Raw genomic sequence first — 144,179 nt, 5'->3', positions numbered from 1 at the left:
TGTAGAATAGTTTTGACTGGCTCTTAAGGGTGCTATTCAATGATCTTATTGTGCATTTTAAAACATGTTAAAAAAAAAAAAAAGGTACCACCTACCTGTTTATATAATTAATTAATTCAGGTTGGTGGCAACTCCAAAGTTATGATCAAGCATACAATATAGGGTTGATTGACAGCTTGCTTCTGGGGGAGATATTTCTGTGATGTCTGCACTACTGTAACAAGGCTGACTTCAGATAATACATGTTCCTTGTTCTTCTTGTACAGAGACCATGGTGAACCCAGGCAGCAGTTCCCAGCCTCCCCCAGTGGGTGCGGGGTCCCTCTCTTGGAAAAGGTGCGCAGGCTGCGGGGGCAAGATCGCAGACCGCTTTCTCCTCTACGCCATGGACAGCTACTGGCACAGCCGCTGTCTCAAATGCTCCTGCTGCCAGGCACAGCTGGGAGAGATTGGCACATCCTGCTACACCAAAAGCGGCATGATCCTTTGTAGAAACGACTACATCAGGTAAATGAAATAATAAAAAAAAAACTTTTTTTTTTTGTTCACGTCATACAGTAGCATGTTTTATTTGAGAATAAGATGCTATGCCTGTAACTTGAGGAGGCTGTAAACTGTAACCTTTCCCTTTGCTAAATGAAATACAAAATAACCTTTATGGAAATAACTAAAATGAATAACTCAAGCTGTAGTTTTATACCTCCTATGCTAGATCTACATATGCATCCAATCAAAGAAAACTGAACAGTCTAATATGGGATAGCTGGTGGTACGGTGAAGTATCCACTCGGTGCTGTAGATTTGTATCCTTTTAAAGTAAGGCTCATGGTCCATTGTAGATGAGAGGCACTCTTTATCCTTTAGTGATAATCTGTGATAGGAAGCAGCTGCAAAGTCTTTGTGCATTGAACTACTTAAAGGGTCATTCCAGGGTCATATTTTTGAATATTTTTCAAAGTTTTGTATGAAGCCCACAGCAGTTGGTGTCTATGTATTTTCATGTACACCTCAAGAAAGGAGACTGAAGCAGCTGTGATAACTTGAGGGAGTGGGGGGTGTGTGTGTGTGTGTGTGTGTGTCGGAGGGGATGCTGGTTCCAGACCGTTTATCTTGCAGTTTAATTACCACATAATCTGATGTCAAAAAAGTGAAGAATGGCTTGTTGGCTTGTGAGTGCAAATTAGGTGCATTGAATTAAAAACTTTCAGAAGTCCTGGAACAGTTGCCACACACACACACACACGTGCACATACAAACAAAAAAGATTGAGATTGGAAAAATAAGCTACCACTGAGTTTATGGTCATAATGCCAGGGCAAGCTAACCTCCCAAACTCATTAGTGTAGCATTTTGCATTTTAGAAATGGGTTTTCTTTCTAGATACTGTATGCTTTTTATATCAGTCAGCGTTATCATTTAAATGCAAGTCCCTTATAGAGAAGGACAGAGCTTTTGGCATTACACCATTAGCAGGAAGGGAAAACCATTAAGAATGAGAAGATCTGCCGCCACAAAGACAGGGCAGAGGTGGAAGTTGCTTTCATTTTTTAATTTAAAACATTCAGCCATGGTTTTATATGTGTGAAGGGTGTGTAGGTTAATATTAATCCCTTCTGGCAAGTATTAGAAAGATAGTAAGGGTGAAATTGCTCTATTTTCAGAGCCGTATACGATTCAACCTCATTAGTATAAAACGATGAAGTAAGAGGGCGTTTAGTTTTTCCGATAATGCAACTTCATTCACTTGAGCGCAGCTTCAATCAACTAAATGGAGTCTGGAGTACACTAACTTTTAAAAAGAAGTGACATAACTCATTTCACTAAGTGTGGAAAAACTAAATTAACAATAATAAGACAAGCCCCCCCCCCCCCCCCCCCCCCAAAGAAAGAAAACACAAAAGTAATGTATATACTATATGATATATATATATCTCCATTAGAATGCCCTGTATTTCAGCATGCACTTAAGAAAGTGGCTTCAAAATATGTCCGTGCAAGCTTCATTTAGTCTGCATAGTGAAATAATGAATGCAGTAGAATGAAATGAAAATCAAATGTTTTTTTCTTAACTGTAATTTTAAAAAACACCACTCTATTGGAAAAACAAGAGATAATAATAATAATAATAATAATAATAATAATAATAATAATTATGACCTCTTTCCCCTTCCTAGTCTACTTAGGGGTACATTGAAATAATTAACATTTACATTCTGCTGGTTATGAAACGTATATGTCATCTGTATATTTTTAACCTTTTACCCATAGGATGCTAATGTTAAACATGGGGCCATACATTTTTGAAGTGGTATGCATTTTATATGCCATCAGCAGCAAGTGAAGCTGACATACAACCTGCAATCAGGGCACATTGTAGGGGTTGCACTTTTAAGAGGGCAAGTGCACCTCTCCAAGCAGATTAAGTCAGTGGGGCGCTTCATCAGTAATGGGTCGACAACCTAATTAGAATTTGGAGGAAAAGTGGATACACCTTTCCTCTTGTAATAAGAGTGCAGTTGGTGGGAGAATGAAACTTCAACAAGGTTCAGAGGCGAGATCTGAGCCCAGATAAAGCTGCCTGACAGTGAGTCCACACAATTAAAAGCTTTAATTAGTGGCTCCTCCATTTTCTTTTAGTCCTGATGGGTTTTATCTAATGAGATCTGGTCCCCAGCTCAGATCTATCCGAAATGAATGAAAGCTGCATCGCAAACAAAACATTTAATTAACAGAATTGGCTTTTTAGAGGGAGGGAGGGAGGGAGAGGATTATTACAGGGACCAGTCGTCTCCGTGTTTTAAAGACACAGTATCCTGGTTTTTAACTGATTATTAAATTGCCACTGTAGTGTAAATCACACAGCAGTGCCTTTTATTAATCAACAAATGGTGAGCGCTTATGTAAGGATTTTATTTCGGGAACGTCAAGGATAGCGAGTGTAATAAGAACCATTGCTTTGTTTTTATTAAATGGGGCAAGTGTGTGTTATTACTTTATCATTTCAAGAATAAACTGCTGCAGTTGGTGCTTATAACTTCAGTAATTTCGAGAGAGTCTGGCCTGTGTGTTTTTGTATAGCCTTTCACATTGTGTTATCAAAATAAAACCGCAAAGTTAAAGTCCTGTGATCCTGTATCACCTGTAGAAATCAACTGCGTAGGAAACCACGGCATTTCTATTAACCTCCCAGTGCCGTTTTAATAACTCGAAACACAAACCCATGCATAGAAACAGAACCTGAAACGTAACCAGTAAATATCACATCTGGAAAGTGCACTGGCATTTTATCACTGATTTTTTAGTTAAATTATAATCTCCTTGCAGACTGTAAGAGGCACCGAGCAAGGGAGTTAATTTTGCAAGTAATAATGAGCCGGCTGCAAGATTCAGGAAATGCGGTCCCTTTAATTGAATAGGCTAGGTAATTAAATGGCACTTTTCCAATGCAAAGTGCTAGGTAAATCTAATAGTTGGTTATTTAATATCACTTTGAAGCCTGCCTACTCAAGCACTATGACAGCACATGAGCATGTGAACTATTAGCTAGGAAAAACCAGGATCTCAAAAATTAATTAAATCGCATGCAATATAGGGGAAACGTTTATCTTGATTTGTCATAACAGAATTAATTCAAGGCCTCCAATTCACTTGGGGCCAGATCTGTTACTCTGAATTAACCAAGCGTAATTTGGCTGATTTTTCTTCTCTCTCTCTCTCTCCCGTTCTCTCTCCCTCGCTTTCTCTAATGCAGTACTTGCCATTATGCAAAGCCCCCCCTCTTAAGTATCAATATCTCCTAGTGCTTTTAAGGTGCTTTGGCTCCTGTTGTACAGAAGCATCTCTAATGGACTATTTTGCAGACATCATTAGTGTATTACTTTTATACTATATTTAATGCTGTTGTTAAACGTACAGCGTGCATATTTGTAACAAAATAATAACGTAGACGACAATTTGCAGAAGATTGTTGTAGAAGAAAAAAAAAATCTGTAATTTGCAGCCTGTGCAGAAATTATTGATATAATAAAGAAAAGTATATTTTACCTTGTCAAGAAAGCACTGCACACATACTGACATTGCCCACATGTGTTTTAAAGTTCAAAAGTTAGTGATTTTTATTTTTTAACCTTCAGAAACTTGTATGCCACCTTAAGATTCTTTTTGAGTTTGTTTTTTTTAACTCCCATTTAAGGAACCTCCCAGTGCTGGTGATTGATGATGTAGTCTAATATCTGAAATATAAACGACCTACAACCTAGAATGTAAAGATGAGAATCTGAAACCAATCCTGCCATCGCAATTAAAGAGTCCCCAGGCTTTAATTAGGCTGACCTGGGGTATCTCTTCCCCAATGCGAGAGTTCAAGGGAAAACCGCCAGTCTGAGGCTGATAGCAACTTAATTGATCACCTCAACCCTTTTAAGTCAAATACTCTCCCGGACAATCCCCTAATCAGATCTTGAAGCATACAGAAAGAAAAAGTAGGGAATAAATAAATATAAAACTGGAGTGAAGTGACCACTACTGACTGCAACATCATTCTTTTATGTAATTTTGCATCTACATTGGTAACGTGAATAACCTTTAAACTTGATCCCAGTAAAATTGTACACAGTAATCCGTATCCTTGTGTTGTAAGGTACGTGGCGTTTTAAAAACAAAATGCACAGCAAATAAGAGACCAAGCAAAAGAGAACGGTTACATCATTGATAATGCATTTCAATTTATTTAGGGTTTGCTTGTTTTCAAACATATTCCGAATATAACTAACCCGTGCACCTTTATATATCACTAAAGCCTGTGATGTTATTACTTTAGCCTCAGTCTTTTGGGGTAAAATTTTTGTTTTTAGTGTAAAAGAAGAGAGGAAAAAACCACTCCACGTACTAATAATACAGACCAAACAATTTATTGTGATTCTGTGTAACACAAAGGGTTAAGTCTGATCACAAAGATAAACTTCTGTACTTAATGTCTGGTGGTGCAAATCATGCGCAGTTAAGAAAGGGGCACGACAGTGAGCACACGTAATTGTCCTTTTTAGTAAGAGACAGTGCATTAACCTACATATTGTTCAGCAGATTTATAGGCTGTCCATTACACTGAAAGGCTTGGAAGGTTTTAACTGATTTTCTGCTGATATGTATTATAGCGTTCATGAATGTCCTTTTTGTTAAGTTTTTTTTTTTTTTTAAAGCTAGGCTAAGTGCTTCAGGGGTTAATCTGCAATATTCAATTGCCTAGCATTAAGATGAAACACACAAATGTATTTGGGTTAGATGTTTGAATGGTTTTAAAACGAGTGCTGAATCTTGTTGATGGTATCTTCCACCTTAAAAATAACCTACCCAGCGTTTCAATTTAAACCCGTTCCACCTGCAGGTTAGCTCCTAAAGCACAGCTTTCTCCTTTCAGTGGCTGTTCTAATTCTGCAACAACGTGTCAATGTGTCGTGGATCTCAAACTAATTAGTTTTGAAATGGAGTTTTGATTGAACTCTTCAAATCGATGCTGCAGCAAAATTTGTTTCTCGGGCTTCCTATTAAAAGCCATCTTAGGGGGGCAGTTTTACTACTCTCTCTGTCGTTGTGTCGATACATTTAATAACAACTTAGAGGCTATTTTCAATAAAGAGGCGACAGCAAATTAGTACTTTGAACATGACAAGCCTCCTCTGCAAGATCAGGACCTGAAAACTCAAGCCTATTTTAGAAGCACAAGCACCCAGCACATTTTTAAAGGTGTAACATATATTTATCGCAGGCTGAACCTGAATTATATTGTTGTTGAAAAAATGCAGTATTCAGAAGTGAATAGAATATTATTATTTTCTTTCTTGTTTAAGCAGAGTCAGGGTTAGCATGTTCATCATTACAGTGTCATTATAAAGTACTCCAGCACATTACAGGCCTACAGAAAGCACTGTATAATATGGATGCATCAATAAGAGACATTGCACCAGTTCTATTGTTTTTTTATTTCTCTAAATACAGGCTTTTCTTTTTGGTGCTGTATTTATAGTTGCAACTCCTTAATGGAGCGCTGAACCTTGCTAAATTATCATGCTTAGTTTGTAGCGCATAACATTGATTGCTTCTTTGCAATAGCTTTAAAAATAATCAGGGTGCGTTCTTGAAACAAATGTCTAGCTTTAAATGCGTGTGTATATTTAGCCCCCCCCCCCCGTTTCCATGTCAGATGTTGTGGTCTTATTTGATTGCATAGGAAAACTGCAGTGATAGAGCAAACACCCAGTGAGATATGATGACAAATGGGTCCAGATCCCAGTAAATTACTTTCTGCTCAAATCGAAATTTCATTCAGTTTGTTGCTAGCAGAGATGAAGTAATCTAAATTGTGGACTCAGAGGCAGATAGAGGGAAGCTGGAGCAAGCATTTCATTATCAAGAGGGAGAGAGAGAAGGTTAGGATGAAAGAGATGAGCAGAGGCAAATCTAAAGTGTTGACACCATGATTGAAAAGGTTAACCCATGCACATTATATATCAACCTGGATAGCGCAGTGTTTCTAATGGAAACTGTGCTTGGATGGAGGTTTTGCGGCGGTTCTAATAGCAAAAGCATGATGTCTCCTTAGATATACAATCAGAGCCTCTTAACTCTCTGATTACTTATGTTTCAGGTTATGATTAGGATGCAAAATGTATGTTAAAGGTAATACTTAAATTCGATGTTGGAGCCTGGGGACGTGCACTCTATGTATTTTCGTAAAATGCAATATTTTAAATTGGAGAGCTGCTTTTTGTTCTGTGCTATAATCGTACAAGACAACAATCAACTGTATTGTCTTTAAAGAAAAAAAAAAAAGTAATACAAATCCTGGACTGCAATAATGTTATTGCTTCATGCAAAGCTTTGGATTCAAATGATTTAGCAATGTACAGGTTTTGAACAAAATCATGGGAACGCCTTCAGTATGTAGAACACACTTTTTTGTAAATAGGCTGTCCATCACATGACTAATTATTATATATTTATTTATTGAACATGGCATTGCTGACATGTATCCTGCAAAATAAAAAGCTATTGCAAGTCAGATTCAGCCACAATGGGCCATGTGTCTAAAAGTAGGTTCTTGGTTGGCAGGTGCTTCTTTATGCAAGAATGCACAATTACTGATGTTCCACAAGGATAATAGGTTTAATAGGCTTCATTGGACATGTTCACCCCCAATTTCTCTGAATAAATTAGAGAAATGGTCGTGTGTCCCTCCAAAAGAAATGTAAGCAACTATCAGACTTGTCACGTTCTATCTGTGCCATCCTGGCATCCTGTTGTCACCCTACGCTCTACTGACCGTGTTTCTAATTTTTTGTGCAATCACATTACCCATGTCGTATAACAAACGACCCTCCCAAGTGAACGATTGTCATGCAGTATTTCACTCAATAATAAATTCAAGTTTTGTTTTAATTGTTATTTCAGATTATTTGGAAACAGTGGAGCCTGCAGTGCGTGTGGACAGTCTATTCCAGCAAGCGAGTTGGTTATGAGGGCGCAAGGCAATGTCTATCATCTCAAGGTAAACGTATGTTTTTTTTTTTTTTTTTTTTTTTTTAATTAGTTATTGATGATGAGATTGCATCAGTACACTATAACACCATAAACCTCGAGCTACAGGGGGAAAAAGTATCCACTGCAAGATTCTTCACTAGAGATCTTTTTATGCCAGTTGACATGTTAACTTATTACAGTGAGAAATGTAAACTGTAGAAGCTTATTTACAAGTGAATTGCTAATGCAGCATCAGACGTGCAGTCCTTTTGATAAAGCAGTGTTGAATGTGTCTTGACACACTGTAGTGTTCTGGGACCGGTTCTGATGTGTCTTTGTTTTCCTCTGGACAGTGTTTCACATGTTCTACCTGCCGGAATCGTCTGGTCCCGGGAGACAGGTTCCACTACATCAATGGCAGTTTGTTCTGCGAACACGACAGACCCACCGCTGTCATTAACAGCCACTTGAATTCGCTTCAGACTAACCCTCTACTGCCAGACCAAAAGGTACATTTGCATGCGTCATTACAGTGCCGGGGCCTCGGAAGCCAAAACAGTGTTGGGTGACGGCGGGGGTTAAATCCATTTTCACATTGTATCAAGAGTCTGCTGGAAGTTAGTCTCGGATGATCCTGTGCCTCTCCCAGGCTGGGACGATCTGCAGTGTAAAGAGATTTTTTTTTTTCTGAACTGACAGGTCTTATTTTTTTTTTTTGTCGTTGAGAATGCTTGTTATAAATATATGAGGGGATTGATCTATCTGGTAGAAGAATTGGAATTGTACCTCACAGTGCAATTCGAAATCAATTCTGTTTACCCTCATTTTAAAGAGAGTTTCTTAGTCCAGTGAAGGTCATTCTGTTGTTCATTCTTTATTAGGGAAATCATAAAAGTAATTTTAATCGAGCATTGCAAAAGTAAACCTAATGCCCAAATGCCATCTTCACTCCGTGCAAACCCAAGTATTTAGTGTTTTAATGGTGGATTATTTTATTTCTAGCTAGAAAGCTTATGAACTGCAGACACTACCTGTCTTAAATGGAACTAAAAATGTTACAACATACTTAGGTCTTAGCCAGGAAGACAAGTGCAATTTTGTAACTGCAGAAACTAATTTGTAACAATTACTGTCAACATTAAAATGAAAAAGACTGCAAATGCAAGCCTGGACCAGAAAGAGAGAACGTATGGAGTCCACGTAATTGTTTTCACATCATATTTCATACTGATTACGTATTGATGACATTGATTCATTTACTCTTTACAGCACCACTTGCATGGATATTAAATCTTATTGACCGAAGATTCATTTTAATTTCAGATTGGCGATAGATTTTTCCATCATTCCTGATTGCATATTTGACTTTTTCATCATTAACCGAGGCAATCGCACAGCACTGAGCTATTGCAATGAAACAAAACACGCACACATCACTTGGTAATTCTTTATAGATTTACAATAGGAACTTTATTAATGTCTGTTGGGGGCATCATACATAGTAGCGTTTAGCTCTAAATTGCATTACAGTTGTATAAACTAGGTGTGTCAGAATATAGGATTCAGAATCTCAATCTTCATTTCTTTTATCTTTTTTTTGTGTCAGTTAAGGATTATAGAAAATAACGATCTGAAAGTTGGAATAAATACAGTTTTGAATATTTGCAATTTTTACAACGCATTTCAGTCAATTACATGATCCTATTGTAAGCTTCAGTCTGTTGGGTTAGTGATGGCCCTTGTTCTGTATAATTACACACATTTCCAGTATTGGAGGAATGTAGAAAATGTTAACAGGTGTATAAAACACAATTAAAGTTTTAAATAAGACTTGACTGCCTTTCAGATCAGAATGACAGGAATTCCATTCTAGAATTCACTCATTAGACAGGTATTGGGTATAAGGGTGTGTATATAAACAGTATTTAACATTCAGTTTGAAAGCCTTTTCTTTATGATATCACATTTTTAAATGTGCCTGTTTTAAACCGGTGTCCCATTCTCTTTATAGTGTAGTGAATATGAAATATCTCATTGCTTATTTATATGGGAACATCTAATGTAGTGCAAACTGCTGAATAATTAATGTTAAAATGTAATCAAATATAGGGTGCAATGCTTTAATTATTGTTGGGATGGAATTGTTTAACATCAATTACTGTCATTTTTATCCTGAAAGCCTTCATATTTATCATTTATTATGCTGCCTAACATAATACAAATCAGTAGCTTTTGTGGGATACAATTAAGTAGCTTAATTCCTGATATAAAAAAGAGGTCCATGCAGCATTTGAGAATCAAATAACTTGTTTTAAGGAGTTGGCATCAGTCATCATCATTACTCATCCCAGTTCTATAAAGAAATGAATATCTGATTCAGTTACAGAGCTTCAACGGTTTTTAAACAAGCTTGTAAACCCAGCAAATGGGTAATAATATGATGGATCTATAGCAGAGAAATCCTACCTGTGTCTATGTGAAGGGTCTTATTCTTTCGTTGTTTATTATGTCACATTTCACAGTGGAGGACACATTTGACGCTCATTTATTGAGTAGGTTTCTCTGGCTGCTGCCTAATCTCTTTGTTCAGGACAGACAAATTACCTTTTTCACACTGAGCTCCAACTCTGGGGAATTAAACCACAGAGCCACAGTCACTTTAATTAGCCTGAAAGTGGGGGTTTGCAATTACTAATAGCCTTTGAGCTTTTAGTAATTTGAGGCAAGGATAAAAAAAAACCTATAGAATACGAAGGAAAAAAAGAATGTAAAAAAAAAACCCTGCATTTTTTCTTTGTGTTTAATGCTCAGGTAATGAGATCCAGTTTTTTTCTTTTTACTCGTATGCATGATGTGTCACTTATTGAGGGGTACAGTTACAGCATTTCCATAATAATGATTTTAACTTTTAAGGGACACATATTTAAATGATTACATCAATTATTGAAGAAGTTAGTGCCTAGAAAGAATTTAAAAACTTGCAAACGTCAAACCCACCCCTGCAGCATTTCTGATCCCATTGTTTATGTTGCATGGGGTTGACAGTTATCAAGCTTCCCTCACTGTGTTGTATAGAAATTTATTTCAATTACTGCGGCGAGGTAGTTTCAGTAGATCAGAGTTACTATGTAAGTAAACAAAAGGATAGTGCTGAATTTAATAACGTCTTCTGTCTCAGTTTAACCAGCTGGTCTTTTTTTAAATTATTTTTCCCAGGTCTGTTAAAAGGAATGGAGCCGTGCCAGCAAGCAGCAGGATGCGTGTCTTCATCTCAGACCTGGCCCGTCGTCGCCGGTGGGCCCCCACTCTGGTTCTGCAGCGAGTCACCTTTCCGGCCGGTGTCTTGGCCACCTCCAGCACCCCATGCCATTGTATTTCCCTTTTTTTACTCTTGACTGCCCTTCTCTCGAGTCTGTTCCTGCGTTTACGTGACTGAGGAGGAACATTAAGGACTCCGTGAACCTGGACTAATGGGAGACTGTGTACAGAAAATGAGAATTAAAAAAAAAAAAAAAAAAACCCAGGGGGGAAACTAAAAAAAAAAAAAAAAAAAAAAAAAAGACAAATGAAGCTAATTAAGAGCAGCTTTTCCAATCTGCATCGTTCCTCCGTTAACAATTAGCAGGGTGATGACCGCAGTTTATACCCTGTACTCTACCTTCTTTACAACCTTCTGTTTGCTCTTAGTATATCTTAAGTGTTGTAAAAGAAATGTCTTTAATTTTGAAAAAAAAAAATAGACTGTGGGATAAAGAGATCTGTGGCTTTTGTGGAAATCTATCATAAACACTTTTTTGGTGTAACTCTGTAAAATGCCATGTATGTATGCATGCAAGTGTTTTTATTGTCCCAATGTTGCTACCCCTTCTCCCCCAACCCCCAACCTATAAACACCCTCCACAGCGCAAATCTGAAGTTCATTGCAGATAAAATGTAGAGATTTTCACCAACCTATAAATGCTGAATGAAAAATAAATCTATTTGTGATATTTTCAGAGACCTTTGCTCTAGTATGGTGTATTTAAGTTATAAAAATTAAGAGAAAATTAAGCACAGTTTAATGTAAAACACCTCACAATTGCTGCATAATTGTTACATTATACAGTGTGCATTTCATTTGAGTGTTTGTAATTATAATTTTTTCTCTACAATTGCTTTTTTAGAAAGTGTGGTGCTTTGATTAACCCCCAAATATTTTATTTATTTATATTTTTTGCTTAAGCTATAAATTGATGGAGCTGTCAGGATTTTTTTTTTTTTTTAATTTAGTAGTTGCCAATTGTTTTTATCATTTTCTCCCCAATTTGGAATAGCCAATTATTTTTAGGCTTAGCTCACCGCTACCACCCCCTCGCTGACTCAGGACCTGCGAAGAAGAACACACGCTCAGCCGACCGCTTCTTTTACACACTGCAGGCCCACCATGCAGCCACCTCAGAGGTGCAGCGTCGGAGGACAACGCAGCTTACAGGCAAGCCCGCAGGTGCCTGGCCAGACCACGGGTTGCTGGTGCGCGGTGAGCCGAGGACACCCTGGCCGACCTAATCCCTCTTCTCCCTCCCTGGCACAACTGGCCAAGCGCCGCCTCCTGGGCGCTCCCGTCCACGGTCGGCAGTGGAATAGCCTGGGCTCGAACCGGTGACGTCCAGGCTATAGGGCACATCCTGCACTCCACACGGAGCGTCTTTACCAGATGCGCCACTCGGGAGCACCCCTGGAGCTGTCAGGATTTTAACAGATATTTGAATAACATAAAACCATGGTGCACGGTGATCATCAATCCTAATAATGGCCACATAATTGAAATAAGGAAACAAAGATTGCATTTTTATTTCCAATTAACATACGCTATTCATCTATCCAATGACCGTGTGTGAATGGATACAAAAATATCCTTTAAAGATTTAATTACGGAATCTAGGGTAATAATACATACATAATTGTTGTATTTGCAAAAAAATAGATAATGATTTTCATGGTAATTCACAGCACGCTATAATGACCAAGAAGGTAATGGTTATGCAGTACTTTTGTGTTCGTCAACTTACGATGTCGAATGCAGGCACGTTGCGGTGCAGTGTCACTTATAGCAATCTTTGAGCTGTTATCATTTTTTTGGGGGGGGTGGGGGTGGGGGTGGATTGGTAAACAAATTGCCTTTTATTTGGCAAAACGAGTCTGGTGGTCTTATTTGACGTCTCTGCCGAAAGTCGTTCACACAGCACAGTTTGGCATAATCTCTGCTCCAGAGTGGCCCAAGTCTGAATGGCAGGGTTGGTTTTTCAGGTCAGGATTGAGGTGAATTTTGTAAGGACGTTCACATACCCCTGGCAGTGGGTGCCCTTGACCCTCATCTTTCATGGGAAGTGCATTGCTGTCAGCACCACTTTTAGTGCTCATTCAATACACAATAGTTATTTTATTCATGTACTTAAAGTATGTTTCAATAAAATAGAAAATCTTCTCCATGTTTTATATGAGTCGTATATCTAAGCATGATTTTGCATTACTAGCACACAATTTAATATTGATATCATAAAGGTTAAGGCCATTACATGACACAACCCACACTCATAAATTTTTACACATTTTGTCAACATGAATTCATCATGAAAAGACATTTATTTTATTGTGACTCATTTATCATAAAGCATAAGTGCATGGAAATGCTTATGAATAACATCATATTTGAAGGCTTTACACAACCTCTGTGTGACAAACAATGAATTAGAAGTCCCAGCGTTCGTTACAATCTGGAAGATGAATACTGTGGAGTAGTAACGCACATAGACCTTTGTTTCGACCTACAAGAGACCAGGCTTTATTAAACTGTTTCTTTACACTGTGGTCTCAGTTGGTCAAAGACAGCTAGCCACTTTCATGGCCTGTGTACACCTCTAGCAATAAAGCTTACAGACTGGTACGCAGGACTAGTTAAGAATTTTGATTACCAGACCTTCCCAATTGACTTTGTCCTTAGACTCCTGTAATCCAGTGGTGCATATAAGAAAGCATTCATGAAACTTAATTTAAAAATGCTTCAATTTCACTAGCCTTTCCTCTGAGCCTAATAAGAGGCAGTCCTTTAAGTTTTATTGCAAAGTTTTTCAAACAACAAAGCAGATATTTTGCACAGCTTCCAAGTATATTCTTAAGTGTTTTTTTCAAGCACTGCTGTATCATTTATGTATGAATGTAAATTTTTGGGTCTGTTTGTTTACTTTACGTATACAACACAGAACAACAGCTGAAGCACAGTATACTTTGTGCTTTAAACATCACACATCACAATGGGCACAAACCCATTAAAGCACCACTCCCACTGATATTTTATTTGGCAATGTTAGAATTTGCAACTGCTTATGAATATGATCCTAATGAGCTATTTTTTTGTCATACATTCTCCTAAGCTTTAAAAGCATGTCTTTAGTTTCAGACCTATAAGATTACAAATGTCATTCATGTTAGCATAATCCACATGCAAGTGATGGGGTCCTTGCTTTGATGTGCTAAACTGGAGAAGCACTAATGTAGCTAAGAAACTACAATATAACATACTTAAATGGCATGTCTGCTTAAGGGGAAACAGTTTGTAAAACCTAGAACCATTTCAAACCACACAATAGGGGCTCAGTAATGGGGACACTGATATGGATGGGTAGTTAATAGGAACACTTACATTGCATTTTGTTTTCTGCTATGTAGTAAATACCCATGAAAGGTAATATAACAAGAAACTAGATGCTAAAAGGTCCTTGCACCTTTAAGGTTGTTAAAAGGCCTTTATGAGTTTTATTTTTTTAAATGCAACCCCCCCCCCCCAAAAAAAAATACAAAATGACAGAAAGATAAGCCATGTAAAATTACTTCTGCCTTTACAGCAACCTTGACAAAGGTTTGATTCCTCCAGAAGGTGATAACGAGTTCTCTATAGTGGAGTTCCTTTTAATCACTTAACATGATGAATTTCGCACGAAAACTGAAGGATTGAGAGCGTTGGAGGCTGACATCTGTTTGCTAGCAAGTCCCTTCATTTTTAATAGATAAGCACACAGCTTTAGTAACAGTGTTTTTCTTAAACCTTAATGAAATCAAAGTTAATATTTGTGCAGATGGAAAAAATCAGGGGGTGGGAGGTGAGGGGTGTTAGCACTTCCACATTTCTCTTACTATTTGATGATATTTGCAACCATTTTGAATAGTTCTGGGTCCTGTTTCTCCTACATCACTTTTCTCTTAATTTGCCTGTACCCGTCTGGAGTATGCTCGATTGCCAGGATTGAACATTCTTCCCTCCTTATTGTCACGCGACTTGAATAGAATGAGGAAGGCTTTTAGTGTGCATTCTTGGATACAGAAGAACCTGCCAATCGAGAGCCAACTACAAGCCTTCCAGCAAAGACTTTCAACTCTGCTGTCTTGCCCACCGTGACTGAAAATCCTTTCCAGGAGGCGTAGCACTTGTGCAAAGTATTAATCAGCCATTTCAGTGTCAGCCAGGTGTGTTTTATGATAAGCGCAAATGTTCTGTATTTTGTCCACACTCTGATAGGATGCAAACAGAATTTACCGTGTTAAATGAGTAACGTCAGTTTAGAAAGTCCAGATTAACTGTGAGAATAGACAGTTCAGTGAAATTCAGTTTCGACATGCTCCAATATTTGTAGCTTACCAACCACAGCTAACAAGCAGATCAGGAAAAACAAACAAACCAATAAAACTTTGTCCAGCTAGGCCTGTGTTTCCTTAAATTAAATCTGAAGGCTTGATTTAAACAGAGGCGACACTTGTCAGATCCCCCCTTCCACAGAAGTACCACTGTCACTAATGTTTTCAAAATGAACCAGCCTTAATGGTGTCCTTGTTCAGGGGCTTGTGCATAGAAAATGGATTGAGCTTCAATGAATGATGGCTTCCGTGTTAGTGGTGCTCAAGCACACTCCTGGCTTTTGGCTTTCAATTATTTACCAAGCCTCCAAATGTAAATTTTGGAACTATAATAGATTTTTTTTTTTTTAAATGGTAGTACAGATAAAGAATAGGCCCCAACCCCCATCACACACCACTACCAAACACACCAAACCAAAACACAATGAGAGCATTTATGAATGAAAATGTGTGGAAGGAACCCAGGTACAACCAAACACCAGGAGTCAGGAACTCTTTGCCTAAGCCTATTAACGTTGGCTGGTTTAAATCTTCTCAGAGCTAGTTAACCATTCTGCCTCAGTCAGTCCCATCTTAAGCCTGTTTATATTAGGGCCCCTTCCTTACTGTATACTGTAACTGGGCTGCTTCCATGAAGCATTGCAGCAAATACAGAACTGGAAGCAACTGACATTTAGACTACTATACCAAACGAAGAGGTGTGCAATAGGACAATAGGTTTTTGTTTTACTGTCCGCTAAACTGCCTACCTTCCACAAACGGTCTGCCTTTCTAGTGGCACAGTTTACATGTTATAATTACTAATCTTAGCACAGTTGTAGAGATATAGAACAGGATTGGTTCCTTGGTGATAATGCAGTGCTGCCATATCTGTTAACATTCTGTCAGCTGTTGCTGCTGCATTAGCATAGCGTAAGTGAATACTATCATAGTAAAGAGCCACTTAAAAGAAAATGTATATTTTCAACAGCATCTTTGCTATAATACCATGTTGCTCATCATAGTATTGGGTAACACAACATGGGACACACACAATATTGGGCTGGTAATTATCCACAGTCTTGCTTGCCCTAGAGTGTAATGTAATATAATCTGTCTCATTATCTGTAATATGAAGGCACATGTAAGTAGCTTTTTGTTAAGAGACTATTTTCCTGTCCTGTGACGTTATTGTTTTTTTTTTTTTGCTGGCAGCATTTTCAACCCCTCAGTGTAGGGGCTCATCAATACGCCACCCACCTCCCCTCATCCGGGCTGTGGTTATTTAAGGAGGGATTTGTTTTGTGTGGGTGTTGTTTTGGAGGAAAAGAGAGACTTTGCAAACCACAGGATTCCAGCTGGTCGATGTGCCGCACTGTCACAGATACCCACTTGAATAGCTTTACTGAGTAATAACTACACCTCCTGCACATTATATATATCCTGCTTCTAGAGATTTACAAAATAAAGGTATATTATACCTGTGAAGAGAGAACAACAGGGCTTGATATGAAAGGACAGGTCACCTGCAAGTATAGTGCTCTGTGCATGTACTCAGTTGGGGTTCCCATGGAAATATAGCAAATAGAAGACAAGAAAGGTCATTATGAATAGCAGATGTACTGTTTGATGTACTGAATTCAGTGAAATAACATTTAAAGGATTTTACATGCCTTTTTACTCTTCACATGAACTACGAAATGACCCAAAAATACAGTACATAGTGACCGATAGACGCTCAACAATGAAGTGAGGTTAAACTGTAAGAGACATGGCTGGGGCCACCAGAGCTCAGCTGTGTTTCAGTACGATGGGGTTCTAAGCAGTGGAGGGAGTATTTGGTCCTTCCTCTTGGAAGTCAGGTGATAGGTGTCGCTCCCACCTCTTCGTGAATGCCTACATGCCTAGTCCGGGGTCAAATACACCAAGATGGGCAATGGTAAAAGGAAGAGATGAACAGCTACGGCCAAATGTTTTGCATTACCCTATAGAATTAACACATTTTGCTTCATAAAGTCGAATGAAACCTACAAGTCAAATGAAACATGTTGGATTACATACCACTTTACATACATAGCACTAAGTGGAAAAATGTGACATTTCGAAATGTAACATGAAATACTGTAGTACTATTATGGCTTCCGGTAGACTTTTGTGAAATTATTATTATTATTATTTTTTTTTATTACATGATGTTAAATAAACAATCTAAATGGTTTTCATATAGTTTTTATTATAATTTTTTATTATGTCTCAATCCTAAAATGCTGGGTGATACAAAACTTTTGGCCAGAGCTGTACAGTATTTATCTGTGTCCCCCTTTCTCACATGGCCCAATTACAGTGCTACTGCCTGCTGTTTGATCCTTGAAGCTGAAAATACATCTCCCAGCTAGAATTTCTTAAATCTTTCTTATATCTTCACATACCTGGTTCAAGTTATGGCTTCTTAATTTTAAAACACAGTATAGGTATTGAGTGTTACAATCCTTTAGTGTGTTATGTGACACCCTGCGCCCCCAGCCATTTCCTTAGATCACAATAGGACACTATGAACAATGGGTATACATTCCTCCATAGAACAACTTTTCACTGTTTGTGCCCCATTTGCTGGACTCCTTAAAGTGTTTCAGATAATTTGTTTTCTTCGGTTCTCACACTCTTTATATATATATATATATATTGATATATACATATACTGTATATGTCCAGCAACAGTGAATGCATCCACTTTGGCTCTCCATTGCTCTTAGTGCAAGAGTATAAAAAGACTGACAGGCACTACACTACATCAGGCATTCTAAGATTCCCTGTTGTGTTGTGGAGTGGAGCTGATCATGAGAAAGGCAATTGAAATGTAAACTGGTGATAATGTGAATTTAAAAAATAAAGAAAGAAGGAAAATAACAACTGGGAAATCACTTTAAAGCACACGACTTGCATTTGCTGGAAGTTGGGCTATTTTGGTTTATTATTGGTGGTTAAATGTTTAGCTGAGTTAAAAGTTAAAACCAATTAACCAGAATGAATGATTTCCCCGTGGTCAGGTTTAACGAGCGAGTATGGAAGTAACAATTCGGTAGGGTTCTCTGCCAGTCCGGGCCAGCCAATGTAGGAGTTGGGCCCGGGACCAACAGCATTTCATAAAAGCCTTGCTGGCAGGACTCAAGTTTGTTTTGGACAAGTTTATCAACAGCTTAGGCTTGGCTTGGAAATGATTGCAAACCTGCTCTGATGCCATTTGCCAAGAACCTTTTGGTTTGTAAAAAAAAAATTCAAGCTAGACTTGGAAGTGTTGAGATCGGCCAAGCCTGAGGATGTGTGAGCCCAAGCCGAGGCACATCTATAATAGGGTGAGCAGCACATGGCTATAAAGGTCCCACTTTCACAGGAAATTACACTTCATATTTGAACAATACAGCTGTGGGCTATGCTGGTCCATGCCTTAATTGCACCTTAATCGATAACAGCAGCAATACAGCTGATGAGCAGTGCAGGCCTATTCAAGCCTAGCACTGGACTGGTGTACCAGCAAACCTGCCTTCACTGCTAGAAACCATAGAAAATGTCTTGTTTTAAATGAAATAATTCCATAAATTGTGCCTGTTATGCTCTTTGGCTAAAAAAAAACCTTTTAAAAAATCCTTAATGCTCAGTTAAAACAATGGTTATTTATCAGGAAAATTAAAACATTTTAGTCTCTAGTAGGAGCAGTCCAAACTTGACCATTTGATTCTTGGGTCAGAAACTGGACAGCAGTTTTGGTTTGTCTATATTAACCAGATTTTATACCTGCACATTATATTAAATGCATTCTTGGGATTAAGTTGAGGGTCTGTCATCTCATTGCACTTGAGATATAGGCGCAGCCAATTAGATTATAACCACTTTATGTTATACTGTAAGTTTAAGAGCTGTTATTAAAGCAGATTAGAGCGTGCTTGTTGAGTACTAGGTTTGGTGGCTGGAAATGAAGGTCAGCACGAGTAAGCATAGGCATTAACCACACAGGCATTAACAACATAGGCAGTTAGTGTAAAACAACAGCAAAATGAACAGAAAACCGAAAAGACATACAATTTCATTTATCTTATTAAACCCAGAAACTTCCCATCCCGAGGCATCAGGTGTAGGACGGATGCTCGCTCCACAGCATATTATTGTGTGGAATGCAAGTGAGTTCCTTTCAAATTAAGATATTTACTTTTGAATGAATACCAATTACATCCATGCATTATTTGAGAAGCCTACTTTGCCGGGCAAGTTTCTCTTTGTTCAATGCTGTTTTATGCAGTGTGATCACAGGGAGATTGCATTAGTAAACACAGCTAATGGTATAAGCGTGTATACCAAAAAAAAAAGAAAAAGGAAATATGAGAACTAAGCACTGAACACTAAATGCATTAAAAACCCTACTAATGCTTTTTTTACCCTTTTAGTCTGTCTTGATATTAAAAAAAACCTTTATAAAAGTAAAAAACTCATTACCTATTAATAAGCCTGTAAGATCTGTTTTTGAATGCTGATGTGCAGAGAGGACGTGTCTGAGTGAACCTATTTTATTGTTTTATATACTAATGATTTTTAAGTCTTTAAAGATCTCAACATTAAACAGCAGTAAATCATGAAGCTGCTGGCCTATCTCAATAAGTGTCTATCTTTGAGTAGTACTATCTCTGCAATTACATGTGAAGGAGAGCTGTTTAGGATCTCCTGCCCACCCCGTCTCACCACTAACCTTGCTCCCCCCTCCCCCATACACACACTCACCTTCTCCACAGAAACCTGCCAGGAGAGTTAATCGCAACTCAGATTCCAAACCTGACCCTGGACAGATTTCTTGATGGCATCCAGATGTTTTCTCATGCTTTGATGGTGGTAAATGTCATTAGGGAACGTTTAGTTATTCAATCACGCGTCACGGCTGGCAAAACAGACTTCAGAAACTTTGGATTTGCTGACTGGACAGGTATGACGGATGCTCCTCCAGCGATGTTACAGTGACTAAACCCCTAACACTGGAAACACAGGAGTGTCTTTTGTAAAGCGTCGATTTGGGGATAAGAAGACATACAGTAACATGTGGCAGCATCTTCATGTCCTGAGTTACCTTCAGTTTATGGAAATGCAAGCTCATTGAGATCTACACAGGCGTTTTACATTATCTCGAACTGAAGTACCTGATTAGAATTTTTTTTTAAATTAGTGTTATTCTTACAGTACATTTATTTATTAATTATTTACAGTACATACAATTCACATATCACAGTTGATTCCCTACTATAATAAGATTACTATAGGATTCATAGTTATAGTATAGGTTTCATATAACAAAAACATCCTAAATAGTTTACAATAGAGATCTTGTTATACAACATTCTTATTCTTCGGCTTTAGTGTCGACTGCCAATTAAATATAACCTGTGTGTTTGTTTGAGGAACAAGGAACTGAGGTTTTTTTAACTGTCAACTTATTATTAATTATGAAGTGCAGGAAGGGAGAAAAGATGGAAAGCCAGGTCAATTCTGGTTAATCAATGCTGGGGTAAATTCTTCTACAATAAAATGAACAGGTGCATGAAATAAATCCCCCTTCTGCTATGAAATAATTGGCTTACATCTGACCTCTATACAACTGTTCAAAGGGCTCTTTAGCTTTGAGAGGATGTGTTACATGAAACCTTCTAGTAATCCTAATGTAGTATCTATAGCATATTTATATTGTACCAATAGAGTCAGTCTGCCATATTAAAACCTTTAACCAACTTAAAGAATGCTATCAAAAGGTCTGATGATGAAGCCCCTCATAAAAGTTTACCATAGTAAAAGCATAGCAATGTATAATAAAGCATAGCAAAGCACTGGCAAAGCATAGGTAAGCATTTTTAAGAGATATATAAATATAAATACACAGTAACTACAGATGCCATGTAAAGATAATTTTCTAATTCCCAATAACTTGTTATATTTATTAAATATAATTTATTTTGCATACTGTATTAAAATGCACAGATGTTGTGAAAGACATAGGTTGGCATGTCGGTCCTTTAAAAGAATGGACCCATCAACTGTGTATCCTTCAGGATGTAGTTTGATAGTGTTTGTTCAAACAACTCACAATAGCAACCTTCACTTTTTTTTTTTTTTTCTTAAAACAAGGCCTTGGTGTTGAGATTGAGGGGGGAACAGCACTTGCTCTTGCAGTGTCAGCCTTGCAGTCTGATTAAACAATTCACTTCAGTTAAGGCTGCATGTAAGACTAAATTACTTTTTAATCAATAATGGTTACATTTGGTTTTAATCATGGTGGCCCAATCCAATCTAGAACTGTGTTTCTTTAACAGTAACATGCCTTAAACCCCCAATTAGGCAGGTAAAATTGCATGCCCCTGGCGAAAGGGGCCTCTTCAATAAAATTGCCATGTTAATCCAGAGTGACTGTTTTACTTGACCATTGCACATAATTAAATTTCCAGTCCAGGCAGTTCAGAATCAGAAGAGACCTTTTATATGCGTAGCTCACAGCTTCTTTTTCTTCCAAATTACAGTGAAAATGCTGAAAGTTTAATGTGTCCTAGTCGTTTCCACAGAACCATTAGTAGGTACGGAGGGCTTCCCTATGCTATAGTTAAAAAAGGAAAAGCTTGTGTTTATGGTGTATGACTGTATTGGCTTCCTATTAGTTTCTGTATCACTTTCAAAATTCTGTTGTCGACCTTTAAAGCACTTCAGGACCTACATACTTATTAGAATTGCTCCATCCATACCACCCAGGCCACCAGTTATGATAGACAGGTTCAGGGCTTCTGGTTTCACTAGAGTCTAGGTATGTCACGCTAAGAGGTTGCAGTATATATATATATATATATATATATATATATATATATACACATAAAGAGAGAGAGAGAGAGAGAGAGAGAGAGAGAGAGAGAGAGAGAGAGAGAGAGAGAGAGAGAGAGAGATTAGAGGTCGACACGGGTAGAAAATCCAGGACCAGGTACACGCCATAAAATATACCCGGGTACCATGATTTTTTTCGGGTAATGATTTAAAAAATAATTTTACTGTAGGGTCACAGGACTCCACAACCCTACACCAAAACCCCTCCTGATGTAATCTTGCAGGTACTATCTTCACTGCAAGCTAATAAGCAGCTATAATTATGAATTCTAAAAAAAGGAAGCATGAGAGCATCTTGATAACCATTGTGTCTGATTTCTTAGTGAGCTTGCAGCCATAGTGGCGGATCTCTGCCTGAGAGCAGAGTTTCCCATTGCAGGCCTATGGGCTTGACTACCCTATTGTCAGCTAATCTATTAAACTGGCTTCCACTGAGCTGTTGTTAGATGGGGTACGGCCCCATGTCTGTGTCTGCTTGGTTTGGATTCATAATGGCCAAAACAGGAATTGGTTCACGTGAGGTGACGAAGGAAGCAGTGGTTGTATTTGAAAAAAATTGTGCTTGTGAATTTTGTACACATGTCAGGGCCACATGCAGACACCATGAGCATCTCTGAGAAAGCACATACAGTGCCCTCATACATGAACACCCTTGCAATTCAGTCTCAGGCCTCTCTCAAGCAGAGACTAACAACTGTGCTGAATAATATTGCCAATGATGTGGTATTTTTGCCATGTGGACTAATGTCAACTGGGGGTTATAGGCTGAGACCGCTAAACAAAATTTCACATTTCAGAGATGAAAGGCATGAGAATTAATTAGCCTTAATTTACCAGCTACCTCCCTGCATGCACGTGCTGTGGAGTGTACTGATGGCGGTTGCACGAGCAAGGTGTATCATTATTGTCCGGTTAATTGCGCAGGAGTACAGTACAAAGATGACTAATGCTGCTGTAATACACAGGCTTTGGAAAATATTAATTGCATTTCAGATGACCTGTAAGGGCTGCCCTTACAAAATGATCTTCAGTGGAAATGCAGTGGCACTACAATGCAATGCAACAGTTTACATTCAGATATCAGGCACCCACTGTTGGAAGTTTAAATGCTGGTTAAATGAAATCGACAGGCATCTGAACAGAGCTTCACTCTGCTGGTGTCAGTTCCTTGCCATTATGACTGTGTGTGACGGATAATTGTGAGTCGGATATACAAGTATAGACTGTAAGTGACAGTAGTATAAAACAGAAGAAGATAAGGGAGACTGCAGCATTAAGAGTGGGAAAAATACATGACCAAATGTCATGACAGCCTTACCAATTGGGATAGAAAGGTCTGGCCAATGACATGGCAAACATTATTTATTTACTAAGCAAACTGACCACTTGATTAATTAAAAATGAAGCACTATGATAATACATGAATATATATATATATATATATATATATATATATATATATATATATATATATATATATATATATATATATATTACCAAAGTCTGAATACCACAATCTATTAACAAAAATCAAACCCAATGAACATAATGCCTCTATATTAGGTTATCTAATTTAGACTTGCATCTGTCAACTAGGCCGGTATCCAAAATGGCATTAAGCATGACTTTGAGTCTTTGTCATTTACAAGGGTTAGAACTACTGCTCAATCCATTAGATCCTATTAGGGCTTGGTTTTCAGCAATGAGGTCCATTTAAAGCAATGTCCAGGGCTTAAGTGACCAATACATGTACTGCCAGCGCTCCACACTGAGGCATTTTTCAACCCAGTGGGAAATGGTTATTTTTTTCCAGCACGCCTATTTTGTCACATATAGGTTTCTAGGTGCCACAAGGGACAAATTAAACTTGAAGGTTCCTAATGTAAGATTGAGTCTAAAACTGATTTGAGTCTCCGTCCATTGATGGAAAGAGAAAGGAACTCTTCTGAGGAGCTAGGTGGCTGAGTTCTTAAAAAGACAATGTGCACTGAGCCCAGTCTTGGGGGAAGTCTGTATTTTACGACTTTCGTATATGTCATCACAATTTTTTTAAAGCATAAAATAAATCAATACAATAACTAAAAATATGCTTAAGTTTTTTTTAAGTATGGTAAAGGGGTATAACATTCATACATTGAATGAATAAAGTAGGGTGTTGACAGATAAAAAAAAAGAGTAAAGAATCAATTTAAGATCAGTATCTATTTTACTGGAGCGAGTTTCCACTGTGATTTTTATTAAGTAAAAGAACGCCCGAATGCCCTAACCGCAACAGATCTTCCAGCATGCTAATATAAATTATTCTCCTCTTTAAAAGAGTTGTGTTAGTGACATTTCCTTTTTATCAAGGAATGCAATTAGGCTTCAGCCTTAATATCTCTAAGGCTGTCACATCCCTGAACTGCGCTGTTCTGCAAGCCAGCCACAATCAGAAATAACGCTGTCCCTTCAAGTTAATGAAAAAGAAGTACTTGGCCATAAACTTGTAGTCATCCTCTATCCAATCACATTGTCTTGAGTAATTAAAATGATTAGCTTAATTAGCTTAATTAACTAAATTTGACTACAGGACATGGCCATATGGCGAAGCAAAACAAAGATGGGAGCTAATTAAAGTTAAAATAATGCAGGTTTTAATTAACTCAACCCCTAGGCATCAACATTTTCAAATTTATCCAAGCTGATAATTAAAAAGTCCTCTTGCCCGAGCAACATTTCTTCTCCGAGCTAATTAAATCTGGAAATGAATTAGCAACATGAAGCTCCAAATATTAATTCCTGCTAGAAGATGACTTCACTTCCTAATGAAATTAATTAGCTGCACCGGACTTTCAATCAGATGTGAAAATGCTGTCCATGAACATAGACCTCATGTAATCTAGCACTGGGCTACGAGCCCTGGGGCAGGAATTTACAATTGTAATGAACACTCTTTAACTATGTGCCTCTCTTAATATACCAAATGAACATGTAGATATATTTATGCCACGGGCTTGCCAGTCTGTTTGTTTTGTTTTTTATCCTGTAGTTTCATATTCACAGCATTTATTTTGCAACATTTGCAAAAGGCCCAACAAAACTGCAGGTTATCTATTGGCAGGCTGTGATTTCTTATGGTTATCCATACATTCAGTTCACATAACTAGGCAATCAATCTTAATTTCTGTACTGTACAATTAAAAAGTTAATTAAACAGGGCAGCAGTCCGATGTTGTTACACGTCAGTTTATCTGCTCACTAAAGTTTAATGGGGCACATGTTTTGTAAAGCATACAGACATATTACCATGGTTACTAGAACTGTAGTAAGCAGTGACCTACTTATAAAGTAATAATAAAATGCAAAATAATCTACAATGCAATTTCTCCAGCACATACTACAGTAATGTTTTTAAAAGTATCTTTAAACAAAGGTAACCCTGTTGCAAAGATAAGACTGACCCTGGTGGTCATAGCTAAATCCGGATTTTAAAACTACTGAATTCTATGATGGTGTATGTACAGTAGGGTATACTAATGACATGTGTTACAAAACTTGATTGGGCTCAAATTAAAACTGTGATTTGAGAAGTAGCATATACATATACAGTAAGTGTTCCCATATTTTCCCACATTTTGTAATCAACACATTGTAGTGCACACCAAATATGCTCTGAATATGGCAGGGTTCCTAGAACAGTATGGCTCCTTCATTATCAAATTCTATTTCCCTGCCAAATGTGTATCTACTGTATGATTTATACATTTTTTTATTTCCTTTTCTTTTCTCGTATAAATCTGCCCTTTATTCTATAGCAGAAGAAGAAGAAGAAGAAGAAGAAGAAGAAGAAGAAGATGAAGAAGAAGAAGAAGAAGAAGAAGAAGAAGAAGAAGAAGAAGAAGAAGAAGAAGAAAGGGAATCTGTTAATGGTGTTCCTGTGGGTTCAGACTCAAAGTTTAGACTTCCGTAAGGTTTTGAGCATCTGGTTCAGTGTATGTAACACAAAAATACATTTGGCCTGGGTTGCATGTAAAACTAGAATCATGTAAAAACTAGAAGCAATGTTGGCACATACAGAGGGTCCTCATAATCATGTAAAAAATAAGTGAAAGATTATAGTCAAATGCATTCCAAAATGTATAGAGGAGGCTAGGCATGAATAATAAAATAAAAGTGTGTTGGCAGTCATCATGTTCACAGTGTAGTGACAGTTAAATGAAATGTCTAATGTTAATTATAGTAATACTGTACTTTATAGAACATTGATTCTATCCATGTAACACAGTTTAGATGCACACAAAAAGGAAGGGAATTCAGATCTTGGTTTTGACTTGAACAGTTATAGCAAAGGAAGATTGGATGCATCATAATTATTTAAAATGGGAAAATGCACTTTCAGAAGCTATGGACAGTTTATGCTATATGGTTATGGGCTATTGCATATGGAAATCCAATCCAAACAAAACTAACTCTCTGATTGCAGACCTGTGCGCCAACCAACGTTCCCTGTGTTTATTTAAAACTTTTACAGTTCTGTATACATCATCAGCAATGTTATGGCTGCAGATGTGTTTTATAAAATGAGCTCTGACCAACAACAGTTCAATAACAAGACCCATGAACTGTGCCACATTCCACTAAACAAGCCTGGGTAACACTTTACATTAAGCGTCTCTAATCTCTGTGTATTTACATAGTAGCTACCTAGTAAATACATGTGTACCTACACATAATTACAATGTTATTATGCATAGTTACAATGTATTTAATGTGTACAAATGTTTTGCACACTATAACCACCCTAACCCTAACCCTAAACATGACCCGAACCCCACTCACCCTAACCACACTAACCCCAACTCTATCCCTAACCCTAACCCTAACGCTAACCGTGACCCTAACCATGCTAACCCTTATCCTAACCCTACTAACCCCAACCACACTACCCCCAACTCTATCCCTAACCCTAACTCTTTTCGGAAACAATTGTGTACTTATCTATATCGCACAAAAAGATTTACACATTAAGCACATTGTAACTATGCATAATAACACTGTAATAATAACACACAAGTATTCTAATTCTCAAACGGCCTGCTGTGAGGTAAATGTTGGTATTGTGGTGACCAGTATATTGGACACAGTGCTCTTTCTCGAGTGCATTATACAACCTCCTTGGGTTTGTATTCTAACCTTTTGGCTGTATACTGCACCTATGCATTCTGCTTCCCTTTTTGATTGCTTCCCTGCACTGCCTGGTTGCTGACAGCAATGAGTCTATTACAACACCAAGGCCTGTTCCAATGCTATACCCCCCAGCATTTGTGCTGCGGTTTCTGTTATAGGAAATCATTGGTAGTCTAGCAGTAATATAGCAGTAATATAATTTCAATTATTGGCTAGGGCGAATTATAGATTTAGCAAATTGAACAATAAATGCATTTTTTTAATTTGTATAATTAAATCTACAAAAGAGTTTAAAATTGAATGGAATGAAAGTGCATTGAATTGTGATAATGAATGCAGAGGATAGTTTAACTGCAGATTATCTGTGAGTGGCCTGTTTACAGTTACTTGTTAAGCAGTGTTACAATATGTAGTTTCAATGCACATATTGACCATTGAATCAGAAGATCCAGACATAAGATTAATAACTTATCATCATCATATCTTTTGTTTGTATTTAAAACACTTTCATAATTCATATTCGTATTATTTCAGGGTGAATATTGTGGGCTGAGGGGAAACAGGCACATTTCAAATAGTATTCAGAATTATTCATGGTACCAGATGATATATATATATATATATATATATATATATATATATATATATATATATATATATCATCTGGCAATATCAAAAAAGCTTTAATATATAGAACAGAGTACTTAAAAGTAGAGAGGTGTTTTGGAGTGATGATACCAGAAGCTATCTCAGCTATGAGAACCTGCAATTGTGAGGAACAATTACAGAAAGCCTTTGGCAAATGTACCTGTTCTTCTGTTATGAACAATTTCAAACTGAACAATGTTCAAGCTGTTTTCATAATTTAATGAACGCTTGTAGTATAGATTGAAAGAAATAATTACTGGGGCTTTTGTTTTCTTTCCTCTGAAGTGCTGAACAAAATCCATCTAGAATTTCCATGCAAAAAAACAAAAAACAAACAAAAAAAAACACTAAACAAGCTTTCCATAAGGTATTTTATTAATTTGCATCCCTTCTGATCAGTTTTACAATTCATAAATTGAAAATGTGTGTGTGGTTGATGTTTGTGTTTTTTGCACAATTCTATTTCTCCTTGCTAAACTCTTCAAATTTACAAGTCATTGTTTGTTGTAATCAAAAAAGATTTATTTCTAAGCAAAAAGGGACAGACCATTGTAAGGGTTAAAATAATAACTAGCCATCCTGCCACTCTTGAAAAAAAACAGGGTTACACATCCCTCCTAATTACTATGTAAGCAGTAAAAAAAGGCTACACATAAAAGTCTGTCTAGAAGTAAAAGATAAGTTCTTATCTTAATGGAATGACTCCACTGGCTTAATTTGTCAGACTAGGCTAGTTGATAAAGGTTTCTGGTTCCCAGTGTTAATAGGCCCATCGGTCAAGTCATGGAATTGGCTGGCGATCTAGAGAGTATCATCCTGCAAACATTTTGTGACAAAGCCAATTTCATTTGTATTTTCATTGCTATGGTATTCCAACTAAGAGACGCTAATTAGCAGTTTATCAGCAACTAAACTATTACTGTGTAATCTCCTATTCCAAACTTGTGATAATATGAACATCCATTGAAAGTCCTCAAAATGTTTTTGGAACAGCTTGTAATATTAAGAGAACATATCCATGACCTCATTAAAGAGACATCTACCACTAGCAGACATGAAAACCATTAGCAACGTCTCTATAAAGCATAGAAATAAACATTTTACATGTTTTCTTTAAATGTTTAAATCATTTTAATTAATCAATTTTGTTTTAATTATGTAAACATTGACAATCAAACTTGGAAATTAAAATCTTATAATTATTATTTTTTTTTAAATACTTAAATGAAAAAGCATGCTTTTGTTGCAAACCACAGAGCATTTTAATTTAATTAGTTTTAGTTGGTCTTTGCAAGCATGATTTTTTTTTTGGTGCATTCTTGTACATAACTATGATGATTAGCTGTAAGCTTGTAATGGCAGTTAAAATGTTACTGTTTTCATTGCAAGTTTCATTTGATATAATGGAAATTAGTGGTGAAACAAATGCTACTTATCTCACTGTGAAAAGCACGCAATTAAAATGCACGTAAACAGCCAAAGTTATGATTCTTTACGAGCGATTTTAAAATACTACAAATACATTCATTACATACAGTTGCGACGTTTTGCACTTTCTAGTGCAATGTTATGCTTTTGTAATTAGTCTTGCATATTGTTGTTTTTTTTACTTTACTCATGTGGGATGCCTACTCATGTCTTTCATTTCACTAGCCTGTAAATCATAAGAAACATTAAATATTCTTCCTATAATGCCAGCTTGTTTTCTAAATGTTCAGTTATATCGGTAGCACTTTACATTCAGTGCCTCGAAATACTGTGTATTTACATAGTAGTTACTTAATAAATACATGTCTATTTACAAATAATTACAAATAATTACAATGCTATTATTCATAGTTACAATGCACTTAATGTGTAAATCTTTTTGCACAATATAATCCTAACCCTAATATAATCCTAACCCTAACTTTAAACCTAACCCTAACCCTTTTCTGAAACAGTCGTGCACAAAGATTTACACATGAAGTACATTGTAACTATGCATAATAACATTGTAATTATGTTTAAGTACACATGTTGTTACTAAGTAGCTGTATATACATAGTTATTAGAGACACTGAATGTAAAGTGTTACCTTTATTTCCCCAACAACAAAACAAACTAATATAAAGAACGAAAACCCCAGGAATGTAAAAACATTTCTTTGATGAAATTAAAAAAAAAATGTAAATGTAAGCAAATTACAAGATAGAGTAAGTCTCAATGGATTAATTTGAATTGTTCAATTAATTTTAAATTTTTAATTCATTATAGCATTAACTGCTTTGTTAATATATTCCTAAAGGAATTAAGCTGCTAGCAAATTCACCATGAAGAAAAAAGATCAATTTTTGTCTTTATTCGTTTAACGTTAAAGTGTTGCTGTCAGAATATGATCATTCATGCCAAGTGAAATTTGTCTAGCAAGAACATCATGTTATGTGAAGACATCTTGACTGAAAATCATTAAGAATTAAAAAAAAAATGATGTGGAGGAAATTGAGTCTGTTCTTTTCATAGACATTTGATTAATATGAAACGTACAACGGATAGAGCAGAAGGCCAACACACCACACCTCTGCTATGCTTCAGTACAATGAGACAATTAGATTTCGAATAGGGCCACATATAAAGAATAACGTCTTGCAATCACATAACCAAAGAATTACAAATCCATCTAAATAAGGATTGGGAAATAGCATTCCAGTGTTGTCAGTTATGGTAGGGCTTTGCACACAAGCCATTAAAAACAATGTATTACGAATATTATTATACATTTGATTTATTTTGGGTTGGCTGTGGTGCCACTCGCAGCTGTTCAAGGCCACATTTGTCCCTCATTTGGCTGCCTGGTATGTGTAACAATCGGATCGCGAACCGGCGACACTGCACACCTCAAACGAGCGTCTTAACCAAAATGCAAAAGAGTCTGCATTTGTGTTTAGAGATTTTAATCTCACCTCATCTCACCAACATAATCTGTAATGGCAGTGTATCGCACAATACTGTCCATTACACATGTGCCAAGGAAGTACATTAGGAAGCTTCAGACACTGGAGATTGGAGCACAACTGCCTTCCAGTGTGATGGTAAGACAGTTGCCTCCTAGATATCAGAAGAGTTCACTATTCTAACCCATTATAAACATTATTTTGCTAGACGCTTGGTTTACATTTTATTAAATCCATAAAAGAAATCAAGAAAGAAAGAGACAACAATCTCTCTATCTCGCTCTCTCTGGTATTTTAAGGAAGAGCCCCCAGATGATTGGATGTCGCTGTGGAAGAGAAATTCAAACGCACAACTCCCTCATATGCTGTTATTCTCAGGCTCATTAGAAGAAGGCACACTTATAGAAAACCATCAAACGCAAAATCGTGATTATAGGCCTGGGGTAGCATTCTGTGCCAACCAAAATAGCTTGGTGGGCAGAACATGCCAAGCTGAAGTTTGCGCAGTCTAACCCGAAGTCTGGCATAGGTACTCATTGGCAACCTGGCTGACTTTCAGGACAGGTAAATCCTAATTGGTTTGGAGAGAGAAATCACAACAAGGACCCGACATACGTGCTTTATCCCACAACTCCTGTTGAATTAGTCATGAGCTTTGACGGCAGTGGAAGCCAGTGGAAGCCTGTGTCGCGGTACACAGTGGCAAGACAGTAAAAATATATATGTAGTCCGACTATGCCACTTGGTGGTAGTGGGTACCAGGACCCAGTATACAACAATAAAACCGTCAGTTTGCACAGATTCATTTAATTTGCAACATAGGTAGGAGAATGGAGACCAACCCACCCAGAGACAGACAACACCAGCAATGTAATTAAAACAAGGTTTATTAATTATAAAAAATGGCAAAAACAGTTAAAACTTCAGCAAAACGGCCACCACCCACTAATTGGCTAGGGTGGGAAAGTATAAAAATAAAAAAGAGCGCCCACCACTGGGCTAGGGTGCAAAGTATCAAAATAACAAGAGGGAAATACAATTGATGATGCAGAGGCCCCGTCCACTAGACTCCAGCTGTGTAGCGTCAGCGCAATGATTGGGTCCAGCAGTCCCTGAGGCTCCTCCACTGCATCTATCAGGAAGGGGCAGAGAAACAACACCTTAGTAAAAAGTTTTAAAAACATTGCCAACTCTTCTTCCCTCTTTGCCAAATCAACACTAAAATGGCCGTCTAAAAATTTAAAATGCCTCGTTTAAAACCTGTGCTAAAATCCCAATAAAAGTGCCCGCTCTCTCTCTAGAGACACTAAAAACTGTTAAAATACTAATAAAACTGTCGGGATAAAACAAGCTAAACTAGCATAAAAACAAAGTGCAAAAATACAACTGGGAATAAAATGACTGTGCATGCACACGATGGACACTTCCCTTTATAAACCGCGGATTTCCTCTTTATTCAGAGGAAGTTCCAGTGCCTCTTGCGTCTCCAGCAAGTCCAAGTCCGGAAAAAGGATTTCCCACACTGCTTCCTCCTGCTCTCTGCTTCCAATCCGTACGTCATCCGTCTCACAGTTGCTTCTCTACTTCTCTTGTCGTCTGCTTTGCTGCTGATATAACACACATACTTATTTATAATGTGCACAAAATAATAACAGTGCTCAACTGGGGCTTTACAAGGAGGCCTAAGCTACACTGAAGCACGTGTCCTGAGGGAAAAACACTTTTAACTGGCACATTTCTTCAAATAAAGCTTCCACAGATGGGGCATAAGCCAAACATAACTTTTGTAATTGTTCAGTAATGTGTTTTTTGTTTGTTTGTTTGTTTTAGGCATGTTAAACACATTGCTTTTAGTTAGTATTTAGTAAGGGGTAACTAAAAGATTTAGTGTCGCACAAGACATTTTTCATGCATGTACTGTTTTAAACGTTTCTTCACAAGGGAGGACAAGCGGTTAAAATGGCTAAACTAGTGTGTACATGGAGTCAGTCCTATTGGAATTGATTCTTTTGGATCCAAAATCAAATGTGCAGCGTCTCCGTGGCAAACTCAGTCAGGTTCAATCAATGCTTCCAAATGTCTGCATGTGAATCCGATTAAAACACCAGCCCAATTCCAGCTTGAAACGGGCTTACATGCAGAATATAAAGCAGATTTTCAAATTGATTCCTCAAATAGTAAGGGGCAAGAACTCGTAACTGCTACCAGGGCTTCCCAATGGAACCAATACCTTTCTGCTGAACTCTTTGTTCACTCTGGCAATATCCCATGTACAAGTAATTTAATTTTCTAAAATATTTTAACAGGGTTTAATTCATGAGTTATTTAAAAAAAAATGTGTTTTTTTTCAGTTTTTTATTTATAAAATACAGTTGAGTGTTTTTTTTGTTTTGTTTTCCCAACTTGGCTCTTTTAATTATAGGTTAGAACATCCATCTTAATTCATAAAAACCTTTTTGAAATGTTAAAAGGGCACTAGGGATGAGCTTCTCAAAGCTTTTTACTCCAAATTGTGTTAGCACATTTTTTTTTTTTTTTTCTGAAAGGAAGAAACATCAATTACAATTCCTGAAAGGGTAAGAAACAACGTAAGACTACTTGTAAGACCTTAAATGAAACGTCTGAGTGTCTCTGGTTTGGTAACTCCATTTTTAATGTGTGGCTTGTTGTTTTCCCCAACCAGCTTGGGAGTGTCCTCCCCATTGGCGTAGTATACATAGCTTATATTAGCTTATATTATATTATTTTTAAACATCTTGTGAGCTCCCAAGCTTTCAGGACATCATCTTTAATCAGCATCTTCAAATCTTATCTTGGTGGACACTTATAGCGCTAAGCACCACGTAACAATGATTTACATTAGAAAAGGGCTGCACTGTTCAGTTACATCTCCCAGCAGTCTGTTACACCCAACAATGAAGGCCACGTAGGATTCACAAAGTGTCCACACACATTTCCATGTCAGAAAGGCTTGCCAGACTGTTACCATTATAATGATAACTTCATGCCGCACCAAACTCAAAAAAAGTTATATCAGAAAAAACGTTTTTTACTGTCTTTTTTTATTTTATTTTTTTTACAAGAAAAAATACAATGATACATTTTTCATGTTAAAGTTTATTTATAAATCAGTTAACATCAGTAATAATTATGAACAGCATATTGTGTGAAAATGAAGCTCTTTAATAGTAGAACTGTACTTTATGCAGTTTTACTAAATGTACTATTTATTTAAGTATATCCTAATGAGCAAACAGATACAGATGTCCTAATTTCAAGATACTCATTTTGTGTAGATTGGTAGGCTACACTGTGAACACGAACCACAGACTTGTCCATTGTTAAAGACACTTTACATTTTATATGCTAAAAATTGACTTCAAGTCTGAATAAAAGCATTGGATAACATTAAGTGTCTTTAATCACTGTGTAATGACATAGTAGTTACTTAGTAAATACATAATCACAATATTTGTATGCATAGTTACATTGAACATAATGTGTAAATCTTTTAGTACAATATAACCCTAACCCCCTTAACACAAACCCTCACCCTATCACTAACACTAGCCCCCCTAACACTAACCCTAACCCTATCCCCAACCCTCTAACACTAACCCTTTTTTGATACAATTGTGTACTTAATATATAGTTAGAAAAGATTTACACATTAAGTACATTGTAACAGTGCATAATAACATTGTAATTATATGTACGTACCTGCTATTTAAATATACAGTAATTAGAGACACAAAGTGTTACCAAGCATTTTTATCAAGTTATGACTCGATGGCTCTATGGGTTGCTCTTCATATTTAGGCTTAATGTTATGATTTCATATATCAGTTTACCATGGCCTTTTATCTGGAAACAGACCTTGAGAAATAATAAATCATAAATTCCTGGAGAAACCTCTTATGAACTGGTTTAATGTACACTTATGGGTTTAATTCACTTAATGTCTGAAGCTGTTAATTTCCTACCAATCTGTCATGCACTACCAAAAATCCGTAACCCTTTGCTAAGCTCTTCATGCAAAAACATGTTTACTACCCCTCTGGATAATGGTTTGGATGTCACCGTAGAATAAGGAGATGAAGGAGCACTGTATTTCCTCACTGAATCAATGGATAACTCACTTGCACTTAATTTAAAAAACACAATATTATTGGCTTCATTCTCCAAATTTCATTTGAATGCTTATTTTTGTTTATAAAATGCAAATCTCTGTGAACTGAGCCCTCTCAACCGCTAGATGAATGACAGATAACTGGAGACAGAGGTCAGAAACATTCATGACCGGTTGGTTCATCACAGTAACCTGCTAGTTCACACACTGACTGAAACATATTGGGTGATCCCACTTGGGCCTGAGTGCTTTATTATTTTATTTTGAGGATGCAGGGCTACCAAGCACAGTCCTTTCAGGTTTCTCCAGCACACTTGCCTGTGCAGTGTTTACCTCCAATCGATACAGAAGATTAATCTAAGACATGAACCTTGAGGACATGTTTGCAAACTCCTGACCATGAATAGCAGATGAATTACATTTTGAATTACCCCCAACAGCTCCTTCATGCCAAGCAATTCTGTTAACATTACATTCTGTAGCTCACCCTGTATGTCCCTCCCACTGGAGTACATACGAGCACATCCTAGGAGACATGCTGCATGGAGCGATTTTCAAAGCTGGGTATCTTATCTATTCCTAACAAAATAAGCTAGTTGTCATCTTGTGCACAAAACAAATAATGAATTGGTGTTTGTGCGCTATATTCATTGATCGTTTAGAATTTGGTGCTCTTTAATTTATCTGACAGTTATGTTTGTTTGCAACAGCCCACCTTAAACCCTGTATTACTCCCACCCCCGCGTCGGTCTCATGCAATTGTGCATGTTTTAATTGGTATTGATATCCCTGCTGAACTTGGACCGCCTGGTTTCAAGTGGTTACCTAGGTGGTTTATAAAAGATGTATAAAAAACTGACTGCAGTAAAACGCAGTGTAAGCTTTGGAAAGTGTAGCCTGGTAAAGTACAAGCAAGAATCGTGATTCACTGGGAACTATGTTAAAGCATGGTGGAGGAAAAAAGATGGTTAACCATGATAAACAACAGTGAATGTATAGTATAAACATAGGAAAAACTTGGCAAACTGCTAAATTAATGTCTAAATGTACCATGGTAAACTTTTATAAGGTAAACGTTATTGTACACAATATCATAATGACTTAAAAAGTACATTTGATTTGTTAAGTTTTTTTTTAAAGCAGGAATGACTTCACTTAAAACCTTCATACCTAACCAGTTCTAAATTCAAACTGATGCTGCCCACTGCTAGGAGTTTTAGACAGACATTTCTTGAACATTTGCCTTGCGTCGGAGCCCAGGCACGTAACCTTTAGAAAGCTATGTGTGCCAAAGTCTTTGCCGCCTCGTTGCCAGATCATGTCAGCTCCCCACTGAAGGTAAACCTCCCAAGTCGCCAGCCTGCGACTTTCTCCTGAAGCATTCTGTGCAGCCATTTGGAGTCCCAGATGTAGGAAATGAAATAATCCACGCTCACACAGTCATGAAAGTGCCCATCTGGCACATCAGAATATTAAGCCTTGAGATCACACAGGCGTGGGCTTTTGTTATGGCATTTCACAACAGATATACAGTGAGTTAGCCTTATGATCCTGCTGGAGATAATTCCAGCGACCTGAAAATGTACTGACGTGCGTTTATAGAAATCGCTTGCTGTAATAGGCAGGACAAATGCCTCATAATGGAACACATTTACAGTGAGACTTCCACCAGACATATTTAATAAAACCTTAACACAATTGAGGCTATCAGAATATAATTGTATATGCATGTCTTTCCTGCGTAATAATATTTGATATGAATGCCATTTATGGTCTAATAAAGAGCTTGTGTAAGAGGGGTAGAGTTTTATTAGGGGCTCTTCAGCAAGAATGAAACGCCAGGCATTTCATTCCTTCAGTTTGGAATGCCAGTTTTAATAAAATCACTGCTTCTACAAAGATATTTTGATATACGAGTCCAGCGTGCAACAGGGAATTCCAGCATTATTACATGAGGTGTATACTTTTAATGTTTTGATTACTATTACTGTCTTTATGAAATTCATACTCTGTACTCCCCTTTCAAACAAAGTCATTTTCCTGCTCCCCATGCACCCCCCCACACACCACCACTTTAGTAATCTCAGTTCACATACATTTGAATTAAAAAAAGAAATAAACACTGAAACTGACAGCACTGACAACATTACACCAGACGCACCCCTATCAGGGTGAAGAGAGTCCTTGTGCTACCATATACTATCCTATTATCTATACATCTCTGTTGGTAAATGTGAGTTAGTAAATGGAAAATGCAGAAATTAAAATTTAATGCCCCTAGAGGTCATTTCTAAAAAAGAAATTTCTGAAATTTAGCTTTTATGTCTTTTGAGATGTAGTCCCTGTGGTTGAAAAACGATGAGTGGCTTAGTATAACGGGCTGAGGCTGGGTGCATCTGTGTACGATTTCTCCTTCCTAAGTGTACACCTGACAGGGTTAAATGTAGGCTGGTTGAACGGGGTGTGGGGTTTTTTGAGATTTTGAGAATGTGATCTTTTTTTTCAAATGCCCTTTTTTGTATGTCAGCAATTAACGTCCTGGATTGCAAAAGGAAAACTAACAGAAGTTTCCTCCTCTCCACCCAAAAAATAAAAGATTAGATCTGTTCACGTTTGGGACTGACAAAGATATGTCCAACTGCAGTAAAGATCTGTTCCACTTTAATGAGTGAAGAAAATAGAGGCACTCGGATTGAAATCAGCATCCAAAGAGGAAAGTGAAGTTAAAACAGACTGCACTAACAGAAGTGTACTGGGTTTTAATGTTGGAATCGATCACGCCATTTCAGCACCATGCCTCCTGCCAACTGTGGAGGAAGTGGGAAATAGATTTTCCCATATTTATGTTTACCCTTTGCTGTATCTGGGGTCCATATGCTGTTTTTAAAATACCTGGGCAGATTTGAAAAAGCAAAAAAAAATATTTTCTTTTCACTAACATTGCTCAAACTTGGGTTCCAAAAAATGCCCCAATGAATCTAGCGGTGCTGGGCTAACTGTGTTAATGACAAATACTGTAAGCAATCCCTATTTACAGCTCGATGTTTGCCAAGGAAAACATATCATTGGAACTAACACAATTTTCAGAAGATGCTTTAAGGCACAGTGTTTTGTGCGCCTAACCCTTTCATCAGAATTCTAGAAATGTGAATCCCCTCAATGATTTATGATGGCTAGATTAAAAACCTTAATTTTGACTCACCCAATCTTCCATTTTGGCAGACTGAAAGCATTTTTTTTAAATAAAACAAATGTACCAACTAGAAATTGCTTGGCCTTCTGTTGTCAACATGAGGCTAAAATCTCTTCATTGTGATGACTCTTTTTTAATTTTTTTTTCATCACCAATATAATTTTGATAAGCCACAACTGGTATCTGTCCCAGTGACACACGGCCAAAACTGCCAGCAGGGAAGAAATCTGTCCAATCCAGAAGCTAAATGAGTCACTGAGTGTCAATCTGTTTTTTTCACTGCTGCTGGGGTTTCCTTAGGCCCTGGCCTGGGTGTGCTGGTTTGTGCTCACACACAGAGCTTGAGGCCCAAGCCCTCACTCGCCATGAGGACCTCCTGCTTTCTCTCCTCTCCTCCGCTCCCCACAGCTGTTGATGAGTTCTGACCGGCTGCTACTGGCCACAGAAGGCTGAAGCCTGCATCGCATCGCTCTACAGTCCGTGCCCGAACAGAGAATGAAGACATCTTGGCACTGCCGTAAGATCTGCTGCAGTAGCACACAAGGAATCTGAAGGAGGAGAAAAAAGGACAAATTAAAACATGCAGTTATTAAATTAAGCAAGAACAGGTTTCTTTTTCTCCAACAGGCCTGCTTTTTCAAGATATTATTTGGACCCATGGTTCTTTAACATCAATGTTGCCAGGATTCCAGTTGTATTAAGAGGTTGTGTGGTCTAGTGGTTAAAGCAAAGGGCTTGAAACCAGGAGGTCCCCGGTTCAAATCCCACCTTAGCCACTGACTCATTGTGTGACCCTGAGCAAGTCACTTAACCTCCTTTTGCTCTGTCTTTCGGGTGAAACATAGTTGTAAGTGACTCTGCAGCTGATGCATAGTTCACACACCCTAGTCTCTGTAAGTCGTCTTGGATAAAGGTGTCTGCTAAATAAACAAATAATAATAACTGTAAGGTATTGTAGAGCAAGTTATAACTCTAGTAGCAACATTTTTAAAAAGTTCCATAGACACAAAATATGCTGTGGTGTTTATTTAATCAAATTCCCTGCCGGGTTTAGAATCTGACTGCGGGGTCTTTGGACACTAAAATTATCCTGCTTTAACAATGGAAATGTACAATCTGAAGGGATCCTTTAGAGACAACAATGTTATATCCCCATTTGGTAATTTTTTTTATTTAATTGAAATAGAAATTTTAACAGTTTGTGTGTAAGCTCTATGGAGTTTGAGAAGTTGCCCTGCCATAACTTAAAAAAAAAAAAAAACATATATGCATTATAAAAGAGATACATAGATAGAACACTTTTGTGCACACAGTGGCTGAAGGGGATATATTACTGAAACTGCAGGTTCTTTATAAACTTGATAACTGACTTCAAGTACCCATTTCATAAAATACTACTGTACCAATAATTTGATGGGAAACCCCCCTTGAATACATCTTCAGATCCCACGCTATCACACAGACTGTTTACTGAATCTGCACTGTGTTTCAAAGTCCTGAACGGCTAATGGATGAGCATCTTCTTATTTTCCACAAACACTTTACATTTTCAGTGACACTTAATACAAGCTCTTCAAGATGAATGGGAATTGGGGATAGGGCTTCAAAGGAATTTGTCTGGAACTCTCTCAAGTATGCACTTGGACTAGTCGGCTACACACGGGGACAGCCATGTGACATTCTGGTTTTATTTCCAATTATTTAACTTCATCAAGGGGCACTTACTGTAAAGTGTCACCAAATGTTCTATGACACTGCAGGTTGCTCAGCAACCTTAATGCCAGGAGACTTCCCTGGAGTTTCACAGTGTCAGTTGAAGATTATCACTTCTCAGTTACAGCACAAACATGGGTTGCAAGGTTTTTGTTTTGTTATTCAGAGGCAATACATGTCTAAGGCTTCCTTTGTTACCAAATTGAAAACACCCAGGGTCCTTTAAATGAGGGGAACACATTTCAAAACTCAATGCGGATCTGCCACCTTTGGTCAGATCAGAGCTGTCCAGTCTTTTTGGTTAAATGAAAACCATTCAGATGACCAAGGAGGTCTTAAAGAGCCATGCCAAAAAAGCAATGTTACTGTTACAAAAACAAAATAGTAGCAAAGAAAAAAAAAGTTAAATAGTAAAATATATAAGGCTGGTTTCACAGACCATGATTAGTCCTACAACTATGGCCAAAAGTTTTGCATCACCTAGAATTTTAGTATTTTAGGATTAATAATAAAAAAATATATATATAAACATAACAAAGAAACTACAAAATGATATTGCAAAAGTCTACCGAAGTCATAATAGTAGTACAGTATTTCATGTTACATTTCAAAAAGTCACATTTATCCATTTAGTGCTGTGTATGTAAAGCGGTATGTAATTCAATATGTTAGCATAACATTATTCAGCTGGTTTCATTCGACTTTATGAAGCAAAATTAGTTCATTCTATAGGGGGTTGCAAAAATGTTTTGCCATAGCTGTAGTCTTGGACCACCTTACCTAAGGTAATAAAAGATGAATGCTAATCGTGGTCTGTGAAACCAGCCTACAATGTGAAACCAGACTGCACTAGACAGAGCTTCAATACAATATGTTTGCATAAACACAGAATCAGTGTTGCATTTTGACCATACTTGCTTCTATCAAAGACTAGTGATTTTCAAACACATTATGAGGGCTCACCATGTTTCTGTGGATGGGAAGTGGATCGGAGGTGAGATATAATATATCAATTAAATTAATGCATGCTAGCCTGCTGGGAGATAGAGGGGGTAAGGGTGTAAGAAAAAGAAATACAGACACATTGTTTTGCAGCAGAAAGATGCCAGTCCAGGTCCTAACACTTTCTCCAGTGGGTGGCTTTCTTTATTAATTAGTAGGTGGGAAAGCTACAGCAGATATTTCAATGCTCTTCACACAGCTGGCAACTGATAGGAAGCAACGCAGGTTTTAAAGATGCCTGTAGCCACTGCCACTCTGGCTGGAACCACTGTTAAGAGAAGGGAAGGAGAGCTCTCTTGGAAAGCGACAGGGCTGTAGGGGGTGGGAAAAACAAATCCTGCCCTTTCACAGGGGAAAAGGGATTCTGTAAAGTTCATCATTCCAGAATTCAAACCTATGCCCATCTGCCAAAACAATATGGGTCCACTGCACTGCTCCTGGTATTGTCATTCGACCCATAGCTTGTTAAATATTTTCTAAATGGAATGGGGATCATAAGGCAATAAATCTGCTAATTATTAACCTTTCACTTCGAACGTATTTTGGCTAAACCTGTAACTCATACTGCAACAAATAGCCAGCTATAAAAGCTTATAATTTTTTTTTTTTTGTGGAACAGCTCCTTGATATTCTATCCCTATAATGCTTCAGGCTTCTTGAAAAACAGCTTGGAAATATGGTTTGAGGCCTTAACCCAAAATGTCAATCCAAATGTTGCTTCCAAGTGCTCCAGTGTTCAAGTAATACTAAGAAGCAACCACGTCAATTGTTAAGCAAAATGTTCTGCCAGTTAATAAATGGTGGTATTCATTTTAACACTCAGTCATAAATCAATTATAATAAAAGCATTTAAAAAAAACATTTTGACTACGGTTTCATTTGTACACTACGATAAAGTAGTACAACAATGGCACATGTAATACTGTGGCTTAAACACCTATGGGGAGCTGATTACCTTTTCCTAAAATACGACTGTTAGATTGAAATACAAAATAAATACATGTAAAATGTAACTACATTCCATTTTCTGGTTTTGGATGTAAAAGAAATGACAGTTTTATGATATGGTACTGCACGCTTGCTTACAATCATCCTATATTGGTTATTGCCTTTAACTCCTATAAGACAAGCTGGACAGGTTGACTTCCAAATGACTGAAGAGCCCCAAAAAGCTTGACTTCATCTGAAACAGCCTTGTCGTAGCATGCAGTTTTTGTCTATCTCACTGTCACCAATTATTTTCATATAACCACACAGAGAGCTTGAACTGCTACCCATACACATGGCCTTCTCTGTCAATGCCACTTAAATAATGTAATTAATGGCTTAATTAACATTTCTCCAATCTATTTTAATAAATCTTACAGTATAATGAGAGCGGTCTATCCTTCAGGCAATGGTATATAAAAATTCACAGCATACACTACAGTACAAGCCCATGATGTATTTTCTGTATACCACAGCTCCCACCGGAATACCAGTACAACAAATGACTCAGTTACTATAAGTGCATTTTAACATTTTTAAAGCTAATAAGAGTGGGTAGATCAAATTTGGTCCCTGACCCACAGAGTAGGAGCAAAACCCTTTACAGAGCTATTGCTGTAAAAAGCCTGCAAGGCTACACTGTCTTCACCATGTATGTTAGGTGTCATGCCTGTGGCACACACTGTATGTACGGTTTAGCTGCTAATTGTGCTCGCTCCTAATGCATGGCTACTCATGAAGGCTTTGCAGTCTTATGACCTGTTTTATGATGCTATTCAATCAAACTTCCTGCCTTAGGCTCTTCAGTATACACACAGTATTGCACCCCCAGAGCCAGACTGCATATACATATCACAGTGGAACCGCAGTATAAGACTCTGATAATGTTGCCTCCACATCCCGCGCAAAGACTTCGCAAATCCATGCCCCCCTGCATGACTCCCCCTGCACACCACACCTTTACCAGGTGAGCCACTTGGGGTCCTCAGGCAAAAGAAACTTCACTTTTCTATTAGCTTTGAGAAACGAACATCCACTGTGTGACATGAATGGATAGGGGGCATGTACAGGCAAATGTACCACATAAAGACGATAAAATTGATCTTCAGATAAATATACAAATATTAATTTAAGAAATACCACAAAAGAAACCTGTCATGAGAATTCTTATTTTTGAAATGATAATTTAAATTACAACAGACAATAATGTGAAGCCTAATAACAAAAAAAGAAAGGAAGGGAACAAAAAAATAAACAATTTGTTGTAACATCAATTTTAAAATAAATGTCTTTATTTTAAAATAAATAAATAAATAAATAAAAAATACATGGAAAAGCCAGCACACGAACTCAAACATAACAAAAGGTCAGGAAAGATTTGGGTGTTTTTTAAACACTGTCTCGGAGCGGTTTTTGAAAGGTTAAGGTGTCATGTAGTCTCAGAGTGAGTGAGCAGTACCGGGTTTGCCCACGCTGGCTCCACCTCAGGCCTAGCACTGACTGAGACACACACTGACAGTGGGCAGCAGGAGGTTGCCGCATTGGGGGCTGTCACTGCGCCACGGGGCAAATCCACACTACATTCCCAAACAACATGAAGCGAGGAGGTGGGGCAAGGTTCAAGCAAACCAGGTTTAAAAACTACTGGTAAGTAATTACAGCAAGGAGTGGTAATTCATATCAACAACCATTTACTGTAAAATATTACCAACCAGTCTTACAAGGATATACAGTACATTTTCTGAATATTTAATTTCTTACTTTTGTAAATGGGATTTTTTTTTTTTTACACAATTTCATATTATTAATATGGCTCTCTGGATCTGGGCATGGTAGAAAATGGCTGCCCCCCCTCCAATGCTTGAGAGGCATCAAGAGTTTACTGTTTAAAACTGGAACAAGAACAAAATCAATATTATATGTGTAGCTAAAGTGTCACAAAGGACCCTAATCAATCACAGATCAATTTCAGGCACGGGTAAGTGCTAGAATCCCTTTTAAACAAGTACAAGTCTTCTTGGTGTCTACATACTGTAATTACTAATAACAAGGCTTGGTTGTGAGCTGATCAGCGGATGGAGAGTAGCTCTCTTACAAAGGAACGCTACAGCTCTACACGTTCTCCCACTGAGAATACTGAGAATAACCACTCCGCTCTCTGTGCTGAACAGAGTACCTCCTCTTCTCTGTGTCTCACCTATCACACACTATTGCAGGATCACACAGCTCTCTGACCTGCTTAGAAAGCACCGGGCACTTGAGTTGGGGCAGACCAACATGGAACAGAAACCTGCTGTACAGTGTGGGGGCCATCAAGAACCTAAAGTGAAGACGATAGATTAGAAATGCAAACTGCACACTGATGAGGGAGTAGTGCAAACCGTACTGTGACTAATATGTATTTTAATTAAAAGCATACAAATATAGACTGGAGCTGTGCCTGGAACTTAACTGCATCCCTGACCCTAATTGAGTATGAAAAGATAAAACTCACCTTGGGGATGACCAGGATGGGAACTGTTATATACTTTTATACATTGATGTCATTATTAATTGCAAACAGCAGATTGTGGGTACATTTTAGCAGTGAATAATGATTTACATGAGAAATATAGGACTGCTGTTACGAGACACAGTGTGCAATGCGGTAGTGCAGAAATAAGGCTAATTTGGAGGCTGTGTGGTCCAGTGGTTAAAGAAAAGGACTTGTAACCAGGTTCAAATCCCACCTCAACCACTGACTCATTGTGTGACCCTGAGCAAGTCACTTAACCTCCTTGTGCTCCGTCTTTCGGGTGAGATGTAATTGTAAATGACTCTGCAGCTGATGCATAGTTCACACACTCTAGTCTCTGTAAGTCGCCTTGGATAAAGGTGTCTGCTAAATAAACAAATAATAATAATAATAATTTGGGGGATTTTCTGGGACGAGCCATTTGGAATTTATTTCTGGAGTAGGCCTAAGCACTAGGATAAAGGATGCGGACCTGTGTCCATGTCAAACACCTGTTTGGAGGCACGTGGCAAGACCGTTTTCTTTTCAGGTAATAGTGGTGTCCTGGTGTGCTCCACTGTATCGTTTAAATAAATGCACTTCCTACCAAGCAACTATAATAATCCTTCTGCAAATTACTAGTGAAACAGTAATAGCAATTAAATGTACACACTGCACATTCGTTCTGGACTTGTTAAATAGAGGAAATCTAACTAACCTTTGGACACACACACAGCTTGCCTTTGCTTTTGTGCTTTAAAAATAAACTTTAATAAAGAAATGAGGAAACATGAAACACAGTGCACATAATACAATGTTAATTTCCATTGTTAGTATGGAAAACTACCCCAGGTGATTTATAATTGTATCACCGTTTCCACAAATATCATCCGTCACTTTGAATTTGTTGGAATTACTTTAGTGAGAACATCAACATCATTTTGTTTTCCCATTCTGAATATAGTGTAGAGTTAGCAGCGTTTAGACCAGAAATGTAATGCATTATTTACAAGTTAGATGTTAATAAAAACAGACTCTTTGTTTGCTAATGATTTAGTGTACCCCAGGCATTATTCCAATTTGTTATATTAAAACTAATAAGAAAAAAAAGCAGTTTCCCATTTATCTTTTCCAGTATTTTCCAGACTACCCTTTTCATTTCAGAAGTTTAAGTTGAAAGTGCTTCCAATAACATTTATTGGGTATAGTTTTACAGCCTTACACATGTTTTTAAATTAAAATGAACAGTTAATTAGGCTAAGTGTATACATTTTAAATTCAGCACTGTTGTTGGCTACAGGTTTGGGAAATGTCCAAATGTCTCTCTAAAAAAAAGGTCAGTTAAAGGAGTCTTTAGGATCACCGGGTTATATTGTCTGAGTCACATAATTGCGTCAGTCTGCCGATGCCGAAATGATACGACTAAGTGATGCCGGGGTCATGTGATGTTTCACATGCTAGGTCTCAAAGGGCTTGGTGTCCAGCAGTAGCCATGGGACCAAGTTGTAGAAATCAGAGTTTAGCAACCAGATTTACCTACAATCCAGACAGGAGACCAGCTTTCCACAGGGGGCTCGCTTCAGATGACCGTGGCCTGAATTCACCTGGAAATAGTACTGTGAGCTCCTTCCTGTTCTGATAAGCACGTGATAATGCCTTCCTGAAACCATGCATTTCAAAAACATGCTACACACAAGCGCAGCAGGCCAATTTTGCCATTAACCACTACCTATTTTTACTTACATTTTGGCTGCAGACAGTTATTGCAGCAACAAACTGGTAGTATTTATTGTGTCCCATTCCAAACCTTAAAATCCAGTTTTATAAGATGCAGAAAACAAATTGCTTTTAAAGACTTGTGAGTTAAATCAGGTGCTGATGCATTTAATTGCTTATTATGCCGTTTTAAAAATGTTCTGAATATTTAACCTGCTCATTAGGCACCATCCTATGCATGACTGCAGACTTCAGCAACGTCCCTGCCAAGTGTTACCCGTCCCAGGTGTGCCATTCTTAGCAGCATATTCACTCAGCAACGGGATTGACTGACAAACAAAGGAGCATACTGTTCTATAGAATCTGGTGAGAGTCAAATCAATCCAAACTGACCTGCACCCAGCTTACATAATACTGGGAGGCAAAATCCATGCAACATTTAGAACTAGTTGATAGGTACCAGTAGACAGAAAGTTTAAAGTACACATTTCTAGTTACCGAATCTGAACCTTAGAAAATTATTCATTTAAGTACTGTTAAAAAAAACAATTACATTTTTGTGAGATGGATCAGCCTTTAAAGGTACGATAAATATAGTACATTCTGCGTGGTGCTGATTTGGTCCTTTTTTCTAATACATTGTTCTTTTTAAGTTTATTTAATTACACTGTATCAATTGAAAACATAGAAATGAGGTATGCTAAGAAGTGACTTCGGTGGACAAAAAAAAAAAAAAAAGAAAATCAATTGAGAATTTAATTTTACCCATGATTGATTATGCCAATAGTGTGCACACCTCCTTCAATCAAAAAGGGCTTTGTTTTCTATAACTAACCACATCTGTTTGTGCAATGTATCAGAACCATAAGAGGACTCATTTAATGCAGTGCATCCTATACAAGTGTGGAGTTCAATTGCTGTAAATCACAAACACAATGCCAAACTGACTTTATAAAATAAGGGAATATTATCAAGGATCAGCTTTATGCAGTACTTCACACATCATGTACTTTTAAAAGACAAGCTGAAATAAAATGTCATCACACATTGTTAAGGATTCAAAGCCTGTCTTATGAAGGTGAAAAGGAGAGGTGGGCGTTATCTTGAATTAAAATTAAAATATAGAATTTTAGGAAACATTTTCTAAATTGCTTACTACTGCATTGCAGTCAAATTAGGAAATATAAATGTTCAACAGACCAGCATGGAGAGAAGTGTCAGAGGAATACCACTGTATCCTGTAAACAAATATTAATTCAAATTGCAGTGCCATCTGGTGCAATTGAGTGTCAAAAGCTCAGCTAGCATTGTTCAGATATTAAACCTTGTTATCAATTTGTGTTCCCTTCATTTGCTGGTTAAGAAGTTGGGGGTGTTTGCTGCAGTTAGGCAACAGGGAATAGAAAGAAAAAAACAAAAAACTCTCAAAACAAACCTTTGAACATTTGACCGTTAACTGGTCCCTGCCACATTAGGTATCAATAACCTGAGGTGTGAAAGTGATACACCTCCTGTCCCTCTGAGTTTCTGCTACTGGTTTCATTTAAGTCTCAGAGCAGGTCATATGCTTAATGATGTCACTTCAATTAAACAAGTGTAGACGTGCAATTTGAGAGTAGCACTGGAGTTGAAATTCCTATATGAATTTCAGAGGCCTCCTCTCACCGACACGCTGGTTTCTCTAGGGTCCCTTCCAGGTGCTTAGTAGTAAAAGAGTTAATTGGCTACAAGACACCTGACAATACTTACTTAATTAGGAGCGTCTCAGTGAGCAGTCCAAAGCAGACTGCTGCCGCCTTGAACAGAGGGTGGGGAGGAGGGTTTCTGAAGGCAGTCATCATCCTGTACACCACGAAGGGGACAATGGCAAATAGGGCAAAGGCTACGGTGCAAATGATCCAGATCTGCCACCGGCAAGCAACAAGCCTCCACGCTGATCCTTTCTGCAAGTGGTACTGTAAAGAGGACACACATGCAATACAATCAGACAAGGTTTTTGTTTAGATAGAACTTCCACACTGCACGCTTCAATAAAGCTCTGCTCTCTGCTTAGGCAACCCAAGCCATCAGAATGTGCTGACTAGCACCTGCTCTTGTATTGGCATCTTGTTAGGCCTCGCTCGCTAAGGAAGGCTGGACCTGGTCTATAATTGGGAGACCACCTTAGAAGGGCCACCTTTATGATGATGTTAAAGTCACTGGTTGACATTAGAGATTAGAGAGCTGAAAGGGTCATTTAATGGAAAAATGTCTGTACTTCCCCAATCCAACTAAAGGGGAAAGGACATGCATGGAAACAGTGCAAATTATGTGCAATTATTCTTTACAGCATGCCTAATTGAGCTTCACATACTGAAGATAACTCTCAGTAATACTTCAGACTCATGCGGTTAGGAGTAAAGCCTGTTTTCCATAACATTATATTGAACTGGAACTTTTCCTAGAAACCCTGAAAATGTATGTTCTTGTCAAGAACAAGGACTTCAGATTACACAATCTGCTACAGTGTCAGATTGCAACCCGAGCTCCTATTCCGCTTCCTCCAGATAATGGGAGTAGGTCAGTAACTTTTGCAGGTGAGACCTGCTCAGGCCTGGTGCACTGTAAGGTATATGTCTCACCTGTAAGAGCTATTTTGATACTGACCTGGATATGTTTTAGTTCTACTGAAAAGCACACTTCAGAGTCACGCTTCAATACAAGCACACCTTTAACAAAATAAACCACACATTGTCTGCATCATTAAATTAAATAACTATCATGCCAGCAGCTAAAGCACACAGCTGGCTGAAACCCACTGCACCCCCCACTCCCCACAACCTACGCCCCACACATCAGGGAATTCAGCAGCAGCAGGCAGCAGTGAGCAGTTTGTTTTGGAAAAGGCATAACCTGCCTTATATTTTTTCAAGTTGCCAACTCATTCGTATTTAACAATTTGCTATCCTAAAATTAAATGAATGCCAGTCTTGCTGTCAGAATGTCAGTCTTGATGTCACCTCATCGTTCCAATGAGGGGAGTGGGCATTACAATCTTAGAACTGAGAAAGGGTATTTCATGTATAGTAGTATAATAATGTGTGAAAGAACATAAATGTTAAAATAAGCCCTTTCAAACTTGCTTCTTCATAAGTCATTTTATATTACACATATTTTAATACTAAGAAGATATATTAGGAACACTCAATAAACCACAGGATACATTATTAAAGAAAACTTCAGTAGAGACACAGGTATCATGACTATTTTTGTATGCATTTCATATACGTTTATCATACATACTAAGCATAACCTAATCCTGACCACCTTTCTTGCACAGCATCATTCCAAAAAGATTCAGTGACCATTTTTCTACTTGAGCTTGTATAATATACAGGATAACAGATGACTCCATTACAAATGGGTAAAAGATAGAAAAGGGTTTTGGATGACATCATAGATGAGACTGGAGGTCGAGCGATTTATAGTCATTAAAATACCTGAGCTATCTTTTACCAGACTAATAATGGACATCGTTTCCAGACATCTGCTATTGTTTCAAATATGCACTGTTAACAAAACAAGAACAAAAAAATATTTCAAATAAAAAAAAGACAGGAAGTAGCTTTTACGAGGATCTGCTTATAAGAGCATGGATCAGGAATGGAAGGGAAGGACTTTGTTTTAAGCTGGGCTTTTTTAAATTAAAGTGTCTGTTTCTTTTTTTTCATTAATTAACAGAAACAGCAACAAATGTTTGCCTTTTTTCAGAAGTTTAAAACAACAGCTACTGTGGGGTTTTTTAAGCGCAAGTGAGGAGACTACATACAGTACTGTGTAAATATCTTAGACAGATAGATGGTTTATCCACAGTTAAGCCATGTTGACTGTAAATGATACATGTACAATTTTAATGAATAACGGTCCTTCACTAATTCATTGTTTTCAATATTTAAATTTTATTAAGTGTAAGACAGATAGTGAATTATTAAGGAAGCCCTGAACTAATAGTAATACAGTACTTATACTAATGCTAATACTAGTTATAGTACTACTAATAATAATAATAATAATAATAATAATAATAATAATAATAATAATAATAATAATAACCAAAGCCAATAGACAGCTGTCATTCAGATAATATTTAACAGCCATATCTCTGCAGAATACAGAGCCTGCAGCTAATATTCCCTCCGCATGCGCCTCAGGACCACAGTGCACATATTGCTCTGCACCTGGGCTCCTAGCAGCACTGAGCACGAGAAGGAGGAGGAGAAGGAGAAGGAGGAGGAGAAGAAGAAGAAGAAGAAGAAGAAGAAGAAGAAGAAGAAGAAGAAGAAGAAGAAGAAAAAACCCTCCAGTGAAAAGTGTCAAAGCACCACTGCTGTGCGCTCCATCAGGGATAAACAGTTTCTGTGTGATATTTGAACAGCATTTAATTGGTGTCCAGAATTCATCTGCAAATGCACGCTGCTCATTTTCTTTCAGGCTGCTATTCATTAATTAGATTCTTTGTGGCAAGAGCCATTGAGCTATCTGCAATGTTTAAGGTTACATCAAGCTCCAGTAAATGGCTGCCTGATAACAGGATGCATCCATCTTCATTACTTGGCTATTTCTGTCTGTGCTGCTCTGCCACAAGTAAGGGCTATGTCAGTGGAAACTGAAGAATTAAACGTTTTATCCCAACCAGATTCTGAACTTTCGCCTTCTTTATGTCATGACTAGTCCTAATTAATATATGGTAAAATGGTGCCAGCTCACGCAGAACATTTCAGTGAACGCAGAGCTGCCAATAATGATTTAAGTTACACATAGGCCCTTTATGCCTTACATCCTCTGCTCCAAATGGCAACTTTAATCTGGTTGTATGCTGTTTTAAATGTTGAATTAACTCATTAGTGCAACTGCAGCTGATTTACAGTACCGTACATTTACACCAATCATCCTAAAGTGGTTGTATTTTTGTCTTCAGTAGACCTCGAGGCTTGCAGTTTTGTAATGCTGTGAGATCAAAGCAATTGCAACAAACAATAAACAAATGTATCAACTGGCACAGCAAACACTCCCCCAACCTTGCCAAAAAAATAAAAAAATTTAAATGCACATATCTATCTAACACATTGGACTTGACCCCTCAGGAATGAAGCAATGGATCGCCTTATCTCTGACATCAAAAATGTATCTACATTTAAGAGGTAATCAGGAGAGCAGTGGAGAAAGACTCTGTTAACTGGCACACTACTCACAGATGAAGACAATATGGCCCAAAAGAGAATGCACTCCCTTTTACATTGGTCCAGTGCCACTTCTGACCTAATTAAATGCAGCTGCTTTTAGCACATTCTAAAACCTTAAATCAGACTTCACCAACAGGTCCATACCCCAAAGGGACTACAACAAAGTGGTACATTAGTTCACAAAATAACCAATAATTATTACCATTATATTGTACATTAGGATAACAATTTGCACAGGGGTTAACGTGATGTAAAATCAACTTATACAGCAGTCCCTACCCAATTCATCCAAAAAAAAAAAAAAAAAAAACCTAATAAATACGCATTGTAAACTGTACATTTCTCTTCAAATTCATGGAGATAAATGAATGCAAAACTGCCCAGTAGATCAAAATATGATCTTTGACCAATTATACATAGTTATTAGACTCTTTCAATGCTGTCACAACGCCTCTTTTTTTTCTCGTTGCACTGCGTAAAATACATTACATTGCGCAAGTTAACGATTAAACGGCCATTGAGAAGTCAGCTTTTAGCAATTACAAATGACTACATAACTTACTGTAATTATAACTACCCTACAGCAACTTCAATACAGATGGACCCCGTTGACAAATAGGGAGAACAGGTACTTTAAATCATAATACGGGAGGCACAATGACAATGGGCATCAAGGTTGGTCACAGCTGTTGAACTGTTGAAAAGTGAGCTACAAATAAAGTCCATTAAAACTGTAGCATGCAAATGTTACTGCACAGTACAACTGAAAGACTGGAGAATGAAGGAGATTCAGAGAACCTTTTGTGAAATAAACATCATCCGATTCATGGTCAAGCTCTATTCAACACATGCTAATGAAGTGAGTAGTAGCTTCACCATGTTATTTTAACTGCTATGCTAATGGGTCTATCACTCAGTGGAGAGGCACTTAACGGCTTGAGGACGCACCGTATCCTAAGGGAACTTCTTTTGAGTACACAATGTGATGTTTCACAAATACTTAAAACCAGTTCAAAGTGAATACAGGCACCGCAGCCCCACTAAAACTACGTGTCTTTTGTATTTTAGTTTATAGTTGTGTTTATGTTGTTTTTTATCCTCTTCAAATTGTAGCTGGAATGGCGATACAGTGATAGAGTATCACTGTACTGCAAGGAATATGCTGTGTGTATCACAACATGAAAATGTTATGAATGCCATGATTTGGAAACTATGGAACCATTCTAACAATGGTTTATTCCACTGTTGCCATCCAAATCATCATCCACTGACATTAACTATGGTACTACGCTGCTATAGTAATCCACTGTATGGCCATGGATTTGGTAAGGGTACAGACAGGCTCAAGTGACTACAATCTCAATCATTATATAACCAAATAATGTGGACAATTATGCTGCACTTAAATGATCAAATTTAGTTCCCCGATACCAAGAAAATGGTGGAGAAGACAGTTTCATAAAACCCTTGTAGCCATCTAAGGTCCTTGCTAGAGGTATCAGCTGCAAGAAGTAGGGCACCATTTCTTTCCATTAGCAAAAATAAAAAACACCCCCCTTATCAAGATGCAACATTTGTTAATGTGATGAACCAGTTGGATGAGTCCCTTTATTACATCTGCTACATATTTCTTCTCAAAGTGAAAAGATGAACACATGTAAAGTGGTCCTGGTTTTAGTAAATAATGTTAACAGTCCTGCTGCTTCCTGGTGCTGTGCCCCTGGTTTACCCATCATGCCTATCAATAGTAAAGGTAGTGTGATGGTCAGGAGATTTTAACAGTGTGCCGGCACTCAGCACGATATGTATGGTCTCGTTTTTATCAGATTCACTAGCCAAAAAGGCCTCAGTAAAGGTGTCATGTGGAGGTCAGGACTGAGGTGGGAAAGTGGGAAGCATTTTATTATTTTAGGAAGACAGAGCAAGTGACTAGGAATGCCCTGGCGACAAAAGAAAGCACAAACATTAAGGAGGAGAAAAGAAAAGAAAAATAACAAAAGATTAAAACAAAACAACTATGTTGGTAGCTTGCGGTTCGGTCCTTTTGATCTGATAGGTCGATATGAAAAGAGTTCAGTTGGATTGTTTGTCATGGAGATGTGTCAACAGCACTAAAACACAGTCCCAGTTGCTGCCTGCAGTCTTTCAGAAAGGAAAGATTATATTGGTATACTGACTGAACCACCCCTCTCCCCCCAAACACCAGGTCACTTAAGGACAGGGCGAGGGGATATGGACAGGGCACTATTGGTGAGCATGCTGCCCATGTAGCACCTTCTCCACCTCAGTTATGTGTTTTTGCAATAATGATTCAGTTAATAAGATTTTTGAAAATAATTATCCTTATTATCCTCTCGTCTATTAGAAATGGAAATTACCAATGTCCTGCACCAGTTCCTCTCAGTGCAAAACGGATATTGACATGAATAAACCGTGGACATAAATGATATATAAACCTGACACTTACGTGTGTGAAGGCATGTATCCATGTTGTGTGTCAATTGTCCTGTTTCACAGCCCTGTCATTCAATTGAATGTAATGACTGCACCTTGCTATTTGAAAACTGGGGGGTTTCAACCAGCTTTGCAAGACTTTTTCTTCGATAATTGAGTGTAGAAAAATGCTACAATATTACTATTATAAAAACTAAACTAAACTAAACTAAACTAAAAAAACAAACCAAAAAAAACACAATAATATTTTCCTGTAGACATTACCAGAAAGATAATGCCTTTAATTATCTACAACAACGCATTTCTTAAATTTCCCACAATAGTGAACAGGATACCCAAGGCTAATGCCTCTGAAGGTTTTAATTAACCAAAAGTACGAAGGTAGTTTCTTTAAAGGCTTTAATGGCGACAAAAATCTTAGAGGTATGCCTTAATGCACTGCAAGATCCATTCAATTCAACCATTCAATCATTTGTAGATGTCATTATATTTCATTCACTGTGCTTGCCAGGGTCAAGGCAACTCTTCAGAGGTTAAAAGCAGTACAAAAAGGTTACTGTATCCATAAAGAGAATTAGATTATCTTAAAGGACTGGACAGCAAAACAACATAATTGAGACAAACCATTGTGACCTGAGAAAGATCTTTAAAAAAAAAAAAAAAAAAAAAGTCTGGTATTTACATCAGGCAAATTGAAAAGGACTAAAATAGTTTAGCAAAAAGAATAATATAAGCCTATTTCATCAGCTGAAGAACCCCATCAATTACAAGGTACAGAAGGTTTTCTAAAGCACATGGGCTGTGCTGGGATGCAAGCTCTTTAGATTGGTAAACTTCTGAAGGGAATGAATGCAGTGACAGCATACATACTTGTGATAGTAAGTGAAATAGCCTTTGCTATTCATTTTTGTCCTGACCTTATAACATTCTTTAAAGGATGCAGCCTAGCTGTACATTCCAAATCCTTGCCATTGTTTTGTATTTTATATACAGGCATCTGGAATATGAAACAGCCACACCAAGAAGCACTACACAGTACATGCAGGAATGCTGTTCAAATCTATCTAAATGCATATCGTAAACAGATATGTAACTGTAAATGTTAGCCAAATCATTTTCTACTGGTAAAACTACTGCATTGCCATTGTGGTGTCACTGCATTGGACTACACGAAGAGCACACTTTTGTGAAAATGGGCTATAGGCTACTGTATTGCCATTTGTACCTGGTTTAACCAGTGTTCTAGTGTCTTAGATGGATCTATTTTTTTTAAAAACTGCCTTAAAATAGGCTTGTGGGTTCAAGCCATATTAAAAAGCAACTCCGAAACAAATAGTAGTGACACTGCTATTTAAATAGGACCTACCCACAGAGTAGAAGAGTTGTGCCTTAAAATGCATACAGTGTTATAATGCCACTGTTAAGAAAGCCCAACCACGTTCTGGTGTTCTCAGTCTGATGAATAATCTGCCATTAGATACTCTTTGTGTGGGTTTGTGCTTTTTCACTTAATACTATACATCTTATGAGCCTCCCTGTCTCTAATACCAGCCCTCATGGCTGAAGTCGTCTGATGGTCCACATTAACTGGTCCGTTGTGCAAATTGGTTATCTCAAGACCCAGGCAGCCAGATGTATCCTGTAATGATTTTCATCACAGTCATAGATGAACAGGTTTAAGGTTAATACGATATCTGTAATAGCAAAACTGGAATGCTTGTCTGATGGAAGCTAAGTAAAATATTTCCTTGCATGGGTACAAGGGTGCATTCACCAGGATCAAGGAATCTGGATTGAATAATATTTTGTTGTCGGCCAGATTCTTGACAATCTAAGTTGCAATTGCTTAGCTTTTGTATTTTAGTTTTTTAAGCAAAGGATACTTTCTTATTCTTGTGTTACAGCCACACATGGTACTAGTACAGCAGCTATCACAATTTAAAGTAAAACCTGTTTTTGGCTTTGATAGGGTTACATTGTTTTATATTATGGGCTTACTTTACTCTTGTAACACTGCCAAGGCAATTAAAATAGCACTTATTTGTTTATGTATTTATTTTTTATGTATTTTTTAATGTTTATGTATTTTTTTTTCAATATAAATAAAATAAAAGTGTTTAAATGAAATACTATTAAGCAATTACAAAATGTCTTTATATTGCCTTGCTTCATTTCAGACATGGCACTGGCTGTTTTGTCTGTGAACTCAAGTGGAACAAAGAGCTACAGAATGCAATCTATGTCAGGAGCTGGGCTACAGAAGGACAACTAATTCTAATTAGTCAAAATTCCCCACAGGCCAGAAGGAGGCCTACTGAGGGAACCAACCGCCTAATGCTCTCCCTATCTTCCAACAGGTGGATAGAGGCCTACCCCAGGTTGTCATGACGATATCTCCCGTTGGGCTTTTAGCTGGACACAACTAATTAATTGAGCATGTCCACTCTTTAAATGCGATACCTCCAGTATACTTCTGAAGTAAGGCAAATTAATTATTCTAATTGGATATAATTAAAAATAGCAAAATAGTTGCCAAGACCTATAGTAATCTGATACGTTTGCATAACTGGGCTGTTTTTTTATATCCTTTACAGGAAGTACTGGCTTTAAGACACAATGTTATCCACGGTATCCATTCCCTTCATGATATATCCAGTCAACTTGATTTTATAATTAAATCATTGAAACCTCCAATCATGTTTAAATCCAGGAGGTCTTTTGCAAGAGTATACAAGATACTTAAATTAATCTGTAACAGTAATGATATAACACATTTTATACTCCTTTCTTGGTTTTTAAAATTAATTAAACCACAAGATATGTTTGGTGAGATATTTCTGTGGTTACTTGCCAAGCAAATGCCAAGCCCTACAGTATGTCACTTGTTTCTAGAATATTTTCTTCTGTATGTAATGCACTATTCAGAACACATCAGGTATGCAATTTCTGTACTCTACTATTTTCTTCTATACGTTTCCCTATACTGACAGTCCTCACAAATGAACCAATAAAAAAAAAAGAAAAGGGGTACAAACAGAAGCCCCCTTAAGAGTTTAGGCGGGGCTGCCACTGTGTCACCGCTTTCAATTTAAAACAAATGTTGCCACCACTTCCTTCTAGCAATTTGCATAAATGAAGCGCTGATCGCATGAAGAGACATAAAGAGCTGCATCTTTTAACAACACATTTCCATAAGTTGCTCAGAGAGCTTGCCATGCAATGACATGACTCTAGGGCTGGCCTGTTGTCTGCCCCAGAGGACCTGGCTGGCAGCTACAATGTATCACGAAGGAGAAGCAGATGATCATTGCGCAGTAAAAATTAAAACCCACACAAACCATAAAAACAGCAATGATGAATAATGTTCCCTGACGCTCCTGCAGGGTGTCAGACAGAGGGGGAAATTGAATTTCCACCTCCTGACAATCTGGAATATTGAAGTATGATCATTATTTTTTATTTTCCACATTTTTGGTCAAAAGACAGTTCTGAGTAATTGATTCCCATAATGAGCTATGGTTCGTTAGTCAGTTTAATTTATAATTGAATTGGATGGATGTAACTCTGTAAAAATGTCTCGGAAGAATCTGTTGTGTTCTCTATTGCACTCAGTCGAGGTCCTTAAAAGGTGAAAGCACTCAGGGAAACAGTTTAAAAGTTGGTAGTTTTTTTCCTTGTTAACAAGTATTTCAGGGTGTATGTACAAAAAACTATACAATGTAAATGACAGCCCAGCAAGGGCAAACCAAAATCTCCCAATGAAATCTATTAAAGGTTTTATCCATTTGGAGGCTTAGATCCACACACATGTATCTAACTAAATAGTAACTGGGATATTTATATGGTGAAAGTGCTTATTTCTGTCTGGCAATTATAAAGGTCAGTGTCTAAAAACAAATCACCCTCACCCACCCCCTAAGGAAAAAAAAGGATAGACATACATATACCAATACATCAGCATAGTGACTGGGGATGGTCCAATTACAAACATCTTTTGTTTGTCATAAATTGTGGTGCTGATCTGGCAATTCTGCAGACTGAAGTCCTCTCCATTTATTTATTAATCGGGTTCTGAATATCACGCAAAGACAAATATGAACCAAGGTCTCCTAAAGAAATATATGCTTCAAAAATAAATTGAAGAAGTACATCTTCAAGAAATTAAATTTTCCCCTTATTATCCATTTTGAGAACAGAGAACGGAAACTAAATCCAGAGAGCGAAAACATTTCTGTACCCTAATCGTCATGCTCAGTGAACTTCTTGAACAGGAAAAATGTCCTATCACAGACTCGCCAGACTTATTAGTAAACATCACAGGCTGATGAATGTCCAAGGTCACATGTGAAGTGAGTTGGTGTGTTCTTGAAGATACAGCAATATGAATATTGAAGCTTTTCACTTAATAATAATGGGTTCTGAAATTTTACAAAAAGTCCCCAGGACTGAGAATGTTCAGAGGGGAAATGACTCCCCAGCACCAGGGACAGAGTCAGTGTGTCGGGGATAAGGTACATTGACTAGGCAATCGGGCAAAAAAAAGATCGCTCCTTGTTTTCAACACCTTAGTTTCTCACACTGGTGAGCTTTTGAAAAATGAAGTGAGAAAGTAATTGGTTGTGTATGAGAGGCTTCAGGTGTGTCGCTTATCGGGATTATTGCCACCTGTCTTCATTGACGCCTGCATTCCATTCATTAATCTGATGCACTATTCGGTAGTGAAGATGAAATGACACTGATGCCACATGATCTTTGTACTGTAGACCAACCCATTAGTATTGCAAGCAGAGGTCAACCTTTTGAATTCAAAACAAATCTGTCCATTGCATCTGTATATTTCAAATTAATAACACACCCTACCTACAACTGAACAAATCTTTGTAACCAGATAAACTCCTCCTCTGATCAGATTATGACTACAGTGGTGCTCATGTTTTGAGACAGCAGATATCAATTGTGATCATGGTGGTAGCCTGGCTACATTAAACATGGACTCCAGTTTCTTCATTCCTACAGCAATAACACAGAGAAGCTATTGTTTTAAGCCAAAGAACGAGAATCAATAGCTTTGATCAATAATCTTCTTCTCTAACAATGCAACATTTACAAAGAGTTCAGGGATCAAGACTTGGGTGTACAATTCTATACATTTCTAGTGTCTGAAATTGTGATCAGGAGGGATAATGTAACAAGACTGATGTTGTTTTGGAATTTAAGTTATCACATTCATGCTTGATAAATGTGCTAAAAACATATTTTCCCTTACTGAGAATTGCACAATAACATTGCTTTACAATTCAGCTTAATGAATTCAGTTCCTTTAAGTTCCTTTTTAAATGTGGATATTAATTAGCTCCTCACAAAACCACAATTGAAGTCATGCTTTTATTAATTCGTACTACTAAATATTTTAATTATTTTATAAATCACTACAGCAAACAAATTAGGTAAAGGTAAAAATGAGCAAACAACAGCAAATATACTGTAATGGTACTGTATATATAAGAGAACAAGTTTTCAGTTTGAACATTTTAAATGTTATTTAAGAGGGCATTGAGATAATAGCCTGAGCATACTGTACACATTTAAAAGAAATACGTAATTAATGTTCATAAATAACAAAGCAAATAATATTTAACATACATTTCCCCAAAGGGTGAGAGCGCCCTTAATCAAACTCTTTTAAGTATAAGTTGATTAAAGTAAAATTAGTTGTTGTTACCTAAGGGACATTTTTCTTATGAAGCAGTTTTTAAGCAGCAGTTCTATTGAGAGCAATGTTGTTACCACCCACAGGTAAAATAATCAAGAGAATTAATAATCATTTCCAGGATGGCTATAAATCACTATGCGTTAGACAATTAATGTCTGTGGAGATATGTGAGCTCTATAATTATAATACTCGGGCTGCTGCATATCTTTGAAAACTAAAACCAACATGCTCACATTTAATACAGGTTACTGCCCATTAAAGGTGTTTACAGCTGATGCTGGGTATTAAACATTATTACTGTTTTGCCAGGTGAGATGTGGCAATTTGTCTCAAGGGTAGAGGCGTAGCTGAATTACTTTGGCAGTTTACTTCTTTAATTTGAGAAATTATTCACTATTCAGTCTGAAGCCATCGGCCAATTTATTTATTATAGCAAGCAAAGATGAGTGAGTGTTTGTGGTAAAGTGGTTTGCAGTGCGCAGGTGTAGAGGTGATTACAGCTGATGTAATGTCTAAACAGGTGACAAACAACAAAGTTCACAGTCCAAACCATTCTTTATTTGTTTTATTTGTAATCCAGGTCGTTTTGGCGAGTTTTGCACTGTTTAAACCACGGGTTACAGTCCCGAAATAAACACACACAAAGACACAAACACGATCACAATTTATTCGTGAACAGTAATGCAATGCTGTCCGGGTTGGTGTTGGCCTTAAGCGACGGCTCCTGGTACGTGTTACCTGTCTAACAAAATCAAACGAGTACAATAACACACAAACCCTAAACATTCACAGTTCTTTTATTACACTCCTTCAGCAGTTCTCTTGTGCACTCATAACAAAGGAGCAGTTCGCTCAGCCACATCCCCTTTTGCACCTTCAGCCACACCCAGTTGGTTAGCGAGTGCAATCGCTTTTCCTCCAATCCGAGATTGCCACATCGCTTCCTGTCTGGGACGATGACTTGGTGTACTGTGGTTCCGCCCCCTTTCTAGATGACTGACTTCCACATTTCCCTGGAATGAACTGTCAGACCATCCAGTCCTTGGCACACTGTTTGCACACCTTCACACAGCGCCCTCACAGATCAGGAGGGAGATTTCTAACCAAGATTCCTCTACAAAATCTCTGCTAGCTGGACTCATCTGCCTGTACTCTGAGTGGAATACAGAATAGGTTTACTTGGCGAGTCTACTATATATTCTAAACAGCGGAATTACTGAATACCCCAGCACTCGTGTGCAGAAACAAGCCTGGTTCATACTTGACCAGCTGCCGTTGGGCTTTATTTTAAAATGAAAAGATACTCAGGCACACCAAGAGAGAGTAAACGTAGGCACGAGCCAGCCTATAGACATTACAAAAAGGTTTTAAACACCATTCCCAATAAATATGTGTATACATGTTGCAGGACTATCTCCTAACCCTCTTATCATTAAAAGAGCGCCATCTGGTTCTCTGTCACTAAGACCCAAAGGCTGAAGGCATTTGGAGTTCTGTTACCCGGTAAAGAGTTGTATGATAAGAAATTAAGCAAAGCACTCGTTCAGACAGGGAACTCACTTTTAACCTTAGATCAAATCACATAAATATCATCTATTTTTTAGGCATTTCCAATACCAGAACAGATCATAAGTCGAACAGCTGTTTGTCTTTTAAGAAACAATATGTCCAATGATTGGCAAGGAAAGGGTTTACATCTTACCTCAATCCATTACGTCGCCTCCTCCCCAGCCTCCACCTGCCCATGGCTTCCTTACGGTCAGCTCTCCACTTATCGGCCACTTATTACCCCGAAAAGTGAGGCCTAAGGCCAAAAGAATGTAGTATAAAATATGTATATTGTAGCCGTGTTGTCTAGTCTATGCTTTAATAAATAATCTAGCACATGAGTTTCCGGACTGAATTGTATAAATGCCTCTGTTCACAAAACAACCCCCTTAAGAGATTTGTAAGAATTTTGGTGCCCATAGAACAAGCAAAGGCCCAACTTAATTAAACTGTTGGAACATCCTCCCAAAAAATCTAATTTGTCTGTTTGTACTGTTTTCATTTACCCAGACAAAGCATTGCTGTTGTTGCATATATTGTCCAAACCAAATCTGTACTGCGAACACCACTTAAAAACAAGGCATGCCAAATAAGCAGATATCTTCAACCCATTTCATTTTCACTCCTATACAATATAACTGATATGTTGAAACACATTTTTTTGCTTCTTTGTGTTTGTCTTTTTAGGGGTACCTCTCAAGGTCAGTTTGTAATGAGAAAAATAGGCAACAAGACACTACTTTATATACTGCAGTGAAAGAAAAAAAAGATGGATTTTCAAGTTTCTAATACAATCTCACTGTTTATTAGCAAAATAGCTATGCATGTGATTTGAAAAAGTTAATTAAAATTAAATCACTTCTATCCAGTGTTAAAACTTCCACAAACTCAAGGATAATCTATTTGCATTCCAGTGCCAGAAACAAAAGAAATCAGTTGAACACCAGTCATTATAGTACCACATGGGAGATTTTCAAGAAGGACGCTACCCGTCATTATAGCAGTGAAACGGTTAAAATATTGATGAATTATTGTGACGAATTTTAGGCATTGACAGACATGCTACTGAAATGTTTGCTCACTGTCTCCATACAGTTAAGCTTTTTTACTGATAGCTTCAAGAGTTTCGTCATGTATAACAGAAAAGTTGTTTCTTCTGCCTGGATGTTTGATTAAGAAAACAAAGCATCAAAAAATATTTTTAATACAGAAATTCAGTTATACCTTGTTTTCTCAGACTCATTACCCATCCCTTCACAGAAGGCAAAGAAAGAGTTTGTTAGCTTGACTCCTAGCTCAGACAATGGTAGAGTGTATTCAGAGCTAAGCTGTTAGACCTAAGATTCCCCTTGCTAGCATTTGTTTACACTGCTCAAGTCATTTCAAATGTCAAACATATTTGTTTAAGCTTTCTTTATAATTGCCAATGCTCCAATCTGTGCTCAAGCTACATATTATAATACACTGTAAGTGTTTATGCCAACTTTGTTAAGCCTTTGAGAGTGAGTCAGTTGCTCACTCTGTTCCACTTGAGTATTGAACTTTTGATAGTTATAAGAAGTTTTTTTTAGAAGAAAAACAAATCTGCATTAGGTGGTTGTCTGTCAACATACTGAACACTCCCCAGTGTACAAGAAAAATGATGTGCTGGTTTTGTGCTGCGGGGAGGGGTGGTGGGGGGGTAGGGGAGATGTGTAGGGGCATTTGGTGTCTGTTTTACCTCACTCAGAAAGCTTGCTAACTCAATATCTTGGTTTCTGTGAATAGATAACAGTCTCACAAGTGCAGTGGCACCACAAGATGTATCCATAATACTTAGCTACAATAAATTGCAGCAATTGTGTGTATTTGGCATGGCACTGAGATACCACAGGCATGTCAAAATACAAAAATGTTACCACTGGGGTATCTACACTGGAGCATCCAGTTTTAAAAACACATTAAACAATGAAGGAGAATATTGTTGGCTCCTAACAAGCTGGATCACACCCGCTCTGCACGCTTTGTTTTGCCTGTTCCTCATCAGCTTTAGTTTTTCTAAGCGTGTCTACTTTTATTAGAAGATGTCTTCCCTTCTGAGAAGTCATCACAGGATTTTCTTTAAAAACTGCCTAGTTCATTAGCTAAAGTAAAACTGATGGGTTCTGGGTAATGACCAGTCTTGCACGTTATAGCTTGCTGTCACTCCCTTCACTGAGAACAGCGGTCACATGGGTGACCTTCAGGCCTCCCCAAACAGTATACAGTAAGCTAATTTATTAAGGATTCCACTTTATTTTCTTTATTTATTTATTTATTTATTTTTTAAACTGTAGTCATCGCCAATTATTTTTTATTATTTTCTCCCAATTTTGAATGTCCAATTATTATTTTTTTAAGCTCAGCTCACCGCTACCACCCTTGCACTGACTCGGGAGCGGCGAAGACAAACACACGCTGTCCTCCGAAGCGCGTGCCATTAGCCGCCCGCTTCGTTACACACAGCAGGCTCACCATGCAGCCACCTCAGAGCTACAGCGTCGGAGGACAACACAGCTCTGGGCAGCTCAGCAGCTCGCAGGCGCCCGGCCAGACTACAGGGGTCGCTGGTCAACATAAGCCCACCCCCCCCTCCCGGGCGGCGCTCAGCCAATTGTGCGTCGCTCCCTGGGAGCTCCCGTCCACGGTTGACAATGGAATAGCCTGGACTCGAACCGGCAACGTCCAGACTATAGGATGCATCCTTCACTCCACGCAGAGCATCTTTACCGGATGCGCCAGTCAGGAGCCCCAGGATTCCTCTTTATTAAGGACTCATTTAATCTGATTGGACGTTACAAAGCCTGAGATAATCTACAGATAACTCCAATGCTCAAGGAGATCTTCTGTGAAAAGGTTGTTTATTTGAATGCAGCCTTTGCTTGTCCAGTGCCGTGGACTACCAACCCACTCACAGAACTCGTTAAGACAACACATTACAGTAAACAAAAATAAAAAACTACTGTTGAAATAAACAATCTAAAGATAAACTGCTTTGTATACTGCCTACTTACAAAAAACAGTGGGCGGGGGAGGATAGGGGGGTCTTCTTGCAGTCTTCTGGTTAAAGATCTCTCTCTAAAGATATATACTCTCTCTTGCCTGACTGACATTTTTGATCCAACCATGAATGCCACCACATCAAATAATGTAATTTGTCATCACAAAATCTTAATGATCCAAAGATTTTGTTTAAATATGTTATGTTGTGTATAAATTATTGCATTTTTGTAATTGATATATTATAGTTGCTGCACTGTCACATATTTATAAAATTGGATACCTTTAATTTAACAACTGCCAACAGTGAACTGGTTAAAATACCTATGTTGTTGTTTCTCCTCCAGTCTCTGCTGTTTTCATTCTTCAAACAGCATGAGAAAGGCTGAGACCCTTACTGAAATAGAAAAAAGCCAATGAGAAACCTGCGCGATCAAAACTACTCGTCTCAGATATTCCCTTTCAAAATAGTCCCATAACAAAGTTGTCTAACTTGGGACCCTAACACACTACAGTAAGATACATTCTCGAGGCTGTGTGGTCCAGTGGTTAAAGAAATGGGCTTGTAACCAGGAGGTCCCCGGTTCAAATCCCACCTCAGCCACTGACTCATAGTGTGACCCTGAGCAAGTCACTTAACCTCCTTGTGCTCCGTCTTTCGGGGGAGACGTAGTTGTAAGTGACACTGTAGCTGAGTTCACACACCCTAGCCTCTGTAAGTCACCTTGGATAAAGATGTCTGCTAAATAAACAAATAATAATAATAATAATAATAATAATATTAGGCTAATAAAGGAGCTGAGGGTTTTTGGTGAAAGTGTGATAGGGGAAAGGGGATGAACAAACTGACAGTAGTGTGCAAGGATGGGCATATAAAGACATAAAAGTAAAATAATAGGCCATTAATTATAAATAACTATAGTATATTTAGCTAAATGAGATGTATGCAGAAAAGGAATTAAATAAAGTGAAGATTTAGCAACTTTGAAGCACATCGCTATCTGCACCACAGAACATATGTATTTACAAGGCTGACAATTACAGACAATGGTTTATACATCTTAAGGATATTATTAGCCTGTCCAAATTTGTCACGTAAGACTTTTAATTAAAACCGTTCATCAGAGATTTCTGTTTGTTCAGCACACCACACAAAATGAAAAATGTGATCCAATGATTCACTAGTATTTGCATTCAGGCAGGTAAGCTTGTGTACACTGAAGCATTTATAAACGCAGATATTCTGTAAAGTTCAGCAACAGCTGGAGCCCCCAGTCAGTGTTTGATGTATTTTTTTCTTTTTCTTGTTGAAACCTGTTATTTTGGATTACTGTGTCTTTTACAATGCAGCTTTCAACAGTCAAAACACCTTTAACCTGTATCTACTCCCGAATATTTATCAGTTTCAGAGAAATTCTATTCAGCCATTGCTAATCCAATACATCATGCCAGTTACAACTACAATCCTCAAAACCTTAAGCGATTTAACAACCTAAGACAGTATTTTGTTTTGGGGAGGAAATAAAAAAAAGAAGAAAAAAAAGAAGAAAAAAGTTTTTCCAGTCACTTTTATATAAAACTGTTTAGCTCTTTTGTGAAAGAATGGTCCTAATATTTCTGTGCTCTAAGACCCTGGAGATAAATTGGATTAGATATTGGGGTTGGGTGGGTCAGCTTTCCAAAGATTTTAGTGCAGGTTGGTAGTGACCCAAAGGTATTTTTATCGAAAGGGTGTTGACCTACAGAAATTAGTTTTGGTGGTCTCAGCCCAATATAAAGGGGGCTGGTATCAGTTTGGGCTGTTGTTTGAATCCTGTCAATCCTGGAGCACTTGTGGGGTCATGTATATTCTCGAAAGCCTGGGATCTCATTGTGTGCGGTGTAAGGAAAAATACCCTTTCAAGAACCTGAAACACCAAGTCAAGTAAAGCTGAACTCTAAACACAGTAATAATGTAAGACTTAATAAAAGCACAATTCCATTCTACACTGACATTTAAATGCCATTTAAGTGTCGTATACAAAGTTTTAAATAAATACCTGCAATGCAATGGTTATTCTTGATGTATTTAGTAATTGAAAATGTTACTGACTGTTTCTATAAAGTACTCCATTCAGCAGTGCTGAAGCACATTATTGTTTACATGCAGATCCCCTGTTTCCTAGGTGATGGGCACTTTTGACCATGCTAATACTGGAGAGAACTGTGAGAGCCTGTGGGATACTGGAGGACTTATGGCGATCCTGGTTTTATTGAGTGCTCCATGTTTACTAACAACTGTCTCTCTGTATCCCCAATTTCTCCCAAAATAAAATGGATTATCCCTACTGTACATATATCACAGTGCAAGTTAGTATACACACCATTACAAGTTGTACAGATGAAAACCCTTTGTTTGCAGTCTCACAGAGAGGGTAAGGATGGAATGGGCGTGACGGATGAACTATTTCCCAGTCTCCTAGGGGGGGCTTGTTGAGGAACTTGTGCAGAACACTGCAGGGAAGCTCAAATTGTGATTTCCCATGCCATGCCTGCACTGCAATTAAATACAGAAGTTTCAATATATAACACATTCCTCTTGAGTACTGATGCATACTCAAAACAACCATGCAAGTTTATTAACAGCCACCAGGATCTGAAGGGAGCAAATAACACAGCTGTGCTTTACACACTGATAAAGACTGGAGCTGATCATAATAGACACCAAATGCACTATCTAACATCTTAAAAAAAGGTTATGCTCCCTGAACAAGCACCATGATAACAAAAGAGAAAATCCACTGTTTCATAATTGAATGTCTGTCAGGACATGACTGACTTAAAGGAGCAGGCCAGCAGAGTGCCATACAGTTTTAAAAATAGTTTTTCCATATAGTTATTACTTTATAAGCCCAATTTTGTACAGCTTTTTAGACATTCCCTTTAAAACATAATAATACCGCCATGTGGAGCATTAGTGGATAGCACACCCTACTGAGCTATATGTGGAAACATAGCTCAGAACGACAGCATAGCTAATGAGACACGTGAAATTACGAAGTGCATTGTTCTAGGAGTCATTATTATTTATTATTTGAGACCGGTGAAAAGCCGGCTGTATAATGTGTAGTTGATGTGGATGGGGTTAAATCCCCAGCCCTATAAATCTTGTGGGAATGTGGCTGGAGCCTTAATAAGGTAATTATTTTATTAATAGGTAATTAAGGCTCCAACCACAGAATATAAAAGGACCCACTCCGGGCTCATTAAAAGGAGAGATGAGGATACAGACGTAAATATAGAGAAAGAGAAAGAGAAAGAGAAAGAGAGAGAAAGAGAAAGCAAATGCTACCACGACTACAAGGTTGAAAGGTACTCGTTTTACTAATGTGTAGTATTGTTTGTGTTTGTTTTGTTTTGGTGTGGCCTTTTCTTTGTGTTTTATCAACATGTTTGTATTATTATTTAATAAATATACAGCTGTGGCCGTTTCAGCCCCGTGCTTTTGGTTTTGACGTGCCGCTGGAAGCTGACGTCAACACCCATGCCACTCACGCCATCCTTGCCACAACAGTACAGATTATTGGCCTCAGGATTCATCTTTTGAAGAGTTTTTTAAGTTATGTGGATAGAAGCAAGTAGCCTACAATAGTATAAACAGCCATCCCCTTTTAAATGTTTGTTTTGCATCCTGAGCCATAATAGAATTGAATGTTTTATAACTTCATACTGTAGTGTACAGTAGCAGTCTGTTTGGCTCACAGAGTGACAGACGGGCAAACAAGTTTCACAGGGAGATTGTGTTTCACAGCTAAAACTATATTTGGGTAATGGAAACAAACTGTACTGTTAACAGGGTCTGCTGTCGGATAAAGTAGAGCACATAAACCATATACTTTAGGGTCTAAAGTCTAAAATGAGCCTTTTCCAGTTATGACACAAGCTTCTCCAGAGCAAACTCTGGCACATCCCAAGAAAACAAAGGCCAATGAGTGAGCAGCATCTTTACTTACCCAGCTGCTGAGGCAGGATAGAAGTATGAAAGTCCCAAGAGTGCCTGAGAGGGAGGGTTGGGAAATACAAATTGTTATAACACCCCCTGCTGTGAAGACCCCATTAAAAACAACGAGAAAAGCAGCAGGCAGTCAATCTACAGACTGCTACTGACTCCTTTGATGCAGTTGGCAGATAACTCGGCAACAAACATGAAGTAACATCACAAAGAAGTTTAACTCTAGCAACAGTCATGCCTCATGCCCCTTTGGAAAAAAAACGTAGACTTTGACACCTCTTGTATTAAAAAAAACCCCACAACCAAGCAATCTGTTGTTGCTCTTTTTTATTCTTTGCCTTTCCACTTTTCTTTGTTTGTTCACAAACAACTAAGCACCCTATAAACTGAATACCCATTTAATGAGGAAGGACCCATTTAATTAAAACCCTGTCCAAATTGTAGAGTTAGTTGTAATTTTGATCCCAGTCTAAGACCCACATTATCTTTCCATTCTGGACATCACACATGGTCAGCACAATGCTCTGCATCTGGACCCTGCTTGGTAATATCACCCCATAATCCTTTTCACCCAAGTCAACAATATGGTGCAGCATCATGACATTTTTATGCTGTGATATCACTGAACAGCTGAGGCCTACAATTTGAGACAAATGCATAGAACACAAATCCCACTAGAGAGCACAAGCCCCAATTTTCCAATGGCTTTCTTTATTTCTGAACAGTTAATTACTTTGTCACCTCAGCCGAGCTCAGGTTAACACTTGCAACCATGGCCTTCAACAGAACTTTAATGCATGTCGCAGCACATGGTAACTCAGGTACATTGAACACTATCTCTGGATCAGAATGACATGAGATTCAACTCAAGGCCACAAATCCATGGACAGGATTAGTCTACTTTACATTATTATTATTATTATTATTATTATTATTATTATTATTATTATTATTATTATTATTATTAGTTTATTTAGTAGACGCATTTATCCAAGGCGACTTACAGAGGCTAGGGTGTGTGAACTATGCATCAGCTGTAGAGTCACTTACAACTACGTCTCACACGAAAGACGGAGCACAAGGAGGTTAAGTGACTTGCTCAGGGTCACACAATGAGTCAGTGGCTGAGGTGGGATTTGAACTGGGGACCTCCTGGTTACAAGCCCTTTTCTTTAACCACTGGACCACACAGCCTGAACCACACAACATGGGTTCTTAACAACCCCTTCACAAGGCTACACTGGGACAACTCATTAGATAATGCACATTGCAATAACAAAGTGATTTAGAGTTCAGGCCACAACCACAACTTGACAAAAAAAAAAAAAAGTTTTAAAAAAACAAGCAAGCAAGCTAGGGACTTTGATAATGAGCTACCAATTTAATCTAATGCTGCTTTAGAAAAATAATGCTTTAGGAAGAAGCTCACCCACAGCTCTGAACTTTGTGCCAGTGGGTGCCAGCTGGTATGCAATGAAGTCCACCTTTATTTCACCTAGCAAATCCACTAATGAGCAGGTTCTCTTCCCATCTACAGTAACCAATTAATTCTTGTTAACTTCCCTTGCTAGGCAAAGCTTTTAATTTAGTCTGAGGAGCTTTGCAGTGTTTAGTCTCCAACTAAATTATGTCTTTTCAGCAAGATTGTAATTGCAGGTCATAACCTGTTAATGGTCATTATAACCTTATGGGGGCACTCTGAATGTCTGCAACTGCATTTCCTGACACCAGTGGCCCCTTTTATGTGAGGAGCTGAAAAAGTGTTAACAAAGAAGGGGTAAACGATTCTTCTTCATTCATGGAGTTGTGTAAAGCCCCTTTTTAAACCAGGAATCTCACAGGGGTGGTAAGCAGGCTCTTCACAGGCCCGCTCTGCTAACACCCCCTAGTAAACAATGTAAAAGTAAGTCATGCATTCCCAGCTACTGCCATTTCAGCCAGCGTACAAGTGATTATACGGCTCCAGGAACAACTGCAGTGAAAGTATCCTGGTCAGAGATCAATGTAATTGTTAATTTCTATTAACAGCTTGGGATTCAGCTCAACACTTTCTGACAAAACAAAAAAAAAAGAAGGATTCAGGAAATTTCCACAGAACGCTCTAATAGAATCAATTAGAGTTAAGTGGCTATCTTATAAATAAATACTCCGATTTAAAACAAAATCTCAAACTAGCAATTATTTTGCAATTCAAGTCTTTTTTTTCATTGCAGTTAATTAACACTTCCTGCTAATAAATTGTTGTTTGTAATTACTTGGCCCACTTAGCTTAGTCACCACCAACTAACATCTCACTACAGCAGACAAATACAATTTTTTTTTTTTGAAAAATATTTTATTTTATTTTATTTTTTTTAATATGAATGAAGGATGAATGAAGGCTAACTGTGCTTTTACTTTACTCCTCCTTGGTAAAGTTTGGCACACAGGTTTAGAAGGATGATATCACCTTAATCCCAAAATAAGAAGAGCTTTAATATCAGTGGTGATCAATACAGATTTTTTCTTGTGTACCATCCTCAATCTCTAAAAAGAGTCACAGTCGGCTTTGGTTTCCCTTTGGAGCAGCTGATTAATGTTATATCCTTCAACACTGGAGGCAAGAGTTCAGACTACTGCAAACACTTTCAACCGTCTGATCTCCAGCAACCTGAAATGATAGGAGCGTAATGTGTTTGTTTTCCTACTACACAGAAAACAAACCAAAGTTAACCCACCAACAGAAAGCGCTGCTGCTATTCGCAAACAAAACCCTGGGCTCTTTGTTTTCTCGCACTGCGTCGAAATGTATTGCCTGAAATCCAAAGGGGTTCATTGGAAAGGACACCAGCTGGCTTAACGCAAATTCCTGATACACGGAAATTCTTGGCAGTTCTTTTACTCCAAAAAAGTAAATGACTTTGCTCTGTAGGCAAATGCAGTTTATTAATGTTTTTTTTTTCTATTAGCCATATGGCTAAGCGATTTCTACTTCCTCAAAAGAAATAACTCAACAACCAAAAGGCCACCAAATAAACTCAATTTATGTTGGGCTGTCACCAGGGGTGCAATACACCTAGGTCTGTGGCCTATATACTGTACAGCATTTTGTGCCACCTTAATTCAGTTTCTGGCCCTTCAAAAGGTTGACCATTTTAAATGAAAAGTCTTCAACATAGTTTTACAAATAAGACCTAGAAAATAACAGATTTTTTGACCATTTCCTTTTCAGATATAGTACCTGGGAATATCAGCATTCTGTCAAAGAAAAACAGAACTGGCAGGTATATTTGAACACATAATTGTAATTTGGTTACAGCTAGGAATATCCAGTTGGTAAGATGGGGCCGTTTGACATTTCAACCTTCTCTGTCTCCCGCTGTCTCTCTGTTTTAACAGTCACATTACTTACAGTGTGGTGGGATGCAGATACTGTAGTACGAGTGACTAGGGGATCCCCAAACTCCTACCCATGGCGTTAACTTACCAAGCCGTGGGCAGCTGGCAAACATGACCTTTAATTCTAATGAACTGAGTACAAACTACCTCATCATGCCTTCTCCAAAAAACAATCCTGAAAGAAACTCTTGTTAGATTGTTGCCACTTAGGTTTCACCGTGCCTGCATTATCTACTCACAGCTTTAATGACTTCCTGCTGAGAGAGGCTCTGTGAAAGTCTTGGCAGCGGGGCTAAGAATAGCATTAAATGCAAGGTTATCTGGGCATTACACTCACTGTAACATACAATTAACTCTCCTCTTCCATTTTCATTACACAATTATTCATTAATGTCAATTTAATTGTATGCATTGTTCTACATGACCGAAGGCTGATTACAGGCCTTTTCACTCCAATATACCAAGTTAACTGGTGCCAGCCTCACTTGGGGCTGCCTAATTGCAATTTAGCCCAGACCTTCCTTTTTAGCCCTCTAGTAATGGAACAACTAATTCCAGGCAGGTACCGATTTTAAAGTGGAAGCATTGTCTGAGGCAGAAATGAAGCAAACTCTTAGGAGTGGTTTTCTAACCTATTGTGTGTAGGAGTTTCTTTTGTGTCAATTGTTAAGTGATGTCAAACTGATGCAGTCCCAATGCATTCTTTTTATAAAGTATGTGATGAAGTCAGACAAATGCCAATTATTACTGCATATGTTATTATAATAAGCTTGTTAAAGTCCTAGGTTTGTACAGAAAGGAGCAAATACTTAGCTTGGTTAAAAAAAAAAAAATCTAATACATTACTAAAATCTGAATAAAAAACAAAAACAAACTTTATTTCTGTTCAGCTGTTCTGCTTTCCTTTTACCAAGGGCCAAAAAACAAGAGAACATGTGGTTAAACTAGGGACCGCTGTCATACCCATATTCTAGCCTACCAAGAGCGGATAATCTCATTTTGAACAGGTGGTTAGCTGGCAACTGCAGAAAGAAAATAAAACGTTGTAATACTCATCACAGGGTCATTTTTTTTTTTTTTTTTTTGCAATCATTGCTTCCTGTGTGTATGTGAACAAGAGGAACTGTATCGTGTAGTTGGGGTATGAATTACTCTCTTAAAAAAACCTTTTTTTTCTGTAGTGTGCGTTGAGGTAAATATGATCTGTTCCAGCTAAAAACATCCCTTCCAGCTTCCCTGGTATTCACTGGGCTAGTATTAACCTTTTAGTTTCATCCTGCTGACTGCAATCAGGGTCTGCCATTTTAGGCTTATTAAAACATTGAAACAACAACTGCTCAGGCTTTTTTTTTTTTCACAGTGGTAGGGTGTGTCTGTGAGATAATGAAATACTCATTAGAAAATCAGGAAATAATTTCACACCATCTTGTCGCAATGAGTCAGGGGAACGCCTTCTTTTTAAAAGCATCTTGATGTTCTGTGCACACCTGCTAGTGACTGTATGATTAAAGTGCTTACATTGTAACACCCCTCAGGCCAAACTGACTGTTTTCTATGAGCTAAGATCAGCATCAAAGTCACTCAGGTAGAATCCTTCAGGCACACAGGTTCAAAGCTTATTTGTATAGATCTGGTTTACACTGGTGTCCGTGTTATATTTGAATCTATACTTTATTATTATTATTATTATTATTATTATTATTATTATTATTATTATTATTATTATTATTATTATTATTATTTATTTCTTAGCAGACGCCCTTATCCAGGGCGACTTACAAATACTGTGTAAGAATAACACGTGAAAGCCTCTTAATAGCTGTATTGAATTCTATGGAGAAAAAAAATGTCATCAAGAGAGAATCCTGTTCTGACTGTTATCAATTTCTGCCTTTTGTAGTTTGCCTATTTTTCTTTTTTAAAAAATGGCACAGTATATTAGATTAGGGGGTTACACTGTTCATGCATCATAGTTGTTGCTAGTTACTTTACTAGTTTGTGTAGTTTGCACTGGTATCTGTTAAATTGCAGTAATTGTATGTTTTGTAGAAATAGTATCGATATTTTCTCTTGGTTGCCCAGAAATAGTATAAAGCAGTGGTGTAGTGGAGCCAGAATGCACCAGAACGCTGTTTCAGTATTATTTTAAACAGACAGCAGTGGTGTAGTCAAGTCGGAACACAAATCATAAGTCACATGACTCACATCTTCTGCACAACTGTCTGATTCAGTCAGGAACTTCTTATATTACAAACTAATACTTCATGAAGGCAAAAAATGCTGACGAGGACGACAGCAACAGTGCATCGACTACGACTGCGGACACAAACCCAAACTAAGCTCTTCCATGTGGAATCCTCTCAGCTACTCCAAAACTGGGCTCCGACATCATCGTTCTGCCACTGACACACAGACACGTAAAGTTAAGCATTCTGACAAGATGGAGAAAGACACTTTGTGGAAATAATTGTAGAAATCAGGTAAATGCATTACCTAATATATGTGTCACTGGAAGTTACTAATAAAGAAATAAGAGAAATTATACATTATAATCTTATGAATTACTCATTAATTCCTACTAATTATGACCCACCTAGTATAAGTGTAACCAATAAGATAAATTCAAACATTCAGTGAACATGCTGTAAATATCCTTTTGTGATGACACAAACTTATCATAATCATTTCTGGCAAATGCATAAACTCTCATTACAATGCACGTGGGTTTGACCGAAGAATGCAGCTTTTTTTAGTAAAGCAAGCGCCGTTGTAAATCAGCTTAATACATATCCTAACCAAAACATAATAATATGACAAAATCAGTAATAGTAATGGTTGCATATGCTTCCGGATTAATGTTCCGAACAGCCACAATCATGTGGCGTGTTTAGTTGTTCATTAGTATTCTTCCCTTCCCTTCCCTGTTTCTCATTTTTTTCCTACTTCTGTTAATAATCATCTCCATTCGTGAGCACCTGGGTTGATATTTGAGCAGCCTAAAAGTAACAGTTGTTGTTTTTAGCACCTTTGAGGCTTTTTCCCTGTAGTCATGCTTAATTTCCAAATCAATCATGAAAGTGACTGGCTCCTCACCTTACACAATGCTTAGCCGCTAACCCTGTAATAAAAATAATAATGGGGAATGGCGGTACTTTGAGTAGCTAATAAACTTAAAGGGGTCATCCGAACAGGAATTGGGAGAGCTAACAGTAACAAAGATCCATCTCAGAGGTTGCTATGAAATTGGGCGAAAGATGAGTGCGCGTATGTAGGTGATGCGAAGGATTTATTAAATTACTCTTTTCAAATCAAGAAATGAATCCGTTCCATTAAATGTTGTTCTGAAAAGCTTTTTAGAAAATTAGAGAGACCTGTGACACACATTTATGAAGGCTTTCATATAACTTCAGTACCATTGAAAAGTTCCTGCTTCCAGGTCCTACTTTGACGTTTCATCCATCCATCCATCCATTATCTGTAACCGCTTAATCCTATAGAGCGTCACGGTGAGCCGGAGCCTAACCCGGCAGACACAGGGCGCAAGGCGAGACTACACCCTGGACGGGACGCCAGTCCATCAAAGGGCAATTTAGAGAGGCTATTGCACCTAGCCAGCATGTCTTTGGATGAATTATTGAAATAAAAAAGTGTATTATCAATGTGCAAATGAACAGCAACTAATTAACTCATGCATCTGGATCTGATGAATAATTAAGCAGGTCATAACTCAACTGCAAAATATTTGCAAGAAAAAGAAAATGACATATTATCAAAACACTATGTACTCTGTATTTCACTATGTACTATGGTGGATGTCACCCTGTCTTTTTCATCTGTAATAGAGTGCTTTTTAAGGTAATTTTGGTGCACTTAGAAAACTGCAATCCAACTGCTTTTTAATAGGATTCTGGACCTTGGTTGTATCTGCCTTGTAACCAGTTTTCAGGTTGTTTTGGTGTGTGGTAACAGAGAACAGGCAGATGGACAGACAGGACGGTCGAACATTAGATTGACAGGCGACATGGTGATAACTATAGGTACTCATTAGGCAATGGCCATGAAATAAAAAATGCACTTGGAAATTAAGCATGACTACAAAGGATCACACGACTGTGGCTGTTCGAAACATTAATCCGGAAGTAAATGCAACCATTATTCTAATTTTGTCATATTATTATGTTTTGCGATTTTCAAAAACTGTACAGCATGGAAAAACACTTTTCAGTCAGTTCCAGGATTTGTGTAGAAGACTTTTAAGCACAACAGCCAAGAGGATAAAACATTTAAAAAATCAGCTGTTTTTTGGGTTAATAAAACAAAACAATACAATACATAACTGGGATCTGTTCCCTTGTGCTGTATACTACATTGCGGGTAATATTTAAAACCTGAAATAGTTTGTCAGCTTTACGGCCATTAATTTTCTTTAAGGCCAATGCTGTGCAACCTTGTGTTTACAGCTAAACAATTACTGCTAGGGAGTGAGTTGCATGGTTATTAAAAATAATTAGTCTTTTTAAACCTTTCATGAAGGAAGACCTTATTAAAGCTTTTTCACATTGACTCAGCTGAGACCAATGAAGCTAAACATCTTGGAAAATGAGTTCTTCAGTAGAAACAAATGTTTGCAGAAGCTGATCCTATTAATTCATGATGTCCTTATGCACATTATTAAATGTTCCAGCTAAGAAACAACATTCTACTTGCTTACATTTAAACTAAAGCTACCTTGATCTTTTTAAATTGCATACAGCTACGATAAAACTATAAAATACTAAAAATCTAAGCAAATGAAGATGAAGGACACCTGCCATTTAGGGTTTATATTGTTTCATCAACCAATGGCGATGACAATGGCACTATACTACAGGCCAGATACTGCTGTAACTGTTGTATATTATTATTCTTTTTTTTATACGCGGCGTTCCCACCCCAAGGTGTCCCAGAAACATCTAACACACCGACACTGTATTAACAACACTCGTCTGGTCTTCAAAGACAACACAGGTGCAATTTTAATTATGCGATAGCCCCCAAAAAAGCCAATGTAATCTGTATGCAGCATTCACAATCTTGAAGTGTTTTGTGTCACATCTGTAATAACAAATGCTATTGTTTTTCAAGTGCTCCGAAATCCAGATGCTGTTAACCGTTCACTGTGCTGTTGCCTGAAACCAATTAAAGTGATTAAATGGAAATGCCATACGAGATGCCTACAGCACCAATAAACTCGGAGCTGAATAATAAAGTCAAAGGTGGAAAACCCTGTACGTATGCCTTATGAGCTAAAGTTGCAAATATCTACTTTCTGTGTTTCCTGTAAAATGATGTCACTTTAATGCAAAGCTTGAGGATGTTTATAACCTCCCACAGTTGCATATAATATAAGCATTGGGATACATGGCAATGGTAAATTACAAAATTACCATGCAAATATACCGTGGTGAGCTTTTATTAGAGTAAAATAGGCAAAAAACTGCAAATGTGATAGGGCTAATTTTCATATGATAAAGCACTGGCAAGGACACCGTGATAGCAGGCTGGTAAGAATTAGGTTTCTCATCATTTTGTTATGTCACCACCCACGGGCTAGTAATGTAAAACATTTACACAAAAGCACTGATAATATTTTATAAACAACATTGCATGTGGGTAACACTGTGACGGTGTTATTAAGCAACAAGCTTGTTAAAAGGAATTCCTTTTTCCCATACAGGAAGTTCACTATAACTAAAGCCTGTTTTTAAAGGCAAGCCCCAGAAATGTTCAAATACAGATAGTCGGTTTATTAATGAAATGAGCTATTGTATGATCTCAGGAGCTTTTGCACCTACAATATGCCTTTGATGAGATTAAATAATCCTTTTCAGGCAAAAAGCCGAAACATTTAAATGTACAACCTGCTCAAGAGCTCTCTGCCTTGTTGCTCTGCTGTATATGCGAACAAAAAGCATCCCCCAAATCATCATTAACTTACAATTGTCTTGCTTGAGGAGACACTGGGTTAGAATGAGCTCAGTTAATATCTTCGGCTGTGGCAAATTAGCAGGGAGAAAAGGCTCCAATTTCTAAAGTCTACAAAGCCGGCAAGGGTCAATTTAGATGACCGAAATTGATGAACAATTCTGCTGCCCTGTGATTGTTTTGATAAGCATGATCCCTATCTTTTCTGAAAGGTTTTAGATTCATGGCTCAGTTTAAGTTTTTTTTTTTCTTCTTTTAATTAAACCAAGTCAAATTTACCCCTGGCTGCACAGGCTTGCGAGGCTGGAATGTACTTTGGAATCGATATTGCAAAACACTTAATTTTCTGCTTACTCACAAGAAATATATGAAGGTCATACGGAGAATCCCCCATGACAGCCCCCTTGCGCTCAGCCCTTGATACAGCCCTGCCAGGAGGCATCTGCGGGCCAGATGACACCGGATTTGGCCTGCAGGCTGCCATTTGCCGACCACTTACATATACATTCTTGCCCATTTTTGTAGATTTTTCTGTATAAAACACTCCATTTTTTTAATAATAATCCTACAATTATCCTTTTATATACTTGCAAAGAGGTCATATCACTGCTTATGTCAAGGTTTAACCTTAAAAAACAGGGCTTTTCTGAAGATAAAAGCTGCGCAATGTTCAATGTCTTGATATAAAGTTTATCCAGCTAGTTTAGCTAGTTTTACTCATAAATACTTAAACAACGTTTACATTTATATATATATATTTTTTTGTTTGGATTTTGAAAAATATAGCATTTTACCTCTGTATCTATGGAAAAAATGTTTTAACTTTTGGAGAAACAAATAAAAAGGGATAGCGAGAGAGAGAGAGAAAGAGTGAGAAAACCCCCCAGCTGCTGAAAAGCCTCTTTATGAAGAAGGTCTATTATTTTAATGGTTGTCAAAGTTCTTCCCTCATTCTGCCTCAGAAATTGGCGCTATGATTGTCCACTGAGAGTTGTTTACATTTCTGCAAAAGCTCCATTTAGTTCTCCTGACAAGGTGGAATAAGTGACTGGCTGTGATGGATCGAGGCACCTGTCCTAATGGCGGCTCAAACTGTGCCCACTAGTGCACGTTACACTGATAAATTAACAACAGTTGGGACATGCTCCGCTAGCAGGGAGAATGAGGCTCCTAGGACAAACACACGCGGTTACACAGCCTGCTTCAACATTCCTCTGAAACTTATACTGACTCCTAATCTAATACGCCAACAGCTGCATATAGAAATTAGCTATCAGACAGAGTGCTGTTATTAATCTCATGTTACCATTGCAATAAAGCAAATGTTATATTATCTTTTAGTATTTGTATTTTTTCTGTTAATGGGAAATGCCCTTTTTTCTATAATAATAATAATAATAATAATAATAATAATAATAATAATGTGTAGGTTCTCTTTTATTGCTATAAGAGATGTCATCTCTCGTGCAGTTTGGGCAGTTCTGGCTGCTTAAACTGTGTAAAATGATTTGTGTTATAATAAGAGTCGTACTGTCAATGATGTAGTAACTTATTAATTATAAAATCGCAAAAAAAACCCTGAAGATTATACTCATGAACTACTCTTAAACACGGTATGTTCTATGGTCTGATTTCCTCTGGGTGCATCTATCAAAACTACATCAAAATAAATAAATAAAAGCTCTCAAACACAAGACAGATCAAGGGAAACAGCTTCAGTCATTCAGTCCTGTGCAGAATGCAGCAGGGGGTGCTTCCATCGACCTGTGGTCTGGAAGTGAATAACAAGAAGATCCATTTCCTTTTGCTGTCAGATCATACAGTATCTTCTACAGTACCTGCCCAAGCAAGCTCTTGAAAACTAGTGAATAGCTTTAGCTACCAATTAAATGGTTGAGTTTGGCCTTTCCTTTGTGTTTTACACAAATCAGTTGTGTGGAGCACAATGCCACTGCCAAGACTAACAGTAATCACACAAAATACCAAAAAATTAAAAACAAACCTTTCTGGTAATGTACCATGGGCTATATTAAACATTTTAAAATTAATAATTAAGCCATTTGATGATAACAGTGGAAGTTTTATGATTTTGAGGAAACAATGGAATTCAAGACCTTCAGAATAACAATAAGCCAAGTCAGCTTTAACTTTCAAACATTCAACACTCTAAAACAGATAGGGAGAGAATGTTAGCATTTTAACTAAAACCTTGTGAAGTATACTCTCTCGGATGGCATGTCTATTGGTAGTCTATCCCCTCAACAGCAAAACCACCGCCTCTCCCTTGCCCTGGTTTCTTGCACTGATGGCTGCATGTGGAGGAGACATCCTTAGAGGGTGGGAGAGTTAATTAAACAAATTAAATTATAAAGTTGATTATCTTGGGGGCAACAAAGGATCTAACTCAGACTGCCGGGCCCAGGGGTGGCGAGAGAAGCTGAAAAGACAGCCCTTAAAGCTGATTTATCTATTGTTGAGGTTTGTCAACACCGTCCCATAATTTAAATGAAGGTCATTAAGAGTAAGGCATATAATAATTGGTACATTAATCCAAAGTAAATATCTACCAGGAGTAAGAGTGTGATCTTCTGAAAACATACAGTACATGAGGGATGGATATAGCAGTCATTTGACTTTTTTGTTGGGTACTTTGAGTACTGAAAACGTGACAATTTAAAATACAAAAAAAAATCTTTAATTCATTTAGAGGATTTGTTACTTGTCTAATTTTCTGTTTCTTAATGTAGGTTTTAAATCAGTCTAATCCACAACCAATTATGTTGGAAAATTAAATGGTAAACTTTTCAGTATTCCAATCCATGCCATTAAATATCTTCAGCAAAAAATGTTTTATAATTTCAAATATCATCCACAAGGAAAAAGCCATCTGATATGCCTCACCTTCTACACAGTGTGGTCTGGATTGCAGTCCCAAGCAATAAAATATAAAAGTTGCTTTAAATGTGCTACACCATAATACACAAAATTTAAAACAAATGTATGACAGGTTTGTAGGAAATACATTCTGTTTACATGTAGGCCCATAAATAAAAGCCACAGCTTCCAGTGAAGCATCCATTTAATTCCCAAATAAACTGGGCCGCGGGAGTCTGGAGTGTCATATTGTTTTATATTATCTGTTGCATTAGTCTGCGTTTACATCCTGCGCAAGACGCTGACGGAATTCCCCAGGGATTACAAGAGGACAGCAACACATAAAAATGGCACCTTCAGCCTATGACCCTGTGTGAGCTCACTAGGAGTGGGAAATGTAGTTTGAAGGCTTCTTATGTCAATTCAGCTGCAGGGGTCAGGAGGCCTTGTCTAGGCATGCTGTTTGAACAATTTCCTTAGCAGTGAACATGTTACTGGGCAGTGGAGACTAATCTGGCAGCGACAGGCTGACCCTGATTCATTTAAATAAATGCTGAGACACTGCTTCCAGGCACAGTTCTTTTAATTTCCGACATTATTTAAACACGAGGAGCGAAACAGGGATTTCAATCAGTGATGTGTCAGTCCTATGTGATTTGTCTCATTAGATTCTCACACATATTTTGTCACTTTTATCTGTTTTTTTTTTTTAAAGAAGGGTATGTTAAGGATATCTATTATATAGTGTATTTTAAAGGTCTGATAAAAACACAGCTCTTGCTAATTAAACCTATGTGACAAAGCTAATTCTGCTTAGGTAAAAATCCACTGCTTAATGGAAGCAGTGTGGTGGGATGGGATCTCAGTTTTAATTTAAAGTAATGAAACTGGACAGTAGTGCTTTTTTTCTTATTATTATTTTCCAGGTAATGACTTCAACAGTTACAGTATAAGCAAAGAGAAGGTTTTACAGTTGTGTCAATGATTTGCTACTTGAGTGATTTAAATGTTTAACAAACACTCCTTGGGCCCTATTTCTGAAGCAAGCAGAAAGGCAAAGGCAGATTTACAGAGAGGGATTAAATAATTAAAAGTATTAAACTGCCAAGAAACTACTCAGAAGCATACATTACATAACCGCTCCAATTTGCTGCTAAGTTGTTGCATGCTAGTTTTTTTTTTTTTGTTTGTTTGTTTTTACTGTTAAGATTGTTTCATTACTCTGAGAAAATGAGCCTTTGCTCTTGCTTCAGAATGTGGCTACCGGGCTTCAGCTCCAATAAGTCTTACCTAATACGAATGATCACATCATAGGTCTCACATTTTCCTTTGTGAAAGACAAAACATTCAAATCATGTGAGTTATAGGACAAGCAGTGGTTAGTTACATTGTGCCTTCTGCACGCCATATCAATCACCACTGTTACTGAAAGGGGAAAAAATAGGGAAAGACACATTTGTTACACATAACCATGTGGAATATGAATTATAAAATGGCATGAATAGAGGGAGCAATCTCGTTGGCAAACAAGTGTTCCAACATGTGCAGTTATGTCACAATACCCGCACAGTTTGGAACTGTTAGAACCATTCCATGATTTACTTGCCAGCCAATTCACTTTGCTCTTAAAGGTGCAGAAATATATACAATATGGGGTTCGTTACAATATATTATTAAAGCAAGTGGTTTCATACATACAGTACCTAAAAACAATGCCAGGAAGAGTAAGAAGACGAGGGCCTCTATTATGTGAGGAAACATTTCAATGGTTACAGCATGTTAAAGCAATATGCTTGGCAGTGAAAAAAAAGAATTATGATGGACATTGAGGAAGTTAATGATATTGTGCTGTTAACAACCTGTCACCTTTTCTATACATTACAAACCTTATCTCTTGTCTAACATTCTTTTGAGATAATATGTTAGGCATGTGACAACATTTGTTGACAGATCTGCTGTTTTCAAAATGGCAGAAAAAAAATAACAGAAGTGATTTCAATTTGTAGAACTACCTGCGCCTGGAGCCAAACGTTAACAAATTCCTAGTTCCCCAGATCCCTGTCCGGCTCTGTTTAGCTAAAGAATTTTCACCATTTGTTCAGCTCTAGGTAGTGCCTGGAGCACAGTAAGTCATAGCAAGGATCAGATACCAATGCATCAGTGCATGTCTCAACTGGTTAAAACTACATGCACTGTTTTGTAACTGGTTTTCAGTAATGTAGAGGTAGTATCCTATTAGAACAAGATGATTTATAATCCTCTAAAAGTTTCGAAGGAGTTCCAGGAACCAGGTTTTTGTGCGTGTTTCTTTCTTTCTTTCTTTCTTTCTTTCTTTCTTTCTTTCTTTCTTTCTTTCTTTTTAGATACTGGGCTATATTCTCAAAGTTAATTACTCCAAATTGTCATTAGCGTTGTTTATATCTGAAGGAAAATATATATATATATTTTTAAACCAAATGTCAAACAACTTCAGTCAGAGTTGTTTATTTTTAATGTGGTATCTTTATTGGGTGCAATTTTTACTGTCTGAAAAAAAAACAACCTGTGGAGTAAACAGCTTTGAGAATCTAGCCCACTGTGTTTTATAGCAACCAAATGAATTAATACCGTAGATGTATCTTTATATTGAGGCAATGGGAAAGTCAGACCATCTGATGTCAGACACATTTGAGTTCATTCAGAATGCAGTCCTGTAGCTAAAAAGATCACCTCTATCCAGCTCCTTTAAGGGAGTCCCCTACCATTTCTTTTCTTAACGTACACAATACCTGCAGTAAGCTAAACTGATGAACTCGATGAACTCAGATGTGTTTCGGAAAGAACTACAGACCTATTTTAAACCTCAATTTGAAAACTCAGATACATCAACTTACTAAGCACAAAGGAAAATATTATTCAGCCTGCCACTACAGGTGTGATTTTAATAAATAATTAACTGGCCTGGGGCAGTCTGCTCAGACCACTTTGATGTTGGAGCACAGGGGAGCAATCTTAGGGAGCAGAGCTGGTCATGGGGTAAGACTGTCAATGGTGGCTGGCTACAGTGGTGGCATTTTCACCAAACAAAGGGCTGTTCTGGAAGCACAGACCATGACTCATTATACTTTCTGCCAGCTGTACATTTGTTACAAACAGCTCACCCGGGTGATTAATAATAGAAATATAATAATTACCACATGTGTAAGCATGGATACAATAAATGGGATTTATGGAAAAATAGATGTCAGAGAGTGTATTATAACACTGTGTAAATCCATCAAGGCAATCTGATGAAGAAATACAGATACAAAAACATGTATGAATCTTTATCAGATCCAAGAGATGGAATTACTGCTTTCCACATCATTAAACTCTGTGCATTTCTAATATTAGTGCCATACATATTAGCAGAGCTACTGCACTAGTATCAATGTGAATTAGGCAGTGGAGAGCTGAATATTAGGAGGCATTTTTATAAAGTGTATACATTGATAGGGCTTCAGTATATATTAAAAGTGATGTGATTTAATCTTTTGCCTCTGCCCCCCACAATCCTTTTTTTACGCTAGGAGATTTTGTTCTTTTCAGTTGTTGCAGTTTTCTGTTTTCTTCTCTTGAAGAACAGAACAAAACTATAAAAAAATATATTAATACATTATTAATCTTGTACGGCTGTAAAAACATCTGGCTCTTCAAGTGTAAATCACAGGTAAAACAACTTCCTGGTGGTATTTGACACAAGGTGATTGGATACGCTCTTGGAAAAGCACTCAGCCGATGAAGTCAATCCTTTTGTACAGTGGTTAAGACGGTCGCATGGGTACAAGTTCAGTCTACCTAGCAGAGGGATGTTTATCTACTTACTCAGTGATGTTCTCACTTCACTTAGTATACAGTATCTGTAATAGATGTATTTATAGTTAGTTACCTGTGTGTGTGTGTGTATGTGTACACACACACAGGTAACTAACTATAAATAGGGCAGCAGTGTGGAGTAGTGGTTAGGGCTCTGGACTCCTGACTGGAGGGTCGTGGGTTAAATCTCAGGTGGGGGATACTGCGGCTGTACCCTTGAGTAAGGTACTTTACCTAGATTGCTCCAGTAAAAACCCAACTGTATAAATGGGTAATTGTATGTAAAAATAATGTGATATCTTGTAACAGTTGTAAGTCGCCCTGGATAAGGGCGTCTGCTAAGAAATAAAAATTATATATATATATATATATATATATATATATATATATATATATATATATATATATATATATATATATACATTGCTCACCCTTTATAATGCTATAGTGGGGAGCCATAGTTACAAGACTGTGCTATTTGTGTTCCAACTTATAACGAGTATAAAAGGGCTACTGTAATGGCATAATGGAGCAAATGGGAGTCACGACCCTACCGTGTTATAACCGATTCCACACTATAACGAGGCGCGTTATAACAGGGGACCACTATATACATACATAGTATATATATAGTAACTGAGTCTCAGGGCTCAGGTTAGTTTTTTCAACCTTTTTACACACCAAGCCCAGACACAGAACGGAAAGTTTAGTGCCGTTGCACACTTTTATTATTTAGAATTATAAACAAATAATAAACAAAAACAAAACCTAACTCCCACACGGAGTACTAACCAAACTAAATATAGTTACTGTTATATCAAAGATGATTTCAATACTTATAAAGATACATGTATTTAAGCTTATTCTAATCTACACATTTATTTTAAGCTACACATTTTAATTCACAGTTCTCAAAGCAGCTAGATAGAAAATTCCTCTTTTAAAGACTGATGTGATCCTCAAGGATCGACTAATGCTCCTGTGTATTTTGATTTCCTTTTCTTTCTATTAAAATAAAGTTTAATAAAGTCTTAATTTCCTTACTACATCATTAGTATCATACAGATACAGAGGGCCATCTGGCAAATGCTCAAGTAAAGGAGATAAGAATGTATAATGAGAGGGGCTGATTTTCCCTAACAGATTTTAATAATAAAGCAAGGCTGCAATGATTATCTCATTGGTACATGTGGGTATTCTTTGAATAGGTCAGCTTCTGCTAATTATAAGACTATACTGACATCTGCTAGTACAGCAGAGTAGGTTGTGTTTTGCAAGCATATCATATTATTGGCCCCCTTTTCTTCCGGCTAGCAACAGTTTACTACTCCTGCCCCACGTTGTTTAATTATTATTATTATTTTAGTATTTTACATTTCATTTGTCTACCCCTCTCCCACATGTCGGCACATTGGTGACGTGACCCCCTACGAGACCAATATTAGGCAAAGTACACCTATCTTTTACTGGACTGGTGCTAAATAGATTTCAAAAATAAAACCCCTCAACAATACACTGCTGAGGGCAACAAATAAAACGTCTTATTGAACTTCTTCCCACTAGTTTACTCCAGAATGTATTATGGACTGTTTAAAATGTTGCATGATAACAGTTCCGATCATTAGAAACGCTGCTGAGGTTACACTGAGTCAGAGCTTTGCCAAGACATGATTCCACCTTATCTCAAAGACTGAGTGAGCGCTACAGTGGCACACACTTTCAGCAAACTTTTCCTAATTAGATCCACTTGAGGCACAAGTGGCTGTAAGCCACTTAGTCAAATTAAATGTATGTTACCTTTTTTATGAACCGGTATCATGTTTTGCATGCAGTACATGATGCCGTGCTAATGCTGTTTCCAATGTGCAGCTCTCTGCATCACAAAGAGTTTCCATACGGCAGTACCCTTTAAAGCGAGTTCACGCTAAAATGATGTGTCATTAGCAAATTACACAGGTGCCAAAGTGAGTTTATCATCCTCAGTATGTAAATATTCCTAACAACCTAAGGAAGTGTTTATAAAATCTCCTATCTCTTAAGCCTAATGAGCAAACCACACTGATCTGAGATTACTGTATTCTGATGCATATAGTCCCGCCTGAGGGGACTCAGTAGCTAATACAGTACTCTCTTGTAATCTTAATGCAATCCTAATGAGTAGAAATATGTTCTGATATGTCAACTTCCAATAAAACTATCCAGCACCTGGGCAAATACTGATCAAGAAACCGCAAAGATGTATTGTTAAGGTGGAAATGTAATTCCCCAATGCTATTAGTACTAAATAGAAAGGGTAACAGTGCAGCTGGTAGATGTGACATTTTGTCTACAATTCATCTAACTAAAATTGTATTCTATACAAACTGGATGTACTGAAAACATGCACTTGCAAGCAATAGCCTGCCTCATATTTATATTATATATTGTATCCAGCATATTATATACAGTATCTGTCAAGGTATATCATTTGTTAAATATTCATAAAGTAACTGTGAACTAGATATTAGACAGGTGGGCTGTGTGTCTCATTTTAATGATCTGTTTTGCGATTTAAAGAATTTTGGGCAGTTGTGTTTAGATCTGCCATTGTTTCAATCATTAAAATAAACCCCATTGTGGTGGCATCCAGATTTAGTAAGCTAAGAGATGGCAGCTCCTGTCCTGGAGGGCTGTTCAATTCAAGGTTTATAGGTCCAGGTTGGTTTAATTGGTTCAGATTAATAGATATGGTTGGAACAAAAGCCCGGAATGAAAGTTCCTAGGTTGCCTTTTGCAGTAAGCCTTTCAACTCCAAGTCAGAGGTGATGGAATGTTGGGGGCCGATATGAAATGAGTTCCGTTGGTCTCAGCCAAGTTACTAGCATCCACAGCACAACTTTACACCTTTGCAGGCAGTCTACAGAGACCAAGGTTGAATCAGCATGGCATCCCTAAGAGGTTGGTCCTTATGGAGTAGGGTTATTGAGGTACATTTTCATGGGGAAGAGTGCGAAGGCATGTGATGGATGTTTCCTAATGAATCTCCCACTCAGAGGGCTGAATGTTACAGTCAGTACAGTAACGGTTTAATTATATTGAACCTCAGATAGGTCAAGTAGTGCTGGAACTGCTTTGTGTAACAACTGTGGACTTCAGCTGGGAATCAAACCCAGTATCTCATGGGTTTAGTCATTTGCTCTAAACCTTAAGACTAAACAGCCTTTCTGAACCAACCTTGAAAAAAGACACCCCTGTAAATATTTCACAGAGTGTGGTCACAGTTACCTTTAAAAATGCAAGTTACTGTTGGCGGAAAGTGTAAGCATATATCATGTTATTTCAGCGGCCCTGTTTGTATTCTTTGATGACAGTAAAATAAGATATCAATACTGAGGTGACAGGAGATTAGAAACATGATTAAAAAGATGTCAGTCAAGGTAGAAAGAATTAAGTGGGATTGATATAGTGGTTGTTAATAGCGAATCTGACATCTTTTCAAAAGCAACCCCCTTAGAACATACACATGTTCCATTCCACTCCATTTTAATTGCTACAATGTGTAGGTATACATGCAACCGTGCATGGCAACAAACAAACAATCACTGAATACAGAAAAGTTAGTTTTCTCTACGAAAATACCCTGCTCCAGCGATTCAAACAGATGTTATTAATATAGGACTAAAGATAACTGATCCTCCTCAGACAAGCAGACATTTTCAATATAGTATATATATATATATATATATATATATATATATATATATATATATATATATATATATATATATTTTAGCTCAAAGAGTCAGCTGCTACTGCACTGTGTTTGCTTTTCTTTTTAAACAGCTGAAGAAGGGCTTTTACCCAAAATGTCCTGAAAATAAAATATTGTTTTAATCATTTAAACTTTTTGTGTACATTTAAAAAAAAAATAAACATTCATGAATAAAACATTGAAGCATTTAGGGAAAGAAAATCCACCTGAAGATTTGTATATACTTGGTGACATGTGTCTTTTTTTTGTTTGAAGTCAGCTAGTACTCTGCTTTCAACCTATAGACCACTGTTGTAAGTCCCACCACAATGAAGTCAGTCAGTTGAAGAAATAGCAGTGATATTAACCTCCAACACTGCCATAAAATAACCTTAATTAAAAGGGTAAATAATGCTTGTAATTACCCCCAGCCTAGTTGAACCCAGCATAAAAATCTAATTAAATAGATCTCTCGATGTAAAATGATTTCTAATTGAAAAGCGTTGAACTTGGAGGCATTCAAGACCATCTCAGATGTTTCAAGCTCCTTTCCTCCCATTTGCACTTTGACTGGGTGATATATAATGTGTAAATATTTAGTCTCCCCCGTCTATGAGGCACACTGCTGTCGTACATCATGAAGGGCTGCTAACCCTGTTTTCCTTATACCGAGCCTCTCTTCTTGTTACAGTGTATTACATTTAGATAAGCTTTGCCCTATGCATAATTCTTACACTCCATTATGTACATTGTAATAATGTTATAATCATATCCGGTAAAGCTGTGTAATAATCATTGCTATAATTTCAGCCTGTATTCTGTACCATTTGCATATATTTTTTAATAGAATTTGATATCATGTAGGCTCCCAAAATGTGACTGGTAACTGCTGCCTGCACAGTCATTTATATTTAGGGAAAACAAAATCAGTTAATTTAATAAGGCTACATGTTTAGGAGCCATCTTTGGGTGCGAAGATGTAGGAACAATATGTTTTTTTTTTAATGAATTAATTTGAAGATACGGTATTCATTCTGGATCAGTCTAGTTAGATGACACATCTTGTAAACAGTTATGCAAACTTTGCAAGAGACTTTTTTTTAAAAAATTGTACTTCCTGTGCTTACACAGTACAACTGAATGTAATGGAACAATCATCCTAAAGCAAACTATCGAAACAATGAATCCATGCATTTGTATATGGTAAAGAGTACTTCCTAGTATTTAAAGGGGTCTGGAATGTTAGGACAAAAAAGAAGGAATGAAATGTTTTGTGTATTTTCAGAACAATCTCATTTTTATAACTAAGACACCAGCCGCTGGTATCGTTTTAGGAGGGTGCTGTTTGTTGAACCTAATTCAGCAGTTTCATCCACGACACGACAAAAAAAAAAAAAAAAGAAAAGAAAAAGGCAGCTGCTGGAGAAAACAAAGACCTTTTATTTTCTGGATGCCGAGTTTCTCTTTCTTCCAAGTGAATACTACTGCGTTTTTCAGGTTGCTTCAATGCTGTCCTTGTTTTCACTATATGACATAAATAGAACAAATAAAAGATCCACCTTAAAACAGGTTTCCGTTGTTCTAACGATAATGTGACAGCATTGCAGAAACAGCCTGAAGGTATTTTTATTTAAATAACATCCTGTAAAACAATGTCCTCTTGTCAGTCAGCACTAATTTACCAGGAGCCATGTTATAAATCTGTTCATCGGCCAGCAAAGCACTTAACTCAGCACATCCCTAATAAAATTAGGAATGCAAGTTTATTACACGCACCTTAAGTAGTTTTTGTTGAGATATTATGATTTTGCTTGTGGCAACCATGGCTAATGTGGATTGGTATTTTCATTATAATACACCCCACAGCAAAACTCTGCTGTCTTCCACATGAAGCTATGCATTGCTAAAACATCTGACACTGCTAACCAGTCAGGCCTGCTCCACTTTGAAAACTTTCAGGATTTGCATAGCTATACCCAGACAGTATATCAGTGCTGTAGCTTGCTTCATCGTGTACATTGACAAGAATCTGCAGATTTTCTGTATTACACTTTTTAAGTATCTCAGTATAATGAACGACACCATTTATCTTGGATTTATTGTGACTTTAAAACTTGATTGCCAAAAATTTAAGACTCATTCATAAGACAAAACTGTGATTTAAGACAGCAAGAAGAGCTGTTTGGTGTAAATAAATGGGTTCTTTGCCATTTATCAGACATTAATTCCCTTGTAACCTCCTAGAAAATATGTAACCTTTCAATGTAGTGATTAGTGAGAATGACGCACACTGCTGAAACACAACTGGTGTTGTCAAGTGATCAGATGTATGATCATTTAAATAATGTGTAAAATCATGACTGCTAATCTATACTATACAACAAGTATAATCTATTGTAACACTGGGTCCAAAGGCAACCCTTTAAAAAAATTAAGGATAGCAAAATTAAATGGATATTGAAACACAAGGAAACTGCAGTACAAACCACCTTCAAAAACAGACGCCAGATATCGAATACCGTACCAAAACGTATTTAATTAGTCAAAGAAGGCTGGAAAAGGGGTGCAATGTGTCTGGATAATGACTGTTTGTTAAACCTTAAACATTTCTCGACATTTTGTATTTGATCATGGGCATTTTGTATTTGGGTATTTTTTTATGTGTGTTTTAAAGATGTTTAACGTGGTCAATGTCAGCCCATTACATTGTTTATTGTATTTATTTATTTATTTTCAAAAAACTAAGCAGAGCACATATTTGCATAGACATTAGACATACATTTAAACAGGTACAGTATATTCCCATGAGTCCATGCTTTCAACATGACATTTAAACTACTCATCAAACAGGAGGTATCAATAGTACAGACTATCAAAAAGGTGCAGACTCTTACTCTTCTCTATCTTATATGGGCTTTTTTTTATATCTATATTAATATGACGTTATTAAATGCATTAATTTTATCATGCGTTACGCAAGGTCTGGTTATATTTCTTTAGATATCGGTAATGTCATAGTAATGAAAAGGTTTTTTTTTGTTTTTTTTAGCATTCAATTTACATTTGCAATGAGGTATGGGTCATTTTAACCTCCATAATGCATAAGCCAGAAGTGACAAGGCATTGAACATTTTATTTATTATGAAGTGTATGCTAATAGAGCTGTCAAACAAGGATAATAATTTGGTTTGTATCTGTAACCCTGGTCTTGACATGACAGGACTAACACGAATTATAAGCTAGAATGTGCTTTTTCATTAGAAACACTGCAACTGATTATTCATACTGATAAAAAACTATACGTCCTAAAGGCACAGTAATACATAAAAGTGCTCCAGAGTTGTGACCATTCTTACCATTAATCATCAACAGCATAATCTTTAACATATCTCCTTATAAAACTCAATACAAAAGGTGATTATCAAAGCGCTTTTACTTCACATTTTAGTGAGGTGTTTTTTACTCCAATTGTTATTCAGCTTTTGTTGTAATTGTTATTACCACTTTTCAGCTATTTCAAGTTCCCTATTTTAATTCTATTCTATCTATTTTTTTATCAACAATATTAAAAAGGAACTGTACTTTGAACTTGATAACATTTACATATTGTTTAGGAACCTGATGAGACAACTTGACAGCACTTTATTAGAGCATAAATTAGCCTGCAGTTATTGGAGCCTCAACCACTCATTGCCAACTGGTGCATTTCCTTAAATGTAAAATAAGTATTGACCTGTGACCCTCGCATAGTACCATTCCAATGACTGAAGAGTCTAAAGGCTGATTATAGTACAAGACAGAGCTGAGAATATAGAGAATATGAAAATGCCTTAGTCTTTTTTAATGATTTCTATTCTTTAGCTTAGATTTATAATTTATAAAAGTAAAACTTCAAGTAGTAGCCTGTGCGTATCTGGACCACAGTGACAAAGGGAAAGCAGGTTTCTATGGGCAGGTTCTAAGAATATGCACGCTTCCAGAAACATCTGCACACAACCCTAATCCCTAACCCTAACCATGAATCATAATTTTACCCCAAACCATAAAGGGTTATTTTCATTTAAGTATTATACATCATATTAAAGTCACCCCCAAACTCAATTTGAGCACAGCATTATTGCTCTAAAGTATATTTTGCTTGGACAGACAATTATATCATCTGCCATTTGCAACTTTTCTGTACTGCACCCTACTGTACATTACAGTTTTTAGTAATATCCACCGCAGTGTCTTTTGTAAAGAATATGAAGGTGAGGTGGAGGGGATGGCATTGCAATTTTACATCCAGTTCACAGCCATGTCATCCAGCTACACTGACATGGGACCAATGTGAACACAGGTTGCAATTAAAAATTTGTGGACCCCAATACTACACATGCCTAATGCTAGCATTTCCAAAGTTACTCCATTACGTCAGCCAATCACAGTGGTTATTATTTCTCCATCAGTTTCAAGTGGAATGCCTCAGACCCAATTAAAAACTGGTTGATTGAATCAGCCCCAGGACCTTCTCAAGCAGGACATATAAACAAATTAATTGAGGCGTGGGGGAGGAAAAGCTGGGCTTAAATACAAATATTGGAATTACAAGAGCTCAATTCTGTGCAGAGAGTAATGGTTCAATCAAGACTGCCCGGCTATTGATGGAAATTAAATCTTGTGTCTGACCCTAGCCAGCTAGGCCACCCAGCTGATTTTGTTGTTATTCTCTGTCTGACCCTGTGTCTTTACTGCTAAACGCACTCTACAATACAAACTAGACAAAATTGTTTTAAACATTTGTACAAATTCTATTTAAGAAATTGTCACCAAATGGGATAATCAGCAAGCATGATATGCATTAAGTATACAACCTTCATTTAAAAAAAGTAAAAACAATACAACATATATATATATATATATATATATATATATATATATATATATATATATATATATATGATACAATATCTATATTATTATTTGTTTATTTAGTAGACACCTTTATCCAAGGCGACTTACAGAGACTAGGGTGTGTGAACTATGCATCAGCTGCAGAGTCACTTACAACTACGTCTCACCCGAAAGACGGAGCACAAGGAAGTTAAGTGACTTGCTCAGGGTCACACAATGAGTCAGTGGCTGAGGTGGGATTTGAACCGGGGCCCTCCTGGTTACAAGCCCTTTTCTTTAACCACTGGACCACACAGCCTCCTATACACACAATGGTGGCATATATACACAATGGTGGCAAATGTTAATTTTGATGTGTGCTTTGGATCGTTGTCGTGTTGGAATGTCCAGTTGCGGTTTTGTAGTGGAGGGTTTCAGATGATTGGCCAATATCTTTTGGTATTCTATGGAATCCATTTTACCATGTACTGGAACTACATTTCCTGTGCCATTAGAGGAAAAACTGCCCCATAGAAGGATACTACCACATCCATGCTTGACAGTAGGCATGGTGTGACTTTCTCCAAATGGAGAAAGTCATGGTGTGACTTTCTCCAAATGTAACGACTATCAGCGTGACCAAATAGATCGATTTTTGTTTCATCACTCCAAAAACCTTTGACCAGAACTCATATCCATCATTCAAATGCCATTTTGCAAACTTTAAGTGACTGTCCTTGTGACGTTTTTCTAAGAGTGGCTTTTTCCTTGGCCTGCCACCATTGAGACCTTCACCTTGCAATACTCGACCTATGGTTGAAATGGAAACCCCAGTCCCACTTGCAGCAAATTCAATTGGAATATCTTTGGCAGTCAATCTCGGATTGTTATTAACCTTCCTCACAATTCTTCATTGTGACTGTACCATGATTCTTGTACTTCTTGATAGTAGAAACAATAGTTGAAATTGGGATACTCAAATGATTGGAAATCTTCTTGTATATTTCTCTAGCTTTATGACAATTAATAATGTTCTGCTTAATGTCTTCAGATTGCTCTTTACTTTTTCTCATATTGACTTATTGGTAATGACAGCAATCATCCTATGCCTAACCCTTGTATACTCTAAAATGTTCACCTACAATCCAACATTTTCTAGACTTTTCTCGAATTAGGTTCTACATTGTTATATTGAAATTTCCAGCATCTTATAGACAATACTATCATAGCATCAAAAGGTATGAATACTTTTTCATATGAAACATGCATGTGCAGAAAGCCCTGCTTTTAGTGAACTGATGGCAGCTGCAGTCATTAAAATCAGAAGATAAGCTGCTTTTCCTTTCAAATCAAACAATGGATGACGGTCTCCACTGCGTCTTTAAGTAGGCACTTGAAAGACAAGGGAATGCTAAAATAGTGAAATAAAGCAGTGGTGATAACCCTGAGCCAAAAGGTGCGATCAGGTAGCTAAGAAAATAGCGCACTCCCTAGCCCCTTAGCCTCCAGACGTTTCTGAGATACTAGATGAGAAGCATTCAGCAAGATGCACATCCAAAAGCCCTAGTGCATCTATAGTGTTGTACAGATGAACGGTGGTGGCATGCACTGTACTTCTGTCTTCTTGACTGAACATACCATGTATTATTTAAATTAGCAAATATAATATTGCATTCACATTATTTTTTTCCTAAGGCAGTATCGAGTAGACTAGCTATAGTTCCTGGCTGACTGAGTGATTACTGCCCTGGCTTAATTGCACGCGTTTCATACTTAGATATTTGCTTCTGACTTTCCAACCACCAGGGAATGTCGGTGGTTAAGTGGCTCATTTTATGGGTTCTTTTTAGTATTTTAATTGTTAACAAATTGCTTATTAATATAGATGTTAACAAAAGTTAACTATTCAGTAACTGATTTATAAACTATTTAAAAAAAAAGTTAGACAAACTGGAAATTGCAGCACATTAAAGTCTTTAAAGTGTCTTTAAACACATTTCAATCACATGAATGACAAGGGTGATAATCCCTAAGTAGGGAGTGGGGTTACCTTTTTATATTAGTTTTTAAATCACCTACTTAAAATATATTTCAACAGTTAAAACACATACAAAATAAAAGTTGACCACACTCAAACAAAGTCCAGAAATGTATTTGATCCTTTCAGCTTTAGATACCAAACAAAATATAAAGCCTTTTGGAGACATTGCTCATGTAAAACATGTTATACAAGTTCCATTTCTTCAGGGTCCTTTCCTCATTTTTAGCGTCCCCATGCAGGTAGTAATTCACTGTGAAAATGCACGGACAGCCTTTACAGAAGAGTCTGCCCTGATGGTTTCTAATGCTCTTTTGCTGTTCTTCATCTGTGAACAGCTGTTATTTCAAAAGGAGGAATCCACTCTTTATCACAGAAGCTTTTTTTCCTGTTGCCTTGTATCTGGTAAGGGGACAAGGAAGCACTGAAGGGGCTCAGACCATGACAGGAGCTGACGGTCTCCACCGATTGCAATTGTTGTCTGCACCATGGGAGGTGCTCAGGTTATTAGATTTGATAAGGATACCATTTGCTAGTTTTCACAATTCTAATCAATACGAAAGTAAGGTGATGCATTTTATATTGGTCTTTCTTTCCTTGTAATTACATACTCCAGATGAAATGTGCACCAGGCAGTGCAGTTCACAGTAATTAGGTTGGAATGTGAGCTGTCGACATACAAAATCCTGGTTCACTGATGACCAAAACAACAAGCACTGTGCTTTTCATACAGATACAACTTTTAGATTTTTTTTTTTTCTTGGCTACTCTGATGTTAGATGTCAAATCTAGGGCCCTAGGATCTAAATCTTAATAATTAACTGGCACATTTTAACATGATTGTTTGTGACACACCTACATTGGTAATTATTGCTTTGAGGCCATTGCTAATTAATGCATTCATTGCCCTAACAAATTAGCATAACTCATACATAATGTCCCACATTTGAGACCTCGATGCAAAAAAATAAAATAAAAATCATTAAATGCCACAACTGAAATTGCAAGGACATTGGATTAAATGGAAAATGCATTAACTTAAACCTCAATGGCTAAACGCTCTTAATTTATATATGTATTATTATATTTTAACCAAGAGCAGTCTGCAGTAGATAGAGATCAAATAGAGCTACAAATTATTCATGCATTTAACAGTGTAAAGCAATTAAACATACATTACACAAAAGCATTATATTAATAAAGAAAGAAAATGCATCAAGTATGCACTACATCAATGAGAAAACAAAACAGCCCAAAACTTTTCTAGCAAACTAACCATACTATAACCTGCATGTTTTGAAGTCTTTGAAATGGAAGGTTGTAAATAAATATTTCATTCCATGGGACTGAATGATAGAAACAGGAGCACAGTGGTGTGTTTAGGGAGTTTTTGCATTTAAACAAAAACCTCTTTGCAACATTTCAACAGTGCCCCCAGCTAACTTAAAAGGCAAACCACATCCTCACAGAGATTTGTTTGTTTGTTTTTCTCGGTGTTGCAGCTTTATTTTTACCCCCACGGAGGCTTCACTGTAACGAAAGTAGAAAATTACTCATGTTTAAAAGGTTTTAACTTACATTATCGTACCTGAGTCAGGTGGCCGAACAGGAAAAACCTCTCTCAAGAAGCACTGGAAATCAAGTGGCTTCCCAAACGTACCAAAGTGAGGTACCTACTCGTAGTTGATTAAACATATTTTGAAAATACAAATAATTTTCTTTTGACCTCTGTAGGCCTGGGTTGGAGTCTATGTGAAAAAAAAAAAAAAACATGACACGTTTCAACACAATTGGCACTGGGCATCTATGAAGGGAAAGGATTGGCAATGTTACTGCTTGTGCTATATTCTGTGTGCCAAATGTTCTGGTGTGTCAGAACGTTTCAATCAGCAGGATGCTTTGGTACATTAATAAGGTATCAACCCAGCTTATATTGCTTTACCAACAAGGTTACTTTGAAATCTAAAACAATTACATGAACAATAGTCCTTCTTTTTCCTGTTGTTGTAAGTCAGGGTTAACCAAAGTTGATCTTCTCCATTCTAGTCCAACCAGGTGTTAAATATGCATTTTGTTTACACTGCACAGAAATGGCCGAACTCACAGTCACTGTAATGAATTCACATGGGGCCTGATTTTCAAACCAAAAAAATAGGATTTGCCTTCTAGAACTGTCTTTGAACTTGTGAACCCTACTTTAGGACAGTGCTGTGTGAGGGGAAAAGCAAAACGACTGTGGGAATCTGCAACTTTGGTTCTTTACTTCTTTTTTAGTGAATAGTGAATTGTTTCCAAGATGGCAATTGCCTCTTGTCGTGCACAGCTTAGTCCATGGAAATGGGCTGCAGTACTTTAACATTCAAATCATGTTGAAAACTGCAGTAGATACCATAAATACATACTGTTACAAAAGGATTTTTGATAACCACTTGTTAGAACTCTTACTTATAAAATGTAGGATAATTGAACCCCATTGTGTGATACCTGTGTAGTTGCTGCTGAACAAAGAACTGTTTAACGCTGAATTGACAGGTATTTTAAATAATAAAATAAAAGACCAGAGACTAAACCAACATGGAGAATGATATACCTCCTCACCCCAGCAGAGGGTGGTCCCTGGCCTTTAAATACGTACAGGACTCAAGTACCCAGCACTGTCAATCTCTTTGACTTGATTCAGCAGCATGAGACTGAGCTACTAGGGAGGGAACACTCTGATTCCCCAGTCTTACCTCAGCTGTGCACACTCTGCATCTCGGTCTGTCTTCAGTTCCAGGGCCCTAAGAGAACAACATCACCACAGTAATTAATTATGAAATAAAACAAAGCAAAACTCAATGGGAGTCTGTTCCATTGATCTAAACAGTGGGGGAACTAAATACTAAATACCGCCAAGAGATTCATTCAAATGTGGTTATGAAGACAAAAAACATCTAACAGTGCATGTGAGTCCCTTTAGTGCATTTCTGTCAGTAAAAATATGTAAAACACCAGGGATGGTCCTATTTAGAGATTTGAAGAACAGCAGTGTTTAGATCTGCCAAATAATTGTAACTATGAATGTGTCCCCCAGCCTCCAATACCACATTTTTATTGATCAAGAAAAGGCAAATGTTATTGACATGATTCAGAGAGCTCTTTTGAGGCCACAGGGGTGCTATTTATTTCACAAGAAGAAGAAAAATACATTAGTTAAGATATTTTTTATCTTTTCTTAACTGCACCAGAGTAAGATCTAGGGACACAATCCAAAGCTACCAATCAGAAATGTTTGTTTAAATTCAACATATATAGAATGTGCTAACATTAACTATTTAATTAATCACAAAGCCAATAGATAACACACACTACAGTTTTTAATTTAAACTATACATGTTTAAATGTGGCTTATTTAAGGAACGGCACTATTTAGATCACCACTGTATAGATCAATAGACCGCAGTGTATATAATGTACTGTAATACTTGTAACTAATCATACACACACACACACACACACACACACACACACACACACACACACATACACATATTATAACTAATAAATTGTTTCCCCTCTGTATAAAGTTATACAGCTATACCGTACTAGCATCTTGATAATGTAATGCATATGTAAAGCTGGTGCAAACCTGCATCTTTAATGTGTTACCTAACTCAAGAGATCTGTAGATGTTGTATAATATACAGTAAATGTATTATTCAGATAACTTGAAATATAACATACAAAACCCAAAGGACTAACTATACCGAAGTAATTAAGGTGATTTAATTAGTGATGTATAATATGGGAGTTTGTTTTCATCACCTGGTTCACTGTCCTCCTGGTAACACTGACAGCATTGACTTTCTCCACTATAGAGGACCATATGGCCTCTTTGGTAGCATAACTGATGTTATGCTCCTCCTCAGAAAACTTTTCTTTTCTTTTCCATGCGCCAAGAGGACTTTCGTGCCCTTCCTTTGCCATATTTATTTGGTTTGGTTTGATTTTCGTGCTCCATAAATCTCATACAGGGTCTACTGCTCTCTGTACTCCTAACTCATCTCACCTCTGGGCTGTAAGTGCGGCCGCTAAATAGCCCACTGCATTGTGACACTCATTATTGTGATTGAGGCTCATTATTTGTGCGTGTTGAGTAATTTGCATTGCTCTTAAGCTTACATAGGCCGCAGTGCAAAATAATTGTCTGGCCTGCTTGGCAATTTGGATTTTGTAGCCGCAATTGTTTGCACTGTGCCTATCCTTACATCAGCCCCTGTGTATTAAAACACTTAAACTTAGAAATTCAAGTTATTTAGCAATGATGCTGATGTATCAAAACAACTCCAACACTGTCATTTATTTTCAACATTATTTCGTAGTATATTTACAACAGAATTAGATAAGAAAATGGAATGTGTGTCTTTTTTTTCTTTAAACTGCTTTTAAGGGTAGTGCAACACTTGGAATTGCTCCCTGGTGGCAGACCAGGAGCACTTACAAGTAAAATTGTTATTGGATTACATTTCTGGCGTCATAAAATGTGGTTAAGAAGCACTTTAGATGTACACGCATGACCTGCACTGAAGATGGGTATCAAGCCCAAGTGACAGGTCAGCTGCTGATTCCTTTGCACGAGGGGGGGGGGGTGGGGGGGGTGGGGGGGGGGGTTGTCTATTACTTACAGAAATCACTCTGCTACAAAAAAAATCTCTTCTTAAGAGATCCAACAACATCTAAATATATTCCTTGAGAAATATTTCAAAAGTAATAACCCAAAGTGTGTATGCACAGTAAATGGAAATGCACTCAAAGAAAAAGGCTTGATAACACACGGCCTTTGCCTTTTATGGCAGCAAAATTAATCCAGTGTGGCTGGACCTCTCACTCATAGGGAAACTTCACTTTGCCTTTAAGACATCAGAGATAAAAGGACCTCTTTGACTGTTATCTCTGCTACTTGTATTCTATGCAAAGTGACTACTGATCTTACACTGGGACCCTGTGGCAAAGTGCCCCGCCCCTGTGTGCATTTGTGTGTTCTATGTTGTATGTATGCGTGCGTATGTTAATGTTGGTGTATAGATTGGTACACGGGATATAAACAGGTCTGTGTTTCACGTGTGTTTAAATTGTATATTTGTATTTAGGCACGGGATTGCACATCACGCACGTGCATTTAAAATATAATATGCGAACACGGGGGTTGCACAGAATTAATTCACGTGCTGGGATTCAAGTGAATAATTAATTAGTAATTGAATCCCAGCACAACAGTATATATAGATGCACATTTTCATTCAGTCGGGGTTGGGTGTTCGGAAGAGGAGAACGGGTGAGAGAGAGAGGAATAAGTAGTAGTGAAAGATCGTAAAGATAAGTGTTTGTTCTCACCGTGTTTGTTTGTCTCCGTGCACCGTTTGTTTAGTGTTAGTCCGTTTTGTCTGTCTCTTTATTTTGGCTATAGTGCCGTGTCCTGTTTTGTATTCCATTGTTCAAACCTTTTATTTGTTAATAAACGCTGAGTGCAGCCATTGCACTCAGCTCATCATCACCACCGTCTGTGTTTGAATTCCTTTCTGGTCTGACGCAACCCACTCTGGCCGTCTTTGTGACAGACCCTCAAACAGCAATCGCAGAAAAGCCAAAATGGCAAAACTTTAGCATACAATACAGTTAAAGGAATTACAGACACACAACCCCTGCTGTGTATACAGTATACCATTAGCTATCTAAATCTAGGGATGATCTGCCTCTACTGATCCCAGATACAACAAAGAGAGGCCTTGGATTTGTAATTTAAAAGTTGTATTCCCAATAAACTAAATAATTAAGAAAATGATTATCTGAAATCTGAGCCCTGCGTCAAATCTAATTATTTTTGTTTCATGTATGTTTAAACTTACATTTTTATCTAGTTAGTGACTGAACAACTGATTTCACAGTAAATATAGTGTAACACATTACCAGCAGTGTCAAGGTGAAGTCAAGATGGTATGTTTCCTGTAGTGTCAAACACTACCTAGAGTATTCCCCAATTAAACTTCAAATATCTATTAGGTACAACTTTACAGCAAGTAAATTCATAAAAACCACTTGGCCAATATTGAAGGGCAACATTTATAATGAAATACAATTTAGGGCTTGGAGAAACAAAAAATGATTTTAAACAAAAATGATTCAGACAGTTTAGATGGCATACCTCATGTTACAGGACAACACTGTGCACTATATTAATCGAATCAGTGTAAATTAATGATCTCTCAAGCTATTTATAATGCAAGTTTGAGAGGTGAATTAGTAATGACCTATAGAAATACTGTATATTGCAGCAAGAAGACAAGAGGTGGGAACATGTAATGCAGGAAGAAAGCAACAGCTTCAGAGAGGAAACTTGTTTACTTAATTGAACTTAATTATAATATACTAAAATAACTGAACCTATGAAATGTATCCCCCTGCCCTTAATACCACATTTTTATTGATCAAGTAAAGGCAAATGTTATTGGCATGATTCACAGAGCTCTATTGAGGCCATAGGGGTGCTATTTATTTCACAAGAAGAATGTTTCTGATAAGTTGCTCTCTAATCTTTTCTTATCTGATCCAGAGTAAGATCTAGGGACACAATCAAAAACTACCAATCAGAAATGTTTATTTAAACTAATCATTGCTGAAACAATGCACCACATTTAGTACAGGTAAGCAATATATCATGTGCTAACATAAACTGTTTAAGTAATCGAAAAGCCAGTAGATAACACACACTACAGTTTTCTATTGAAACTATACACGTTTACGTGGCTCCATTAGGTCAGCAGAATGGATTTCAAATTTTTGAGTGGAATATGAAAATGTGATGTTGGTAGGCTATTGATAAATCATAGTATTCATAGTAATGTAGTAATCTACCAATCTATCAATAAGGATGGGGGTTCAGTTATGTGCTGCTGAACAAATGCAGCAAAATCACTCCTAATAACTTATTTTGTTTTAACAGCTTGTACCTTTCGTATCCACGCAAGAAGACACTTGTGATGGGCCAGCAGGCTCTTGCAGTCACAGAAGTTCAGCAAAGAATCACGGGCTCTCCCCTCCCCTTCTCTGCAGATAAAGCATTCGAGTGACTCTAATAAAAGAAGAAGATAAAAAATAGACTTCAAATGTACCATCCGCTGCCACCGCCGCGTATAGAGGTGTATCTCTTAATCTTAACACTCTTAGTTATGAAATTGCAGTTTACATGTAATAGAAAAATGGGCATCTTCTATCATGGAGATGAATTCAATAAGTCATGTTATGCAAAGAGATTTTATTAAAGTGCCTTGCATTAAAAATAAATAAATAAATATGCACGAGAGCCTAAGTGTATTCATTTTCTTTATTGCTGAGCAGAACCAAAGGGGGATTAATGCTCGTTTGCACAGAGGGTGTTTCAAAAATGCATTCTGAACATTAAGTTACTTGAGCTCAATATTAGATAAATCAGCTGAGAAAGAAAATCTTAATAATACCAATAAAAGAAAGGAAATCAAACAAGACTGGACAAAGATATAAAGGTTAGCCGATGATATTTTCATATTTTACACAGGGTGTTTTGAAACCATGAAGCGCACAGCTACTTGATTAATGTACCCCCTATCAGAGAAGTAGGCCAGATCTGAATGTACACGTTTCATACAGCTGGTACAGTAAGCAAGCAAGCAACACAAGTAAATTACTTAAAAAAACGTGCACCCTATCAAAACATGGTACATTGCTAGTTTGAAACCAATTAAATACCCAACTTTGATACAACGGCTGGAACAGCGAAAGGATTCTGGCTTAGGCTGCAGAAGAGCATATGTTTATAATCATTAAAGGCAATCCATTAGGAGAGACGTTAAAGCAGAAAGGTGATTAGAGCTTTCATCTCAGGAGCTGAGTGTTATGGCTGATTCTGCTTTGCCACCAAATTAGACCAGACCAAATCACACCCAGAGCAAGTATTAGGAAGTTTATGACTTCTCAATGTGTCACGGCCAAAACCATGACTTTAAAAAACCTACAGTAAGTCAACTTCTCTTTACTTTTAAAAAGGAGGGGAATACTATGGGTTTTAGTGGGGAATGTATTTAATGAGGGCACAGCATGTACATCCCAAGACTATAAAATGACCCTTCTGTTTACAGTAGGGTTTTTTTTAGCTTTTAAAATTTGTCATATTGAACTTTGTTTCACAAGGTGTTTATTTAATGTCACAGTGACTGAAGCTTTTCCTAATTTTTTTAAATACTGTCACTCTGTATCAGCATCTTTATCTTTCTGTTACAGGCCTGCAATGTGAATGCCCCCCTCCCCACACACACACACACACAACAAACAGGGAATCTGTTAGGACTCCCGCTGCACAGTTCGAACGTATGCTGGCTAACTGGACCATGGTGAGTGGTAGAAAGCATACTGATCCTTCTGGCATTTCTGTAACTAACACAGGATTTCAGCTGGCATGGGGCTTTCCGCAGTGCAGAATGCCTTCCCACGTGTTTATAAAGCTACTCTATGGAAGTTTAACGTTTTGTTTAAAGCCAATGTAAAATTATTGGTGTGGTTCAAGTCCGTGTGTCGGAGGCCTCAAGACACATGAGACTTATGCTTGCAATTTGCAACGTTTTTTTTGTGTAAAGAAAACAACATCTGGCAAAACGGTTACAAAAATTAGTGAAACATCATCGAGAGGTTCATTTACAATGCTTCTGCTGTAGCTAGAGCTGAACAGATTCTGTAAATCATACCTGTGCTGCATATCTGTGCTTTTGGCACTAGATCTCATATAAGCACTATTGAGAGAAAAAAATGTCTTGGTTTCTTTGTTAAAAAGAAGACACCATAATATAATAGCTTCAAGACCGATTGGATATGGCATCATGAACTGGGCATGGAGAACATCCTTACCTCTGTGGTCACGACTGTGCCAGTTATGTACTCTTCAAAAAGAGCAATGTCTGAAGCCCTTTTGTTGGGATTGGACTTTTAAAATGCAGACAAATTGTTCTTTAAAAGGATACACCCAACCAGATACACACACACACACACACACACACACACACACACACACAAAACTAATTCCCAGGAAACTAAAAAGCGAAGCTTTGTTTACTTTCATATGCAATCAAATTTATTTGGTACAAGATGCATGCACTAATAGCCCTGACAAAAGTCACAGCTGCTTTCAATTTTACAGGGGCCTTTGTTTACTTAAGAGATGTGCTGATGGCAACTGCAGTTGACAAACCTTCTCCATTTGAAAGACAATACTTACGCTGTAGTCTACAAGGCATTCTTTGAGAAATAGTACTAACCCCCACACATCGTGCATTAAGCATTGCCTTTATTCATCCCACCTTAACTTTGTTAAGTTAACACACAAAATTGCCAGAGGTCTGCAAAAAATCATCATGCACACGTGTTCATCAGCACAAATCCCCCACCGACAGCCTGTAATGTCAGCAACCTTATTTTTAGGACCCAGCCTTTGTCCAACTGAAAGTTGCTGAATATGAGCAAGGTAAATAAAAACAAGGAATAGTATAAATCTGTAATGTGGCTTCTTTTGTATTTTCTCTCATAAAGATTGGGCTTTATCAACACACTTGAACAATTTAATTTACACATCTATAGGCATTGTATATGCATTACTCAAATAATTGTAATTGCATTTTAACTACTCAACTTGCCAGTGTTAAAATACAATAATTACACTTACAGGTTTTCCCAAAAAATCCTTGTCATTTCCCTTGTTGAAAGTCTACATTTTTTGTCTTTATTTATTTCAATTTGTCATGCTTTATGCTAAAAGCAACATTTTGTCCTGCCAGCTTTTCTGAATGTCAAATATTTTAAACATAACATTTTTCTCCTTGAATTTTTGTTTTACTTTCCTCAACAGCTTGCCACCAAATAGATTTTTTTTTTTAAATTCATTAGGAATTGATTGTGTTTACATTCATGCACAATTACATTTGAGTTACTGACAATAATGAGGTGCTACTAGGATTAATGACCAAGGACCATAATCTTTACAAAAACATTAAAGATTTTTGTGACTTTGAAGCAGCAATTTTCTACATTTCTCTTTCCTAAACTCAAATTGATGGTGAACTGATATACCAATACTTCAATTCAGGATCCTTTCATCTACCTATACCTTTGGTACTGAGGGTTACAAATACCCACAACTCAGATGACACTGTATCCTACAAGGTGTCAATTATAAACACTTTAATAACACTTCACCGATGTTGAATAGGATATAAAAAATGGTGTTCAAAGCAGTGAATATTTTATAATCGCCAACAAGAAATCATGATCCTTTTTTTTTTGTAAACCATTACAATTGTATGGTCAAGGTTGTGAATTATCTTTTTTTTTTTTTTATGATTTCTGCTGTAACGGCACCCCGAGACATTACTGTGCACACGGCTTCAGATCTTTTCCCTTTTATTGAAATCTCTTGGCAGGTGCGAGCCAGTTACTAACTTATCTTTAAATCTGGAAGTCAATTAAAACCTTGAGAAGAAGTCAGCACTTTTAAATACGTCAGGTGATGATCTAAGTGTAATAGGTGCTGTATACTCGCTCGACCAATTTCCCTGTAAAGGAGTCTGGAGAAACAAAGAAGCCTTCAATTCTAATGACAGCAATACCCCAACATTACCCTTCTTATCCCTATGCAGTAACGATTTTTAATAACACTATACCAATTATTTACTGCAAAGAACTATAAGCCAGGAGATTCGTACATTACCTTGTCTCAGGATTCACCATCAGCATAATCAATAACACATATTGGCACAGGTGAAGATGTGCGAAGCCGTTATCTATGTTAAAATACATATATAGTTTAGAGTGTCACTTCTTTAGAATACCAACAGTAATTACTAAATACAAGATGAGGAAGGAGAGTTAAAGAAGTCCTGTAATTTACAGTGCCTTGCATAAGTATTCACCCCCCTTGGACTTTTCCACATTTTGTAGTGTTACAACTTGAAATTAAAATGGATTTAATTAGGATTTTTTGTCACTGATCTACACAAAATAGTCCATAATGTCAAAGTGGGGAAAAAATTTTACATATTTTTCAAAATTATTTACAAATAAAAAACTGAAAAGTCTTGATTGCATATATATTGTATATGTGTGGTAGGCACTTAGCAACCTAAAACTGACAGTGAACTGGAAAGAGATCCACAAAGCTGAAAATTAGCTGCAATCTTTGTCAAGAACTGACATTAAATGTGATGAGAGTCTGGCAACAAACTGTGGTGTTTTACATGGCAACCTATAAGGTAGCGCAAGTACCTTATAGTCTCCTCACATTTAATAAGGATGTCAGTATATCAGAAACCAGGCTCCAGAATGAAGTAACTTAACAATGGACAAGCGCTAATTATTTTGTAAATTTTTTTTTTAGTCAGGTTTCAATTTGAAAGACAACTATAAACCATTGAAGGCCATTCATTTTAGATAATTATGCTCCATTCAATTGGCTGCTATTTACGCAATGTATTAAATTCTGTGCCATACAACAGCTTTACTGTTTCTCCTCTGTCAAAACTAAAGCTTATAATTATCAGTGTGTTTTGTTGGTATAACGGAAATGAGCACGTTTATCATGATGTGAAAAAAATCTCTCCAGCAAATTTTGTATTAAAGATCACCTGTAAAAACTGTCTACACTGACCATTAATTCATGTATATATTGTCCATGTTGAACCCCTAATGACAACAGACTTTTAACTGGATGCATTTCTACTGCAAGTTGAAATCTGTAAACAATACCGGCATCTTTAATATAACCTCATAATGTTTTGTATCCTGGCTTATGTTACAATGCAGTGGCAAATGAACTTCTTCATTCTGAATGACCACTTATGTGTTAAGCATCTGTCTGTATTGTAAAACACAAGGACCACTGACAAAACTAATAAAAGTATGTTTACTGGGTTATTGCCAGATGGCAACATCGACTCTTATGTATCTAACAATAGTCTGGCAATATGGTCCCCAAACTACAATGTTGCCACCAGTTGTTACATTATCTGCCAATTATCTGATACAGCCTCGAAAACCCTTCTGATGCCAGATTCCTGGAAGTTCTTTTTTCCCAAGCAACTGGCAAAAACAAAAAGAAACCTAAGGCAGCACAATGCCAATATTCTGGCATTGATTAATCTACTGTATTAAAATACCAGCCTCCTGTTTTATTTGTTAAAGAAGTTCTCATCTTTGGTGCAGCACCTAAGTTTAAACTTTTCACAAAATCACAGACAAAACAGTTTTGAATTGATACTTAGACTAACTTGGACACTTGAGGATTTGTTTACTAAAACCCCACTGAGACTAGCAGAAACGCCATTAATTTACATCAAGACCTTTCATATCCCCCAAACGGGGGCATTTGCTGTTTTAGGCTGCATGACCTAAAACAAGCCATCTGTCTATGCTTTGGAGATGCAGATATCCCTCTTAAGCCTGCATAATAAAATTCCCTGATGATTAAACAGAAATAACGGTAATTAAAACATGAAAGGAATACCTTCATAATGAGGTACAATACAATTTGTTTTCTAATTGCACTGTCAGAACTCCACCTTGTTATTTATTTATTTATTTATTTTTTAATATGCACATTTTATACAAATTTGCTGACCTGCTTCAACATTTATCTGAAATAGCTAAAGCAGTCTCCCGTTGTGTCTGGTTCTGCTTTGATATTAATAAAGCCCATAGTTAAACACCCAATGTTATACTGTGGGTGTCTTAATGTTACCCAGCATCACTAGTGTTTATAACTAAAGGAATGCTGCTAAAATGTTGGTAGGCTTGTACTACAGTAATTCACAGAGCCACCCCTCCTTGCACAAGCAGAAGATCTTTCTGTGAACTTCAATCTACCTGGACCTCAGCATCCAGGAACCTGAACATCCCATATGAGCTTGTTCAGCTCTCCGATCTGAATGATTATTGGTTACTGTGGTCTGCTATGGATTTGACACGCATATTAATCTAGCGAGCCATGAGGTTTCTTTATTACCTCCCTACAGTATCCTTTTTCTGGCAGAGTAGTCAGTAAAGTCTAAAAATAAATGAAAAAGGTAAAACGCTGCCCTGTGTTAAAAAGGGAACAAGTACTGTGGAGCTGATATACTCCCAGTACCAGGAATTCAGTGTTTGAGGTTATTGTTAGGCCTGCGTTCAGAAATCAGGATCCTCTGAAGCTCTCTCCTCCCTATAAGTCACCCCTCACTTCAACAGGACAGGCTGTAGATGCATCAGTGTTTCTTCAGGGAAGTTCCTTGAAAATAAAGGTGAACTTGTGACACAGTGGTCCTTTCCAGACCGGAGTTGCACGTTGGGATACATCTTTGCATAATAATGGTACATGTTTTGCCTACTGTATTTTATAATAATTCCCAATAAGATAGCCCTGGTGAAGATTAACAGCAGTAGAGTTGTTTGTTCAATATTATAAAATACTATGGTCCCTTTCCATATTATAAAATACTATGGTACTGTCTAAAAATACTGTAGTTTCCTATAGTATACTGCAGTACATTTTAGTTTTCTTGGACTGTGGTATTTTTTAATGTTTTGATGAGTAGACATATTCAAATGGCTGAGCAGCAGAATTAAACATTGTAATATTGTAGTATTAATTTTTCAATCATTTACAATACTGTATACAAATTCACCTCTGACTTTCAGGGTCCATCTTTTGCTATTAGCTGATAAACTGGAAAAGGGCACCGAAATCTCCTTTTCAAAACACTGTACATCTTCTACTGATCTCCTACAACAGACATATAAATAAACTGAACAGTCTGAATAAAGTTCAACAGGAATTTGAGGGATTCACTATCCAAAGCTCTAGGTTGGCATGGGGAAATGTACGGTACCCAATGTCTGTGAGTTTTTTTAAAAACAAAACATAGTCATCGGCTGACATTAGTTCCAGGGGGGTTAGTTAATCAGCATAACCCTTGGACCCTTGACAGAGTTTAAGTCCTTGGTCATGGTACATTGGAAACAGGTCAAGTAGCATTAGCCTTCCACTGAGGCAGTACAACCTTTATCACCAAAATCAGTTTTATACTGAAGTAGTAACAATCGCACTAGTTTAAGACAGATTTATTAGGTGGCCACCACTAGAACGTGAACCAGAAACCCTACAGCTCACAGCTTACCTCTCAGCTCGTTGTCCTAAAAGAATCCGCCTTCCCCTTAAGTGAGAGGACAGTAGTGATGTATATGTTATGATAAAAATCAGAATATTTGCACATTTTAAGATTTACTGGTAAATGTCGACATTTACCAAACAAAACGGTAAATGTCTGAAATAAACAAGATAGCACTTCTGACATTTACCGGTAAATCTCAAGAAAAACCAAGTGCCTTTGGCTATGACCGAATGTCTCGCTTTCGCACATTTTAAGGCTTCAGGAGGCCTGTGTAAATCCAAGTGCCACCAGGCTGCAATAAGTAAGTAAATACATGTCTATTCAGTGCCTGTATTTGTCGTGTTTTGTGTCATAACCAAAGTGTGATTTTCTGTTATAAAAACAGAAATTATTTAATTTGCATTTAACAGAATGTTATTTTTCATCAAACTACTACGTATAATTAGTACAATATCCTTCAACACCATTGTGAATTGTTTTATACACAAATTTACCAGAATGTTGTTCTACATAAGTGGATCACAATATTGTTCAGTACCATGCTGAGTCGCTCAATTGTGCATTACTGTAAGCTCATTAATGATTATTTTGTTAAAGGAACATTTGTGTGCAGAAATAAATATATTCTTCGACATTAATGATTATTTTGACAATTTAGATGCAGGAACAAATACATTCTTCGATGAAATACCTGAATTAAAATGTTCGAAAAGCAATCTATTTCTTCAAAATGTATCACCTTACTTGGTCATTGTTGACATTTACTGGTAAAACTTGACCAGATTTTGACTTTTACCTTAACAAATATAGTAGCTTGTATTTCCTGTGGTCACATACTGCAGTGCTTACATACAGTACACTGGCAGACTATCGCAGTGCCATTGTCCTGTTGGCACTGAATTTCGTCAAAATGTCTGCCTAGTTAGAGGATTAATACACACACACACACATATATATATATATATATATATATATATATATATATATATATATATATATATATATATATACAGTATATCTTCTGTTAGCATAACAACATTTTCCCCCATGTACCTCATGTGTTGATCATTTTGTTCACCCAGGTTGTGTTTTCACTTTGACTCACCATGTTTCCTGGCACCACAGTAACCTCGACTGAAGATTTTGACTTTCTCTTCCCATTAACTTTCTGTGTTATTGATTTATACATAAGGACTCCCCCCAGTGACGCTACATTGTTTCCCATTTGCTAAATAATACATGCGTGTAGGGCTCAGGTGGGAGCTTCTTACCTGACACACAAAGTTAACCTACTGTATAGGGTTCTATACAGTGGCTTCATCTGAGTGAAAGTGAAAGTAATGTTGGGAAAACAAAATACGTCAACAGTAAATTAAACTTGGGGGAAATGGCTTCCTGCTCAGAGAAGTAAGAAATTGTTGTTATAAATCCTTTAAGTATTACTGGAGACATTACAGCCCAGCCCCCCCCCCCCCTACACTGAGGTCCAGTGACTTGACTTCAAGACGCTGTAAAAAGTATAATTCTCATCAAATGCACTTCTTTTAAAAATTGTAAAGACGGCACAGTAAATAACATTCAGTCACTGTAAGTTGTTCATTATGCTGTAAAAGTATTTAAAAAACAATAATATTTACCTGAAATATTAATTGGGAAAGAGTCGGTACTAGCGCAAGAATTTAAATTCTCATAACTATTGTCCATCCTTTAGTTCTTGCACTTTTAAGTGGTAATTCTACCACATATATACAGCATTCACTCTCAGGGGATGTTTGTGCAATGTCTTTTTGTATAGTTTCCTGCAAGAATCCACCACCTCCTTTTCTGAATCACTGGGCTGACATCCAGACAAGCATAGTTTTCAGTTTCTTCAAATATTCACACAATATCAGCATACAACTGTGGTGTCCCAGGAAACAAAACAATTCCAAGCATGAGAGCCACCAAATGCTTGTTCACAACGGGTTGTGAGGGAATCAGCTGAGGCGAATGTTTTTGTTTATGCCGGAAGCTGTGCAGAATTTAGCCAATCAGAATTCACCAACTTCCAGCTGATCATTGCTGAAACAGGAACTGTAAAGCTAGGTTACGACTTGACAAGCTTACACAACTATGCAGCTGTGGCGTCTATTAAGCAGCCTGGGCTTGGTTAAAACAGGAAGTAGACAGCAAGAAAGCAAGAGCTGCTGTTTTTCCTCTAAGTGTCTTACTACAGTATGCCAAACAAAAAAAAGAAGACAGAAGACATTTTACCATTTAATGTGTGCCCTAAATTGTTATGATCCTTCCATGTAGAGTGTGCCCTAGATTATGATAATGGACAACGCCTGGCAGAGCCTATTGAAAATCTAAAAGAGAAAGGTAAAGCCAAAGCATGTGACTTCTTGGAAAAACAGGCGTGTAAGAGTCTGATAAATAAACATTTGTTGCTTTTTAAACTAGAGACTACAAGTGCCGGTATTTAGAAAATGTGTTCAATTGAATAGTTTGTAAACAGGCAGCATGCTCTTATACAGTATATTTTAATGGAATACTGTACACAACGGAAATTGAGCAATATTGTACATATGGTATTAATCAAGTATTTATATAATTACAGAACTGTAAATTCAGTTTGGCCACAAGACAGGGGAAAATATTGTGCAACTTCTGAGTTTCCCACATCTTGTAATCTTCTCCAATACAATTTACCATGAAATAAGAAAATAAACACCGCTTTAAAAAAAAACATTTACAGTATGTTCAGTACAGTTGGGCCCTATTTAGCAATGAGGACAAAGTCAATAAAAAAATTAAAAAAATAAAAAATAAATAAACATTTTAATGTTATAAAACAAGCTGGTAAACTATTGGTTGAAGCAACTCCTTGCTAGTTTATACTGTTAAAGTTTCCCTTGCTCTTAATGTTGTCTCTAAATAGTAAAGTATACAGTAGACTGTGCACTTTGTAAAGTATACAGTATACTGTGCACTTTGTAAAGTATACAGTAGACTGTGCACTTTGGGGTCACTTTGTTCACCACCAGGTTAGACTAAAAAATCATGTAGTAAAGAAAAAAAAAAACGTTTTACTTACACATGCAGAATTTATAACCGATTACAACCAAACAAGTCTAGACAAATTCAGTACAAAATTAATTTAATAAAGAAAATATAGGAGGTAACATGGCTGTCGGGTATAAAATGAACCACAGTCTGCCAGTGCATCAGTATTTCTACAGTAACCTCATTCTTTGTGTGGTTTTGTTCAGTGGTGTTTTGTCACAAGGTTTTAGGTTTTAATCTAAATGCTTTGCTGCACTTGTGTTTTTTTTGTAGGCATTTTCACACGCTTCTGAAAACAAAACCTTTATTGTCCTGTTGAAATGCCATACTTTCGCCATGGCTTTGCTTTAATGTGTTGTAAGAAAAATAAAATTCAATGGTGGATGTTCTTTATTCAAGAAGACTGTGACAAACCCCTGCTCCACTGCCACACCAATCTGTGTCAGTCAAAGGAGTGTCAGCTTTTGACACACAGCTATGAGTGGTACTGAATCAATCCCACCACCATGGTGCCCATAGAGTCATTACTTTTGAAACTGTTGCTCGTGATACATCAGCAGTTTCTGCAGCCGTGGATACAGATGCCGTCGTTGCCAACTAAGTGCTTACTGAACAGCCCTGATCTGCTGTCTTGCCTGTTGTGACTTGTAACGGGGAGATGCAACTTTCATAGAATCACAGAACTTTCAGCACACAAGACATGTCAATGATGCATTTATCATAGCAGAACAGTCATGTGCAGTCCATTGGCATAAAACTGTGTGCAACATACCGTGGCAAAGTGTTTCTATTTTTTGGTTCACCTCCTAATTAAAAGCTGACTGCATATTAATGAATTATGTTAATACTGTATGTAACACTGCACAATATAAAGCACTTACTTACTCATTTGGCTAACTATTAGATGCAAACTGCCTCGGAATAATTGATATTGGTAAACAGATGGGGCAGTGGGATCTTAACGAAACTCTAAGCTTGCCTTTCAGCCAGTGCTCTAAAAGGAAGCTGTGACCAGATTAGATAAACATGCACTCCAGATAGCAATTTAAAATACTACAGGAAACTCTCTTACAAAGTTTTTTCTCTTTTGAAATAACACCCACAAACAAGTTTAGGATCCAATTGTTTTTTTTTTTTTGTTTGTTTGTTTTTTTAATAATTGTCATTATCAGTACTTAAAACATTTCAATAATGTCATCCTTTGATTCTAGTTGGTTAACTCTACAATTCAACAAAAAAAGACACATGAATAAAATCATTTGCTGGGAATCCACACTGATCAACTCAATGGCAATATTACATTACTGTTCTGTAGTACTGCAAGGCGTCCCTGCCTCTTGAAACGGATTGTAACAACTTATATATCCTTCTTGCGCTTGTCAATCACACGTCATTGAAGTATTCTGACTAAACAAATAATCTGAGACTTGAGTAAAGAGATACCCGAGCATTAGTCAATCATAACCACTGTCATGACTACTAAGTGGTATGGTCCTGCTTTAACAATTGAAGATACAAAAAAAGAATTTCTGCACCTACTGTACCTATATATTTGGTATTTATAGAACAAATTACTTTACATTTATAGAAAATGTTACAAGTATCAAACTTTGTATTGAATTAATTTAACCATGTTAAGTTAACTCTCTGTTAATGTGGCTCTGTATGGGAAAACAACTATAAGAATAAATAAAGCAGACAAACAAATGCGTTCACTGCTATATTTTGAATGTTTGTAATAAGTTGCTTAGTATTCTTGATACTAAAAACTCCCGGGTCCCACTCCATTAATATGAGAAATCCAGGTTACATATGAGTGAAAAGAGGCTGTTCACAGTGGGAACTCATGAACGGGATGTGGAATGCACCGTCATTCAAATCGGGCATTTAAGAAAGTTGAGTAGAAAAACATGGGTAAATATGTTTTCAAAGACCTTCAGGCTTGTAAAGTAGAAAGAAATACTATGTACTATAGTACTGCTAAACAGTATATACCAACAATTCCTCTAACTACAAGACATGTAGTGAAGGTGTTGGGCAGAGGCACTATATAATGCAGTTTTTTCCCCTTATGGTTTTTTTCCCTCTTATGGATAAGAACATAAGAACATAAGAACATAAGAAAGTTTACAAACGAGAGGAGGCCATTCAGCCAATCTTGCTCGTTTGGTTGTTAGTAGCTTATTGATCCGAGAATCTCATCAAGCAGTTTATTGAAGGATCCCAGGGTTTCAGCTTCAACAACATTACTGGGGAGTTGGTTCCAGGACCCTCACAATTCTCTGTGTAAAAAAGTGCCTCCTATTTTCTGTTCTGAATGCCCCTTTATCTAATCTCCATTTGTGACCCCTGGTCCTTGTTTCTTTTTTTAGGTCAAAGAAGTCCCCTGGGTCGACATTGTCTATATCTTTTAGGATTTTGAATGTTTGAATCAGATCGCCGAGTAGTCTTCTTTTTTCAAGACTGAATAGATTCAATTCTTTTAGCCTGTCTGCATACGACATGCCTTTTAAACCCTGGATAATTCTGGTTGCTCTTCTTTGCACTCTTTCTAGAGCAGCAATATCCTTTTTGAGAGCAGTGGATAAATGCATTACATAGATAGATTTAGATATTGATCTATGGGCTTAGATACAGATAGAGATTTTCAGAATGGAAAGTGGGCTTGTCTGTTAATACACAGAAAACGATGAATACCTTAACTTGATAGGAATTTTTCAATACCCCATTAGTCTGAAAGCTAGTGGATGGGATACATACAAGCAGTAGAGATCTTTAGCGCATACAAAACCTTTCTTTCTCTGCTATTTGCTACCTAGAAACAGCGTGCTTGGCTTTCAGTCGTAACAATGTTAGTGTTCCATAGATCCGCATGCAACCAGTTAGCATGACATCTTTTTCAAATGCTCTTTATGAATAATTTTGTTATACCTCATCCATTTAGAGTGCTCTCTATTAGAGAACGAGTCTACATTTATTAAGGTTCTCCATGGAGAATACTTTGGTGATTTGCCTTCAACTACAGTCCTCTTTTGTCAGTGGACAGGGATAAAATCAAGTGAATGAGTTAATACAAGGCTGAGCTCTGTTGTGCACAATTGTCTAGAACAGGAATTCTCTGAAAAACAAATCCAAAGACTAAGTTTATTTGTATAACACTTACAGAAAATGTAATGAAAATACCATTATAATAGCAGTGTGTCAACCAGAAGGAGGCTGGTTCTGACGTGATACCTTGTTAGTGTGCATTGGTTTTTTTCCCCCATTGTAATACCATAGGTATATTTAAACATGACCGTTACCGTATCATTATACCAATGGCTTATAAGGTACATTTGCACTGCATTGGCACTGAAGATCAGAGTGGGTTGGGAAGCACTCTAAAGCCTTGAAGAACACACACCCACTTAATAAAACAAACACTTGGTGGGTTAAGGTTTTGGAATGGGAGTCCATTGTTGGCCATTTCTTTGTTTTGCTTGAGATCTGTCAGCGATATTGTAAAAATCTTGTACAATTGCCACTTAATCCACTACTTGATATCCCAGAGGAGTAATAATAATAATAATAATAATAATAGTAATAATAATAATATATCGATTAACACAGCTATTCAATTGTTTTTGTCTGGCACTGCTGAAGAGGACCACCCCCTCAAAAACAGTCCGAGAACAGGTGCAACTGTTCCTGGCATGTTTGAGTTGGCTGGAATCTTGTGTGTTCAGGGTCTGAGTGATACTGATAACCCCTGTGTCTCAACATCCTCACTACATTGGGAGGGCAACTTGTATCAAACTAGGTAACTAGCACCGATTGTTGGCTGACAAGCAACAACCTGTCAGAAATAAAGAAGAAATATTATTGGAATTAGAAATGTTGTATGTATGCCTGGATACAAGAACAAGCTGTTCCAAAAATATTTATTAAAGAGGGTGTGTTATTTATAAATAATTGCTCTCGACGTTGTTGTAGCAGCAGTGTGCACCAGTCTTTGTAACCCTTCTAATTGTCGATGAGACAATAATGCAATGGATCTGTAATGACCAGCTAACATTGGCAATGGAAAGGATTGAGCAGGGAGCCATGGCACATGGCACAGTGTCAATATTTCCGTATTTTGACACATGACTGGTAATGCATTGCAGTACCATGCTGCTGTATCAGGACAACTGTGCAATTTGGGTGCCAAGTGTATTGTGTTGTCATTGACTCCGTCCCTGATTTGTATCCATTTGGAAGACTTATCTCAACACCCAGTGGTTTAAAAATATTTTAATTCATGCATTCTTGGCATTTTCTGGGGTGGGGGCAATTATTCATATATTTTTCCTTAAAATGTTTTACACAGATATTTTAGGTATTTATTTCTCCTCACCTTGTGTCTTGGCCTCATTTGCTTTATGGTTGACCAGTTATTACAAACAAATATTGCTGTGGTACATTTGCACAGTAAAGTTCTATGTTATTTTTCCAATGTCTTACTTAAGTAAAATCTGCCTCCCGGTAGAGCCCTGCAATGGAGCGTCCTGATTGGTGGATGGAAGTTCTTTTGTTTCTCATATGCCTGCACGTTCCAATACTTTGCATTGTCATGCTATTGCCATGATGGGCTTTAATCAGGGAGATTTAATCAGATCACAGATCTTTGATAATAAACTGTTTGAAAAGTTGTCTGAATAGATTTTTGGAAATTAAAAACCTTATTTATTTCACTGGAGACTTTAAAGAAAAATTGCTGATCCATTTGAAAAGAATTTAAAAAATACTCAAAAAAAAACATTCACTCTGAGCTGTTTGTATAACCACATATAACAAGAATCAGAACATACAATTTCTCCATTAATTACAGATATTATTATTATTATTATTATTATTATTATTATTATTATTATTATTATTATTAATTTCTTAGCAGACGCCCTTACCCAGGGCGACTTACAGTTGCACACAAAAAATACATATCAAGAATTACAGTACAATTAAGAGCAAGATACATCAGTTAGTTACATCAGGGTTAGATACGAGTGCAGGTGAAATACAAAATACTACAGATTGGGTTAAGTGCAGAATTAAATACAGTAAAACAGGGAGCAGATACAGGCAAGTTAAAGTGCATTAAAAGGCAGAGTGCTATATTGTCCAGAAGGGAAGAGTTGAGTTTTACAGGTGTTGTCTGAAGAAGTGTGTCTTGAGGAGGTGCCGGAAGGTGGTCATGGAATGGGCAGTCCTGACATCCGTAGGAAGGTCGTTCCACCACTGTGGGGTGAGGGTGGAGAAGGAGCCGGCTCTGGAGGCAGGGGAGCATAAAGGGAGCATAAAGGAGGGTAACCAGACAGTATATGTGCAATTGATTTCATGATTAGTTATAATAGTAACCTATTTATTAACTAATATTATATGACACTGTAAGTGGACTCTCACAGCTATTTACTTCATTGATATTCCATTAAAAAAGAAACATGTGCACCTGGTCCCTGCTACCTCTCTATACAGCAGTCCAAGTTATTACTTATACTATCTTGCTCGAGACATGCTATGTGAACGGTACCCTATCCTGCAAATGCTTTGAATCCAATGTACGGTAAGTATGCACCAAGGCCTCGCGGTTGTAAGACTTCAATGATAACACAACGTAAGGCTTCTATTTAGGGCTGTGCAAAATGTGCATTACTGCAAATGCAAAAATAGCTCCCTCTCATAAGCAGGTTTGTCAATGTCATGCTATTTTATTTGCTGCAAAGCAATCTGCATGAGAGAACTTGGCACTAGCAAAAGCAGCAGCTATGGGTGTAGTCTCACCTTTATTTATTTAATTAACAACCTCTAAAAGCTTGCTGGCTCAATGCACTAAAACACTATGCAGTATTTCAACCTTTTTTTTACACTAGTAGCACATGCTCAAGTCTTTGACAATTACTTAAATACGCTTGTTAAATAGATGGGTAAGCACATATTGAATGTACTGACAATTATAAATCACATATGAGAAATCAGACAATCACAGAGCAGCTTTTCCAAACATTCCTATACCTCTTATCTTGTGTATAAATGTCATCCCGTGCATGGAATAATTGCTATTTTAAAAACAAAACATTCTAAATAAAAACATAGCAAAATGGAAAATCCTGTTATTAACTTTGACCTTTATTTTAATTTGGATAAGTAAGTGGGACATATTACTTACCGATGTCATTGGCCGTGAATATGTCACTCAAACATCAGCATTACAGACCAAAAATCACCAAGCTGGTCTTAAAGACAGTACTAATATCACCGATATACAAATGTACTCTCAGGCAGATTTCGAAAAGTGTCCTGTAATAAGCTTTAAGCTGTACGTTTCCAAACTTCAAGCAGTACAATCAAGGCTTTTCCAAATTCCACAAAAAAAATCGGATGAAGTCTGGTACAGGAAGCATCCCCGCGGTGAATGTTTTATTGCTAGTTTAATGAAAAAAGAAGCTGCACTCTTTATTTACAATATACACCAAACACTGTGTTTGTGCCACTTGTTGCCATGTTTTAAGTGATGCTGGAGTTGAAGACAGGCACATTATATCAGTTTCTGGACACAAGAGCGAACTCAATCTCAAGCACTACGCAACAAACACGGATGAATTGCAAAAAATGGAAATAAATAACATTTCTTCATGCAAGTCTTCAGGAACAAGTCCCCCCTGCTGCGACAGCAATGCCTAGTAATACCTTCCCTACACCAAATCAGAGCAACTGTTTCAACTCTTCAGTTACTAACGACGCTTCAGGACACTTCCATGCTAGTAGTGGTGCAAGTTTTACATGAGTACAATTGTTTTTAAAATAAATAGTTTCGTCACGTTTAACTAGTCTGAAAACACAGCACAGATCGGCTACTGTAGGTCAGTTACGGTCGATCCGGGACCAAACCATTTTTTGACGAGGAGAAGGGGGGTTGAATGTTATATTTAACGTAAATAAAAGTTATTTTCACTGTAAAGATATTTGTGTGTCTAATTCTTATGTGTGTGATTTATAATAAGTTAATACGTCTGGTCTCATAGAACTGAACCTGAAAAGGCTGTGTACTATAAGTTAATAACATTGTGTGAAGGGTGTCTCTTATAAGAGACATCATATCGCGCAGTTTCGCTTCGCTTCGCAGTCCTCTCGCCCAAACTGTGCGAGATGACATCTCATATACAATAAGAAACACCCTTCACACGATGTTATTAACTTATAGTACACAGCCTTTTCAGGTTCAGTTCTATGAGACCAGACATTCCTATTTCAACTTGAACACGTCAGCCTTTTCCTAAAACTCACCCTTTATCAATGTGTTTAGGGATTCTGCCTTTAGCTTTGTGCATATCCACAATTAAACTCAAAAGTATTCCACCAATGTATTCTTAGTCTTGCAGCTGTGGCCAAAAGATTATGTACAGCTTGAGATCTCCTACAAGCCAGTCCCCAGTGCACACCAGGATGAGAATGAAAAGCTCATCAATTTCCAACCTACTATATGAATCCGGCAACGACCTCACGCCTCTACCACCCTACATTACTGGAGCAGAGAGCATAAACAGCAGTCAAACAGCACACGCATGCATCGGACAGGTTGAGATCATCCCAAAGCATCATTGCATTATCTTTCAAAAAATTAAAACCAGCTTTCCCTGGGGTCCAGATGTGATGTAAACCGTCTCATAATTATTTTTAAATGCGCCAGGGGACTTATCACTGTCCTTCAGATGAGATATTATGACAAGGTCCCGTCTACTATGCAGACATTACAGATCCCCTGGCACTGTTCTTGAAGAGGACCGGGGGAGTCGACCCCAGCGACCTGGATACATTCCAGTGCATGTCAACTCTTTTGGCCCAGCTAAATCCCCACTGCCCAGGTTAATTTAATTCAAAAACCTTTTCAATTCCTCTGCTCTCATAAACGGAGACAGGCAATCTCAGAAAACAAGCCGCTGCTTCTCAGTGGATTTGGCCTGTATAAATATCTTCAAACAAGAATAAACGAAGACTGTCCCTTAACGCATCAGATTTGATTACAGGTTGAAACACTGTTGCATGTTTAAACAGCCTTCAGGGCACCATGGGTGAATCTGTAAAACTAAAACAAAGGTTTGTTTCATAGCTACTTTCTCTTAGGAAAATGCGCCCACAAAAGTAGTGAGCCTGTGGTCACTTTTAATGGAAAGAATGAGGGGCACTTGTTAATAGCACTCAATACTGTGTTAACAGACTGCCTCTTAAATTATGTTTTGTGTTAATGACTAACAAAAGGAGCTACTTAAAATAAGATGTCTCATCTCAGGTACCTTCTTTTATACATACTTTTACAATAAATAAATAAATAAATACATCCAGTCTGACCTCCCCAACAGGTGTCTGAAGAAATGGCAAAGAACAATTGGCAAAAACACACAAAAATGCCTTCGATCTAGAAAGAAGGATAAGTTAAAAAGGACGTTCTTTTTCTGTCCTAGCAAACTGTTAGATCAAAGGTGTACTGCGAGTTGCTTTCCCTTTGGCTAATTAAATGGCAGTCCCTACTTTTCTTTTATTAAAACAAGCATCTATAGTGACTCCACTAGATAAATTACTTTACACTAAGTGCCATGGAACCCATTACATTCTTTCTTAAGAAGTGGATCAGGTCCAAAATTACAATCAAAGGCTTTGGCTGGGATTATCTCAGATTAGAGGCTCTGGGAGAAAAATGAAGAGATGACAGGATATCATACAGTGAAAGGATAAATTAGCAGTCACATACCAAACTACATTTTGCATTGCTTATTTGAAAGCATAAAAAAAAAGAAAGACAGACGCAACATTAAGGCACCCAAGAAAAACATTTTGTATATACTGTACACCCAGCGCTAAAAGCATTTTCTCAACTAATGTAATTGAAATGTAAATACAAAGTTTTTAAATAAAGCATTTGTTATGGAAAGCACACAAAAACAAATCTTGCCCTTTGGAAAATATAACAGACTTCATGCTTTCCTGCCCTTTGCAAAAAATCCCCAAATGGTACTGTATAATATACTACCCTGACAAACCCAAGCAGATCAGAGTCCCTCAGCCATCAGGTTCCTAGTAGCGCAGTTGTTATCCCACAGGTACAGTAGGTGCTTCTAAAGCTGTATTTTGTTCCATCAGTGGAAGAATGAAAAAGCAAGACAAGCCAATTATATTAAAAGTGCACAAAAAGACTAAGACCAGGAATGAATGACCAAATATTAGCCAATGCTCCATGCTCTGACAGTTGCTTATATAAATAAAAATATACATTAACCTTTACTTAAACCATAATTCAACAAGTAAGACTACAAAAAAAATTGTATTAGGAATAATCACTTTAAACAGTAAACTGTAATATGTACCAGAAACATTTATTAGGACAAATAAATAATTCTGCAATCCCTCAAGGGCCAGTGAATTATATTGGATGTAAGAAAGCTACATGTAAAAGTGCAGATTAACCCAGCTGCTAATTGGAGATGGGTTACAATCCTGTGTAAATGATTTCCAGTTGATTTTGTTTTACACATTCTATAAAATGAAAAGGGACCCCCAAGTGTGAAATAATACAGGAGGTAAAGTGTAATCTATTCAAAACCTGAGCTGTGCACACAGTAGGTACATTATTTTAAAAGCATTTTCCCTTTGTAAGCAGTGTTTGTGTCTTCACCACCTGTAATGATGAATGGTGACGACAACCTACAAATTAACCAGCAATCGCTGCTTTTGGAAGCTATATGAAACCGATTTCAAAATTGCCTCCTAATCTTTGCTTTTAGCTTACAATCAGGTAGTTTTAGCTGTAGAAACACAAACTTCCCACACCTTTTAAACTTGCTTGTCTCTATGCCACGTTTTACTCTCAGGCAGGGATAACAGGACTACAGGGATAATGTAGGATCTCTAAGTTAGAAGCCTGCTTGACTACAATAAGCGTGACATTCAGCAGGAGACCAGTTGTATTCCAAGTGGTCATCATGGGGCACACACCTGATTGGCTGAATGCACTATTGAAATACAATGTTCAGAGGTCATTTGGGTTGCCATTATAGAACAAGTAGGATATCCTAAACTCCATCTACCCTTTAATTTGCTGGGGCACTGGGCCAGTGGGGTGCTGGCTTCCAAACGAAGCCCCATCTGTTTTTCTGATGTAAAAGATCCCACGCCACTCGCCAGGGGTACTGACCTGAGGCTGCTTTGGAAATTAGCTTCCACACCTACAAATATCTTGAAATAATACTAATCATAATAAACCAAAGACAAAAGAAACTACTCCTTTTTACATCTGATAGCACCTCTATCATGTTCAGAGACAGAAAGATTGAGCGGCCCATAGAAAGTGTCTGGACACACGGGGACGCTTATTCTGGCACAGCGCATATTTCATGAGAAACTCAGTTTGCTGTCCATTGATTACGGGAAACAACATACCAGGAAGACACTGAATAGAAAAACAGCTAGCTCAGATCAATCACTCTCTTTATATTATATGAAAAGAAAAGGCTCAGTTTTTATTGTTCATTAATTATCACTCTCTTCTTTGCACCCCCCTCCCCCTAGCCAATTCTATTTCTGTTACAAATCAATTTAAAGATGACATCAATGAATTACTCACAAGCTGTGACGAAGAATGATTATTCCTGATTCTGTCAGATCTCGCTGCTGTCTACATAAGTTGTTAATACAGAAAACTGAAATGAGTGCTTCCCCCTTTTTTGTCAAATTAACGTCAAGAAGAATGCCATTTTACATCAACTTCATTGATCACTTCACAGGTCCTTTAAAATTAATGTCAGCTGCAATGTCATTTTTTAAGAAATTAAATATTTAGACTTCTAGGAAGCCATTTTAATCCTTCCAATACTAAAAGGTCTTTCCAAAGTTGCTGTACACACAATCCTCCACATGGTTTATCTGAACAAGGCACAATATAAATCAATTTTTATCTATACAGATCACAATGTCCTTACCCCACTCTAAATAGTTTACAATTAGCATTCGACATATATTAGGAACCACCTAACATTTAAACACAAAACAGCTTTCATGTGAAACTAAGCCGTTGGGCAGAACTGTAAAAGTCAACACCAGGCTTTTAATTTAAGACACAGATGGCCTGAGATAGGACACACTGCGCTGCTGGAAGAAGCCTGTGTAAAACATCTATTTTTCATTTGTATCAGTGACTCAGTTTGGCGAAATGCACTTTCCACTGTGATGTCAATGCAATGAATTCAGAGTGCCAATCTGTATGAAAGGTCCTGACCTACTGTATATCAGCTGCCATGATTTAACTCATTGCATCACTTCCTCTTTCTGGCTTTCTCTAGGCCCTATTTTAAATCCAATAACACCAAGCCCAAACAAAATGCATATACAACATTAATCTTGTTAAAATACAGAACATTCTAAGGGTATGATTACAAACACACACTTGGAACTATGTTTACTGGACTATTGCACTGGATTGGAACCTGTTAACCCTTTCTACCTCTGGAATGGTCAATTTCCAATACATCCAGTGAGTCTCTTTGTCTCTTCTTCTTCTTGCAGAATGTGTCAAAACAACTGAAAAGGTTGTGTGATGAAGCCAGATGCATAGGCCTACTGCCTGGGCCTGTGGTTCTCTTTAACAAACACAATTTTAAAACCATGTCCAGTTTAAATTATTTTGTAATGTTACTAAACATGTCTATTGGAGCAATCCTGGTATCTGCACACCCCCTTTCAGTGAAGGAAATAAGCCAACTCCCATTGCAGAATAGCCTTTACAAGTTTTACTGTGGATTTAATAGGCTCACCTGGGCTTTTCCTCTGTATGGTTTGCATAGTCATGCTCAAGTGTCATCCAATTGGAGTATACTTATTTGTCCTATATTGATTAGGTGTCAGGGACTGGGACATGAATAAGCACCCTCATGGATATCATGCAGCGTATACTACTGCTGGATCCCTTTAGTGCAGTGATTAGTACATGCTTTAGTATATCGCACATACCGTAAAGTACATACATGCACTGGGGATCATCACACAGAGCAGGGATGACAGTGCTGGACTGATGACAATGAAGTGCTCTCGTCTCAAGGTCTTGTCGAGGGCTATCAGCAGAAATGTTGGCCTCCCTCTTCAGTTATCACACCAGTGAGCCTCAATAGTCAGAGAGGGAATCTTCCACTGCATCGGCTTCTACTGGCTCTGCTTCCATGTTCCTTGTCACTAGGGGCTTCTCTAAGCCTGCTGGGAAAAATCGGACAATGGATTTCAGTGGACCCTGGCTTCTACCAGGAATGACGTGAAACCAATTGAAACCCAATAACATGATCCATCAGAACACTACAAATTATAATAGTTCTCTGCAGCACTACGTATTATATACCTGTATGGAACTGACATAATTAAGGAAAATGTGCACAGCTTTTACAGGACTTTTTCATGATAGACTAATAATGTAAAACCTCCTTAAAAGACAGAGACACTCAATCTAACAACTAAGAGGAGGGACTCGCAATCTAACAACTAAGAGTGAGATTAATGCAGAGCATTACGGCTCTGAGTCCTGGTATTGGCAGGTGTGGGTTAGAGCCACAGCGATAGCTTTTTAATTAAGATGAAAGCACATGAAGCACAAAAGACATTATGATATTATTGGTATCTCTTACTGCAGTATGGTGAAAACATACCAAAATGTAGCTAAGCATAGTGGAAGCATGGTAAAACACAAATAAGTATGGTAAGTAAAAAAACATGGTTAAGCATGGTAAAGCTTAGTAAATTCAGATGGTAAAAAACATGGTAAACTGAGCTAAAGGATGTCACCAATAGTGAGAGGTCTGTCAAGATCTTTCTTATGCCTTCTTACTAGACTATGGGATAGTGGTCAGGACAACATTAAAACAAGCTGATGGAATAAAAAGACACAGGGTACTGATTTTTTTACTATTTTTTTTAAGAGATCAACTATGCTGTACAATTGCATGAGCTACTGGTACAATGCAGTGGTCACAGTGGTATGAAGAAATTCACACTGGTAATCCATTGCAGTACCCTGGTACCGAAGGAGCACCAGTGTGCTCCTGCTGTATATCAGGTGGGCCAAATCATACCTGGACAAATTAATCCTTTCCCATCCATCACAGACAGTGCGACAGTATTAATAAAAACAGTGACAAGGACTTTCATGTATGAGAGTTACTCTAAATTACCGACACTGACCACTGGAAACCCACACCAGCACCAGTTCTAAGAGGAATAAATAAAATACTGACCATTGCTGTAGCTTTTAAGTTAGCCAGTAATGGATAAAAAAACATCCAGATATCGTTCTCTAGCTCTGTGTTTTCTCACAGACCAGCAGACTGAAGTCTCATTAACACTGACAGTGTTTCGCTAAAGAGGCTGTGGATTACTTCTCAGTTGACTCATGAGTGCAAAGTGATAGCAAAGTGAAATCTCTGCTTGACATTTCTGAACAAAAATTCATACATCATAACTTTGCAGCTGCATCGGAACAGTCATCATTTTAGAAAACCTAGTGAAAAAAAAAATTCAAGTTCAAACATGGTAAACCTGGCTGGAGCGTTGGTGACTCATCATTTTCATATTTGTACTATGTTTGCACCAGCAGTGGAACGGTCTTGTTTTCAGCAATTTGTCTGTGCTTAATTGTAGCTGGATTTGGTTCATTTTGAATGTAATTATGTAAGGTATCAGCCCTCAATACTGCACTGTGATGGTGAATTTTTAAGTTAGAATGAAAGTTTTGGGTTCAGATTCTAAATTTAGGTTAGGATTAGTGTACAGTAGACGCTTCATGACACATGGGTGTTCTTGGAGCATTTCACTAAGTACAGGGGAATTTGCACAAAACTTTGCAATGACGCAGGACACTGTTGTGCCACTTGGCTTTGCCGGCTTGGCCTGTCTTTTAATGGAAGGCCTCTGCTGCACTACAATTCCTTCAAGATCTGTCCTATTAAAAAAGACATTGCTGAACCATGAGCTGGCCCTGATCTTCAGCAGCAGAATGATTGTCACAAAGCCATTACAGACTGTTAAAGTACTGTATAAGCCTTCAATGAAGCATAATGCTAGACTGTCATTCAAAAAACTGATGAGTGAAAACCTTGTGAATAGGGCCCATTGTCAAACACTTTTACAAGCATATAAAGGGGATTTAAAAGTTTCTAAAATGACTGCAAATGGTCTGTCTAGTTTTAAAAGTGTCTAAAATAATTTATCCAGTGTTCCAAATCAAACACCTAACAAAGATGGAGTAGCTCTGTTAATGCAGTAATGTCAAATGCAGTTCCCTGTGCAAGGTTGCTGCAGGTCTTACTGAGGTCTTCATTAAAAGCAACCACTTTCCCTTAATTTTTTACAGAATATTTTATCTGACGAATATGAATTAAAGTCTCTCATATGACTAATAATCATATCAAAGCTGCCATGTCAGGCAGTAGATTTAAATAAGCGGGGCTGAAACATTTGCATGCCTCTGTGTGCCAGTGCTAAGAAGCTAATGTGATAGTGCCATCATAAAGTACTAGAAAGACATGACTTAATGTAATCTGTCATGTCAAATGCTAATCTGCAGCCATTACTTGAGTGCTGTAAGCAAGGAGAAAGCATTCAGGAGAATTCCTTCCAATTTCTTTGAGTACCACTTTCTGCAGCTGGTCAAGTCAAATGGGTTCTCTGCATCAAATGCAAAGCTACAGTCAAGTTGGATAAGGTCATGCCTAATTACTTATCCCCCCGTTTGGTCCAGCTGTGTGTTATAGCAGCTGTTTTTTTCAGGATATTGCATTTCAGACATACACAGGCTAAACATACTGTGTTAAAGACAAGGGCAGCCTGATGCCTTTGGATTTATGGATATCAATAGCACTTACACACTGTTAATCTACCTCTCAGTTTCCTAAGTGCCTTTTCCTTTCTGAATTATGTTTTTCTGAAACACTTCTTTGTCAAGAAATATCTTAAGAAGTCGAACACAAAACTGCAGAATGTGTTCCAATACTTACTGGACAGTTGCAGCGTGTGTATTTGTGTGCAGTATACACACACACACACACACACACACACACACACACACACAAACACACACACACACACACACACACAAACACAAACACACGCATAGTAATTCCTTTAAGAAATGTGGTTAGGTATTAATTAAACTGAATATAATGTGTTAATTACTCAACACAAAACAATGTGATCCCTCAGTTTCCCATATTTACACAATTATTGAGTATCACTCAATAACAATCTGACTGTTATTTACTATAATATCGTGATCAAACAGACTGAAACTCATTTATATTTTATATGTGATTATCTGTCTTACCTTTCATTTACTGTATCCTTTTGATATGAAAGCATTATTGATTTTAATTTCTTTAGAAATGTGTCATCTCTGATCTCTGCAGTGCAGTGTGGGATTGTAGTCCTGGGCATGGTGTTATTTCTGATCTCTGCAGTGCAGTGTGGGATTGTAGTCCTGGGCAAGGTGTTATCTCTGATTAACCTCGACAAAGAAATACAGGAGTACTGAAGGTCAGTTTGCATCCTCTGATCCTACGAGCAAGTTAATGCCACTTTACACCCAGGGACCCAAGCTACTGCCCCCTGGAGGACAAAGGCCAGACGATGCAACGCTCCCTGTGGAATCCCCAGCGAAGTCTGGCAACTTTGCACAACCAACACAACAGTAAACATGTGTAAGGATTGATCTAGACATAAATGAATTGACAGGAATCTAGAGTGAGAGGAACAAAAAATGCACTTCATTTGGGTGTATAGATTTCACAACACTGCAAATCCATAACTTTCTATAGCTCTGGTTTCGATCATGCTGTACGATACAGTTAAAGTTACTGTATGTCAGCTTCACCCCACACTGATACTTCAGACATCTTACAGAATGTGTTACACAGTCATTTAATATAACACATTATAAAATAACACTTATTTGCACAAATAAGTGTTATATTATAAAAAAAGAAATTGTGGGAAAACAGGCTTCACTTGCAAATGTTAAAGCCAGTCATTTTTGTTGCACCTGAGGCTGTTTCAGTACAGAATTAAACATAAAGCCATTGCACAATGAACTAACATTGAATGGATCAATAAAATACTTTGTTCCCATGTAATCGTCCGGCTTTTGATGGCGGTAAAGACTGGACTTCTATTGTTAGCTGTGGGAAAGAAGCTATCATCACATAATTGTGTTGCAATCTGAAGTCTCCTTATTAGGGTAGTGCTAGTTCCGCACAGGCTGTCAATGAAATATGTGAATGTCATGTAATAATACTGTTGAACCAATTTTGTTTTTTTTTCTAGCTAAATCCCTGGCACAGTGCCTAGCTCATTTAAACTGTTAAAGCCGTCTGGTCTACAACCTAATGATAGGAGCCTGTCAAGATATAATCTGGCAGTCAGATTCTGAAAAACGTTCTATTATCCTAAGCCTATGAAAAGGTTGGATTCGTGTTTTCGTTTATTGTATTTTTTTTATTTAATGTTTGCATTGTGACTTTTGACTGGAGATTTACTGGTAACGTCATCCTAAAAGAGATAAGCAAAACAACGTGGGTATTGTGGCTAAATGCACTTCCCTTTAAGGTGCTTTATTGTTTGATTTTATGGGCGTTTTTTTTTTTTTTTTTTTTTTTTTTAAATCTTGAGCATATGGCTCTACCTGTTGGTAATACATTGTATTCGCAACATAATTAAAATATGTCTCTAAAAGGAGAAGTCACATGTATAAAATGTAGGTTTTTATCTCATTGTGCAATCCATTTCTATCCTGTAACAGTTTTTGTATAATATGCTACTGTGGTATCAGTTACGTACAAAGTTCAGTCACATGTTTTGTACTTTCCTTTACATTTCATGGTCCAGAGGAAAAAGTGTTGCCTATTGAGCTACTGAAACCATCCCTGCAGTCCAAGTACTCATCAGACCCACCCTTGAGTTAGCTGGTAAAACGACCCTAACTCCAACCCCTAACCCCTAATCCTAACCCTAGCCCTTTTCTGACACAATTGTGTACCTATATGTATTGTGCAAAAATATTTACACATTAAGTACATTGTAACTATGCATAATAACATTGTAATTATGTGTAAGTACACGTGTATTTACTAAGTAACTACGATGTAAATACACAGAGACACAATGTAAAGTGTTACCTTTTATTGTCTTTAATTCACATAGCAGCAACTGGTGGACTAATATTGAAATGTTCTTTCTGCACGTATTTTAGCGGTACTTCTTTAATCTTTATTTATTTTAAACTGTGTGTAGCAGGATATAGCTTTCTAAAGAGCAGCATTGATGAGAACATTCAAGCAGATAGAAATAAAAATGTACACACATTTTTTATGACTAAAAAAGATTACCATAGTAAAAGCAATCCAATCTTAGGAACATAAGACGAAACAGAAGCAAAGGACTCTGTAAGTGTTAACTGCTGATACATACATACGATGTAAGACCCTAAATGTATTGTTATACAGTATGTGATATAGTGGGCTAATCCTTGATAGCGGTGAGCAGCCTCTCAGTAAAGGAGCATCTGGGGCAGCTCTTTAGATGACAGAAAAAAAGAAAACAATTCTGCCAGGTTAAAAAATAATTCCCCCATGAGGAGCAAAGTCAGCTGCTCTTTCGAACTGCAGGAGAATACGGGGCCAGTGCAATATAAGCCTATCTGAAACCCAGCATGCTGCTCAGTCCAGAGATGGGCCTGCCGTTGAACCCCTTGTTTTAAATGCTCTCCTTTATTTCAAACCAGCACACGCTCATCCTCAGGAGGCCAGTTAGAGTTTCAACCTCCTGACCACCTTGATAAAGAAATACTCCTCTGGTACCTCTTAAAGTCAATTTGCAGCTGGACAAGTGGGCTTTGGGCCCGGTTTAGCTGGATCATGTTGAAAAATGTCATTTAACATCCTGCAGTCTGCATTGAGCCGCTGCCTGCTTGAACCGCTGGTGATCACATTCACATACTCTCCCTTGTCTGATTAGAATTGGTTAAAACTGCTGCAAAACCCTTTAACCCACACAAGTGAGAGCGACACATTGCACTTGAATTGAATTGAGAGCACGTCTAAAAACAAGTGCGGTACAGAAAATGACAGCTGGTTGAAAAATGAAAAATTGAACGCACTTTCTTCTCAGCAGATTTAGACTCCAGGTCCAGTTAGGTTTAATACAGCAATATTATATATATATATATATATATATATATATATATATATATATATATATATATATACAAGAAAGTTTTTTGTTTATCTCCCATGTACAGCCTTCAGGTGACACTGTGTGCAATGCAAACATTTCATTGAACTTTTCAGAAACAGCATATAGAGGGTTAATGAATAACAAACCTTATCTAATTCCTCCTCCAAAAAAGAAAAAAACAGCAAATAAACTATTGGTTGATTTCAGCCATAATATATCCATTATTTGCTTATCCCTAGTATCCGAGATATATATAGCTTTTTATATTTATGTACAAGAAAACAAAAGGATAGAGGAGGTCATGCTTCATCCATTTTGAACATGTGCTGTCTAGTTAGGATGTGAACCACAGCTGTGTATTAGAAGAAGAAAATAACACTGCTCTTTATGCACCGGATGTTGTGTTGTTAAATATCACACAAGTGATGCAAATGATGCAACATAAACAAGCATGTGGCCTGTGTATCATTATCTCTGTCAGTTAAGAGCAATAACAAGGCCTTATTTACTAAAGTTTGTCTTGGTTCATGTCAAGCTGAGCAGCAAGCACTCAGCTGGCTCGGATTTAAACAGGCTTTATTGCCTTTAAAGCCAGAATATAAAGTCATTATAGAATAAATATGAGCAGATTGGGATTGGCTACCATTAGCATATGTTTCCACCACAAGTATTACAAAATTGATATTTTTGGCCTGCAGAAGGGATCATCTCACATTAGCAAGGTGCTAGAATTATAGTGCCCTCTGCTCCAGAAGGAAGTGGCTTCTCAAGTCTGATTCCTGACATTTATATTTTTACTAGGGAGGTCTAAAACATCCTTCTCAAAAAAAATATAGGGACTTTGAAAATGAATATTTGACATTGCTTTTCAACTCAGATTGTTTGGATGTAGTCAGTTTAACACTTAGTGCTTATTAATAGATAATCCATGCATTCCCATGTTAAAATTCAATATTATTAATAAATAAATAAATAAATCATTCTACATCCATCAATAATATATATATATATATATATATATATATATATATATATATATATATATATATATCAGAACAAATTGTGTGATGTCAGAGGAGGTTGGATAATTCAGTGCCCCGACTATATTTGGTTCCAGATCCATAAAAAGGTGTTTCTTTAAAGTAGGTTGCCCACTGGGACCAGTTTTGTTTCTAAAATGACTCACCATGGAGGAGACTGAACCCTGTAACCTCGAACCTCAGCCTGTCCAGACCCTCACAACTACAATAAAATACCATGTGCTTCTACATTCCACACAAACAACAGTGCACATGACAAACAGAACAGTGATGTTATTAAAGACTTGAGAACTGAGAGATAACAATGATCTTACTCTAGTAAAACACGCATCGTCAAGACAATCTTTGATTTCCAGCACCTATCAGTATAAGTCTCTGCCTGCTGTTCATTCATTTTCACAGGACTGAGACACTGATTGCTGACAGTTGATTTTATAATCAGTTATGAGCTTGTTTGCTTTCAACTGATTACATAAGCAAAAAAAAAAAAAAAAAACATTTCAAAATACCCCTTCTATGCTGCTGCATTTCCAAACCTGTGTTAGATTTCCACCAAAGAATCCAGAACCACATAAATCACTTTTGTTCCACTGAAAAAAGATGAAAATCTAGCACAGGTTTTCCCTAAGCAGCACCAGGTTTACATTCAGTTATCAGAAATAGCGTTCGTCTTGTTTTCTAGGTGCAACGCTAACAACTCAGTCATCAGTCAGACCTCTTCTTGCCAGACCATAAAGATGCTTCAAATTTTCTTGCCTGTGCCCTTATAAATACAAAACAACAGAAAACACATAACAACAGCTTTACAAGATGGAACATGTTGTCTCAACCAGCGCTCACACTTAAATTACTGCCACGCAGTGACACAGAGCGTAGAACGCCACACAAAAGCACGACGTCACTAAGTTCACGGTTTGCAAGACAAGAAAGCAACGACTAACAGAAGGTTGCAATGACACAAATGGGCATAAAAACAAAAAACAATAATAGCAACACAAAGTACAATATTAAAACAATTACATTGAGAGAGTGCTCTCAGCACGTTAGTACTTCTCTCAACAGCCATTTAACCAAGATTACCCAAACAACAATTAGCAATCATTGTGTGAATAAATGAGCCCATGGACCATCAACTGCATGATATTATCCCATTTGCCTGGCTTTAATTACCTTAAATACAGGGGGTGATGTTGCAATAGAAAAAAAAAATAACATTCAATCTAAACCATTTAACGTGCGTGTTTCCATTTTTAAAGGCAATTTGGTAGTATACATTAAATGCCGTATTCACACAAGGAAGCCTCTGGTTCAGGTGTCTGTGTGCCTCAAAGTGAGTACAGCACCCTGCCTCCCAGCTGAGAGAGTGTTAAAACTGGAGACATGATCAGTAAAAGATACTCAAAGATTCAAGATTCAACGCTTGAGTAGAAGCGAACATAGTTTTAAAACCAGTGAAAGAACACAGAACAACTAATATTTTACATATATGACCTAGAATGCATAACAAATACAGTCCACACATACGTTTGTTGTTTGTGAAGCATTGCATATGCTCCCTGTTCATTTTAATGTACAGGGGGCATATGCATTTTTTAAATTAATAATATATAATCTATACATATGCACTGGTTGTACTCTGCAGGCAGTATTTATAAATATATTTCCATACAAGTATCTAAATGACATGGTTTTCAATCCCACCCTTGCCAGGAGGAGGTGCTGTACAGTTTCCTAATTCCTGTTTTTGAGTCATTACTTTGAGGCTTCATTTAATAACAGGTGCCTTTTCCCAGCCACTGGATAAATACAATGAGACTGCTCAGTCTGGTACAGAATTATCCTAACCCTTTTTTCCCTTTGCTCCTATCAGCTACATGTCACTAGCAATGCAAACGTTTGTAAGAAACGCAAAATAATAGTTTCCAACATTGCCGATGTGTGCATGAGTCAGTCAAATGTTCAATAACATTCAAGATAATACTACACTTAGGTTACATACAATCCACATATTGTTTAAGATGATTGAAAGGCTTTGGAAGTGTATTCTTTTAAGCTAAGTGCTCTCCGAAACCATCTCGAAAATTCAATTGCTTCATTTTAAAAATGTTTTCTGCCCAAGATTATATCAAAGCCTAATGTCATAGAAAAATTGAATTTACAGATTGCATTTCCTTATTCTATCTCTCACAAATTGATAAAATTGTAATGAATAGTTTTCAGAAGTAGAGTGTTTTTTCCTGATGGACAAATATGAAGTGAAGGGACATGTTTGTTAGCCTGACAACATTTTTTTTTTTTTTTTTTTTTTCGATATAACATTAAAAAAAAAATAACATTTAAATAAATCAGAGTAATATTGGTCATGGTTTCTCTTAGATCATGTATGAGTCAGTAACTACTAGATGTCTTCAATCTAAAAAGGGAATTCAATTTGCAACATCATGTATTATTCTTATATAGCAGTGTGGAGTAGTTAGGGCTCTGGACTCTTGACCGGAGGATCGTGGGTTCAATCCCTGGTGAGGGATGCTGCTGCTGTACACTTGAGCAAAGTACTTTACCTAGATTGCTCCAGTAAAAACCCAACTGTATAAATGGGTAATTGTATGTAAAAAAATAATGTAATTGTATGTAAAAATAATGTGATATCTTGTAACAATTGTAAGTCGCCCTGGATAAAGGTGCCTGCTAAGAAATAAATAATAATCCAGTTATATTTGCCAACACCCAGCTTCCTAGTTTATCGCAGAACCACTCAAATCTCATTATTATTATTATCATCATCATCTGCACCTAATAGTGACACCTGCTGATAGCAGTAGAAGAGGAGCTCTTGCAGCAGGTCTGCCCCCTTTGAACCTGGACAGATGGTGAATGTTTAGGCATCAATGTGGTGAATTCTGAGCTCCTTTTACACTGACATATTGTGTGCAAATCTGTGCAAGCAGAGTATTAATTTGTAATATGGCAATGTTCTTATTGATTTTATTTCTGACTGGTTGAACAATAGGACCACCAGCTGTCTGGCCTGCACACAGTGAAACGTTGAGTTCTGGGATTGACCAGGATAAAACCAGCCTGCAGTTTTATCTCCAGTCAGTGCCAACACCTATATGGCAGCATGGAGCAGGAAGCCAGGGCATTCAGTATGGCTGGTGCAGGCCTTTCTGAAGGCTTGAATGGGTGTCTTTAGAGCACAGTGGGTTGATGCAATAGGACACCTTTTTTTTCAGGGCTCTTTTTCCCCTCCATTACTGTCTGAACTGACCAGCGGTTATCAAATTGCGTAGCATTGCTCGCACTCTTGTTGCTACGGACTTGACCTTGGTCTACCCTTTTAATCTCACTGTCCATGTTGTCTGTAATCTGCTAACTGATTATGCCTTCCTGTTTCGGGCCCAAATTTCCCAGAGGACATCCTTGTACCAGACAAATTCAAACCAGGCCAGGCAGTGATTTAACCTCTCAGACATGGAAGCAGTGATTTTCAATAGGGGGGGATTCTTCCACTAAGTAGATTTGTCTTGAACGAGGATTTGATTACTAATCAACAGGAATGAGCCACATTTGCATGATTGGAATGCATCACACTGAACTGATAAACATATCTAACTGTATATGTAACCACATTTTCTGCCAACAGAGAGCAATTGAACATGTTGATTAAATAAAAATAAAAATTACTTTTACAGAAGTCCCTATTCGGTGTAGATGTTTATTTTGTTTTCTTTAATTCCCAGTAAATAAATAAGGAAGACCACCGATTGCACAGGATGGTAACGGAAGCACATGGTAAGAGTAGGAGGATGCATTTTAATGAAACTATTGAGTGTCAGCTTGTGCCAGGGACCTTCAATCTAGAGCTGGTGGAAGCAAGTCAAAAGGGTGTTCCCACATGATTACCCTACAGCATTTTCATTAAGTGCTTGCGTGACGTACACATTTGTGCCACACTCGTCTTATTACTTTAATCGTTAGCATTGTGCCTTTACAATACAGACACCTTTGTCTTTCTTGCACTGCCATTGTCTCACAGCAGATGTTATCATCAGACACTTCTGATGCAATGAAGCAATCTCAAAGGTCAATGTACCTTTTAGTCTTCAGGTATTGAATTTTGCCTTTATTATCCGTGTACACAAATCTTCCACTTCTATTTGAACTGCTTTTAAAAATTGCAAAAGAGATTGCACCTTCCCTTCCTAATCTTCACTTGAAATGTTCTAGATGCTTTTATTAACAGCTGCACCGTATGCCACTGCAGACAGGAACATTTATTTTTGTCTTCCAGAACATTGCAATAAGCTGACAAAGCATGGTGGTGGTATCAAGCGATATCTATCTGAATGGCGCAGTAGTTTTGTTGTGTTTTGTTTTGTTTTGTGCTCACCTGAACTGCTGGATCAGTAGTACTGTCAGTTTTGAGTGTCGACACTGCAGAGAGTAAAGGAGAAGTTCAGTGTCTGTGCCCATCCACATCTTGAACTGCTTTTTTTGTGTGTGGTGGTTTTGTGAGGTTACCCACTGTGCCACCTAGCCACTGAGTTCATATTTTTGTATTATTAAATACTGTAACCCCAGCATTATCTTCTCTGCTTTTTTTCTTTTTTTTTTTTAACACCAAGCACAGTGCCACCAGGTGGAAGATTTTAGGTAAAGTAGAGAGTTCAATTTATTCAAAACACAACACTGGTTATTGGATAGCGATTGACCGCAAACATTATACAGTAAGTGAGAATTGTACTGTACTGCAGTGTATGTTTTGGAGGTGGAATACATTGAATACATTGTAAGACTGTTATGTTATTGAAATAAAATTGTAAAAGCACAGTTAAGTGTAATTAGTTATATTTAGAGTTAATTTTGTGAAAATGAAAAAGGATCTCTTTTATTTCGGAAGAATCACAGACAGTAACATACAGCATTAGTGTTTGAAATGAAAAGCATCACGAGTCACGATTTGAACAGAGTTTAACACAGATTTGAAATATAATTAATATAAAAAGACCTGCAATTACATCATTTGTTTCTGAGACTAATTTATAAATATCATATCAACAATGACTACAGTACATCTGTTTTAATTCACGCCATATTTATTTAATTTAGAACAAACGTCTTTAAAAGCCTATAGTTTAAAAACTATTTTTTAAAAAGATCATTTTAATGCAATTAGATATTGTGAAGGATATCTAAAATTCAATTCCTGGTATCATCAATGCAATTAAAAGTATATTGAATAATGTTATGGATCTGTTGAAATTGTTTGACCTAGGCCTATGAAATGTCACTTTGCAGGTTTTCCCTTTGACTGACTATGTTGCAGTGTGCTAGGATCATTTGTGAATTGTAAATGACAGGCAGCTACATCATGTTAAATCCACCTCAGATTCAATTTATGATTTCTAAAACATATTTAGAAAAACCACCCAGTTTACCATGGTAAATTTGTACACAGATATAGCAGTTCTGTATATATTTCTTCCTGATCTTATTCTATAAAGTTACTGTTAATTTACCTTAAGCTTTACCATACTTATCTGTTTATATATATATATATATATATATATATATATATATATATATATATATATATATATATATATATATATGGTACTAATAACTGATTTCTACTGCCACTGTGGTAATATGAAATTGATAGAAAATAGTACGTTAATTCATACATAATTACATTTCAATTGCTGGTACTGACACCTATTACAAAACATTAGCAATACATAATTGGCTTTTTGCTTCCACTCTAAAAATGTGTATTACCTTCTGAATGTATTAATCCTGTACTTGATGTTACAGTCATCAGGGCTGATGTGTAAGGGGATGTAGTTTAGCAGGGGAGCACTCCATCACCCCAGACTATAGTGAATAAAACATTATGTTTGTAATTGAATGTGTGTTTCACAGAGGCACTCTGGTAGGAGAGGTGTGCAGTGTCAAAAGGTTCTGAGATGGAATATCACAGCTTTGTTAATCAATTCCGTATCCAATCATAGAAGTCCCCTCAAGCGTTTTGGCTTACCTACAGCAGGGCAAAACCTGGCTGTGTGGATGTGTAGATGTGACAGCATACAGCGTGGTAGATATTATCAAGTAATATGATCTTTTTGCAATAACTAAACAGTAAAGAATACAGCTTTATGAACTATTTCCCTACAGCTGAAATGACACAAAGATGAGACATAGCACTGGGGGCTATGTAATAATACAAAAAAAAAAATTAAAAAAATTGATACCTCAAGCCAGCTTGTGACAAATCATATCAAACCTTTATTAAAGAAGGAAGAGGAATCCTGAGACTTGTATTGATTCTTGACAGAATTTCTTATAAACCTAAAGCTACGCAATCAAAACCTGCAACTGCTTGCTCTGAAACATACTAACTATTCGCCTGGCTGCAATATAGTGCCTGCGAATAAGATGAAGGTTCCACCTTTGTGCCTCGGGTGAGAAATGTCATGACCTGGACAAGACCAATCAGAGGCTGCATTTGTAAAGCCTAATAATGTGAAAGCTGTGGGGCTTTTCAGTAAAAAAAAATTTAAAAAGAAAGAAAAAAGACATTGCAGACACAGCAGCAGCATCCAGGTTTGCCGAATGAATGTGTGACCCTTTAGTGCAATAAGGACACACCTCCATTAGTGTCTGCATACTGGCAGAATGGAGGCTGGTACAGTCAACTGAAATGACAGGGTGATAAATATAAAACCACTATCATCAATAAGCCTGGAATGTAAAAGCACTTAGTTTCAGCCTAAGTAACTCACAGAAAGTTTGGTTTCAAGAAGCGATACATCATCCATCACTGCTCCTCCTCCTGTTGACAAAGTAATTGTAGGATATCTCGCAGGAAGGTACAACGCAAACTGACATTTCTGAAAGGAGAAATTGCGCACTGCCCTAACTCATTAAATGTATTTTCTCCATTACTTAGAGGGCATTGCTATTTTTAGTTTTACATATAAATAACTTTAACTAAAGTTCCCAGGGTATGCATAATGCACCTTGTTTGAGCAGAAGTAGTCGTAGAAAGTGCCTGTGATTCTGTATAAAACCTTCAGGGAAATAATGTAATTTGCAAAATGCATTTTGCTGAGGTTCAAAGGAAATATATTTCAATGTCGAACAGCAAAAATGAGTTCCGTACAAGTGCTGCAAAACAGCCTTGTAAATAGTGCAGTTATAAATTGCTACTGCATTCACTTAATGTTGTTAATCAGGGATATCTAATAGCAACACAGACATTTGAGGGATTTTTGGTCAGTATAATTTAGTTCAGTATAATATGCATGTGGGATCCTATAAATATGCCTATTAAACTTTGGTTAAATATTCCATAAGGATTATGATAAAACATACTGTTCATTAAATGAAAATAAGTCAGCATGCACTGAAAAAATATGCTCCTCAATTAAGATAATGCTTTCAGGATGGATTTAAATACCACATTTACTCAAGTAATATAATGTATAGTGCTATTGAAAGCTCGGCTCTGACTTCAGTCATTTATATCTCAAAACCTTTCTTCAGTGCAAAGTGAATGAGTTTCCACTGATTCCATCAGAAGCAAGGGCTCCCAAACTGAGTCCTGAAAGACATAAGAGGGTTTAGAGTAATGTGTTTTTCTGTTGAACTGTGCATGCACTAGGCCACAGAAGGAGCAGCTATCTTTACATGCAGCAACTAGCACAACGAGTCATCCAAATGGTTTTCTGGTATCTGAGGGAAACAACGTCTGGCAAGTCATTAAAAAATGAAAGGGCTTGCTTTAGCGTTAATTACTTTAAAAACGTGTGCACCAATTAGGTCCTCATAAATACATCAAAGATTAAAACATACTTTGACCAACATTGTATTTGTTTACCCTCTTATAATGAGTTGCTGTCTAGCATGCAAATTAGGATTGCTTGTCATAAGGAGGCAAATTATTTTAACTGCCATTAAATTAAACTACCGGCACTGAGATTAAAAGGAATTGTCCCCCCACCCCATTTTCTTTTAACGAATCTGGCACTAAATGAGTTAAAAAGCAGGGTGTAATTAGACTCCGGTATGCATGGCCGTTTGGCTTGCAGTACAGTTTCTTTGATTAACTGGCCTTGTTTGTTAAGAGCTCCTATAAACACCAGCACTCTCAGCTGCGGCTGTGGAGACACAGCACAGATCAGCTGAAGATTAATGATGACCAGTAAGTACGCTGATTAGAGAGTGGCAGTTTAATAAACTCTTCCGACATGAAATGTTTTAATGCATTCATGCTCATGTAGGCTATTTGGTGGTCAGCTTGACCACCTATGTGTTAATATTGAAAATTGAAATGCAGGGGATGAAGAAAATATTGCCTCGTATGAGGTAATTAGCTTTCCAGCTTGATAAATGGGACGATGCCTATGTGTATACATGTTTTAGAATACTGCACACGGGGCTTTCATTACCAAGCATTGTGTGCCGTCTTTTGTTGTAATTTCTATAAATATTAAAGGTACATATTGCAAAGGATGTCAATATAAAGGTTTTTTTTTTACACTAGTTAATAAGGCCAGATTTTGCTGGAAAAGAAAAACAAAATGCTGTTAAATGTCAAATCATTGTCTGACAAACACATTATCTATTTTTTTTTTTTTTAGTTTATTACTGGCAGCAGTAATAACACACACACACACACACACACACACACACACACACACACACACACACACACACACACACACACACACACACACACACACACATATAATAAGGGCATCTGCTAAGAAATAAATAATATATTATATATACTGTATGTATTTCATTAAAGAGATTAATCTCCAGTCTTAGGAGTTCTGCTGCCTTTATTTAAATGACAATATTATAGTACTGCCTGCAAAAATGCTATTCTAAATTTCAACTAGTACTTGGGATTTGGGTGCATCTTCCTGAGAAAAATACATTGAAAGAAATCAATGCTTAAAAGGTGTAAGGCAGCAATTCATTGATAAAAAGCTGAGTTTACATGTCACACAAACAGGCACTATCACAAACAGGGCTCTGTGACCATACTCAGATAATTAGGAGACATTAGCTCCCTTTGTGTTAGCCACATATCTGTGTTAGCCAACACTTCCATACGAACTACAGAACATGCTCTCACTGTTCTCAGAACCCGTTGGGTTTGAATGTCTTTATTATTCCCAGAAAGGTAATTTTGACTTGGAACTGGTCATTTTATCTCAATACTGCTCCAGGGGGCTCCTAAGAAATTCATTTCCGCCCCCCTGCTATCCAATTCACCTCTTAGTTTTGTTTTTTGTTTTTTTTTAAAAAACAGGTTTGAGCTGTTTTGCAATTTCTCCCCAGGTAAATGCTTTTTTTTTTAAAACTAAAGCAGTCTAATTACTGTGGTTATCAGATGAAACCAGAGGTATTTCATTTACATGGGTAATAATAACAACAACATCTGATGAGATACCATATCCAAGGCCTCTTGGCTGTTTTAGCCCTATGACTATCACAGCCTTTGCTGCCTCGGGGAGCTGGTTCATGGGTTCTCCACTCAGTGAAAAATGAAGTGCTGTACTGCCAGACACACAGAGACAGCAGGACAATCGCAACATGAACACCAACTCATGGTCTGTTACATTTGGATTTGATCGTCCCTTTAAGAGAAACCTTGACATCAACCACATCGGAAAGGGTTCTGGGTGGCTGGGACAGATGTGGGGGTGAGATAGGAAGAGGGGTTCAGAAATTTTGGATGCACTGTATAGTGTCTATACCTACACAACTATTTAAAGTCTGTTTTGATGAATTAACTAAAATGTGGTATTGTGGCAAAGTGGTTTGCAGTGTGCAGGTGCAGGAGTGATGCGGTGAGCAATGAAAAGACAGACAAAGATAATCCAGGTACAATGGTGTTTATTTTAATCCTGGTCTGGTGACCACAAATAATAATGCCAAGCAATACACAGCAATTTGTATATGCAGTCCCATATAATAACACAGTTATTTTATCACCCACAAATACACACACGATCACAAGTCCCAAGTGAGTGCTTTCAGTGCAAGTGGTGAAATACAATTCAATACGTGAACAAAAGGTGCAGTGTTGTCCAGGTTCATGCTGGCCTTAAGCGACAGCTCCTGGATCGTATTTAGCCGTCTAATAAATCACAAACAAGCACAGTATTTGACCCGACAAAAACAAACAAACACTCACGATATTTGTTATTTGTTTATTTAGCAGACGCCTTTATCCAAGGCGACTTACAGAGACTGGGGTGTGTGAACTATGCATCAGCTGCAGAGTCACAAGTGACTTGCTCAGGGTAGAGTCAGTGGCTGAGGTGGGATTTGAACCGGGGACCTCCTGGTTGCAAGCCCTTTTCTTTAACCACAGGACCATTTTAACAGATATATTTTAACACGGTTCTCCTTCCGGGTTAGCTTTAACCATAACAAAGGAACAGATCACCTCGCTACGTCTCCTTATATATCGTCATTCACACCCCCTTGGTTAACGATTACAACTGCTCCTCCAATCCGTGGCTGCCACATCGTTTCCCTTCCAGGTCGATGATTTAGTGTACCGTAGCTCCGCCCCCTTTTAGATGGCCAATTTCCGCCTAACCCTGGATGAATTATCTGACCATTCCTCCTAACCCTGAATGAATTATCTGGCCATCCAGTCCAGGGCACTCTGTTCCCTTTACATAGCGCCCTCACAGGTCAGGAGGGAGATTTATCACCAAGAATCATTCCGTCTCTGTCACAGGTATTCGAGAAACTTTTGTTTTTTTAACAGTGGTCTAAAAAGGTTACATGCAACTTTTTTTTTTAATCTATGAAAACAGACTTTAAAAAACATTCTTATTAAACTTAAGTCCCCATGTCTTAGATATAGAGCCTCTTCATTAAGAAGTTACCAAAGTAAGGCCCTTGGCCCAATGCTCCTCAAAAACTTCAATTCCCCTCTGCCACAAAGTGGAAAGAACTCTGTGAAGAAATGAGCATGCCTGCTGCAACGCGTACTCAGCTATGACTTTATCAAAGTGGATTCACTCTAACTTTGTTCAAACAGGTATTGTTTTTTTTCAATGATCTTGCAAAACTAATTGGCCTTGTCTGGCACATTGTTGAGCATCTGCTTGTATACTATATTGGGTTTAATCCTGGGTCATAATCTTAGCCAAAGGGCAAACATATGCTGCATATTTCTTGCCTGACTTACCTGCATATGTCATCCTCAGGACTGAGTGGGCTGATGTCCCTAAAGGGTGTTTAAAAGTGTGAGAGCAGATACGTGCTTCAATTCTCTGGCTGCAAGCGTCAAGTATTACCCAGCTCGTACGGAAAGACCTTATTATATTTAAAACATATTTCTTAATGTTTATCTTACACATATGAACACACAGTTGTAGTCAAAAAATATCCTTCTATGGGGCTGTTTCTCCTCTAATGGAAAAGGAAATTTAGTTCCAATACATGTTAAAATTGATTCCATAACATACCAAAAGATATTGGCCAATCATCTGAAACCCTCTGCTACAAAACTTGGTTTAAAGCGCAGCTGGACGTTCCAACACGACAACGATCCAAAGCACACATCAAAATCTACTCAAGAATGGTTAAAGAAGAATAAAATCAAGGTTCTGGAATGGCCTAGTCAAAGTCTTGATCTAAATCCGATTGAGAATCTTTGGTATGAATTGAAGAAGGCTGTGCACAAGAGAAGTCCTCGGAATTTGAATGAACTGGACCAATTTTGCATTGAAGAATGAAGAATGGTTAAAAATCACTAAAGAATCATGCCAAAAGCTTGCTACAAATATCCTAATCGTTTAAAAGAGGTTATTATTGCTAAAGGCAACTCAGCTAGCTATGAATTTAATTTTCCTTGTCAGGGTATGAATCCTTTTGAATTAGCATTTTTGGAGTTTTGCAAAACAATTGCTGAAATAAATAACTTTTTTTTCCCTCATCCACAAAAGCAAAACTTTTGCTACAAAAGATTTTTCCTATAATTATTTGTTTTCGAGAATTATCTAGAAATTATAAAATTTCCATTGGGGTATGTAAACTTTTGACTACAACTATGCAGTACATATATACTGTATATACACACACGCACACGCACACGCACACACACGCACACGCACACACACAGAGGATATGCCACTAAGAAGTACCATATTCTTGTAAACAAAATTCCCTTTCCCAGCTTAAAAGTTTGGAATTGGGCCCTAATTGGACTTTATGTAACAGTCTGCCTTAAATTCACCTGTAGGTGTTCATTACTCAAAGGTCGTAGAACAGTATGTTTTATAATGTAGTTTTTACTGTACTCAGTGTCAGTTTGTTGTGTTAGATTTTAATGATCAGAAAATATCAAATATGTTCATTTTAAAACCCCTGGAGGCATTCTGATGCTGTATGAATATCAGTGCTATTGATGCAAGCTCATAAAAAAAAGGCAAATCCGACTGACAAGATTTGCACAGTCAATAGGGATGGATACTGACAAGGTACTAAAAGTCCATGACCTTGTTTCCTACAGGGCATGGACCCACACTTACCCCAGCCGGCGTTTCTGAAAGAGAGACGCTTCACTTGAAGAAGGTGAGCCAGTAGTGTTGAAAGTATTTATTTCTTTGTTTGGGTTGTGAGCACTACCATGTTCTAATGTGTCTGTGCAGGGCGCCACAAAATACTGTTTGATATTAATAAAATATTCTCTATATATTTCATATGGGTGAGCCTTTGGGAACATTAACAATGGCAGATGTACACTGTAGTTTATTTATTTATTTATTTTTTTACTATGCTTTGCTACACTTTGATATGCATTTTCCATGTTGCACGGCAGTAAATGAAAAATGGGACAGGTCAAGGCTCTTTTTTATTTCCAGTGAAAGGTAGATCAAATGTTTTGCTTTTAGCTTTTGCTGAAGCCTCAA

The 144,179-nt window shown here is 37.4% G+C and overlaps 2 protein-coding genes across 5 annotated transcripts in view; one reads left to right on the top strand and one right to left on the bottom strand.

The window, feature by feature from the left end:
• The window catches only part of LOC117417327 (LIM domain transcription factor LMO4), a 14,005-nt gene extending 2,491 nt beyond the window's left edge, over positions 1 to 11,514 (top strand). For all 4 annotated transcript variants that reach the window (XM_034029394.3, XM_034029390.3, XM_034029393.3 and 1 more), the window contains 4 exons: positions 267 to 507; positions 7,447 to 7,543; positions 7,869 to 8,024; positions 10,732 to 11,514. In XM_034029394.3, the coding sequence (XP_033885285.1) occupies positions 272 to 507; positions 7,447 to 7,543; positions 7,869 to 8,024; positions 10,732 to 10,740 (498 nt within the window). In that variant the 5' untranslated portion in view covers positions 267 to 271 and the 3' untranslated portion in view covers positions 10,741 to 11,514. The remainder of the gene's footprint in view (positions 1 to 266; positions 508 to 7,446; positions 7,544 to 7,868; positions 8,025 to 10,731) is intronic.
• A 22,352-nt stretch (positions 11,515 to 33,866) lies between these two features.
• On the bottom strand, positions 33,867 to 110,867 carry LOC117417329 (uncharacterized). Its single transcript, XM_059035061.1, has 5 exons — positions 110,515 to 110,867; positions 101,666 to 101,787; positions 97,412 to 97,459; positions 47,793 to 47,998; positions 33,867 to 38,679 (listed from the first exon to the last, which is right to left on the bottom strand). The coding sequence occupies exons 1-5, from the start codon at positions 110,579 to 110,581 to the stop codon at positions 38,460 to 38,462; spliced, it is 663 nt and encodes a 220-aa protein (XP_058891044.1). The 5' UTR covers positions 110,582 to 110,867; the 3' UTR covers positions 33,867 to 38,459.
• Between the last annotated feature and the right edge of the window lie 33,312 nt (positions 110,868 to 144,179).

Source organism: Acipenser ruthenus, chromosome 12, assembly GCF_902713425.1.
Source record: "Acipenser ruthenus chromosome 12, fAciRut3.2 maternal haplotype, whole genome shotgun sequence".
NCBI lineage: Eukaryota > Metazoa > Chordata > Actinopteri > Acipenseriformes > Acipenseridae > Acipenser > Acipenser ruthenus.
The sequence above is the reverse complement of the archived record's forward strand: the minus strand, read 5'-3'. Positions and strand labels throughout refer to the sequence as shown.

What these genes read in the sequence shown, in the direction of transcription:
- LOC117417329 (XM_059035061.1), bottom strand. Translation starts at nt 110,581, where the DNA reads ATGGACAATAGTTATGAGAATTTAAATTCTTGCGCTAGTACCGACTCT. An exon ending in TTTCCCAATTAATATTTCAG is followed by an intron (nt 101,788 to 110,514) that starts GTAAATATTATT and finishes TTCTTTTATTAG; the next exon opens with AGTCACTCGAATGCTTTATC. An exon ending in GCAGAGTGTGCACAGCTGAG is followed by an intron (nt 47,999 to 97,411) that starts GTAAGACTGGGG and finishes TCCTCTTTACAG; the next exon opens with TACCACTTGCAGAAAGGATC.